The sequence below is a fragment of the Neomonachus schauinslandi genome, chromosome 3 (genome assembly GCF_002201575.2).
Source record: "Neomonachus schauinslandi chromosome 3, ASM220157v2, whole genome shotgun sequence".
In the NCBI taxonomy this organism is placed as follows: domain Eukaryota; kingdom Metazoa; phylum Chordata; class Mammalia; order Carnivora; family Phocidae; genus Neomonachus; species Neomonachus schauinslandi.
Genome location: NC_058405.1, coordinates 72,101,553 through 72,245,731, shown reverse-complemented (window position 1 = coordinate 72,245,731; position 144,179 = coordinate 72,101,553).

Sequence of the window (144,179 nt, the reverse complement as noted above, 5' to 3'; positions counted from 1 at the left end):
GAGGAGATTTTAATATCCCACTTTGTGTTTTTTTTTTTTTAAGATTTTATTTATTTGACAGAGATACAGCGAGAGAGGGAACACAAGCAGGGGGAGTGGGAGAGGGAGAAGCAGGCTTCCCGCAGAGCGGGGAGCCTGATGTGGGGCTAGATCCCAGGGCCCTGAGATCATGACCTGAGCCAAAGGCAGACGCTTAACGACTGAGCCACCCAGGCGCCCCTTAATATCCCACTTTGAATAATGGATTGAAACCAGGCAGAAGTTCAACAAGCAGTAGAAGATTTGAAGAGCATTATTAACAAACTAGAACTAACAGACATTCAAAGAACACTACATGTAACCACAGCAGAGTACACATTGTTCTTAATTGCATACATAAATTCTTCAGCATAGACTGTATCAGGCCATAGAATATATATTAGGTGACAGAACAAGTTTCAGTGAATTTAAAGTATTGAAATCATACAAAGTGTTTTCTGATCACAGTGGAATGATACTAGAAATCAATAGTAGAAGGAAATTCAGAAATTCACAAAATGTGGAAATTAACACACTCTTAAATAGCCAGTGGGTCAAAGAAGAAATCATAATGGAAATTAGAACATACTTTGAGGTGAATGAAAACAAAAACATAACATACTAAAACTTACGGGATGCACTAAATCAGTGCTTAAAGGAAAATTTATAGCTGTGAATACCTATATTAACAAAAGGAAAAAGCAAAATGAAAAGACAACCTATGGAATGGGAAAAAATATTTACAAACCATATATCTGAGAAGGGATTAATATCTGAGATATATAAAGAACTCATTCAACTCAATAGAAAAAGCAAATAATCCAATTTTAAAAATGGGTGAAGGATCTGAATAAATATTTTGCTGAAGAAGATATATGAATGGCCAACAGACACATGAAAAGGTGCTTAGCATAACAAATCATTAGGGAAATGCAAAGCAAAACCACAATGAAATATCACAAAAGTCTGTTAGAATGGCTGACATTAACAACAACAACAAAAAGGATAAATACAAGAATGTGGAGCAAAGGGAACACATGTGCACTGTTGGTGGGAATGTATATAGTATAGCCATTATGGAAAACAGTATGGAGGTTCTCCTCAAAATTAAAAATAGAACTGCCATATGATTTGGCAATTTCACTTCTGGGAATATATCCAAAGGAAACAATTCTAAAGAAAATGAAAACACTATATTGAAGAGATATCCGCAACCCCATGTTCATAGCATCATTATATATAGTATCTAAAACATGGAAACAACCTAAGTGCCCATTATGATAAATGGATAAAGAAGTTGTGATACACAGGAATATTATTTAGCCATAAAAAGGACATCCTGCCATTTGCAACAACTTGGATGGACCTTGAGGGCATTATGCTGCATGAACTAAGTCAGACAGAGAAAGACAAATACTGTATAATCTCGCTTATATGTGGAACCTAAAAAAACAAACAAAAACAAAACAACAACAACAACAAAACTCCAAAATCCCCCACCAAACCCCAAACACCCAAACTCATAGAAAAAGAGATTAGATTTGTGGTTATTGGTGGTGGGGTGGTGGTGAGGTGGGAGGGGGGAGATTGGATGATGGTGGTCAAAATGTACAAAATGTCCAAACTTGCAGTTATAAGGTAAGTATTGCAGATGTAACGTACAATATGATGACTGTAGTTAACACTGCTGTATGGTATATGAAAATTGTTAGGAGTAAATCTTAAGAGTTCTTACCAGAAGAAAAAAACTTTTTTTTTGTATCTATATGAGATGATGGATGTTAATTAAACTTACTATGGTAATTCACAATATATGTAAGTCAAATCATTATGTTGTATGCCTTAAACTTACACAATGCCATATGTCAATTAAACTGGGGGAAAAAAGCAAAAAACAAAAGGGGAGAGATCACAAATCAGTAATTTAACCTTTTCCCTTAAGGAAGTAGAAAAAGAAGAGCAAATGAAACACAAAAAAAGTAGAAGGGAGGAAATAATAAAGACTAGAGCAAAAGTAAATAAAATAGAGAATAGAAAACAGTAGAGAAAATCAATGAACCCAAAAATTAGTCCCTTGAAAAAATCAACAAAATTGACAAACCATTAGCTGACTGACCAATAGAAAAAAAGAAAAGACTCAATTACCGAAATCAGGAATAAAAGGAGCATCAGTACCCACCTTGGAGAAATAAAAAGGATCATATTATGAATAATTTTATGTCAACAAATTATGATAACCTAGATGAAATGGACAAATTCCTATGATGACATAGACTACCAAACTGCTCAAGAAGAAATAGAAACTTTGAAGTGACCTATTATAAAATTCCCACAAGGCAAAGCCCAGGTTCATATGTCTCCACAGGTAAATTCTACCAAATGTGTAAAGAAGCCTTAACAACAGTATAGCACAATCTCTTACAGAAAATGGAAAAGGAAGGGCCATTTCCCAACTTATTGTTTGAGGCCAGTATTACTTTGGTAATAGAACCAGATAAAGCAATCACAAGAAAAGTATAGTTTACCCTGGAATAATGCAGGGGTGAAGGGCACCAACCTCCCATGCATTTGAAAATCCATGTATAACTTTTGACTCTCCGAAAACTTAACTACTAATAACCTACCATTGACTAGTAGCCTTACCGATAACAGTCAACTAACACATATTTTGTATATGTATTATATATATGTGTTACATACAACAAAGTAAGCTAGAGAAAAGACAATGTTATTATGAAAATCATAAGGAAAATATATTTATAGTACTGTACTCTATTGATTGAAAAAATTGTAAGTGGACCCAGACAGTTCAAACCCATGTTTTTCAAGGGTCAACTGTATAAACTGATATTTCTTATGAATATAGATGCAAAAATCTGTAACAAAATACCAGTAAACTAAGCCAGCAACATATAGAAAGTTTATACACCACGACCAAGTGGGATTTATCTGAGGAATGCAAGAATGGCTTAACATATGAAAATCACTGTAATATAACTTATTAATAGCATAAATCACAAAAATTGCACAATCATTTCAGTAGGCATAGGAAAAGCACCTGACCTATTCCAACAGCACTTCATGATAAAAGCACTTGCAAAACTAGCAATAGAAGGAAACTTCCTTGAGCTGATGAAGGGCATTTACCAAAACCCCATAACTAACATAATACTTAATGGTGAAAGACTGAATGCAGTCCCCCTAAAGAAAAGACAAGGATGCCTAATTTTTTCACATTTATTCAATGTTGTATCAGAGGTTCTAGCCAAAGCAATTCAGCAAGAAAAAGAAATAAAAGGCATTCAGATTAGAAAGGAAGAGGTGCAACTATCTCAGTTTGCAGATGACATGATCTTATATGTTGAAAATCTTCAGGACTACACACAAAAAACTGGTAAGTTCAGCAAAGTTGCAGCATATAAGATCAATAAACAAAAATCAATTCTATATGTTTACATCAAATAACTTGAAAATGAAATAAAATTACATTTACAGTAGCATCAAAAAGAATAAAATACTTAGTAATAAATTTTAAAAAAGACATTCAAAGCTTGTACACCAAAAACTATAAATCACTGAAAGAAACTAAATATAACCTGCATAAGTGGAAGACATCCCCTCTTCATGGATTGAAAGACAATATTGTCAAGATGGCAGTGTTCCCTAAATTGGTCTATAGATTCAGTGCAATTCATATCTAAATTCCAGCTGCCTTTTGGGCAGAAATTGACAAGCTGACCCTGAAATTTATATGGAAATGCAAGGGACTCAGAATAGCCAGAGCAATCCTGAAAAAGCAGAACAAAATTGAAGGACTTGCATTTCCTGGTTTCAAAAGTTACTACAAAGCTGCAGTGATAAAGATAATGTAGTACTGGCATAAATAGAGTCTTATGGATCCATGGTATAAAATTGAGAGTCTAGAAATAAACCCTTACATTTATGATCATTGATTATCAACAAGGGTGACAAGACAATTTAGTAGAAAAAGAATAGTCCTTTTAACAAATGGTGCTGGAATAGCTAGATATCCACACGCAAAAGAATGAAGTTGGACCCTACTTTACACTATATACAAAAATTAATCCAAAATGGATCATTGACCTTAAGGCAAGAGCTAAAACAAACAAACAAAAACTCTTGGAAGAAAACAGGAGTAAATCTTCATGATCTTGGATTAGGCAATGGTTTCTTAGATAGGACATCAAAAGCATAAGTGATGAAAGAAAAAAATATATAAAATGGGCTTCATAAAAATTAAAAACTTTTGTGCTTTAGAGAATATCATCAAGAAAGAGAAAAGAAAACCCAAAGAACGGGAGAAAATTTTTGCAAATCATGTCTCACATAAGAAACTTATATTCAGAATATATAAAGAATATATAAAGAACTAAAGAATTGAGCAAAGGACTTGAGATGACATTTCTCCAAAGAAGTCTAATGGCCAAGGCATATGCAAAGGTAGTCAACATTATTGGTTATTAGGAAGATCGAAAACAAAAGTACAATGAGATACTGCTACACAATCACTAACATGGTTAACATAAAAAATGCAAATAATAACAAGTGTTGGTAAAGATATGGAGACATTGGTACCCTATACATTGCTGGTGGGACCATAAAATGGTGGAGCCACTTTGGAAAACAGTTGCTAGTTTCTCAAATTATCAACATAGAGTTACAAGATGACCCAGCAATTCCATGCCTAAGTTTATACCTAAGAGAATTGAAAATTTATATCTACATAGAAACGTGTATACCAATATGTGCCTAATAGCTCCAAACTGGAAACAATTCCTAAACCCACTAACTGATGAATGGATAAACAAAATGTGCTGTATTCATATAATAGAATATTATCCATCCATAAAAAGGAATGAAATATTGATTCATTCAAAGTTTTAAACATTTTAACTGTGAGAAGACAGACCCAAAAGGCCACATATTGTGTGATTCCATTTATATCAACTGTCCATAATAGGCAGATTTATACAGAAAATAGATAGGTGGTTGCCAGGGTTCGTAGATGTCTGCTAATTGGGATGGGGTTTCTTTGGGGGTAATGAAAATGTTCTGGAATTTGATAATGGCAGTAGTTAAACAACATTATGAATATTTAAAACTATTGAATTGTACCCTTTAAAATGGTGAATTTTATGATAGGTGACTTACATGACAATGCTGTTATTTAAATATTATTCATCTTGATTCCTGAGTTTTTCGGTTCCCTTTAAATTTTGTGCCTGAGGGATGCCTGGGTGACTCCGTCAGTTAAGCATCAGCCCAGGTCATGATCCCAGGGTCCTGGGATTGAGTCCCACATAGGGCTCTTTGCTCAGTGTGGAGCCTGCATCTCCCTCTGCCCCTCTCCCCACTCATGTGCTTGTTCTTGCTCTCTCTCTCTCTGACAAATAAAATCTTAAAAAAACATAAATAAATTTTGTGCCTGAGGCAAGTGCTTGGCCTCCCCCTAGTCCTGGCCCTGTTTTTCTCTACTGGCCTTTGCCTCAGAATTCATAAGATAGCTATATTTGAGGATTACAAACCTTAGGAGTTACATGTGGAGAACCAACAGCTGATGGAGGAGAAGGAGAACTCCAGAGTTGACAGAACTCTGAAAGCAATATTCTCTGAGTTTGTAATGTAGGAGCAAACTCTGTATATCCAGCAGGGCCATGCTATGTGATACTGCAGTGCAGTCTTGGATGTCCGTGCTCTGTAATCACTAGGAAAAGTTAGCATCATCTTAACAAATGTTATTAGTAAGGAAGAGAAAAGTTATACTTCATAGAGTAGCACCGTTCAATGGAAATATAATGTGAGCCACATATGTATTACGCTTTTCTAGTAGCCACATTAAGAAGACAAAAAGAAACATATTAATTTTAACACATTTTATTTAACCAAATATATCCAAAATATTATCATTTTAACACGTTGAGATATTTTATATTCTTTTTGTCATACTGAATCTTCAAAGTCAAGTGTGTATTTTAAACTTACAGCACATTCCAGTTCAGATTAGCCACATTCCAAGCGTCCAGTAGAAACATGTGGCTAAGTGGCTATTGTACTGATGGTTATGGAGTTGTTTTTATAAAATCAGATTCAAGAGACACACTGTGGTGTCCTGGTTTTGAGTTGGATCCAGGTTCAAATTCTGGCTTTGGCTCTAACACTGTATTCTTAAAACATTTGCTGATATCTATTCTCAAAAGTTATATAGTCCATATCTATGAGCAGACATGTAATAATGGAGACAAGTAAAGTCTTACTTTATTGTTCTAATTACTATAAGGCCCATCAGAGGAAGTGGTCAGTTCTACCTGGGTTGGGGCCGGTGGTGGTCAGGAAGAGCATTATAAAGAGGTAAAGTTTGAGCTCCATCCTGGAGCATGAGGTAGATGAAGGGCAAAAACAGAGTCAGGGAGGCTTAAAATAGTACTGCCCAGGAAATTGCTTAGAAGGTTGCTTCAGCCAGAGCATGGGTATGAATGGGTGGCTGAAGGAGTGATGTGCTTAAAGTAGAGTTGGGGGCCATGTTTTTGGAGGGTACCTGTGAAGGAGTTTAGAATATATTACATATTAGGCAGTGGGCACCACTAAAGAACTCATAAGAAGGAAGTCACGAGGTGACATTTGTTCTTTGTCACTTTAGCATCCTGGGCTAGTCACTTGACCTTCAGACTGGCCCCTTAGTCACCTCTTTGAGAAACTGGGATACTGAAATCTCTTTAGAGAGTTGTTGTGAAGATTAGGTAAGTGAACTAGCATATGTAATGTGTCTCATGGTCTAGCCCAGACTCTTGAATTGAGACACTGCTTCTCTGGTAGTTTCCATCTGTTACCCCAGCACTGGTTCTTCAGTGTGGCCGTGCTCCAGAGTACCCAGGGAAAGCTTTCCAAAAAAGTAAACTCTTAAAATTCAGGAATAAGCATCAGGGTAGTTCCCAGGAATCCCCGTGTTTAACAGATTCCTTCAGTGATGATTGTGCAGCCACCTGTTTCAGTTTTGTACGTGTGTGCAGGGTTCACTTTCCCAGTCCTTTCATTGTGATTGTTTTCATACTTTGAATAAATGGATCGGATGGTTTATCTTAGTTAATGTTAATGTTTATGAAATAAATAAATAAATATGTTCTTCCATGGTTTTAGATGTGGTTTTGATCAAACATTCTCATTGCTGTGTAGTATTCCATTGTGCACTTTACTGTAATAAACACTTGGTTACATCAGTTATAAATTGAACACAATTGGTTTTTCCAAGAATACTGTTCTGACTCTAAACCAAATTCATAAGCAGCTGTCTGCTAATAGAGATGCACACCAATTCCTTGACTTTATGTCCTGTTGTTTGAAAACATTGTCTGTAGCTCAAAACCAAGATCAAATTGATGTGATTTCTGAATTTGAAAATTATGCTTTAGGGTTTTGTGTTTTTTGCTCACTCCAAAAATGAACCATTCTGTGTGGAGAAGGTATGGTTGCTTGCAATTTCTCTGTTCATTTTGTCCTTTTATATGAATTCAAAAAATATTTATTAATTTTACCTACCATTTTAACTAAATTTAGCTTTCCCTTTCTTTTTAAAACTTATTATTCAAGTACAATTAACAGTGTTATATTAGTTTCAGGTGTACAATTTATTGATTCAACAATTCTATACATTTCTCAGTACTCATCAGGATGAATGTACTCCCCTTCATCTGTTTCACCCATCTGTCCACCTGCCTCCCCTCTGGCAACCACCAGTTTGTTCTCTGTATTTAAGAATCTGGTTTTTTTTTTTGTCTCTTTTTTAAATTTTTCATTTGTTTTGTTTCTTAAATTCCACACATGAATGAAATCATGTGGTATTTCTTTCTCTGATTGACTTATTTCACTTAGCATTATACCATCTGGTTCCATCCATGTTATTGCAAGTAGCAAGATTTTATTCTTTTTATGGCTGAGTAATCACTGTGTGTGTGTGTGTGTGTATGTACCACATCTTCTTTACCCATTCATCTATCAGTGGACCCTTGGGCTGCTTCCATATCTTGGCTATTGTAAATAATGCTGCAGTAAATATAGGGGTGCATATATCTTTTCAAATTAGTGTTCCCATTTTCTTTGGGTAAATATCCAGTAGTAGAGTTACAGGATCATATGGTAATTCTTCTTAAAAACTTTTGGCTGCATAATATTCCATTGTATATATATATATATATACCACATCTTCTTTATCCATTCATCTGTCAATGGACATTTTGGCTCTTTCCATAGTTTGGCTACTGTGGACATTGCTGCTATAAACATCGGGGTGCACATACCCCTTTGGATCCCTACATTTGTATCTTTGGGGTAAATACCCAGTGGTGCAATTGCTGGATCATGTGGTAGCTCTATTTTCAACTTTTTGAGGAGCCTCCATACTGTTTTCCAGAGTGGCTGCACCAGCTTGCATTCCCACCAACAGTGCATGAGGGTTCCTTTTTCTCCACATCCTCACCAACACGTTGTTTCTTGTGTTTTTGATTTTAGCCATTCTGACATGTGTGAGGTGATACCTCACTGAGGCTTTGATTTGCATTTCCCTGATGATTAAGCATCTTTACATGTCTGTTAGCCATCTGTATGTCTCTTTGGAAAAATGTCAATTCATGTCTTCTGCCCACTTTTTTTTTTTAAGATTTTGTTTATTTATTTGACAGAGAGAGAGCAAGAGAGGGAACACAAGCGGGGGAGTGGGAGAGGGAGAAGCAGGCTCCTCACCCAGCAGGGAGCCCGATGCGGGGCTCGATCCCAGGACCCTGGGACCATGACCTGAGCCGAAGGCAGATGCCCAATGACTGAGCCACCCAGGTGCCCCTCTGCCCATTTTTTAATTGGATTATTTGTTTTTATTTGGTGTTGAGTTATAAATATAGTCTTTTTATATAGGACTCCAAGGCGTTAGGTAACACCTGTTCCCCTTGTCTTTTACGTCAGCTTCCCTGTTTTGCCTCCTGATGTTCGGCAGACCCTGTTCTGATCTCAGTGGTAATTACCAGTGGCCTAGGGCTCCTCTGTATGAGGTTGACCAGTTGGTTCTTAGGCAGCCTCTAGCTCTTCAGAGTGGGTTTGCTTAGTTATTACCTGGTAGCTTCCACACATGCATGTATAGTCTTCACATACCTTAGCTAGCACTCCTTAACTATGTTCACACTCTTATTCCATCACTATATTAACGTAATGTCATTTTCTAACTCTCTTTCACAATGGGTGGTGGAATTCCAACTGGTCTACTAATTCCAGGCTGTTATATTTTCAGTAGCTCTCTATGTTTGGCATACCTATTATAATAATAATGATTTCCGTTCTCTGCTACTGTTAGTGCTATCATTTAGCTATTGCCATCATTAACACATATACCTTCAACATTATAGTGGTCCACATTATATCGTAATATCTCTGTTTAAAAGGGAAAGTTGGTACTAGAACAGTGAAGAGTGCCTCTAAAGGTAGAATTTATGCATTTCTCCACATGCATTTCCTCTCCTGGTCTTAATGTGTTCTGAAATTCTGATTGGATATGAACAAAACAATAGGTTGCACCTAACATGTGAACCAGGACTCTGCAGTCAGAATGCAGATTTTGACCCTATGTCCTTTCTTCAGATAATTAATTTTAAAAAATAGGGAATGTGAAATAGATAAATGGTACTAAAAAGAGTTTTAAAATGTTTATTTTGCAATTGGCTGCTTGTTCTTGCAACAAAACAAAACAAAACAAAGCAGCTTATGTAGGCTGCTCATTTAATGGGTCTCCTGGTAAGAGGGAAATCATTTAAACCGTCTCTACTCCATCTCAGAAGAAAATACATTGCATAAAGAGATAAATTTTTGTATCTAGGGTATTCACACGGCCTCTATTCTGTTAGTCTGTAGTTCCAATAGTGTTGTGTATGCCTGCATTACGTCCATAGTGCTGGGGGTGGCTGTGATGGTGGTGTGCTGGTGGTGGTGTTCATGACAGTGGTGGGCTGGCATGGGAGTGCTGGTTGTGGTAGCTCCTGAGATAGATGGGTTGCTGAATATGTTCGACAGAAGTAAATTTTCCCTTCTTTCCATCTGGACTTGGACCTGTTTAATTTTCCCAGTGTGGTGTGATGCTCGCCACCACGGAAGTACTGCCTTAGTGAGTGGGCGGCCCTTCCGCTCTCCTCCCCCTGCCTCTTGTTCCTCCACTTACTCTGACATGCTTTCCCTTTGGCCCTCCCTTCTTACAGATCTGCATTCTTACCATCACCTTTTGCCTTCCAGCCCTCAGCTGCCCTCTTTGCCACATTTGTACTCTTGGAAAAGGGTCTTAATGTTTCAAGGAGGAAGCGGAGAGGGAGTTGGCAGTAAATAGACTGGGTTGGAAAGAAGAATCGAGGAGGATACACTCAGGCCCCTCCAAATACCAGAGGCAATTCACTTGTTATCTTTTAGGTACCATGAAGATGTCAGGTTGTAATGGATACCGGCAATGCCCAAACCACTGAGGCTGCTTAGGAAATGACATGTGCTGAGCAATACGTAGTTTTGAAGATTTAGTTGTTTTCCAGTCCTACCTTTTTTTTTTGGCTTGGAAAAATGATGAAATTATCAGGTTTTGAGGTAAACAATGGTTGGATATCACCAATTTTATATGACTCAGCCTAATAATAGCAGGCATCCTGTGGCATCTACTGCAGTAGCATCTGGGAGGAAAATTTGTGTTTTTCCTAACTTGCTGGACAAGTTAGAGAGGAAAGTAATTTTTGCTGTTTTTTTGAAATACAGTTTTATTATAGATTTAATTAATATTATTATTGTTAATATTGTGGGACTCATGGGGTGCCTGCATGGCTCAGTCAGTTGGGCGTCTGACTCTTGGTCTCAGCTTGGGTCTTGATCCAGGGTCGTGAGTTCGAGTCCTGCAGTAGGCTCTGTGCTGAGCATGGAGCCACTTAAAAAAATGTTTTGGGACTCGTAGTTCCTCTTCTTCATTTTTTTTCTGAATAAGAAGAAAATAAGAAATAACAAAGTGTAAATTTGGTGTCATTTAAGAAAATTAGGAACTACTAAACACACATAATTATTCATGCATCAGAGGTCTTCTTCCCCTGACAAGAGCCAAGTCTTCAATTCTTAAGATACTTCATTTATATGGTGTATTTAAGAATCAGTTTTCAGATCATTAATTTCTTGAGGGATTAAGAAAGTAAGAAAATTGAAGTCATGTATTCATTGAGGGTTAATCTGAAAATAAGATGAAGTATCTCTGAAATCCGAGACACAGCCAATGGAAAAATGGTGAGTTCATGAAACAACTCCACTTATGAAGAGTTTGCGGTACAATTACTGCATAGATTCGAGCACTCCTGAACTAACTTTATTGTTTCAGGGAGAAGCAGTATTACCATGAAGTAACTGGTTATGCTTTCCTAAATCTGTCTCCTTTCTTCTAAGTTTTCCTCTGTCTTTTGCTTTTTAAGGTTTCCATACCTGGACTGTCAACTAGGGCAAATTGTCACCAATGGCAGTAAAACTCGTTTTCTGGGGGTCAAGGTGAGTTTATGTGGCTCTCTATTATTATTTCATTTGACTTGGGTTCCTGGCACTCAAAGGAAATAGCTGGTGGTAAATTTGTGGTAAATATTATCAATGAAAAAAGTCAATTAAAATGAATTCTGGTATGGAAACTTACTTTAATTCTTCTTTTTAAAAACTATGAGAAATCTGGGGTGCCTGGTGGCTCAGTCAGTTGAGCGTCTGACTGTTGATTTTGGCTCAGGTCGTGATCTCAGGGTCATGAGATTGAGCCCTGTATCAGTCTCTGTGCTCAGCATGGAGTCTGCTTGGGATTCTCTCTCTCCCTCTGTTCCTCGCCCCGCTCACACATGCTCTCGCTCTCTCTCCTAATAAATAAAATCATTAAAAAAATGTGAGGAATCTATTCAGATATTGATGAAACTCAAGTTCAAGCAACATGGTTGTTAATGATGTTAAATTTGTGGAATGTGTCTATAATGGATATCTCTTTCCTAGCAGTAATTAATCTGGGACAACAGGTTATTGTTTTATTGTTAACATGTGTTTAGTAATATCAGTTAACAGAAATAGGACAAGAGGTTGCAGTTAGTACTTAAGGGCTTGCTTTGAGGAGAGGATGTGCTTGATAGCCGAAATTATTGAGAGAGAGCCCAGATTGGTGTGGGGGGTAGTTAGTGCAGTGCAAACAGAGTTTATGAAACCAAGAGCAGACGCTTTAGTGAACAGCCAAGACCACAGAAAGTTTAAAATGTTTGAGAGAAGCTTTTCCGAGGGCTGCTGCTGTCCCATATGGCATTTTGTGCAAATTAGACAAAGGCACCCCTTCCGTAGACATTTTACTTCCATCTGATGGAAAATCATCGAACTATACTGATTTTTAGAATAAGACACTTTCTTGCCATATGCTGGAAAACTATAATATAAATAATTAAATTACCCATCTTTAAACCCTCAGTGTTGTAACAATGATGCACAGTGTTTGAAAGATCAGAGATGCTAATGATGTGATAGGTGCTCCCTTAAACGTGGTGGACTTGCATAGTGTACAACTTGAACAACTGCCGGGCTGGCTCTGCTTTGTTGGGATTCAATTCAGGGTAGACTCTAAGGAAAGGAAGCTTGTTATTAAGTCTGATCATTGGGGACAGAGGAGAGGAACAACAGTGTGGGGTATGGCTTTCACTGGACACTTGGGTGACATGGAAGAAACTTATCAGAGGGACAGTGGCTTCTGTAGTTTTGGAGGCCAGAAAGGGTAGTCTGAGCTTTCTAGGGGTAAAACTAGAAAAGGAAAACCTAAACTTGTATGTTTTAAATCAAATTTAGGATGAGTTCCTGTGATTTAGTGGTATAGAGTATGTACTTTCTGAGTCCCACCATTACTCAAGTGGGCTTTATTCTGTAGATTACCACTTCTGTGATGGTCGTGTTCTCAAAGACTATTTAAACTTGAGTGGTTTTTTTCCCCCTGGTTAAAGGGAGTTGCTTTCAAAATGTTGAGGGTGTTCAAAATGGTTGGTTCTTCCCTACTTAACAGATTTTTCTTACTTATTTTTATTTTTTTTTTAAAAGATTTTATTTATTTGTCAGAGAGAGAGAGCATGCGAACAAGCAGGGGGAGCGGCAGAGGGAGAGGGAGAAGCAGGCTCCCCGCTGAGCTGGGAGCCCGATGTGGGGCTTGATCCCAGGACCCCGGGATCATGACCTGAGCTGAAGGCAGACGCTTAACCGGCTGAGTCACCCAGGCGCCCCTTTCACAGATTTTTAAATTAATCTTCTGATGAGACAAAAAGCTGTTAAGTTGATGTTAATGGGTAGATATTGATTGGTAAATACAGGGTAAAGAGGATGCAGCGGTATTTTAGGGTGAGAGATAGGGCTGCAGGTAGAGAAGGTGGCTGATAACTTATGTGTTATTGAGGACAAGAAGAACAGATACGGGAAAAAACTTAATGCGGTGTGGATAGATGGTAATGGCTGTAGAAGTGGTCAGAATGGTGGTGGCAGCTGCGGGGGCTCTGGTGGAGGGATGGCGGCAGCCACCATGATGTTGACTCCTCTGAGGGAGGAAATGGAAGGTGGAGAAGATGCAGGTCATGGAAACAAAATACGTGGCCTGAGAAGAAGCTTTTGCTTCCTCGGTGCTGTTGACAGAATTGATTGGAGGGCAATTCAGGGAGCTCCTTTTTGTGGAATGCCAAGCTAGTTTTCTTATTGTATCATCTACCCATCCCTTCTTCCCCCAAAGGATACCACTTACATTAAGAATAACGATAAACAGACCTCAGAGAGTCATTATAATTCCAGTGAACATTGATGTTTATTTCCCATACCCCTGCTCACGGCCCACCTTTCTTTCCTGTGTGTGTGTGTGTGGTGGGGGTTTGATACTCTGAATACAGTAGAGAAACACATGATACATTCAGAGAACCATGTAGGTGATTTAGGGGAAGATGCCCTGATACTATTTACATCTGAAACCTTTCTTCCCCACCCCTGTCACACATACACGATCCATGTTTTGAAGAAAGATATGTGGATTTTTTTTTTTTTTAATGAGTGGAGGGAGCAGAAGGAAAATGGGTAGGTGGATAGAAGGAGGCTTTTATGAACCAATACCCTCCTCCCCCAGGTAATTGCTTAGATGTCTGTTTTGCTTTGTGGATATTAGGTCTGATTTTTATCTTTGCCTTTGGAATACCAAGGAAAGAGTGAGAGTAGGAACATGTTTTGGGGCCTAGCACTTGGCACCTGTGATATTAAGCTAATAAGTTTGTAGTTCCATTTTCCTTACCTTTCATTAGGGAGAATGATATTTGCTGTTAGAAAATGCTGAGGAAGTCTTTGTGTAAAAACTAGCCTGACAAATGTTAAAATGACACAGAATCATGTCTTTAACAACAGTGCATCATTCTCATTGTCATTAATCTCCATAATTTTTGGATTAAAGCAGTTTATCACTACATGATCCAAATAATTATCTTGATTATTTTAAATCAGAGACTCTTTATGTTGATTATCTAAAGATTTACACACTCTGCTGTAAGAGAGATTTAGATGTAAAGAGTAGCTTTTTTAAAAAGGGATGTTAGCAGGTCCTCATGTGATGGAGGTTGTTTTATTAGGTGTCTAGTGCCATGTGCTTAATGTCTGCTTAATGGAGTGGAATCATTTGACAGTGTTTAAATGCTAATAATATGTGACACATAGTGAGCGGTCACTTGCTCTGGTGCTGTGTGGAGCCCAGCACAATCGTTTTTCTCGGTTTCTCCTTAAACACCCTGTGAGGATGCCATCGCCGTCATTTTCCAGCTGGGGCGTGCAGCTAGCCATGCCCTTCACCATGATGTTTGCTGCACTACCTCTCTGGATGCTTGACGAGATCCAGTAGACTCCTAAAAGGGTTTTCCCTTTCTCAGACCAGCCTGTCTCAGCCCTCATAATATGAAGCCTGATAGCTTCATACACAGAATTGCTTTGAAACTGAGCAAACAGTTCTATCATTAGAGGGCACCAGCTGAACAAGGCCAGCGGAATCCTAAAAATAAATTTGCACCACGTAATGAGATGGGAAGGAATTGTCGGTTACAATTTGTTTCCCAGAGACCTTAGAGATTTTTAAAGAATATGTTGGGGCTTTTTTCCCCCGCCGCCAAAGAAGGTCCTGTGATTCTAAAATATCGAAATGTCAAATAGGACTGAAATATCCTCAGATTTTTGAGGATGTGAAGAAAGAAACTCAGCAGTGTGTGTGTCTTATTTTCTGCTTTAGCATTATTTTGAGGAATAGATTAGAAGCCCCAGGGTCTTAGAGTCCATTATTTCAGGGAAGGTGAGGTTAATATTTTTTTTCCATATTTATCTTTTCCTTAGAAAACACAGGAGAAGAGGAGGCCAGACACATTTTAATATTTAAATCCATAGATCCAGATCCCAGAATTTTAGGAAATTGGTTGTTGGGGCGAGGAGAGGCAGAGTCAGCAAATGTCACATGGTTGATCCTGTTAAGATGATAGAAACTATGTAGGTTTCTTTGTTGTCTGTTATATGTGCAGAAGACCGCACATTTTTCCATGCACTGCTTGCTTCTACTGTTAGATACATACTGCTGTCTGGCTCTCTAGCTAGGAGTTAAAGCTGTGTTCTGTTGGAGGCGAGGCCAGATTTTATTAAACTAGGTCATCAGGGCACACACACACTGGGGCCTGGATCACACTAGCACTGTGTCATCTTTGGTAATTAAATGGGTAAGCACGCCAGTAGGCAAACGAAATGGCTTCCCTCCTGCTATTCGAGGCAGATAGCAGGGAGCTGGGTAATACTGGAACACGTGTCCAGTTAATGATGAATTATAATGGGGATCCTGGAAGAGTTCCTGTGATACTCCCTTTATGTCAGATGGGTTCATTGTATTTAAAATCATCACAGAAATTACAGAAGAATTAAAAATGGTTGGGTTATTCAAATGTTTTATGAGTTACTTCTAGTACATTTTAGTACAATGTGGATTCCTCCCACCCCTTTCCTCTTGGAAACACTGAGAACCCGAGCTGACATCAGCCATTTGGCAGGGGTTTCCTGGGGCAGCAGCTTGGGACCTTGTGTAGAGAGATCAGCTGGAGATCCATTCCTTGTTCTTCTTCTGAGGGTTGAGTTTGGTTCTGTCTAATGATAGGAGAATGAATTAAGTGACTTTTTAAAAAATGGCTTTTTACAATTTGCCTTTGCCTGAAAAGGATTTTGCATTTGACTTTTCATCATATTTTTATAGTTATTATTCATTGCACTTAGCATCCTGATCTTTTAAAATGCTGTGTGTGTGTGTGTATGTGTGTGTAGTGTTCAGCTGCTAGGATGAGGATACTCCCCTTAGATGCCAGGATAGGCAGAATGGCCTTTTCAGAAGTGGTTGTGGACCTGCATAGGTTGGGGAGCAGCCTCGGCCTCTGGGTGGCAGGGGGAGCAGGGGTCTCCAGCATTTTCTGATCTTGCTCCTGTAGGCCCTGCTCATCACTGGAATGTAAACTCCACGAGGGCTGGCATTTGTCTATTCACTCCTGTTTTCCTGGTACATCCACCACTGAACGTCTGACACATGCTGGGCGTTCGGTGAATGTTTGTACAGTGAGTAAGGCAGCCTAGAAGCTGGCAGCTCTGGGAAGTGGAATTCTTTTTCTTCCATTTCAATAGGAGATGCACATAGTCCTCTTATTCTTTCTGCAGCAGAGACCTAGTGAGAGATCAAGGCAAGATTTAAGCTTCACTTAAGAAACTGGAGAGAAGCAATCCTTTATTCATGGCATAGAACTTACTCGGTGCCAAGTACTGGCTTTGCAGGAGGGTCCCTGATAAGTTGGATTCCTCATTATGCTTTTTTATATATAGCCAGCTTGTTATGTTTGTCACTTGGAACTAGACAGGTCATGGGCAAGCAGTGATGAAGGATGCTGTGGAATTTGGTGACCCTCTGGGTCATATCTTCGCGTTTTAGAGTTATGTGACCTGACTTGCATTACAGTTTCCTTCCCTTACAGTGGGCTAGCACCTGTCCTGTAGTTCTGGAAGGATCCAGTGAAGTAATAAGGGAGAGTGCCCAATAATGTTACAGTGCTGGGCACAAAGGAAATGTTGTGTTCCCTTCCAAGTAAGACCGTATTTAAAAGTCTCCTTTGAGAAGCTGACATTTCTAGACTTGCTAAACTTACATTTAAAAAAAAAAATACATAGTTTTCCCCCAGCTCCTTTCTCAAAATAGGACATATTAAAGAGTCCTATACAGGAGTATGGCTGTTCAAGTTACGATTTGTCACCAAGGAGCCTGTTTATGCATTTACATAACTGTGCTGATCTGAACTAGTTTGTTAATGAAACAACATTCTTAAGTGTGGAAGCCTGTGGAAGCCACGTGAGAGCAGACCATGGGGAAATCTAAACTAAGTTTTGAGGTCTACCAATCCAGGGCATCTTTCTTCTCAGAGTTTAATTTAGAGGAATAGTGATTTTCTGTAATAACTAAAATGCACGAAAGAATTAGATTGGAAACACTTGGCCAGTTGTAAATTCTAAGATGTATTTCAGTTCACGGGAACATTTTAATGTCAACCAAAATGCAAGGATATACTTCTGAGTCCCTCCAGTCAAAAGCTGTATGTGTCCTTTCAATATTTTAGTTCTGTTCTTTTTTTTTCTCTTTAAAAGAAATTAAATTATCTGGGCAGGTTCATCCCCACAGACTATTATAAATGTGCAAATAATATGCCACTTATGGTGGATTTTTAATAGACTGCTTGTCAGAAGAACTCATGTTTTCTTCCGCTTCATGTAGAAGCAGTTCTTGTTATGCATTTGGAAAACAAAGCAGTCTTTCATTTATTAAGAAAATGCACACTTAAAAAAACCAATGAATTTTAATAGGAAAAGGGTATTAGGACTCATCATCTTCCTAAAAGGCAGACATAACAGAAATGGTAGTCTGTGGAGCTCCTAGCTCTGTAGCACTTCATCAGTGCCTTGCGTAGTATGCATCCCTCTACCCCATACTGTAATTATTTACAAATATGTGATTTCCTTACTGGACACTATGCTTCTTCACTGGCGTGATCCATGTGTCATTCACTCCAGTGTTATTTGACACAATGCCTTGCACATAATGGGCCTTAGTAAATATTCGGTGGATAAAAACGTCTGAGCAAAGCACAGAGGGCTGGATTCATTGTTTGTGGTTCTCATCATTTAAGATGGGAATGGTGTGGAAGAGTTGACGTCCTTAAGATCCTGGGTGAGCCACTGCAGTGGCCTGTATTTAGGAGGGTGAGAGAAATCTGCCAGCAACTCAACCTAAGGTAACTTTCTTGAAAAAGTGGGGATATGTTGAAGTAGGCATGAACAGGTTGGAGTTTCTGTAAATAGAGTCAATATCATTTGAATTTTTTGATGGTGTTTTCATTCTCCTTGTTGGATCTAGTGCAAAAGAGAAGGTGGGGATGAGTGTGGAATCTACAGTTTTGCCTCTCAGAGGGAAAAGACAGGGACATGGGACCTGGGAGCCCTGAGAGGGAAGAAGGACAGTGACCGGTCCAAGAGAAAAGGCAAAAGGACCCACTGTCAGGAAGGAGTCAGGAGATGGACTCAGTAGGATATCAGGCCTACGGTAGATTCTAGAAGACCTTAAAAATAACTTTTGAGACTTTTAAGACTTCTTTTGATTTTGTCACCATCTTCCTTGTTTGTTATTTGTACTGTGTCTTCTGTCTTGTTATTGCTCTGGCAAATGCTAGGGAATCAGTAAGGAGTTGGGAGGGTGGTTTTGCAGGGTGGGCCTCGTTTCTGTGCCATCTGAGAAAACCAGGAAGCTTCCCTGAAGATCAATGCCACTTTGGAGTTACACTTTCTAATGCCAGCTGGGCCCCGTATCACTCCAGCGTCTAGGTGTCCACTGTCTGCAAAGCTCAGCCTTGGGAGGAGAGCAGGAGTGAGAAGTACAGGCCAGCCTTCTCCCATGGCAGATGCTGGCATTTACTCACATGGGCCTTCTGCCTTGGCGGGGCTTAGCCCTCACATGATTTGACCACCCCATATATGACCTACAGGGGAACGCTCAGAATCCTCAGCAGAAATGCAGGGCCCTTTGCACACTCCATGTTTTATCTACCTTTCCTGCTACCTCTTTTTGTAGTTCAGGCGTATAAGTATTTATCGAATCTCTGCTTTGTGATACTTACTATGCTAGATACTGAAAACAGAAAAGAAATAAAATTCGGTTTCCATTTTCTAAGAATTTAAATCTGGTGGGATAGACCAGTATGTAAACAATGGTTTAAAGCGATGTTACAGGGGAAGCATGGAGGTGGGACTCACAGGTCACCTCTTCTCCATTCTTCCTAAGCCTCTTACAGTTACTATGTTTGGGGATCAATCAGTATTGATTTGATATTGGTGTTTTATATCTATACTACTGTATGACAACAGTTGCTGTACTGAAAAATAATTTTAGCTGCTGTAAGAGCTATAAGAGTCAAAAGAAATGAATTCGACACAGTGGTTGGTATCTAGTGTGGCAGGACAAGAGACTAATACAGTTGACCCTTGAACATGTGGGGGTTAGGGATGCTGATCCCCCTGTGCAGTTGAAAATCCATGTGTAACTTTTGATTTCCCCAAACTTAACTACTAATAGCCTGCTGCTGACCAGAAGTTTTACCAATAACATAAACAGTTGATTAACTTGTATTTTGTGTGTTATATGTATTATATACTGTATTCTTACAATAAAATAAGCTAGAGAAAAGAAAATGTTATTGAAGAAATCATAAGGAAAATACATTTGCAGTCCTGTGCTGTAAAAAAAAAATCCACATATAATTAACCTATTCAGACCCATTTTGTTCAAGGGTCAACTATATTTTGGAAATATTTTCAATAAAAGGGGGTGTGATTGTTGAGTTTAAAGAAAATTGAGTAGAAGAGTATCCCAGTAAGCTTTGCATTAATTATCACTTGAGAATATTCTAACCCTTTTTTCTCCATCAATCTCTCTGCTATTGATAAAAGAATATTTTTGGCCTGAATGGTCTAGATCTCAATGGGGATACTTTTGCTGTCTCTCTCAGGGGACACTTGGCAACGTCTTGAGACACATTTGGTTGTCACAACTGGGAGTACTATTGGCATCTAGTGGATAGAAGCCAGGGATTCTATAACACAAAGGACAGTCTCCCACAAAGGATTTTCTGACCAAAAATATCAGTTGTGCCAAAGTGGCAAAATTCTGGTCTGAATGAATGGCCTATTTTGCTCATGTTCACTAGAGAATTTTATAAGACCCCACATCAAGTGTGCCCATAAAGATATTTAAAAAGATGATTTTGAACAAAAGGGGGAGTTGGAGGGCTACATTGCATATAGGATGATTAGTAGTGATTTTTCACTGGTGATCTCTTTTATTTTATTTTGGCTTTTCCTGCATCTTTTTTTTTTTTAATAACAAGCTTTCTTAAAATTGAAGCATGATTGACATAATATTTTATGAGTTTCAGGTGTACAACATGGTGATTTGATATTTGTATACATTGCAAATATATAAGTCTAGTTACCTGATAAGTCTAGTTACCACTGTCACTCTACAAAGTCAACACATTTATTAACTATATCCTCCATGCTGTACATTAATCTCCATGACTTATTTATTTTATAACTGGAAGTTTGTGCTTCTTGATCCCTTTCACTTATTTTGTATCCCCCACTAACCTCCCTCCCCTCTGGCAACCACTATTCTGTTCCCTGTATCTAGGAGTCTATTTTGTTTTGTTTTTTATATATAAAAATTCATTTATATAAATGAAATCGTATGGTATTTGTCTTTCTCTGACTGACCTATTTCGCTTAGTATAATATCCTCAAGGTCCATCCATGTTGCAAATGGCAAGATTTCATTCTTTTTATGGCTGCATAGTGTTCCATTGTGTGTGTGTGTGTGTGTGTGTGTGTGTGTTTATACATACCACACCTTCTTTATCCATTCATCTACTGATGGACATTTGGGTTGTCTCCAAATCTTGGCTTTAGTAAATAACACTGCAATGAGCATAAGGGAGCATATATCATTTTGAATTAGTGTTTTCATTTTCCTTGGAAAATGAAACACCCAGTAATGGTGTTGCTGGATCATGTGGCAGTTATATTTTTAATTTTTTGAGGAACCTCCACACTGTTTTCCATAATAGCTGCATCAATTTACATTTTTTGGTAAATATTAAATATTTACAATATAACTATTAAACAACACACTACTGCACAAGCAGTGGGCCAAATGAGAAATCAAACAGCAAATCAAAATATGTCTCAAAACAAAAGAAAAAGAAAATACAAATTCCAAAATCTATGGGATGCAGCCAAAGTGGATGTTAGAGTGAAATTTATGCTATAAATGCTTGTATTAAGAAAAAAGTTCAAATAAACAATATTACACCACATGGGATAGAAAAAGAGGAAACTTAGCTGAAATTTAGTAGAGGATGGAAATAACAAAGAAAAATCAGACATATATAAAATAGAGACCAGAATAAACAGTAACACAACATTGAAAGCCATGACCAGTTGTTTTTTTTTTTTTATGGCAATGTTTTAACTACATTGATTAAGAAAAAAAGAGAGAAGACTCAAAAACCAAAATGAGAAATGGAAGACAAAACAACATAACAGGTTACAACAGAAATACATAGTGATAACTGATTACTATAAACAATTATATACTAACAAATCAGATGACTTAGGAAAAAACCCATGTATTTCCTAAAAACACAAAAGTTACCATGATTGCATCATGAATCTTGAATCCAAGAAATAGGAAATCTTCTTAGACCAGTAATAAGAATGAAAGTTGAGTTAGGAATAAAAAATCTCCCAGCATGGAAAAGCACAAGAGCACATGGTTTCATTGGTGAATTCTGCCAAACATTAAAAAAAAATAATTAACAGTCTTTATCAAAATCTTACAAATAAGGGAATTGAGGGAACACATTCAAACTCATTCCATGAGGCCAGTACTACTCTGATACCAAAGCAGGATAAAAACAATACAAGAACAATAAAGTCTAGTTTGTCCGATATAAGTATTGCTACTTGGACTTTCTTTTGACATCCATTTGCATATTAAATGTTTTTCTATGCCCTCACTTTCAATCTGCAGGTGTCTTTAGGTCTAAAATGAGTCTCTTGTAGGCAGCATGTAGGTGAGTCTTTTTTTTTTTTAATCCTTTCTGATTTTCTGTGTCTTTTTAAAAAAACTTTTTATTGTTATGTTAATCCCCATACATTACATCATTAGTTTTAGATGTAGTGTTCCATGATTCATTGTTTGTGCATAACACCCAGTGCTCCATGCAGAACGTGTCCTCTTTAATACCTATCACCAGGCTAACCCATCCTCCCACCCCCCTCCCCTCTAGAACCCTCAGTTTGTTTTTCAGAGTCCATCGTCTCTCATGGTTCGTCTCCCCCTCTGATTTGCCCCCTTCATTCTTCCCCTCCTGCTACCATCTTCTTTTTTTTTTTTCTTAACATATATTGCATTATTTGTTTCAGAGGTACAGATCTGTGATTCAACAGTCTTGCACAATTCACAGTGCTCACCATAGCACATATCCTCCCCAATGTCTATCACCCAGCCACCCCATCCCTCCCACCCCCACCACTCCAGCAACCCTCAGTTTGTTTCCTGAGATTAAGAATTCCTCATATCAGTGAGGTCATATGATACATGTCTTTCTCTGCTTGACTTATTTTGCTCAGCATAACACCCTCCAGTTCCATCCACGTCGTTGCAAATGGCAAGATCTCATTCCTTTTGATGGCTGCATAATATTCCATTGTATATACATACCACATCTTCTTTATCCATTCATCTGTCGACGGACATCTTGGCTCTTTCCACAGTTTGGCTATTGTGGACATTGCTGCTATAAACATCGGGGTGCACGTACCCCTTCAGGTCCCTACATTTGTATCTTTGGGGTAAATACCCAGTAGTACAATTGCTGGATCGTATGGTAGCTCTATTTTCAACTTTTTGAGGAATATCCATGCTGTTTTCCAGAGTGGTTGCACCACCTTGCATTCCCACCAGCAGTGTAGGAGGGTTCCCATTTCTCCGCATCCCCACTGACATCTGTGGTTTCCTGTTAATTTTAGCCATTCTGACTGGTGTGAGGTGATATCTCATTGAGGTTTTGATTTGGATTTCCCTGATGATGAGCGATATTGAGCTCTTTTTCATGTGTCTGTTGGCCATCTGGATGTCTTCTTTGGAAAAATGTCTGTTCACGTCTTCTGCCCATTTCTTGATTGGATTCTTTGTTTTTTGGGTGTTGAGTTTGATAAGTTCTTTATAGATTTTGGATACTAGCTCTTTATCTGATATGTCATTTGCAAATATCTTCTCCCATTCTGTCGGTTGTCTTTTGGTTTTGTTGACTGTTTCCTTTGCTTTGCAAAAGCTTTTTATCTTGATGAAGTCCCAATAGTTCATTTTTGCCCTTGCTTCCCTTGCCTTTGGTGGATGTTTCTAGGAAGAAGTTGCTGTGGCTGAGGTCGAAGAGGTTGCTGCCTGTGTTCTCCTTTAGGATTTTGATGGACTCCTGTCTCACATTGAGGTCTTTCAACCATTTGGAGTCTATTTTTGTGTGTGGTGTAAGGAAATGGTCCAGTTTCATTCTTCTGCATGTGGCTCTCCAGTTTTCCCAACACCATTTGTTGACGAGACTGTCTTTTTTCCACTGGATATTCTTTCCTGCTTTGTCGAAGATTAGTTGACCATAGAGTTGAGAGTCCATTTCTGGGCTCTCTATTCTGTTCCATTGATCTATGTGTCTGTTTTTGTGCCAGTACCATACTGTCTTGATGATGACAGCTTTGTAATAGAGCTGGAAGTCCAGAATGATGATGCCCCCAGCTTTGCTTTTCTTTTTCAACATTCCTCTGGCTATGCGGGGTCTTTTCTGGTTCCATACAAATTTTAGGATTATTTGTTCCATTTCTTTGAAAAAAGTGGATGGTATTTTGATGGGGATTGCACTGAATGTGTAGATTGCTCTAGGTAGCATCGACATCTTCACAATATTTGTTCTTCCAATCCATGAGCATGGAACGTTTTTCCATTTCTTTGTGTCTTCCTCAATTTCTTTCATGAGTATTTTATAGTTTTCTGAGTACAAATCCTTTGCCTCGTTGGTTAGATTTATTCCTAGGTATCTTATGGTTTTGGGTGCAATTGTAAATGGGATTGACTCCTTAATTTCTCTTTCTTCTGTCTTGTTGTTGGTGTATAGGAATGCCACTGACTTCTGTGCATTCATTTTATATCCTGCCACTTTACTGAATGCTTGTATGAGTTCTAGCAGTTTTGGGGTGGAGTCTTTGGGGTTTTCCACATAAAGTATCACATCATCTGCAAAGAGTGAGAGTTTGACTTCTTCTTTGCCGATTTGGATGACTTTTATTTCTTTTTGTTGTCTGATTGCTGTGGCTAGGACTTCTAATCCTATGTTGAATAGCAGTGGTGATAGTGGACATCCCTGCCGCGTTCCTGACCTTAGGGGGAAAGCTCTCCGTTTTTCCCCATTGAGAATGATATTTGCTGTAGGTTTTTCATAGATGGCTTTTATGATATTGAGGTATGTACCCTCTATGCCTATACTCCGAAGAGTTTTGATCAAGAAAGGAGGCTGTACTTTGTCAGATGCTTTTTCTGCCTCTATTGAGAGGATCATATGATTCTTGTTCTTTCTTTTGTTAATGTATTGTATCACGTTGATTGATTTGCGGATGTTGAACCAACCTTGCAGCCCAGGGATAAATCCCACTTGGTCGTGGTGAATAATCCTTTTAATGTCCTGTTGGATCCTACTGGCTAGTATTTTGGTGAGAATTTTTGCATCCATTCATCAGGGATATTGGTCTGTAGTTCTCCTTTTTGATGGGGTCTTTGGTTTTGGGATCAAGGTAATGGTGGCCTCATGAAATGAGTTGGGAAGTCTTCCTTCCATTTCTATTTTTTGGAACAGTTTCAGAAGAAAAGGTATTAATTCTTCTTGAAATGTTTGGTAGAATTCCCCTGGGAAGCCATCTGGCCCTGGGCTTTTGTTTGTTGGGAGATTTTTGATGACTGCTTCAGTTTCCTTAGTGGTTATAGGTCTGTTCAGGTTTTCTCTTTCTTCCTGGTTCAGTTTTGGTAGTTGATACATCTCTAGGAATGCATCCATTTCTTCCAGGTTATCTAATTTGCTGGCATAGAGTTGCTCATAATATGTTCTTATAACTGTTTGTATTTCTTTGGTGTTGGCTGTGATCTCTCTTCTTTCATTCATGATTTTGTTGATTTGGGTCATTTGTCTTCTTTTTGTTAAGTCTGGCCAGGGGTTTATCAATCTTGTTGATTCTTTCAAAGAAGCGGCTCCTAGTTTCGTTGATCTATTCTACTGTTCTTTTGGTTTCTATTTCATTGATTTCTGCTCTGATCTTTATTACTTCTCTTCTCCTGCTGGGTTTAGGCTTTATTTGCTGTTTTTTCTCTAGCTCCTTTAGGTGTAGGGTTAGGTTGTGTACTTAAGACCTTGTTTCTTGAGAAAGGCTTGTATTGCTATATACTTTCCTCTTAGGACTGCCTTTGCTGCATCCCAAAGATTTTGAACAGTTGTGTTTTCATTTTCATTGGTTTCCATGAATTTTTAAAATTCTTCTTTAATTTCCTGGTTGACCCATTCATTCTTTAGCAGGATGCTCTTTAGCCTCCATGTATTTAAGTTCTTTCCGACTTTCCTGTTGTGATTGAGTTCTAGTTTCAAAGCATTGTGGTCCGAAAATATGCAGGGAATGATCCCCATCTTTTGGTACCGGTTGAGACCTGATTTGTGACCTAGGACGTGATCTATTCTGGAGAATGTTCCATGGGCACTAGAGAAGAATGTGTATTCTGTTGCTTTGGGATGGAATGTTCTGAATATGTCTGTGAAGTCCATTTGGTCCAGTGTGTCATTTAAAGTCTTTATTTCCTTGTTGATCTTTTGCTTAGACGATCTGTCCATTTCAGTGAGGGGGGTGTTAAAGTTCCCCACTATTATTGTATTGTTGTCAATGTATTTCTTTGCTTTTGTTATTAATTGCCTTATATAACTGGCCGCTCTCATGTTAGGGGCATAGATATTTACAATTGTTAGATCTTCTTGTTGGATAGACCCTTTAAGTAGGATATATTGTCCTTCCTCATCTCTTATTACAGTCTTTGGTTTAAAATCTAATTTGTCTGATAGAAGGATTGCCACCCCAGCTTTCTTTTGGTGTCCATTAGCATGGGAAATGGTTTTCCACCCCCTCACTTTCAATCTGGGGGTGTCTTTGGGTCTAAAATGAGTCTCTTGCAGACAGCATATCGATGGGTCTTGTTTTTTCATCCAATCTGAGAGACTGTGTCTTTTGATTGGGGCATTTAGGCCATTTACATTCAGGGTAACTATTGAAAGATAGGAATTTAGTGCCATTGTATTGCCTGTAGGGTGACTGTTACCGTATATTGTCTGTGTTCCTTTCTGGTCTATGTTGCTTTTAGGCTCTCTCTTTGCTTAGAGGACCCCTTTCAATATTTCTTGTAGGCTGGTTTCATGTTTGCAAATTCCTTTAGTTTTTGTTTGTCCTGGAAACTTTTTACCTCTCCTTCTATTTTCAATGACAGATTAGCTGGATATAGTATTCTTGGCTGCATATTTTTCTTCTTTAGTGCTCTGCATATATCATGCCAGTCCTTTCTGGCCTGCCAGGTCTCTATGGATAGGTCTGTTGCCAATCTAATGTTTCTACCATTGTAGGTTACAGATCTCTTCTCCCGAGCTGCTTTCAGGATTTTCTCTTTGTCTCTGAGACTCGTAAGTTTTACTATTAGATGTCGGGGTGTTGACCTATTTTTATTGATTTTGAGGGGTTCTCTGTGCCTCCTGGATTTTGATGCCTGTTTCCTTCCCCAAATTAGGGAAGTTCTCTGCTATAATTTGCTCCAATATACCTTCTGCCCCTCTCTTTCTTTCTTCTTCTGGGATCCCAATTATTCTAATGTTGTTTCGTCTTATGGTATCGCTTATCTCTCGAATTCTGCCCTCGTGATCCAGTAGTTGTTTATCTCTCTTTTTCTTGGCTTCTTTATTTTCCATCATTTGGTCTTCTATATCACTGATTCTTTCTTCTGCCTCATTTATCCTAGCAGTTAGTGCCCCAATTTTTTATTGCACCTCATTAATAGACTTTTTGATTTCTACTTGGTTAGATTTTAGTTCTTTTACTTCTCCAGAAAGGGTTTCTCTAATAATTTCCATGCTTTTTTGAAGCCCAGCTAGTATCTTTAAAGTCATGATTCTGATCTCTAGATCCGACATCGTACTAATGCCCGTGTTGAATAGGTCCCTGGCAGTCAGTACTACCTCTTGTTCCTTTTGTTGAGGTGATTTTTTCCGTCTTGTCATTTTGTCCAGAGGAGAATAGATTAATGAGAGAACAAAATGCTAACAGGGTAACAACGTTCCCAGAAAATATACTCTAAACAAATCAGAAAAGACCTGTAGCCAGGGGGAAAAGAAAGGGGAAGAAAGAAAAAAGAAAAAAAAAGAAAGAAAAAGAAAAAGATAAAAACAAAGAAAAACAGAACAAAACAGAAAAAAACAGAATATGATCAAATATGATCAGGCTGGTGCATAGATCAGTGCCACACACTAGCTTTTGGGTGTATTTTGGTTTGTTGGAAGAAAGTGCCTCCCAAAATTTCAAAGAAAGAAAAGCTTATATATGTACAAAAATAAGGGTTGATACGATGAAGGGATGGAATATGACTGTAAAGGTGAAAATTATAAAAAATTTTCTAAAATGAATTGATAAGAAGTTGAAAAAGAAAGAAGAGGATTTTTAAAAAATGAAAAAAAAGGGAGAGAATGTGATTAGGCAGGAGACTAGAACAAAGACTTACAGTAGAGATTTAGGGTATATTTTGATCCATTAGAAGAAACTGTATCTCAGAATTTTGAAGCGAGAACAACTTATATATATATGCCAAAATAAGGGTAACTACTATGAAGGGATAGAATATGACTCTAAAAATGAAAAATAAAAATATTTTTTAAAAAAGGGATTGATAAGAGGTTGGTTGAAAAAGAGAAAAAGAAAAATTCAAAAAAAAAAAAAGACAGTTAAAATAATTTGAAAGACTAAAGAATCATGGTAAAAAAGCCATGGATTCTTTTTATTTATTTATTTTTTATTTATTTTTAAAGATTTTATTTATTTGACAGAGATACAGCGAGAGAGAGAACACAAGCAGGGGGAGTGGGAAAGGGAGAAGCAGGCTCCCCACCGAGCAGGGAGCCTGATGTGGGGCTCGATCCCAGGATCCTGGGATCACAACCTGAGCCGAAGGCAGACGCTTAACTGACTGAGCCACCCAGGTGCCCCAAAAAAGCCATGGATTCTATGTGCAGTATTCCTCTAGCTCTGGAGTTCTGCCATTCTCATTGATTGGTAAACTTGGTCTTGGCTGGCTGTTCTTGCTGATCTTCTGGGGGAGGGGCCTGTTGCCGTGGTTCCGAAATGTCTTTGCTGGAGGCGGAATTGCCCCGCCCTTGCCTGGTCTGGGCTAAGTAATCTGCTCGGGTTTGCCCTAGGGAGCTTTTGTTCCCTGCAAGCTTTTGGTACAGCTTTGGAGGATGAGAGTGAAATGGCGGCCTCCCAATCTCCGTCCCAGAGGAGCCGAGAACTTGGGGCCCCGCTCCTCAGTGAGCCCCCAGAGAAAAGCAGTCAATCACTCCCATCACCCCGGTCTCTGGCCACACTCTGTGCTCACCCAGCCTCTGACTGAGCGTTTCTATCTCTGGCACCCAACTTGGTGTGGAGTGTCCAAACCCAGCAGATCCCTGCGGTGCACTCCCGCACCGCTCCTCCCAGGGGAGGAAGGGGAGTCTCCCCGGGATCTGCCGCTTGTTGGGTCCCTGCTGGAGAAGCAGTGGCCCGACTGTGCCACGGATCATGGTTTATGGCAACCCGGAGCTCAGATCGCACTCCTCGGCTCCATCTCTGCAGCCGGCTTCCTTGCTCTGACACCTGGGAGCTCTGCTGCACTCAGGCACCCCTGGTCTTTCTGTGACCCTGAGGGTCCTGAGACCACACTGTCCCATGGGGGTTCCACCCCCCGCTTAGCCACTGGAGGGACGTCTCTCAGTGCCGGCTTCTAAAAGTTCCGATTTTGTGCTCTGCTGCTCTATCACTTGCCAGTAGCGGCTGACGGAGGCCCCCTTCCCCACCATCTATCCTCCCGAATATCGCCTCGGATTCACTTCTCCACACGTCCTACCTTCCAGAAAGTGGTCGCTTTTCTGTTCGGAGAGTTGTTGCTATTCTTTTCCTCGATCTCCTGTTGAGTTTGTAGGTGTTCAGAATGGTTTGATCCCTATCCAGCTGAATTCCTGAGACCAGATGAAATCCAGGTCTCTTACTCCTCCGCCATCTTCTGATACTCTATGTCTTTTGAGTGGAGCATTTAGTCCATTTATATTCGAATTAATTATTGATAGATACATATTTATTGCCATTTTATTACTTGTTTTGTTGTTGTTTCTAGAGATTTTCTCTGATCCTTTCTTGTCTTTGTCACTTTTGGTCTCTCTTTGCACTCAAAGATTCCCCTTTAATATTTCTTGCAGGGCTGGTTTAGTGGTCATGAACTCCTTTAGTCATTGTCTGGGAAACTCTTTATCTCTCCTATTCTAAATAGGAGATAGATTGCTGGATAGAGTATTCTTGGCTGCAGATTTTTCTGCTTCAGCATGTTGAATATATCATACCATTCTCTTCTGGCTTGCCAAGTTTCTGTTGAGAAATCTCGAACTAACCTTCTGAGTTTTCCCTTGTAAGTTAAGGACTTCTTTTGTCTTGCAGCCTTTAGGATTTTATCTGCATCACTATATTTTGCAAATTTAATTACAGTATGTCTTGGTATTGGTTACTTTTGTTGATTTGGATGGAAGTTCTCTGTGCCTCCTGGATCTAGATATCTGTTTCCTTCCCCAGATTAGGGAAGTTTCTGCTATTATTTCTTGAAATAAATTTTCTGCCCCATTTTCTCTCTCTTCTTTTCCTGGGACTCCTGTAATACGAATGTTATTATGGTTGATGAAGTCACTGAGTTCCCTAAGTCTATTCTCATGTTCCATAATTCTTTCTCTCTTTTGTTCAGTTTCTTTATTTTCCATTATTTTGTCTTCTAGGTCACTAAATCATTCTTCCGCTTCTTACGGCCTGCTGTTCATTGCATAAACCTGTTTCCAATCTCGTTTATTGCATTCTTCATCTCTGATTGATTCTTTTTTAATTCTTTTATTTCTGTTGTAAGGGTCTCACTGATGTCTTCTATTCTCTTTTCAAGCCCAGTGAGTATCCTGATTGTTGCTTTATATTCTCCATCAGGCATGTTATCTCTATTCATTTCGCTTAGATCTCTGGACATAGCCTTATCTTGTTCTTTCATTTGGGATAAATGCCTCTGTCTTGGCATTTTGTCTTAAGTTTCTCTCTCTTTTTCTGTGTTAGAAAAGCCAGTTATGTCTCCTGCTCCTGAAAGTAATGGCCTTATGAAGAAGAGGTCGTGTAGTGCCCAGGGCCTGGTGCTTCAGGGAGTGTCTCCGGTGTGTGCTGCATGTGTTCTGCTTTTGTGTTTTGGTTGCTCTATCCTTCAGGCCAGTTGTCTGCAGAGGCTCTCCTTGACTGCTGTGGGCAGTGTTTGGTCCCAGGCCTGAATATGGCAACTTTTAACTAGGTGTGCTCTGGTCTGCTTGTGAAATGAGACCTGACACCAACCCCACCAGAGCTGAGACCCTGCAGAACTCTCTGGTCTGGGTAGAGGCCTGTGCTGGTCTTCTAGAGAAGGAGCCTGCCACAGTAGGACTAAGGTCAGCTTGATTGAGAAGGACAGTCCCGCTAGCATGCCAGGGAGTGAGGCTCAGTGTAAGCAGGTTAGGCAGGCAGTGCAGGCACTGTGCTGCTTACTGCAGGTGGCTCTGCGTTTATGCTGAGGGGCAGGGGAGGGAAATGGTGCCAGCCAGCTCGCCTGTTCCGAGAGAGACATCTCTGTGAATGTTGTCTCCCAGGGATGCTCTGCTCTCCAAGATGAGTAAATAATCTCCCCATTGTGTGCCCCTGGTGTTCTTCAGATCACTGTTTCCACACTGTCTGCCCACCACCTCCTCCCCCCGCCCCCACCTCAGGTTGTTTGCCTGCCTCTCTCCAGGAGTAAGGCAGTGTCCTCAGGGCTATATCCCAGCCAAGCCTGCTGACCTTTAAAACTCCAGGCTTTAAGCCCTGCTGGTTGCAAGGACTCATGAAAATCAGCCCCCCCCCCCCCCCATTTTCCCAGCCAGTGGCTTTGGGGAAATGTTCTCCTTGTGTGTTCCTCTGTGTGCTCCTCTCTCTCTCTCACCCTTCTCCATGACCACAGCTCCCTCCCTTCTGCAGCACCTGTGATCTGTTTTTCCCCTAAACTACATCTCTGCACTTCCTACCTTCTTCAGTGTGGCCTCTTGGAGGGGGGAAAGATGGCGGAGGAGTAGGGGACCCTATTTCAACTGATCCCCGGAATTGAGCTGGATATCCACCAGACCACTCTCAGCACCCATAAAGCCAGCCTGAGATGTTAGAAGATCTGGATCTCTACAAACAGAATATCGTAGGCAGTTGGTTTTGAGGTACGAAGCGGGGAGCCATGATTCCGCGGGCAGATATCGGAGGATAAATGGCAGCGGGACGATGTCTGGCCGTGGGGATCCTACACTGCCGGTGAGCGACAGCCTTGTGCGCTGTGGACAGGCACAGACTCGCAGACTGGTAGCGGGGAAAGGATTCTAGGGCAGCCCCTGGGGCAGGAACCCGGAGCGGCGGGGTTGCGCCTGCGAACTGCAGCCCCCAGATGGAAACCCAGAGTGGTGGGGTCGCGCCTGCGAACTGCAGCCCCTGGGGTGGAATCCTGGAGTGGCAGAGTCACGCATGAACTGGGAGCAGCTGGCGGTTTTAGAAGCACAAAGGGCAGAGACGTGCCCTGACCTGGAGGCAGGACTGGGAGTGCTGCGGAGGGGCGCACAACCCAGGACGCTGCAGTTTATAGCAGCACGGACAGAAACGGAGACAGTGTGGCCTGGAGAGCTCACTGAAGGACAGACTGCGATCTCTCTGCTCTGAGGCAGAGGGTTGGAAATGGTCTCTTCTGCTCTGACTCACAGAAGAGACGCGGAAAGCCTCCAGGGAAAGCCGCCAGAGAACAAAAGCCCCCAAAACTGTTTCCCGCTGAGCCCATCCCCCACCACAGGGGCACAGGGCAACTCCGCCCAAACAGGGTTGCCTGAGTAACAGCACAGCAGGCCCCACCCGCAGAAGACAGGCTGGGAAAACAAGAGGCCAGCAACCCTAAGGTCCCAAGAAAACAGGTGCATCTTGCTTGGGTTCTGGTCAATAATTTGGACTCTATACATTCCCTCCACCACCCCTCAACAGAATGACTAGGAGGAGGAGCCCCCCCAAACAGAAAAGACTCAGAGATTATGACTTATGCTGCAGATTTACAAATGGATACAGATATAACCAAGATGTCGGAGATGAAATTCAGGCTAGCAATTGTGAAGACAATGGCTAGGATGGAGAAATCAATCAATGGCAACACAGAGTCTCTAAGGGCAGAAATAAAAGGTGAATTGGCAGAACTTAAAAATGCTATCAATGAGATCCAATCCAATCTAGATAATCTAACAGCTAGGGTAACTGAGGTAGAAGAGAGAATAAGTGACCTGGAAAACAATATAATAGATAAAAAGGAAAAGCGGAGGCCAGGGAAAAACAACTCAGAATCCATGAAAATAGAATCAGAGAAATAAGTGACACCATGAAACGTTCCAATGTCAGAATAATTGGAATCCCGGAGGGAGTGGAGAGAGAGAGAGGACTAGAAGATGTATTTGAGCAAATCGTAGCCGAGAACTTCCCTAATCTGGGGAATGGAACAGACATTCGAGTCCTAGAGGCAGAGAGGACCCCTCCCAAGATCAAGGAAAACAGGCCAACACCCCGGCATGTAATAGTAAAACTTGCAAATCTTAGAAGCAAGGAAACCATCTTAAGGGCAGTTAGGGGGAAGAGATTCCTTACGTACAGAGGGAGGAACATCAGAATAACGTCAGACCTATCCACAGAGACCTGGCAAGCCAGAAAGGCCTGGCAAGATGTATTCAGGGTACTAAATGAGAAGAACATGCAGCCAAGAATACTTTATCTGGCAAGGCTTTCATTTAGAATGGATGGAGAGATGCAGAACTTCCACGACTGGCAGAAGCTGAAAGAATATGTGACCACTAAGCTGGCCCTGCAAGAAATATTAAGGGGGGTTCTATAAAAGGAGAAAGACCCCAAGAGTGATATACAACAGAAATTTACAGGGACAATCTATAAAAACAACATCTTCACAGGCAACATGATGACAATTAATTCATATCTTTCAATAATCACTCTCAACGTGAATGGCCTAAACGCTCCCATAAAACGGCACAGGGTTGCAGATTGGATAAAAAGACAGAACCCATCCATATGCTGTTTACAAGAGACTCATTTTGAACCTAGAGATACATCCAGACTGAAAGTGAAGGGATGGAGATCCATCTTCCATGCCAGCGGACCTCAAAAGAAAGCTGGGGTAGCAATTCTTATATCAGACAAATTAGATTTTAAACTAAAGTCTGTAATAAGAGACACAGAAGGACACTATATCATTCTTAAAGGGTCTATCCAACAAGAAGATCTAACAATTGTAAATATCTATGCCCTCAACATGGGAGCAGCCATCTACATAAGCCAACTGTTAACCAAAATAAAGAGTCCTATTGATAACAATACATTAATTGTAGGAGACCTCAATACTCCACTCTCAGCAATGGACAGATCATCTAAGCAGAAAATCAAGAGCTTTGAATGATACATTGGACCAGGTGGACCTCATAGATATTTACAGAACATTCCACCCTAAAACAACAGAATACTCATTCTTCTCAAGCGCACATGGAACTTTCTCCAGAATAGACCATATACTGGGTCACAAATCAGGTCTCAACTGATACCAAAAGATTGAGATTATTCCCTGCATATTCTCAGACCACAATGCTCTAAAACTGGAACTCAATCACAAGAAAAAATTTGGCAGAAATTCAAACACTTGGAAGCTAAAGACCACTCTGCTCAAGAATGTTTTGGGTCAACCAAGAAATCAAAGAAGAACTTAAACAATTCATGGAAATCAGTGAGAATGAAAACACATCGGTCCAAAACCTATAGGATACTGCAAAGGCGGTCCTAAGGGGGAAATACATAGCCATCCAAGCCTCACTCAAAAAAATAGAAAAATCCCGAATTCACCAACTAACTCTACACCTTAAAGAACTAGAGAAAAAGCAACAAACGACGCCTAAGCCACGCACTAGAAGAGAAATAATTAAAATTAGAGCAGAGGTCAATGAATTAGAAACCAGAAACACATTAGATCAGATCAACGAAACTAGAAGTTGGTTCTTTGAAAGAATTAATAAGATCGATAAACCACTGGCCAGACTTATCCAAAAGAAAAGAGAAAGGGCCCAAATTAATAAAATTATGAATGAAAGGGGAGAGATCATGACTAACACCAAGGAAATAGAAACAATTATTAGAAATTATTATCAACAACTATATGCCAATAAACTGAGCAATCTGGATGAAATGGAGGCCTTCCTGGAAACCTATAAGCTGCCAAGACTGAAACAGGAAGAAATTGACAACCTGAATAGGCCAATAACCAGTAACGAGATTGAAGCAGTGATCAAAAACCTCCCAAAAAACAGGAGTCCAGAATTCCCTGGGGAATTCTACCAAACATTCAAAGAAGAAATAATACCTATTCTACTGAAGCTGTTTCAAAAAACAGAAACAGAAGGAAAACTTCCAAACTCATTCTATGAGGCCAGCATTACCTTAATCCCCAAACCAGGCAAAGACCCCATCAAAAAGGAGAATTTCAGACCGATATCCCTGATGAATATGGATTCCAAAATCCTCAACAAAATCCTAGCTAATAGGATCCAACAATACATTAAAAGGATCATCCACCACGACCAAGTGGGATTTATCCCCGGGATGCAAGGGTGGTTCAACATTTGCAAATCAATCAATGTGACAGAACACATTAATAAGAGGAGGGAGAAGAACCATATGGTCCTCTCAATTGATGCAGAAAAAGCATTTGGCAAAATACAACATCCTTTCCTGGTTAAAACTCTTCAGAGTGTAGGGATAGAGGGAACATTCCTCAAGTTCATAAAATCCATCTATGAAAAACCCACAGCGAATATCATCCTCAATGGGGAAAAGCTGAGAGCCTTTCCCTTAAGATCAGGACCACGTCAAGGATGCCCACTGTCACCACTATTTTTCAACATAGTACTAGAAGTCCTAGCAACAGCAATCAGACAACAAAAAGAAATAAAAGGTATTCAAATTGGCAAAGAAGTCAAACTCACTCTTTTCACAGTGTGGCCTCTTTTCTCCCTTTAGTTGTGGAGTTTGTTCTGTCAGTCTTCAGACCAATTTCTGGGGTATTTAGGATGATTTGATAGTTATCTGGTTATTTTCATGGGACAAGACGAGCCTAGGGTCCTCCTACTTCATTGCCATCTTCTCCATTCCCAGCAGTTTACATATTTTACCAGCAATGCACAGGGGTTCCCTTTTTTCCACATCCTTGCCAACACTTGTTATTTCTTATCATTTTGATAATGGTCATTCTGTCTAGTGTGAGTTGATACCTCATGGTTTTGATTTGAATTTCTCTAATGATTAGTGGTGTTGAGCATCTTTTCATGTACCTGTTGACCTTTTTTGGAAAAATGTCCATTCAGATCTTTTGCCCATTTTTTAATTGGATTGTTTCCTTTTTTGTTACTGAGTTGTATGAGTTCTCTGTATATTTTGAATACTAACCCCTTAATGGATATATGACTTAGAAATGTCTTCTTCTATTAAGTGGGCTTTCTCTTTATTTTGTTGGTGGTGTCCTTCACCGTGCAGATAACTTTTAATTAGATGCAATCCTGTCTGTTTATTTTTGAATTTGTTTCCCTTGCCTTTGGAATCAGATTGAAAAAAACATGACTAAGATCAATGGCAAGGAGCTGACCACCTATGTTTTCTTCTAGGAGTTCTATGGTTTCAGGTCTTACATTCAAGTCTTTAATCCATTTTGAGTTAATTTTTATGTATGGTATAAGATAATGGTCCAGTCTTTCTTTTGCATATAGCTGTCTAGTTTTCCTACCATTTATTTATTTTTTTGTTTTTCAAGTATTTTATTTATTTGAGAGAGAGAGAGTACACACACAGGAATGGGGGGAGGGGCAGAGGGAGAGGGAGAAGCGGGCTCCCGTCTGAGTAGGGAGCCCACAGGCTCGATCCCAGGACCCTGAGATCATGACCTGAACAGAAGGTAGGCATTTAACCGACTGAGCCACCTAGGCTCCCCTCCTCATACCATTTATTGAAGAGATTGTCTTTTCTTCATTGTGTATTCTTTATTCCTTTGTTGAAAATTAATTGACCATATATACATGGGTTTATTTCTGGGCTGTCTATTTTGTTTAATTGATCTATGTATCTGTTTTCATGGCAGTACTATATGTTTTGATTACTATAGCTTTATAGTATAGTTTGAAATCAGGGAGCATGATACCTTTGCCTTTGTTTTTCTTTCTCAAGATTGTTTGGGCTATTTGAGGTCTTTTGTGGTTCCAAGTAAATTTTAGAGTTATGAGTTCGATTTTTGTGAAAAATGACATTAGAACTTTGATAGGGATTGCATTAAATCTGTAGATTGCTTTGGGTTATGTGGGTGTTTGAACAATACTAATTCTCCCAATCCATGAATGCAAAATATCTTTCCATTTATTTGTATCTTCTTTAATTTCTTTTATCAGTGTCTTATAGTTTTCATTGTACAAGTCTTTTCACATCCTTGGTTAAATTTATTCCTAAGTATTTTTTTCCTGGGACGCCTGGGTGACTCAGTCAGTTAAGCGGCTGCCTTCGGCTCAGGTCACGATCCCAGGGTCCTGGGGATCGAGTCCCTCATTGGGCTCCTTGCTCAGCAGAGAGCCTGCTTTTCTCTTTCCCTCTGCCTGCTTCTCCCTCTGCTTGCCGCTCCCCCTGCTTGTGTGTGCGCTCGCTCACTCTCTGACAAAAAAAATAAGTAAAATCTAAAAAAACAAAAAGGTATTTTTTTCCTGCAGTTGTAAATGGGATTATTTTCTATATTTCCCTTTCTGATATTTCATTATTAGTGTATAGAAGTACAGATTTTTGCATATTAATTTTGTATCTTGCAGTTATTTATTAATTAGTTCTAACAGTGTTTTTGGTGGAGTCTTAGGATATTCTGTATATAGTAGTATTTCTGCAAATAGTGACAGTTTTATTTCTTCCTTTCCAGTTTAGATGCCTTTCATTTCTTTTTCTTCCTACTTGCTGTGGCTCGGGCTTCTGATACTATGTTGAAAAAAGTGAGGAGAGTGGGCATACTTGTCTTGTTTCTGATCTTAGAGGAAAAGCTTTCTGCTTTTCACTCTTGAGTATATTAGCTGTGGGCTTTTCATATATGACCTTTATTGCGTTGAGGTACATTTCCTCTATACCCGCTTTGTTGAGAGTTTTTATCATGAATGGATGTTGAATTTTGTCATCTCTTGAGGTGATCATATTGTTTTTATCTTTTATTTTGTTCATGTGGTGTATCATATTGATTGATTTGCAGATGTTGAACCAGCCTTCCATCCCTGGAATAAATCTCACTCAATCATGGTGTCCTTTTAATGTATTGTTGAATTTGGTTTGCTAATATTTTGTTGAGGATTTTGCATCTATGTTCTTCAGGGATATTGGTCTGAAATTTTCTTTTTTTGTGGTGCCCTTGTCTGGTTTTGGTATCAGGGCAATGCTGGCTTCATAAAATGAGTTTGGATGCTTTCCCTCTTCTTCTATTTTTTGGGAGAGTTTGAGAAGGATATGTATTAAATCTTCTTTGAATGTTTGAATTCACCAGTGAAGTCATCTGGTCCTGGACTTTTGTTTGTTGGGAGCTTTTTCATTACTGATTCAATCTCCTTATGAGTAATCAGTCTATTCAGATTTTCTGTTTCTTCCTCATTCGGTCTTGGAAGATTGTAAGTTTCTAGGAATTTATCCGTTTCTTATAGGTTGTCCAGTTTGTTGATGTGTACTTTTTCATGGCAGTCTCCTATAATTCTTTGTATTTCTGTGGTATCAGTTGTAACTTCTTTCATTCTGATTTTATTTATTTGAGCCTTCTCTCTTTTCTGCTTGTTGAAACTAGCTAAAGTTTTGCTTATTTTATGTATTTTTTTCAGTGAATCAGTTCTTAGTTTCATTGTTCTTCTCTCTTGTCTTTTTAGTCTCCATTTCATTTATTTCTGCTCTAATCTTTATTATTTTCTTCCTTCTGCTAACTTTGGTTTTTTTCCTTTTTTAGTTCCTTTGTGTATACAGTTAAATTGTTTGAGATTTCTCTTGTTTCTTGAGGTAAGCCTCTAGTGCTATGAGCTTCCTTCTTAGAACCACTTTTGCTGCATCCCATAGATTTTGGTACATTGTATTTCTGTTGTCATTTGTCTCCAGGTATTTTGTGATTTCTCCTTTGGTTGATTCTGTGATCCAATAGTTGTTCTGTAACATGTTGCTTAATCTCTGTGTATTCATAGTTGTTCGAGTTTTTCTTGTAACTGATTTCTAGTTTCTTTTTTTTTTTTTTAAGATTTTATTTATTTATTTGACAGAGAGAGACACAGCGAGAGAGAGAGCACAAGCAGGGGGAGTGGGAGAGGGAGAAGCAGGCTTCCCGCCGAGCAGGGAGCCCGATGCGGGGCTCGATCCCAGGACCCTGGGATCATGACCTGAGCCGAAGGCAGACGCTTAACGACTGAGCCACCCAGGCGCCCCCTGATTTCTAGTTTTATACCATGTGGTTGGATAAGATGCTTCGTATGATTTCAGTATTCTTGAATTTGTTGAGACTTGTTTTGTGGCCTAACATGATCTATCCTGGAGAATATCCCATGTGCACTTGAGGAGTATGTGTATTTTGCTGCTTTAGGATGGACTGTTATGTTATCTATTATGTCCATCTGTTCTGATGTGTCATTTAAGGCCTTAACAAGCTTGCTTTTATTAATTAATTCATAAGATAAATTGATTATTGATTAGCATATTTAGGAGAACATTACAGATATATCCCTAGTGTCTAGCACAGACCCTGTAACAATAGTACACAGTTAACATGCATTTGTTGGATGAATGCATGAATGCATTATTGCATGCATTCCTGGAGATAATAGCATTTTATTTGTTTTCCAATTACTCTTTTTGTACTTTCACAGGTAGCTAAATGGAAAATGTGCTGCCAGGGTTGACAAAAGTCATTTCAAAGATTCAAAGTGAGTGTTAAGTCAGTAAAATAAGACACCTGGCTCTCGCAAAGGGAGAAGCTAGAAAGTCACTGACTCTAATAATCAGCTTGTTTGGAAAGCTGCACAGGCAGAAAGCACAGCCAAAGTTCACAGAAGCCCACTTGGTCTAGAGCCACAGAGGAATATGGTACAAGCAAACAGCTGTACCAGAAAGCCAACTCAACACAGACCTATCGTAGGAAAACAAGTGGGCGTAATACAGAGTCCCTAGAGGAAACAGAAACTCAGCTTAATGGTAGTGCTACTCTCGGCCAGGGACGTAGACTGATAGAATGAGAGCAAGCTCAGAAGGCCCCTGCCCTGCCTCACGGCTGCCATCTGTGCTGGTTCTGTTGGGAAAAGCTCTTTCTAGTGTCTCTCTCCCTTGTTTTCTTGTAGGAACCCTCTGCCCCAGCCAGATTTCCCTGCTCAGGCTCCAAACATGCCTCAGGCGGCCTCTGCCTGGTTTGGCTCGCCACGTTCTTCTGTTCAGAATGCCATGTTCATGCGCCTCTCTACCTTTTTTTTTCCAAGACCCAGCTCAAGTTCTGTGCCTTTTGTGAAATCCTTTCTAAGTTTTTCCACATCAGAAATTTTTAACCATTTTAGTTAAAATGAGTCCCCACATCCCCTCATTCCTCCAAATTCAGGGAAAAACTTGCAGTCATGGTTTGTGATCAGGACTTAAAGGGGACAGCCGTCAACACATTGCATGTGGAATGTGAATCCCAGAGCGAGGAGGTGGGTAGAGATAAGGAGAGCACCAGGGGGACTCCATTGTATAGAAATCTCAGGTGTTTAGAAAAACATTGACTGGAGAAAAATTCATCTTGTTATGGTCATTGAAGTAGGCAGTAAGAACAGGAAAGCATCACCCTTCTGTCCAGCAGGTACCCATTGGATGAATGCCCGCCAGGCAAGGGACTTTTGGCCAGAGTGTGTGCCCAGCACCCTGCCTGCTGGCTTAAGGTCTGAGTGAAGGTTTTGACAGTCCCTACCTGGACAAAGAAGGGGTGCCAAGTGCTTTTAGCTTGTCTTGCAAACTCCAGACAAAAATGTAAATGCTATCCTAATATTAGGCAGAGGTAGTTTCCCCTATGGACAGGACCCCATTCTAGCTTTTGGCTACAGGTAGAAATCAGCCAGTCCTTGTTTCCTCAGGGTCCATGTACAACATGGAAGGCACGGAGAGCTCTTGCTGGTCTTGGCTGTAAGCTCAGGGAGCGAGGAAGCCACGCTTTGCCAATTGGCCAGAGCCAACCCCACTGTGCTAAGTACTCCTCTCAGGATCTCCAGGGACCCTCTCTCCCCAGCAAGTTTAGCTGGGAATTTAGCAATATTGGAAAGAATTCCCAACAGCAGTCGGTTTGATCACATCTATTTAGAAGAGCAATATTAAAAACATAAATTGCCCAGAGGGTATGCTTAACATTAAAATATGAAGCAGTAGTAAGGAGAAGAGACTTGTAAAAATGAAGTTTAATTTTGCTATGGAGAACTTTCATTCTTTGTGCAGCATTTCTTAGGGATGTATAAGCCATCCCCGAGGTCGGTCTTTAGACAGTTGATTCATTTTACAGCAAAATCTCAGACAGATACATTAAAATTAAACCTCATGCTGGGTGTTAAAATTTCATTATCAAACCTGTCCTTATTACAAGTACTTGTTTTCTATTCACATGAGACCATTGGGTAGAGAAAATTTACCTTGATTTTTGTATTCAGAATATTCAGTTGCCTGTTTACCATGGTTTCGTTTATTTCTGGATGTAAATTTCCCCTTTTTGTGTGCAGCTGAGTGTATCTCTCAGTTGCCAAAGAGGAGAGAAATATTGCTATTAAATGCAATGATCATTTATTTGCAAGTTAAAACATATTCTGAAAAGGATGAAAGCTTATTCTTGCCTGGAGCTTGTTTGTTCTGTAAGAGCTGCGAGGTGTCTCTGAGGGTTGTTTCGATGCTGTGTCTTTTCCTGTGTCTTAGCAGTAAGGTATATTCCTGTTCCAGCAAAAGCCTTTATTTATTTTGGTGTAGGAAGTAGAGAAAGGTGAGGAAATATATCTGGAGTGGACCCATGAGAAATAAGGAACCCATAACACCTGTGTAATTTACCTGCAGGGCTAGTGATTCTGAAAGATTCTAAATTGTATTTTTAAATACCATCATGCAAGCACATGCATTTGAATACTGATATTGATGGAATTCATCTTAGATAACTAAGTGTACTGGAAGCTCTTGGGTTGATTCTGATCTATAAGAAAGGAAATCAGACTACTTGTTTCAAAAACATTATCAACACCCCCCACATATGTGTTGTGTATGTGTTAAATAATGTGGAAAATATTGGGGCGCCTGGGTGGCTCAGTCGGTGAAGTGTCTGCCTTTGGCTCGGGTCATGATCCCAGAGTCCTGGGATCGAGCCCCACATCAGGCTCCCTGCTTAGCGGGGAGCCTGCTTCTCCCTCTGCCCCTTATCCCGCTCGTGCTCGCGCTCTCTCAGTCTCTCAAATAAATAAATAAAATCTTTAATAAAAAAGTAATTTGGAAAATATTTGTTGAGTGATTATTATGTATTGGGTACTATGCATATGTCATGGATATGAATGTAAATATGACATATATGATATGGTCCTTGCCTTCCAGGAGCTTAGAGTCTAGGAGGAGATGTAAGGAGCAGTAGCTATGGTACAGGTAAAAAAGGGCTCTAACCATGGGCCTGAAGTGTATTTAATTCTCAGGATGCTTCTTAAAATCATACATCACAGGAAGAGAATTTGGTAGAGAAATGCATATTTATTTGGAAGAGGCTTGTGCAGGTGAGGAGCCCTGACACTTCCACTGCTGCCCATGGGAAGCATCTGCAGGGCCTGGAAGCTCCTGAGGAGAACCTAGTACCCATCTTTGAGCCTTGGGCCCTGCTTCGCCACGGAGCCAGATGTGGGTGTCCGTCATTTGTACTCTGCTCCTCTAAGTGTCTCCTCCACACCGAAGCCAGAGTGAGCCTTTGGAACTTCATTCAGACATCACTGCTCTGCTCACAACTCTCCACTGGCTTGCCGTCACCCCAGGGCTTCACCCCCTCACTCTGAATGGGCCACCTACTGGCCTCCTTGCTGTTCTTCAAGGGTAGCAGTCACTTTCCTGCCTCAGTTTGCCTGTGTTGTCCCCTCTGCTTGCAGGGTTCCTCCCCCATGTATAGTATGCAGCTTGCTCCGGGCAGGGAGGGGGTGCTCAGAAAGGCCCTGCCTCACCGTGCTATCTGTAGAACCCCCACATTCTCTGCCCTCTTGTCTGACTTCTTCTCCTCTGAACATTGTTCCTCTATTACAGAATCCATTGTTCATCTGCCTCAACTGCAGTGTAAGCTCTGGGAAGAAGTCTTGTCCTCTGCTCTGTTCCCAGCACCTAGGGTGGGATCTGGCTCACAGGAGATAATAAATATCTGTTAGATGAGAAAGTGAATGAAGGTAATAGAGAAACATGGTTTGGGGCTAGTAGTTGGGAAGTTTGTTCTCACTGGCTTGTGAAAAATGAAATTAAAATGTGGGCTTCCAAGTATTTCAGAAGGCTATAAGTATATTTGTTTCTGAGCAACATAAATTTAGAAGATTTCTAAATTCTTTGGAAAAAATTTCCTTGCCAGGTATCTGTGGACAGGCGGTGGCAAATTATCTGAAATAGATCTGATTTTGTGTTGTAATTAACACCTAAATTAAATGTTTTGTTGTTTCAAATACTTTGTTTGGATTTAGTTGGAAGTTTTAAAAGTAGGAGAGGGAAGGAGTAGTTCAAAGTGTATGTGTGGAGTGTAATTTTAAAGAGTTAAAAACTCCCATATAAAAAATTTTCTTCTACTAATTATACACTTGTTAAACTATTGAACATGCATTTGATCATGAAGGCAGCAGCACATGGACTGTGAAAATGATCTAGTTTTTTTTTTTTTTGATTTTTTTATTGTTATGTTAATCTCCATACATTACATCATTAGTTTTAGATGTAGTGTTCCATGATTCATTGTTTGTGCATAACACCCAGTGCTCCATGCAGAACGTGCCCTCCTCAATACCCATCACCAGGCTAACCCATCCTCCCACCCCCTCCCCTCTAGAACCCTCAGTTGGTTTTCAGAGTCCATCATCTCTCATGGTTCGTCTATCCCTCCGATTTCCCCCCTTCATTCTTCTCCTCCTGCTACCTTCTTCTTTTTTTTTTTCCTTAATATATATTGCATTATTTGTTTCAGAGGTACAGATCTGAGATCAACAGTCTTGCACAATTCACAGCACTTACCAGAGCATATACCCTCCCCAGTATCTATCACCCAGTCACCCCATCCCTCCCCCCCACCCCCCACTCCAGCAACCCTCAGTTTGTTTCCTGAGATTAAGAATTCCTCATATCAGTGAGGTCATATGATACATGTCTTTCTCTGTTTGACTTATTTCGCTCAGCATAATACCCTCCAGTTCCATCCACGTCGTTGCAAATGGCAAGATCTCATTCCTTTTGATGGCTGCATAATATTCCATTGTATATATATACCACATCTTCTTTATCCATTCATCTGTCGATGGACATCTTGGCTCTTTCCACAGTTTGACTATTGTGGACATTGCTGCTATAAACATCGGGGTGCATGTACTCTTTTGGATCCCTACTTTTGTGTCTTTGGGGTAAATACCCAGTAGTGCAATTGCTGGATCATATGGTAGCTCTATTTTCAACTTTTTGAGGAACCTCCATACTGTTTTCCAGAGTGGCTGCACCAGCTTGCGTTCCCACCAACAGTGTAGGAGGGTTCCCCTTTCTCCGCATCCCCACCAACATCTGTCTTTTCCTGACTTGTTAATTTTAGCCATTCTGACTGGTGTGAGGTGATATCTCATTGAGGTTTTGATTTGGATTTCCCTGATGATGAGCGATATTGAGCTCTTTTTCATGTGTCTGTTGGCCATCTGGATGTCTTCTTTGGAAAAATGTCTGTTCATGTCTTCTGCCCATTTCTTGATTGGATTCTTTGTTCTTTGGGTGTTGAGTTTGATGAGTTCTTTATAGATTTTGGATACTAGCCCTTTATCTGATATGTCATTTGCAAATATCTTCTCCCATTCTGTCGGTTGTCTTTTGGTTTTGTTGACTGTTTCCTTTGCTTTGCAAAAGCTTTTTATCTTGATGAAGTCCCAATATTTCTTTTTTGCCCTTGCTTCCCTTGCCTTTGGCGGATGTTTCTAGGAAGAAGTTGCTGTGGCTGAGGTCGAAGAGGTTGCTGCCTGTGTTCTCCTTTAGGATTTTGATGGACTCCTGTCTCACATTGAGGTCTTTCAACCATTTGGAGTCTATTTTTGTGTGTGGTGTAAGGAAATGGTCCAGTTTCATTCTTCTGCATGTGGCTCTCCAATTTTCCCAACACCATTTGTTGACGAGACTGTCTTTGTTCCATTGGACATTTTTTCCTGCTTTGTCAAAGATTGGTTGACCATAGAGTTGAGAGTCCATTTCTGGGCTCTCTATTCTGTTCCATTGATCTATGTGTCTGTTTTTGTGCCAGTACCATACTGTCTTGATGATGACAGCTTTGTAATAGAGCTGGAAGTCCAGAATGATGATGCCCCCAGCTTTGCTTTTCTTTTTCAACATTCCTCTGGCTATGCGGGGTCTTTTCTGGTTCCATACAAATTTTAGGATTATTTGTTCCATTTCTTTGAAAAAAGTGGATGGTATTTTGATGGGGATTGCACTGAATGTGTAGATTGCTCTAGGTAGCATTGACATCTTCACAATATTTGTTCTTCCAATCCATGAGCATGGAACGTTTTTCCATTTTTTTGTGTCTTCCTCAGTTTCTTTCATGAGTATTTATAGTTTTCTGAGTACAGATTCTGTGCCTCGTTGGTTAGATTTATTCCTAGGTATCTTATGGTTTTGGGTGCAATTGTAAATGGGATTGACTCCTTAATTTCTCTTTCTTCTGTCTTGTTGTTGGTGTATAGGAATGCCACTGACTTCTGTGCATTCATTTTATATCCTGCCACTTTACTGAATGCTTGTATGAGTTCTAGCAGTTTTGGGGTGGAGTCTTTGGGGTTTTCCACATAAAGTATCACATCATCTGCAAAGAGTGAGAGTTTGACTTCTTCTTTGCCGATTTGGATGACTTTTATTTCTTTTTGTTGTCTGATTGCTGTGGCTAGGACTTCTAATCCTATGTTGAATAGCAGTGGTGATAGTGGACATCCCTGCCGCGTTCCTGACCTTAGGGGGAAAGCTCTCCGTTTTTCCCCATTGAGAATGATATTTGCTGTAGGTTTTTCATAGATGGCTTTTATGATATTGAGGTATGTACCCTCTATGCCTATACTCCGAAGAGTTTTGATCAAGAAAGGAGGCTGTACTTTGTCAGATGCTTTTTCTGCCTCTATTGAGAGGATCATATGATTCTTGTTCTTTCTTTTGTTAATGTATTGTATCACGTTGATTGATTTGCGGATGTTGAACCAACCTTGCAGCCCAGGGATAAATCCCACTTGGTCGTGGTGAATAATCCTTTTAATGTCCTGTTGGATCCTACTGGCTAGTATTTTGGTGAGAATTTTTGCATCCATTCATCAGGGATATTGGTCTGTAGTTCTCCTTTTTGATGGGGTCTTTGGTTTTGGGATCAAGGTAATGGTGGCCTCATGAAATGAGTTGGGAAGTCTTCCTTCCATTTCTATTTTTTGGAACAGTTTCAGAAGAAAAGGTATTAATTCTTCTTGAAATGTTTGGTAGAATTCCCCTGGGAAGCCATCTGGCCCTGGGCTTTTGTTTGTTGGGAGATTTTTGATGACTGCTTCAGTTTCCTTAGTGGTTATAGGTCTGTTCAGGTTTTCTCTTTCTTCCTGGTTCAGTTTTGGTAGTTGATACATCTCTAGGAATGCATCCATTTCTTCCAGGTTATCTAATTTGCTGGCATAGAGTTGCTCATAATATGTTCTTATAATTGTTTGTATTTCTTTGGTGTTGGTTGTGATCTCTCCTCTTTCATTCATGATTTTGTTGATTTGGGTCATTTGTCTTTTCTTTTTGATAAGTCTGGTCAGGGGTTTATCAATCTTGTTAATTCTTTCAAAAATATATATTTTTTTAAATTTATTTTTTTATTTATTTGAGACAGAGAGAACGAGAGAGAGAGCACATGAGAGGGGGGAGGGTCAGAGGGAGAAGCAGGTTCCTTGCCGAGCAGGGAGCCCGATGCGGGACTCGATCCAGGGACTCCAGGATCATGACCTGAGCTGAAGGCAGTTGCTTAACCAACTGAGCCACCCAGGCGCCCCTTGTTAATTCTTTCAAAGAAGCGGCTCCTAGTTTCGTTGATCTGTTCTACTGTTCTTTTAGTTTCTATTTCATTGATTTCTGCTCTGATCTTTATTATTTCTCTTCTCCTGCTGGGTTTAAGCTTTATTTGCTGTTCTTTCTCCAGCTCCTTTAGGTGTAGGGTTAGGTTGTGTACTTGAGACCTTTCTTGTTTCTTGAGAAAGGCTTGTATTGCTATATACTTTCCTCTTAGGACTGCCTTTGCTGCATCCCAAAGATTTTGAACAGTTGTGTTTTCATTTTCATTGGTTTCCATGAATTTTTTAAATTCTTCTTTAATTTCCTGGTTGACCCATTCATTCTTTAGCAGGATGCTCTTTAGCCTCCATGTATTTGAGTTCTTTCCGACTTTCCTGTTGTGATTGAGTTCTAGTTTCAAAGCATTGTGGTCTGAAAATAGGCCGGGAATGATCCCCATATTTTGGTACCGGTTGAGACCTGATTTATGACCTAGGATGTGATCGATTCTGGAGAATGTTCCATGGGCACTAGAGAAGAATGTGTATTCCGTTGCTTTGGGACGGAATGTTCTGAATATGTCTGTGAAGTCCATTTGGTCCAGTGTGTCATTTAAAGTCTTTATTTCCTTGTTGATCTTTTGCTTAGACGATCTGTCCATTTCAGTGAGGGGGGTGTTAAAGTCCCCCGGTATTGTTGTATTGTTGTCAATGTGTTTCTTTGCTTTTGTTATTAATTGCCTTATATAACTGGCCGCTCCCATGTTAGGGGCATAGATATTTACAATTGTTAGATCTTCTTGTTGGATAGACCCTTTAAGTAGGATATAGTGTCCTTCCTCATCTCTTATTACAGTCTTTGGTTTAAAATCTAATTTGTCTGATAGAAGGATTGCCACCCCAGCTTTCTTTTGGTGTCCATTAGCATGGGAAATGGTTTTCCACCCCCTCACTTTCAATCTGGGGGTGTCTTTGGGTCTAAAATGAGTCTCTTGCAGACAGCATATCGATGGGTCTTGTTTTTTCATCCAATCTGATGGCCTGTGTCTTTTGATTGGGGCATTTAGGCCATTTACATTCAAGGTAACTATTGAAAGATAGGAATTTAGTGCCATTGTATTGCCTGTAAGGTGACCGTTACTGTATATTGTCTGTGTTCCTTTCTGGTCTATGTTGCTTTTAGGCTCTCTCTTTGCTTAGAGGACCCCTTTCAAGATTTCTTGTAGGCTGGTTTCGTGTTTGCAAATTCCTTTAGTTTTTGTTTGTCCTGGAAGCTTTTTATCTCTCCTTCTATTTTCAATGACAGCCTAGCTGGATATAGTATTCTTGGCTGCATATTTTTCTCATTTAGTGCTCTGAATATATCCTGCCAGTCCTTTTTGGCCTGCCAGGTCTCTGTGGATAGGTCTGTTGCCAATCTAATGTTTCTACCATTGTAGGTTACAGATCTCTTCTCCCAAGCTGCTTTCAGGATTTTCTCTTTGTCTCTGAGACTCGTAAGTTTTACTATTAGATGTCGGGGTGTTGACCTATTTTTATTGATTTTGAGAGGGGTTCTCTGTGCTTCCTGGATTTTGATGCCTGTTTCCTTCCCCAAATTAGGGAAGTTCTCTGCTATAATTTGCTCCATTATACCTTCTGCCCCTCTCTCTCTTTCTTTCTTCTTCTGGGATCCCAATTATTCTAATGTTGTTTCGTCTTATGGTATCACTTATCTCTCAAATTCTGCCCTCGTGATCCAGTAGTTGTTTATCTCTCTTTTTCTCAGCTTCTTTATTTTCCATCATTTGGTCTTCTATATCACTGATTCTCTCTTCTGCCTCATTTATCCTAGCAGTTAGCACCCCCATATTTGATTGCACCTCATTAATAGACTTTTTGATTTCTACTTGGTTAGATTTTAGTTCTTTTACTTCTCCAGAAAGGGTTTCTCTAATAACTTCCATGCTTTTTTCAAGCCCAGCTAGTATCTTTAAAGTGATGATTCTGAACTCTAGATCTGACATCGTACTAATGTCCGTATTGAGTAGGTCCCTGGCAGTCGGTACTACCTCTTGTTCTTTTTGCTGAGGTGATTTTTTTCCGTCTTGTCATTTTGTCCAGAGGAGAATAGATTAATGAGAGAACAAAATGCTAACAGGGTAACAACGTTCCCAGAAAATATACTCTAAACAAATCAGAAAAGACCTGAAGCAGTGGGAAAAGAAAGGGAAAGAGAGAAAAAAGAAAAAAAAAAGAAAAAAAGATAAAGATAAAAACAAACAAAAATAGAACAAAACAAAACAAAAACAGAATGTGATCAAATATGATCAGGCTGGTATATAGATCAGTGCCACACACTAGATTTTGGGTGTATTTGGTCTGTTAGAAGAAAGTGCCTCCCAAAATTTTAAAGAAAGAAAAACTTATATATGTACAAAAATAAGGTTGATATGATGAAGGGATGGAATATGACTGTAAAGATGGAAATTATAAAAAATTTTATAAAAGGAATTGATAAGAAGTTGTTTGAAAAAAGAAAGAAGAGGATTTAAAAAAAAGAGGAAAAAAAGGGAGAGAATGTGATCAGGGAGGGGAGTAGAAAAAAACATACAATAGAGATTTAGGGTATATTTTGATCTGTTAGAAGAAACTATCTCAAAATTTTAAAGAGAGAACAACTTATATATATATGCCAAAAATACAGGTAACAACTCTGAAGGGATAGAATATGACTCTAAAAATGAAAAATAAAAATTTTTTAAAAAAGGGATTGATAAGATGTTGGTTGAAAAAGGAAAAAGAAAAATTAAAAAAAAAGTTAAAAAAAAATTAACTTTGAAAGACTAAAGAATTGGGCGCCTGGGTGGCTCAGTTGGTTAAGCGACTGCCTTCAGCTCAGGTCATGATCCTGGAGTCCCTGGATCAAGTCCCGCATCGGGCTCCCTGCTCGGCAGGGAGCCTGCTTCTCCCTCTGACCCTCCCCCCTCTCATGTGCTCTCTCTCTCTCATTCTCTCTGTCTCAAATAAATAAATAAAATATTTAAAAAAAAAAAAAAAGAAAGACTAAAGAATCATGGTAAAAAAAGCCATGAATTCTATGTGCATTATTCCCCTAGCGCTGGAGTTCTGCCATTCTCATTGATTGGTAAACTTGGTCTTGGCTGGCTGTTCTCGCTGATCTTCTGGGGGAGGTGCCTGTAGCTGTGGTTTCCAAAAGTCTTTGCCAGAGGCGGAATTGCCCCGCCCTTGCCCGTCTGGGCTAAGTAATCTGCTCGGGTTTGCTCTCGGGGGCTTTTGTTCCCCGCAAGCTTTCCGTACAGCTTTGGAGGCCGAGAGTGAAAATGGCAGCCTCCCAATCTCCGCCTCGGAGGAGCCGAGAACTCGGGGCCCCACTCCTCAGTGAGCCCCCAGAGAAAAGCAGTCAGTCACTCCCATCTCCCCAGTCTCCGGCCGCACTCCATGCTCACCCGGCCTGTGACCGAGCATTTCTATCTCTGGCACCCGGCCCCGTGTGGAGTCTCCAAACCCAGCAGATCCCTGTGGTGCGCTCCCGCGCCTCTCCTCCTGGGGGAAGAAGGTGAGTCTCCCCAGATCTGCTGCTTGTTGGGTCCCTGCTGGAGGAGCAGTGGCCCGACTGTGCCAAGGATCATGGTTTATGGCAACCCCGAGCTGAGAGCCCGCTCCTCGGCTCCATCTCTGCAGCCAGCTTCCCGCTCCGATACCTGGGAGCTCTGCCGCACTCAGGCACCCCTGGTCTTTCTGTGACCCCGAGGGTCCTGAGACCACACTGTCCCATGAAGATTCCACCCCCTTGCTTAGCCACCGGAGCGACGTCCCTCAGCGGAGCCGACTTCTAAAAGTTCCGATTTTGTGCTCCGCGGCTCTATCACTTGCCAGAAGCGGCCGACGGAGGCCCCTCCCCCGCCGCCTATCCTCTGGAATATCGCCTCGGATTCACTTCTCCACACGTCCTACTTTCCAGAAAGTAGTCGCTTTTCTGTTCAGGGAGTTGTTGCTGTTCTTTTCTTCGATCTCCTGTTGAGTTCGTAGGTGTTCAGATTGGTTTGATCCCTATCCAGCTGAATTCCTGAGAGGAGACGAAATCCAGTTCTCCTACTCCTCCGCCATCTTGTTCCGCCCCTCCGAAAATGATCTAGTTTTCTGTGTTCTTGCAGGAATACACAGAGCCTCATCTCTGGGCTGTGTCCAGAGTGGGTGCCATGGGGAGGCCTGTAAAATTCCTTTGAGGATGGAGGATGGGACAGAAGCTAAGCTTCTTTATATTTTGCTTTAAGGGTGGACACACACGGCTCACTTGGTCATCTGTAATGTTCTGAACTGAGATATGCAGGGAGAGCAGAGGGAGGTCACATCTGTCTGGAAGAGAAAGGGAGACACCTCACACCCTTGTCCCTTTTGCAGGCTGTGTGTGCAGGGTTAAGTAGGTTTACAAATTACATTATCTAGTTTTAATTAAATTAACCTTCACAAAATAGATAAGTGCATTAAAGAACAAAAATAGACCATGATACTAACAAATGAAAGTGGAAATGAACATCAACAAAATGGCAGAATTGATACTGTTTCTACTCCTTGCATGAGCATTTTCTTAACTAACTAAAAAGTAATGATAACCTAATCCTATTGGACAAGATTATGGCCAAAATTTCAAAATCATCAAGAAGATTATTCAAATGAGGATTTATTGCTGTTATTGCAGCAATGTAGCTTGTCCTAATTGGATAGTATGTCTTGTCATGTTAGTTACGGGTCAGAATACATGTATACAATTTATACATGTATATAATTACATATGTATATGCATATACATGCAATTTATGAATAAGTATACACTGTTGCGGGATGCATGCTCAAAGTGTCTTTGTTAGGGGTGTCTATCCAAGAAAATTTCCTGTCCACAGTTCAAGGGGTGTGCTATTTAAAGTGTGGTCCCCAGAGATGGGAACATTTTAGAAATGCAGAATCTTAGACCTCCACATCAGACCTCCAGAATGAGAATATGCATTTCAACAAGATTCTTAGGTGATTGGTGTATACGTTATAGTTTGGGAAATGCTGGTTAAGGGCATATTTTATAGCATACTGCTTCCATGCTTTTGAAATCAGGGAGTGATTTCCCTCACATAAAATATTGTAGAATTAGGAAAGTCTGGATTTTTTTTAATTGAGATATAATTGACATATAACATGCTGGTTTCAGGTGCATAACATAATGATTTCATATTTATATTTGTTGTGAAATGATCACCACAACAAGTCTGTTTAATATCCATCATCACACATAGTTATAATTTTTTTCCTTGTGATCAGAACTTTTAAGATAGGTCCTAGAAATTTTCAAATATACAACACAGTGTTAATAACTATAGTCATCATCCTGTACATTACATTATCAAGACTTACTTAACTAGAAGTTTGTACCTTTTGACCATCTTTACTCATTTTGCCTACTTCCCTACCCTTGCTTCTGGCAACCACCAATATGTTCTCTGTATTTGTGAGGTTTTTAAAAATATTCCCCATGTAAGTGAGATCATATGATATTTGTCTTTCTCTGACTTATTTCACTTAGCATAATGTCCTCAAGATTAGCCCATGTTATTGCAGGTTGCAAGATTTCCTTCTTTTTTAATGGCTGAAAAATATTTCAGTGTGTGTGTGTGTTGTGTCTTTTTTTTTTTTTAAGATTTATTCATTTGAGAGAGAGCACATGCACATGTGTGCACTCATGAGTGGGGGCAGGGGTAAAGGGGGGGTAGAGAGAGAATCTTAAGCAGACTCCCCGCTGAACTCAGAGCCTGATGCAGGGCTTGATCTCTCGACCCTGAGATCATGACCTGAACCTAAATCAAGAGTCTGATGCTTAACCAGCTGAGCCACCCAGGCGCCCCTATGCCACATCTTCTTTAGCCATTCCTCCATCAATGGACCCTTAGGAACTTCCATGTTTTGGCTGTTGTAAATAATGCTGCAATGAGTATGGGGGTTCATTAATCTTCTTGGGTTTAGTGTTTTTGTTTCCTTTGTTTAAACACCCAGAAATGGAATTGCTAGATCATATAGTAGTTCTATTTTCAATTTCTCTTTTTTTTTTAAATGAAGTATAGTTGACTCTATTTTTAACTTTTTGAGGAAATTCCATACTATTTTCCGTAGCAGCTGCACCAGTTTACCTACCCACCAGTGGTACATGAGGGTTCCCTTTTTCCACATCCTCACCAATACTTGTTATTTTTTGTCCTTTTGATAACAGCCATTCTACCAGAAGTGAGGGGCTGTCTCATTGCGGTTTTGATTTGCATGTCCCCGATAATGAGTGATATTAAGCACTACAGTCTGGTTTTAATCTTTGTTCTGTCACAAACTTGACTTTAGGCAGCTTACTAAACCTCTGAGGCCCTGTATCCACGTCTGTAAAGTAGATGTGGTCTCCTGGGTATTTGTCAGGATCGTATGTATAGGAGGCTTGAAGAGGAGGAGCCTAGTTATGCTTGCTTCAGTCCCTCCTTCCTCCCCTCTGCCTCCTTAGTCTGTGAACCCACTGAAGGAGGGAAAGCGTATCTTTATATTTCCCAGCACAGAGGTCTTTATAAACTTTTTGTTCATTTACCTCCTAAAAGAATTTGGAAAAATTACATATACCCTCACATTTTTAAATGGGATGAGCACTGGGTGTTATACGCAACTGATAAATCACTGAACTCTACATCTGAAACTAATGTTGTACTATATGCCGGCTAACTGAATTTAAATAAAAAAAAAAGTGAACATAAGGAAGTTTGATCATAAGTTTAAAAAGTTGCAAAGTAATCCTTAGGGTCTTGTAAATATTGATATTTTAAAATAAAACTGGTTACATCACTCTTTCTAATCTAGCTACTGGAATAAAATTACCAGGTAATTTGGTAGAGTCTCGATGGGGGTTGGTGAGTGAGAAGAGCCAGAGTTCATCTCTTCTCCTCCCTTCCCTCCTTCCCCCCCCCCACCCCATCACTCTGCCTCTCTCCCTCACAGACTTTGGTGGCGTCCCCTGGTGGTTCCAACTGCCACTGAATGGGCTCATGGTTCTGGCTCCCTCCTGGAGGTCCTGGCCCCGGGCTGTGGTCTGGCCGAGGCTCCTCTTGTTTCTTCAGTGCAGGCTGGTGGCACCTTCCAGCAGTGGCTTCCCTGTCCCACTCTCCAGTTCCCTTAATCGCTCAGCCCCCCTTGGATCTGTGTGACCAGTTCCCTGAATTGATTCCCTCTGCAGCAAATACTTAAAGTGGATTCTGTTTTCCTGGTGCTGACTGACATTCCAGTCTTTATTGATATGCCAATATTTGGAATTGTCCCCTTGTCACTGGAAGATTTTCAAGCCCAAATCAGTGCACTGTAGAAAGGTTCAGGGTATGTGAAGTGTGTGCTTTTCTTTAAACAAACAAACAAACAACAAGGGCGCTTGTGAGGAGGAAAGATGTTCCCAGGCAGAACAGTTTGGGGAAAAGCACAAAGAGAAGATTAGGATGTACGAACCAATGCCTTCTAAATGAGTACCCTTGAAAAGTCATTGTGTGCCCCAGGTTGGAGAATGCTGCCTTGCCAAGTGAGACACATTGCAGAGAGCTGGCGTCCGCAGTGCTGTTTGAGTACGTGGGTTCTGTATAAGCACCCGCATCCCAGGTGTCCGGAAAGCCCAGCCAAGTGGGATGCGAACCCAATCTGCTGCGTCCTGAGGCGGCAGCTCCTAGCTGCTGGACTGGGCATCTCGCAGGGCCGGCAGCTGCAGAGCAGGTAAAGCCCCGGGAAGAGCCGGCAGCACGTAGGCAGGGCAAGTGCTAAGGGCCATCAGCTGGGGGCTGCTCTCCTCAGTCCGCCAGCAGCCGAGGTACTGCTGATGTGAGCAGTTGTGTGCATCTGCTGCCTGCCTCGAGCTCTGCCGCCTAGCTGGGGAAATCTCTTTGACAGATCTGTTTACAGAATATCAAATTGTGCATTTATTGGCTAGCTGACTAATCTGCAAATAGCCCGAGGAGGATTTATAAAAGGACTACTTTCATTACTCATAGAACCGGGTGCCTCCCTGTAAAGAGTACCATTTAGCATCTTTTGATTGCTTTCTGCTGTGGTTTTGGTAAGTTGCACACAGATCCTGAACTTCAATCCATATTGAAGCGGAACGAGGGAGTTTAAAGTACCCAAACAAAATAGGTGAAGGGGGTTAAAACAAAAACAAGCCCCAAACCCAAACAAGTGCTTGTGCAGGAGACTCTGTCATTGCTGGAGAGCTGACCGGGCGGGACGCTGGGCCCAGTGCCACATTCTCCAGCACACTCCATTCTCACCATGAATTTATCCTGCAGATGTTGTTACTGAGTCCATTTTACTGATGGGGAAGCTGAGACTCAAGTAAAGTTGCTTAGCCACACAACCATAGGAGGCCTGGCTGTCATTGAACCAGGCCATCTGGCTCCTGAACACTTCTTTTCGTTTGTTTGTTTTTTGTTTTTTGTTATTGAACTATTTTAGTTTCAGAGGTAGAATTTAGTGATTCATCAGTTACATATAACACCCAGTGCTCAATACATCACATGCCCTCCTTAATGTCCATCACCCAGTTACTCCATACCCCCACTCCCTCTCCTCCAGCAACCCTCAGTTTGCTTCCTAGAGTTAAGTGTCTCTTATGGTTGGCTCCCTCTCAATTTTCATCTTATTTTATTTTTCCTTCCTTTCCCCTATGTTCATCTGTTTTGTTTCTTAAATTCCACATATGAGTGAAATCATATGGTATTTGTCTTTCTCTGACTGACTTATTTTGCTTAGCATAATACCCTCTAGTACCATCCATGTAATGGTTGCAAAGGCAAGATTTCACTCTTTTTGATGGCTGAATAATATTCCATTGTGTGTGTGTGTGTGTATACACACACACACATACACACACACACACACACACACCCTGCATCTTCTTTATCCATTCATCTATCAATGGACATCTGGGCTCTTTCCATATTTTGGCTATGGTGGACATTGCTGCTATAAACATTGGGGGTCCATATGCCCCTTTGAATCACTATGTTTGTATCCTTTGGATAAATACCTAGTAGTGCAATTGCTGGATCATAGGGTAGCTCTAGTTTTAACTTTTCGAGGACCCTCCATACTGTTTTCCAGAGTGGCTGCACCAGTTTGCATTCCCACCAACGGTATGAGAGGGTTCCCCTTTCTCTGCATCCTTGGCAACTTCTGTTGTTTCCCAAGTTGTTAATTTTAGCCATTCTGACAGGTCAGAACACAACTTCTTAGCCACTAAATCAAAACCATTAAGCAGCTGAGTACATCAGCCACTGACTCTTATTTATTTATTAATTAATTAGTAGGCTCCATGCCCAGTATGGAGCCCAACATGGGGCTTGAACTCATGACCCTGAGATTAAGACCTGAGCTGAGATCAAGAGCCAGTTGCTTAACCGACTGAGCCACCCAGGTGCCCCTAGCCACTGACTCTTCAAGGAGGTATTGATGTTGCCAAGGGGGCTGGTCACCCGTTTGCCTGGCTTAGCTGGGAGGGGAGGACCTTGGTGTTGAGTGTATTGAGACAAGATTAACTTTATAGCGATTAATACTGTGGAAGAGACCACCTTGGGTATAGAATTGGGGCTCTCTCCCAGGGAGTATTGAACCAGTGAGAAAATTTGGGAAGATAATAGCTCTGAATGACAAAGACAAGCCTTCTTCAACTTAGAAATTTCACTTTCCAACTAATGATCCTTTTTAAAAATCCAAGATTAAAATCATACAGTCTGTGAGCTTTCTGGTGGGACTAAAGAGCAGAGATCAGTTTCCAGGAAGAGGTCATGTGGGAACTGGACTAGTGACTGGACAAGAACAAAGTTTGCTCTTGAAAGAGAAGGTAAAGATATCAAATAGGTGGAGTAGGGTAAAGAGGAAGCACGAGGGTTTTAAACTAACACCAGGAGACAACAAGTACCAGGGTTGTCTTTTGGGGAAAGGGGGAAATAGATATTAGTTTTGAAAGTCAAACTACAGAGCTGCCCTTTTCAAGTTTTTTTTTTTTTTAAATAAATAAAAAAGGAATGAAAATACATTTGATATAGTGCTGTGGAAGCACCAAGTGTGAGGGTCTTGTTAGTGGAACTTTGATGATCGGTACGTAAAGTATGTAGGGAATGAGAGAACACATACAAATGAAGATTAGGGGAGAGGCCTACTCAAATTCAAGTTTGCTTCTGCACAGAGTCTTACCTTAGAGTTTCACTTTGGTACTTGCAGTGTTAGTAGTCCTCACCTGTCCATCCAGTTTTTCCATAAATACCTTTGAGACCCTGCTGTGTGCCAGGGCCTGGGCTGGGCACTAAGGACACAGTGGAGCACAAAGCCACTCATGGCCCTTGCCATGCTAATCCCATTACGAGAGCACCTATGTAATTACAGCAGCACTAAGTAGTGCTCTGGAGGGGTGATAGGGGGATCCAGCTAATCAAAGAATGAGAAGAAGGAAGCCAGTGGGTGAGGGTGTGCCATTTCCCTGGGAGGCAGAGTCCTCATTTGTTTAGGAGTATAAGAAAGTGTACATCTGCTCTGAAGTTGGAATTCTTTTATAGGAAGGATTCTTGATGAAGATGTGCAGGGATCCAAAGGCTTTTCTGCCTTGCATCAGATTCCCCCCACTGCATTTATAACAGGTCAGTTATAGCATGGTTGTGGCTAAAGGCAGGAACATTGAATTGCAGATTTGTCTTTTTCACTGACCTGCTGTATAAAATAATATCAACACTAACATTTACAGAACAATCAATAGTTGGCCAAACACTTTTCATGTAGTTATTCCAATGTGTATCTCTACCCTATCCCTAGACTTCTTTCCTTCCTCTCATTCACCTACCTCCCAGGTAGGAAGGACAGGCAGGACAATATTATCATTATGCATTATTATTATTATCAGTATGCATTATTATCAAAATGCATTTTGAGGATTTGCTGCATTGGACATTATTATAATGTGTGCCCACCACCTATAGAGAGGGGAACAAATACTTTCAAATATAGTATGTTAATTTTTCTTGAGGCATGCACAAGGGTCATCAGAGTATGAGGCAGGAACCCCTAACTCGGAACGTGTGTGTGGGGGGGGTGGGGGGGGGCTTTCTGCAAAATTTTGAACAATGGATAAGATTTAGCTGGAAAAGGACAGGATGGGTGAGGGACAAGCTCAGACAGGGTAATCTTTGCTGGATGAGGAGGTGGGAAAGCTAGAGTTGAACCAGATCTTCCGATTTGTCTTCTGTGCTCATTTCCTGAACTAAGCTGCATTCAGGGGGATGGGAGAAGGTGGGAGAAGGTAAAGACCACCACATGTGGAGTAGGAAACCAGGGAGCAAGAGGGCTCTAAACTGCTATCAAGAGGTTGCCTTCTGGGGAAAGGGGGAATGTAGATAGTATGTGCTTTTTTAAGTTGTCATTTATAGAGGCTTTATCAAGCCTAGGTGCAGAGCTAAGCCCTGTGCAATCATCACATTTGCTCCTCACACCAGTGTACCTGTGAAATCTCATCCTGGGCACACTCAGTCTTTGCAGACGTTGTTGTTCCACACGGGGAGAAATGTGACAGTGTTTAGTGTTGTGCCCGTTGCTGCTCTGGATTAGCTGTTGCTGCCTCCATTTTACAGAGGGAGAAGCTGAGCCAAGGGGTTGGACACCAGTTGGACCTCCCCCTGCTGTGCCTGATGGGTTGTCCGTGCCTCAGGGCCTGGTACGGTGTGTGAGGACCGTGAGCTGCCGCTGGCGCTGTCCTGGGCTGGATGTTGGACGTCTGCAGATAGCCCCCCCAGTTTTCTAGCATGGCTGGATTCTTTGCATACATCGTTAACAAACAGACTTTGGGGACTGCTAGGGGACCTCATCCCTCCAGTATAGTCATTTCTACGGAGAAATGTGTTTATAGACGCATTTGTAAGCTGGCCCTGCCTGGGTGGTGTTTTGCTTTCTAGGACTCCGTGTTCATTAGGCATATGCTGGCTTCCGTAGGCCCGATGCGTGTGGATGTCTGCCAGCTTTCTAAACTATAGTAATTAAGGCTTTTATGAGTTAGCACTCAAATGTAATGTGGAGCACAAGTACTACTATTAAACTTAACTACTGAGGTAAAACTTCTTGAATCTTTAAAGGCATGGGGTAATCATCCTGTAACTGGTTTAAGAAAAACTGTGTTTACTTAAGGAGCATCACAGATAACCAGAACACACAGAGAAAAGACATAGTGTGGACAATGTGTATGTTGCTTCAAGAAAATGTTTCTATGGGATGATCAAGATTTGTGGACATAGCCTGCTGATCAGGTAGGGAGAGGGGCACAAGCCTTTCTTGTAACATGTTTCCCCCGAAGCTCAGCTCGCTCGAAGATCAGTAAGAGACAGACTGCTGGCTTTTATTTCAGAATTAATCTTGGCTGATCAATAAACTCCATTCTGCCTACTTGTGCTGCAAAACCTTGAGCTTGGGGGGAGGCGGAGTCAGGGGGAGGGCTTTCGCTTGCATTTAGCTGTGATCAGTTAGACAAAGTGGTAGATGTCTTTGACAAGATGGGTTTAGAATGTGCTTAATTGCTATTTGCTGGGATGTTCTGCCATCTGTACGGAGAGCTTCCATTTGGAGAGATCATCAAAAGAATATTTCTAGGTTTTATTGAGGGTCCTCCTCCCTTAAGCAAATATGGTTGCTGCTTCTTCCCAGATAACTATTTTCATTTTCTGTGAAAACAAGCAAACACCTCATCTGTTGGAAGAGAACTGAGTCAGCACTCCTGGCAGTCGCCCTGTTGCCAGCTCTTCATGGGAATCAGGGGATTTGATGTTCTTCCTTCTAAAAAGATAGTGTCTGAAAAGATGAGAGCAGGGAACAACTGAGGATTTATGGATCATCACTGGAGCTGAGAGGCTAGAAGGAGAGATTTGGAATAGGGACCCAGGGCTTGACAATTTCAGACGCACCCAGGTGAAACCGGGGGAGAAACCAGAGTAATTGTCAGAGCATGGAAACCCCAACTGGGGATGGGCTATGTGGCCTTCAGTCCTGAGGAGAAAGCAAGTGGTAGAGAGCGTCTTAGTAAAACATTACTATGTGCTGCTCATTTCAGCATAAAATGGGTGTATGCTAGGCTGATCTCTCTATTTTTATTTTTTTAAGATTTTATTTCTTTTAGAGAGAGAGCATGAGCGGGGTGGGGGTGGGGTGGGGAGAGGAGCAGAGGGAGAGGGACAAGCAGACTCCACCTGGAGCTCCGAGCCGGACACAGGGATCGATCCCATGACTCTGATACCAGGACCTGAGCCGAAATCAAGAGTCGGACATGCTTAACCACTTAACAGCCTGAGCTCCCCAGGCGCCGCTAGGCTCATCCCTTTAGGCCTCAGTTGCTGTTGGAGTCTGACTGCTCCCTCCCCGCTACTCCGTGTTTCTCTGTGTGTGCAGATACTGGAGGAGACAGCTTTAAGAGAAAGCTTTGCAGTGTGCCTCTGAAATCTCATCCTGTGTGCAGTCTTTCCAGACACTGTTGTTCCACAGCGGGAGAGATGTGATGGTGACACAGCCCATACATCCCCTGTGAGCTCTTGTGCCCGGTGTGGCTCTGAGGGACAGCGGTAGGGCGGCCGGGTAATAGGAATCCTCCCGCCTGTGGCAGGCAGATGGTTCCTCGCTAGTTCCATCAGTAACAAATGCTGCTTTTTTCAGGTGAGCAGTCTATTAAAGAATCTTATCAGTCTCAGAGAGCTGGGGAGATAGAGACAGTTGAACCTCTGCAGCTCAGGGCCAGGGCCAGTCAAGGGCAGTGCCCCTTGCTGGGGAGTGTCTCCGTCAGCTCTTACAGGGGAATGTTTTCGTAGTGCCAGAGCATACACAGAGCTAGCAGTCCCCGGGGGCTAGGATGATACATAAAATGGGAAGTGATGTGTAGTGGAGCGGAGTGCATTTGTACTTTTAAAATATGCATGTGAGATTATGTAGATTAATTGCCTGTTTAATAAGTGATTGCCAGAATTGTGTTAGAGAATTAATTGCAGGTAGCCTGCCCATCCACATGGAGCCCTACACAATTAGTGTTCTGCACGTAGTTGGGAGGCCGGGAGGCCAGATAGGCTGGGTGTGGGTACAGTTCTGTTGCTTACTAGTTCTGTGTAGGCATTTAGCTCTTCTAAGCCTCAGTTTCTTTCACCTAAAATGGTGATAGCAAACAGCCCAAGGGTTGCTTTCAAGATTAAATGAGATGACTGTGTGTATTAATAAATTTTAAAATGCCTATCACTTAGTACGCAATCAGTAGGCAGTGTCTGCTATTGTATTAAGGCCATGATATGATCTTGGGAACTCTTCACAAATCAGGAGTCTTAGATCTTTTCCTGCATTGTTTTTCCTGAGCCTAGAACAGTGCCTGGCTCGTAGTGGACACTTGGCACTTACTGGTGAATGGAAGGATCAGGGGAAACTTAGAAGGCAAATATTCTCCCCATTCAGTGATCTGAGGAACACATGTTTGGAAGGGAATGGCTCTAGCGGTTTGGATGGAGGTGTGACAACTTGGAATGCCTGTGCCTGGTTTTCCCTGACCCAGTTCCCAGAGATTCCCAGAGAACTCCCCATAGGTTCTCTGGGCTTAGATTTTTGCTGCAACTCTCCTCCCCATACACACCCAGCTTCCAAAAGTATGTGGGAAAGAAAACTCTTTTTATTTTTGTTCTTAACATAGACAGAGGTTAATATTTACAAAAGAACTTCATCAGAAATAGACCCCAACACACACACACACACACACACACATCCCACACATACACACCCTCCTTATCCCACACATGATTTTAATGTATGTGTATGAAAGGGGACTTCATAAGTCAGTCTGACAAATCAGTCTGAACAGAAATCAATCTGAACTGGATTATTCAACAATATTGGCGACATAGTTGGTTTGAAATTTGCAAAATATTTATTTAGGGTGGCACCTGATAGAATATACCCAAATTCCATATGATTAAATAATAAAGAATAACAATGACATAATCCAACACTAGAAAAACTAAAAGAAAATAGAATGTAATATTTATGAACTCCCTGGAGGACAGATGACTTTCAAGGACTAGGAGTGATCAAGGGACTTGAGTATATAAAATAATCTCATGTGGGGGCACCTGGGTGGCTCAGTTGTTAAGCATCTGCCTCGGTTCAGGTCATGATCCGGGGGTCCTGGGATCGAGCCCTGCATCGGGCTCCCTGCTCCACGGGAAGCCTGCTTCTTCCTCTCCTACTCCCCCTGCTTGTGTTCCCTCTCTTTCTGTGTCTCTGTCAAATAAATGAAAATCTTAAAAAAAAAAAAAAGAAGAATAAGGGACATAAGAGAATATGAAATCATAGCAATGACCCATTTAAAAGAAATTAATCTCATGTGAAAACAAGACATAGCCAGAGTAGAAAACATATTTGCAGCCAGTATGATCAAGTATTAATATGTGTCTTAGGCAAAGAGCTTATAAGTTGATAAATAGAAGATAAATGGCAAAAAAAAGAGAATAGACAATTTGAAAGAAGTAGAGCTGATAAATGTCTGGAAATAGGTCAATCTCAGTAGAATCAAATAGATGCAACTAGAAAGAAGCTACTATTTTTATGTACTAAACTTGAAAAGAAAATCAATGAAAACAATACTTGGGCTGGCAAAGATAAACTCTTGTACATTTTTGGTTGCATTGTGAGTTAGTGTGAAACTTCTGGAAAGGAGTTTGACAAGCAATCCCCGGATGAATCAATGTGTGAATATCTAGTGATTTGGTATCCCACTTCTGGGAATTTGTCCTAAGGAGCTAGTCCAAAAAGGAAACCCATGTACCCATAGGACATTTGTTGTAGTAATGTAACAGTGGAAAATTGGGAGATTTCTTAAAAGTAAGGGAGTGGGATACAACCCCTGCGTGAATTATGATGTCATTAAAAGTGATTTTTGAACATCATTGTAACATGGAAAAATTTAATGTGATATGAACTGAAAAATAAGAATAAAAATCATATACAAATGACTTCAGTTAAATGTGTATGAATAAAGAAATATGTAATAATAAACATTTCATATTAGAGGGATGGTGTTAACATTTTGTTATTTGTTTTATAATTTCAAAAGGCATGTATTTAAGTGATTATCATTACTAAGCGTGTTCAGAAAGAAGAAATTACAGGAAAGACAGACATATAAAAGGCCGTCCTTCACATGCTGTCTCCTCTCTGTTCCTAAACAACCCAGGACCATGTGGGAGAGTGCTCTGGTAACAAAGCTTCATCTTTATCCAGAGATAGGGGTCCCGAGCTCATTGAATTCAACTTTTTGCTCTTTTTCCTCCTTCTCCAGCCTTCCTGTGTCTCCTGAGCAATTGGCTTCCTTGGCTCTCAGGAGCTGCCCTACTGGCTGTTTTGTTCTGCAGACAGGCAGAGAATTTCTTACTAAAACTCATGCCCTTCCCTGACTCACAAGGTTCTGGTCATCTGCACCCTCCCACTCATACAGTGTGTTGGTCTGAGGGACACAGCCAGCCCACTGGAAAACCAGTGAGATGGACCCAAGTCGTGATCGAGCCGAGGTACCCTCCCTGAGCCATCACGCAGAAACCCACAGATGCATTACTATGAGAGTTCTAGCGCCCAGCATTGCAAGCATTCCAGCATAGACAGAGGCCAAGGGACTTTGACCTTAGGCAGAAAAGGTGAATATTAACAGGCAGCCATTTTTGCTCCTCAGCTGTGGGACCAGCATGGCCTTTGTGCACCTGCCTCTGCTTGCCTGGAGTAGGTTGTCCAATGAGAGAAAGAGAACTCACTTTAACAGAAGAATGTTTTGCAGGTGCCACAAGCATTGTTAGTTCTGCTGCTAACAGATGTGTTTTAACATAAAGTTGATTTTCAGCTTCCAGCCCCCATACAGTTCCTTCTTTGGAGTTCAGAAGTCCCATGACTTAGGAATCACTAATCATATCCCAATGACTATGGTTTTCATCTTCTGCTACTTTGTCCACTTTTGAGAATCTGTGAGGATTCATTTAGATGAATTTCTAACCATCCTCACCTCCCCGTGTATTCATAAAAGCAAGAAGCTCTCTTAGGAACATATACCAATTATGAGTTCACTACATAACAATTGCTAGCTACCTAGTAACCATAGCAGGTATGTTATAAGGGTCCAAGAAGGGGAATGGGAGGTAGGATGGTTTTCTACACTATTTTAGGGGGAAGGCAAGGTTAACCTGATTTCAGGTTATCAGATTAACCCCCATAGGTCAAAATTTGAGCTGTGCTCATGTCTAGGCAGGAGAGTGGGTGCTTTAAGAATGTATCACGGCAAGCGTGTGAGACCTGTAACTCTTGGCCTTCCCAGACTCATCGGGCTGTACAGGTTGGTGAGTCAAGGAGCATCTGTTGTACCTTACCAGATTTCTACTGTTGTCACTGCTAACAAGGTCCTACTCAGCACCTGGGTGGTTTAGTGGCCCTGAAAAACTGAGAGGATAGATGGGGGCACAGGAGGTAACTGAAGGATCCTCAGGTCTCCGAGACACTGACTTTCTTCATTTATTCATTACATACTTGCTGAGTTCCCATTATTTGTCATCACTGACCTTGTGTTTACTTGTCAGTATCTTGAACCTAGCTGTAGAAAGGCCAACCCAATTAGTTAGAGAAGGGGATTGGTTAACTTGGAACTATATCCAGTCCTCATGTGGACCATTTTAAAACCACTAGGAGTGTCATGCTCCCAGGCAGTATCCTTGACTCCAGCTAGATGTCTTGCTGTGAATACTGTTGCTCACCAAGTGGCCCAAGTTAGGTAGTGGGTGGCTTAGTTCAATTAGTCACCATCTCCGGATAGTGTATGTGATGTTTCTGTTGCCTTGCCAAGAAGGGTAGCCACTTGATTCAGTATTCCATTTCAGAGTAATATAATGGAATAAGGTCTTTATGTTCTGTTGTGTTCATTTCTGTAAGAATTTATCGTCTGAGTGACGGAACACCAAGCTGCCTCATGGAGTGTTCCATGAAAACATTGAAAGAAATAAGCAGTCCTTTGTTGTATCCTCAGAACCCAACAAGGGGCGCCTGGGTGGCTCAGTTGGTTAAGCGTCTGCCTTCAGCTCAGGTCATGATCCCGGGGTCCCTGGATCGAGCCCCGCATCGGGCTCCCTGCGCTGCGGGGAGTCTGCTTCTCCCTCTGCTGCTCTCGTGCTCTCCCTCACTCTCTTTCCCTCTCAAATAAATAAATAAAATCTTAAAAAAAAAAAAAAAGAACCCAACAAAACAACTTGAGAGTGCCAACCATCAACACAGCAGAGGACTTCAGTACGGAAAAGGACATGGGGAAAGGTGTTCGTTTCTTTTTAAAATACCTTCTAAAAATAAAACCCTGTTTCCTGTGATGCTGTGTGTGTGGAGGGGGACAAGAATTAGAAGGAACAGAATATTCTAGGGGTTTGATAAAATATTTTGAGTCAAAATAAATGTGAGAGGTCTGGGCATTATTTGAGCTTATTGTCTGTTCAAAGCAACAGTATTTATAATGATCTTATGTAGACCGCCTCAGTTCCCATTTTGGAATAAGATAGATAAAAATGAATGAATACTGGGCGCCTGGGTGGCTCAGTCGTTGGGCGTCTGCCTTCGGCTCAGGTCATGGTCCCAGGGTCCTGGGATCGAGTCCCGTATCGGGCTCCTTGCTCCGCGGGAGGCCTGCTTCTCCCTCTCCCACTCCCCCTGCTTGTGTTCCCTCTCAGGCTGTGTCTCTCTCTGTCAAATAAATAAATAAATTCTTTAAAAAAAATGAATGAATACTGAACATGACAATTCCAGGATGTAAGTGTGTCAAAATGAGCATATTATGGGCGCCTGGGTGGCTCAGTTGGTTAAGCAACTGCCTTCGGCTCAGGTCATGATCCTGGAGTCCCTGGATCGAGTCCCGCATCGGGCTCCCTGCTCGGCAGGGAGTCTGCTTCTCCCTCTGACCCTCCCGACCCTCCCCCCCTCATGCTCTCTCTCTCTCAGTCTCTCTCTCTCAAATAAATAAAAAAATCTTAAAAAAAAAGAGCATATTATGTCCTGTAGATTCCTAGGAAGAGTTTGGGCAAAGGAAAGGAGGTGAGAAAGTTTTGGTGAAGGGGCTCAACTGATGATGTTTTAGGATTTGCAGCATATTCTTTGAATAATGCTTGGACTGTTCTGTAATTTATAATCCAGTTGACTTGTTACCTGTAAAGAATTAGGGGACTTTTGTTCTCAGTGGTATGTGAAATGCCTAATAATGAGCTGTGGAGCAAAACCAACCAAACAAAAACTTTTAAAAGGCTCTTCTGGTGTATTTTTTTCACCACTGAATATATTTCAAACAGGTCCCAAACTGATAAAATGAAAGTTAATATTCATTAAATTAATAGCCAAAGACCATGAATTTCAAAACCTGATGATGGTAGTTGCAATGACCAAATTAAATGAAAAGATTTAAAAGGTGTGGGTCTGAAGTTGTGCTTGAACAAGAAGTTGTAAGGTTTTAAACTCAATGAACAAAAATACTGCACTTAGATTCCTCACACCTGAGAGGCTCGCCAGTTACTTCTGTATCAGGCATTTTCACTGTCGTCCTCCCCTGGGGGAAGCAACTGGCTGATTCCCCACAGAGGGAGAAGTATGAGTTGGTGATGGGTGAGTATGAACCATGGTTTTAAGTCTGATCAACAGTGTCCTTTCACTATATTGTCCTTTTATTATTATTACAATATATTCTTTTGCCCCCATCCACATAGTTTACAGCTGCCAGCAACTGAAGTTTTTGGTCAGTCTAGACACAGCCACTCTTTAAGAATATGAAACCATATTTGTGCACTTGACTTCGAGTTTGAAATAAAGTATAAAATTCTTTTAAGTGAATGTAAATGCATAGGTGCATGTGTGTGTGTGCATGCGTGAGTGTGTGTGTGTGTGTGTGTGCGTTCAGCAGCTCACACTGTGAAGCAGTTGGTGGTTCATGAAGCAAATCTGAATATGCATAAGAAATATAAGTACAGATCCCAGGGTCTGTCTGCTAAGACTCTGGTTCAGAAACTCTGGGCTGGGGTTCAGGAGTCTACATTTCTAATAACTACTGTTAAAGATTGGGCTGCAGGTGATGTAAAGGCCCATGATTTAAAGAGACATCGCTTTAGAGTCTTGATCACTGAGCTAATGGACTCCCTTTCATTTTCATTCTGATTCTAGCTCTTTCCCCAGTCCTCTGGGTGAGAACTTCACTCATTGTGTCAGAATCAAAGTGATGAAACTCTCAGAACATATGAAATCTTCATATGGAGTTGGCCAGCTGCCATGCAGTTCTTGGCCATTTGTGCTTCCAGGCATGACTTTATGATTGCTGTGTAAGTGCTCGATGATGAGGGGCCGAGCCTAGTTATACAAATTGTTTTAGCACCAACTATCCACCGTGGGCTGCACGTTGGAAATGGGGAGAAATGTAACCTGTGCAATGTAATGTTAAGGATTTTGGCCCACGGTGGAATCGCCTATACCATGAAATGGATTTTGGTATTTCTCGGGTACTCCCCTTAAAATGAGCCCATTGATTGGGCTGACACAGAAAGAGCAGTGTCAACAGGAACAGACCCTCGGTTTTCCCCGTGGTGACATTCTAGGGAGGATAGGGTGCACTGGAGTGATGGTCTCTTGGATGCTCAGCTGCTGCAGCTCTTTGTAATGATTTTTCTCTTGTGATTTCCTTGATGAATGAGCCAAACTGTTTTCTTGAAAACAAAACTGGAAACAAACCATCTGAGGCTGTTGGAGAATTCTGCTTGGAGTTTGGATTCTTACTTTTCTTCATTTCAAAAGCCAATAAAATGTTGTGTTTTTTTGGTTGTTGTTGTTGTCGTCCTTGTTGTTTCTTACAAGTGTAAATGCAGGAGGAGAGGCGTCCACTGATGGTGTGTTTAATTTTTCATGAGGAGTGCATTTTAGTGCTTCCCCAGCTAGGTGGTTCTGATGCTAATTAGCGGGAAGATGTTCACTGTCTGCACGGGAACACATGTGTGCCCTGCAGTTTGTGCCTGTGGACGGGAGGGTTACTGCTGTTACTGGTGCCATTTACTGCACCAGTTCCTGTTTTGATCTCGTTTGAGCTTAGATGTTAATTTAACCACAGCTCATCTTAAGCTGGGTGGCCTTTTTTTTTTTTCTTCTTCTGCTGAAATTCAGATGTTTGGAGCCTCATCCTCCTGAACTTCAAACAGTTGGGAAGCACAAACGATTATCACAGTGGCAGGTAAGGGCATGATAGGAACAAAGAGCGGTGAGCTGCCTCCTGCTTCTCGGCACATGGCTTTTTATGGGTTGGATTATTGATTCCTGTGGCATCTGTGCTTCTTGACTGCTAGAAACTAGGGGTTGGAAATATTCTGTATTAAAATACTAAAATGACTGATTCTAGTTCTCAGCTCAGTTTTAAAATTTATTTCTAAATGGTTTGAAGGAAATACTTAATTTTAAACTCTCTTCACATATTTTTCATTTCAAAGATAGTTTTTTAAATAAGATTGAGAGAATGGCTGCAAAGAATGGTTTTTAGACAAACTGTGTAATTTTCATTTTATCTTGTAGTAGTTCTAATTTAGCCTTTATTTTTGGTTGAGTGCTAGACGTGTTTTTCTGTCTTGTATTATTTGACACGAGGATTGATAGAGAGGTTATTGGCTATCCTTCTGTGTAGGACTTCCATGCCTGCATTTTAAAGTTTCTACATCCTCCTTTTAAAATATATTTATAGTTGAGGATTGATTGAAATTGTAGAATGAATTTTAAAATGCAGCTAAAATTTTTAAAGATAGTAACAGGATCAGGAATAAATCAAAATGCAGTATCTTATACCTGCTACCTGAGCAAATGTTCAAGTTAAATAAATTATCCTTAAATCCCTGTCAGCCAAGGAAAACATAGGTAAAAGTCTTAAATCATGCCTACTGTACTTCAGTGGTACATGGTATATGTAGGAGGGCAGATGGATAGGGAGAGAATGTGTCAGTCTGATCTTCTGTAAGACAGTTACAAAGAATGGCCAGATGTTTAGCTTCTAAAAGACCTTTGTTCTTTATATGAAGCAATTATGCCTATCTTTGCTACTACTAAATAAAACTTGCTTGTGTCTCTAACCCTTTAGAGTGTGTAACTGAAGCTCTTTTCACTTTCTTTCTACAAACCCCTTTATATTTGATTTACCATAGATTTAAAAGTTTAAGAGACAATTATAAGAAAAAAAAGGGGGAGGCACTATATTGACCCACAATACAAAGTGAAAGTTCTAGACCTGCTAAATGTAGCCACGTGCTTCTGGAGAAGGAGAAATGTCATTCAGAACTTCAATAACTCTCTTACATGAACTTTCACCATTGATTTTCTTTTCTTTTTTAAAGATTTTATTTACTTATTTGACAGAGAGAGACACAGTGAGAGAGGGAACACAAGCAGGGGGAGTGGGAGAGGGAGAAGCAGGCTTCCTGCTGAGCAGGGAGCCCGATGCGGGGCCCGATCCCAGGACCCTGGGATCATGACCTGAGCTGAAGGCAGACGCTTAATGACTGAACCACCCAGGTGCCCTTCACCATTGATTTTCTTATCCTTTCTGCCAAATAATCATTTTGTATTGCTTAGAAAAGATGGGTTAGTGTTTTTCATACTAGAATACTCGTGTTGTCTTTCAATTCTATGATATTTTAAATTCTCTTGTAACTCTTACTCCATGTGTGTGGGTTTCTTTCAACAATGAGGTGAAGGATATTGGAAGTTACCATATGGGGCAGGGAGTGTGCTTTTCTCATAAGCCGATGGCTGGGATTCCAGCAGAGCGGTTCTCTTCAGCTGTCATGAGGACATAGGCCACCTTTGTGCCTGTGTCCCATGCTTACTGTTTTGTCACAGTGATCGGCTGTTGCAGCTTCTTTTCTTTTTCCTGAAACACTAGTAGAAGGACCCAGGGGAACAATTACAAGTGCCAAGCCTTTTCTGCACAGCTGTCATCACCAAGGTAGGTACTGTTGGCTCAGACGCCAGGGCCCTGGTGGTTTGAAGTCCTGGGACAGTTATGACCCCTGAAGGAAATCCCAAAAAGACCAACACACATCGTCAACTGCATAATTTTTGTACCTACTTCTCAGAAATTCAAAGCGCTTTCTGTTTATATCGTTCATCTTTGTCTGCCTGGAACAGAGACGAAGGGACCCCAGGGCTACTTTAAGGAAAACAGGAGGAGGAAATGGATGTCAGAAAAACAGCATTTTCTCCCAAATTAAGAACCTAGTCAGTTTTTTGGGGCGCCTGGGTAGCTCAGTCGTTAAGTGTCTGCCTTCAGCTCAGGTCATGATCCCAGGGTCCTGGGATTGAGCCCCACATCGGGCTCCCTGCTCGGCAGGAGGCCTGCTTCTCCCTATCCCACTCCCCCTGCTTGTGTTCTCTCTCTCACTGTGTCTCTCTCTGTCAAATAAATAAATAAAAGCTTTAAAAAAAAAAGAACCTAGTCCGTTTTAGATGTTCATTTTAGCTTACTCAGGTAGAAATTCACACTGCACTATGATAATGGGTAATTTATTAGCTTATAGCCATGTTATCATGTATGACAGATTCATCTGTTTCTTGCATTGAAACCTGCGTTTCTGTGGTGGTTTAATGTTCACCCAGAGTCATCAACAGGTACCGTAATCAGTGCTAGCACGAATGGTTTCCTGTTTGCTTATGCTGGACTTCTAGTAAGCTCTTCTCTTTCCTGCTTGGAACGGCAGTGAAGAACAGGGTGACTCACCCCCAGTTGTTATGCTGTTGGCCCTGGGTTCCATCTGCCCAGGGTGTTCCTTCCATTCAGTTTGCTACTGTTTGCTGCTGCTTGTATCACTCCTTGTGTGAGACGTCCGTTCACTAGTAGGACTCAGACCTTATAGAGGGAAGAATTGGAATAGGTCAGTGTATCTTTAACTTTTTTTTTTGATTTTAGGGTCTAGATGGTCCAGGGGTTATTTTGCCAAGCAGATAAGTTAAAAGAAAGACTCATCATCATCATCCACCACCATCACCACAGTCATGGTCTCCTTGCTTTTGTTGCCTGTAGAGAGTTCATAAAAGAAATTTAACTTCAGAAAAGTAGGAAAGCTGTAATCCCAGACTACCAGTCCTTTAGAGATGGATTAAATTCAGCTTTAGAAGGAGTTCACTACATGTCTTTTTTTTTTTTTTAAATCACCATAGGCTGATTGATAAAAACTTTATTTCAGACCACAGTTGGGGAAGCAATGGGCAGCGTGATCTCTAGGATTCCTCTCAGTGGCCCTGTTCCATGACTTCCGTGTGTGCAGGATGCTCTTGGTCCCCAATAGCTCTTGGGTGTAGGCAGGAAAGAGAAGGTTGGTGAACATAAGTGCAGTACAGGACAATTGCCAGAAACCTTTCAAAACCACACAGATGTCGTGTTTACACAGGGATGATTTGATTGTCTACAAATCAGCTGCAAATCCTTCTCAAAGGGAAGACACATTGAGAGCCGTTGAAGAGCTCTTTAGAATCTTGACCCTGTCTCCAACTCCTACCCTGGTTGGACCTCACTCTCTTAACTTGCTCTGGGTTTCTCAATCCTCAAAGCTAAGTAATTAAAGCTGACTCTCCCAGCTTCCACTGAGCTTAGTTGGATAGCTCATTCTTCAGATGACTTCAGATTGGCGCTGCTCATAGGGCCCTTTCAAAGCTATTAAATTCCAGTTCATTTTAATTGGTCCTTAAATTGCTTTTATAATCGCCAGACTGTCATTGGTCCATTTGTAAACCAGTTATTAGCATAAGGAAAGACTCTTTTTTCTTTCAGTAATATTCACAGGGATTTGTTAAAAAGCAGTAGTAAAACCAAAAACTAACGGAGCAGATCCCTGTATTTTATGTGACTGTTTTCTGTGCAATGTAGGAACTGTTTCAGTTATTTCAGGTATTTGAATTAATTTCAAATTTTCACTCTTGGGCCGATGTAGACTCTGATTTCTTTTCACACTAGTAAGAAGGTATGTGGAATATTATTAGATTGAAATTTTTACTTTAAAAAGAACCTTGGTCTTAAGGAGGAATCCAAATCAAATACCTCTTATTATTTGAGTAATAAAAATAGTCTTGATATTACTTCCATTATCCAAATGGTTGGACAGATGGCCTCACTGGAAGAAGCAGACAGATGACAAATGTGGGAGGAGGAAGGAAGGCCCACTGGACCGGAACTGCACATCACAGCCTCTGGCCTCTTCTTCAGTCAAGTTCCCTACTGGGCTCTTCACCATCTCCTTGCATGGGTGATCCTCAGTTATCGGTAACCATGCCTCTGGTAGTGATTCAGCTTGTTAATTAGTTGGGATTTATCAAATTTGGTTTGATTTGCAATTGGTCAAGGATGGTGGCTAGAAAGATACAGGAGTTTGTCCGGGCAGCACATGAGACATGAGAGAGATTGTAGGGGGACAAGACATGGGGATTGTCAGGAAGGGAAGGAAGCATGTGACCTGATTCATGCTCTAAAAAGATGACCATGGTTATGTGTGGATAGTAGACTATAGAAAGTCCAGTGAGGAGGCCCTTGGACAAAGAGTCTAATGAGATGGGTGATGGCGGGCAGCTGAAGAAGACCGGGTAAGTTTAGAATATGTTTTGAGAGATGTGTGTTGGTGGATTCAAGGGGGGTATAGAGGGGAATTGAGGGGCATTCTTAGGTTTTTGTCCTGAGAAATTGTGTAGATGTGATGCTCTTGACTTGGTTGGGGAAGATTGGAGAATAGTAGATTTTGGAGAGAAAACCAAGTTTTATTTTGGATATGTTAAGTTTGAGATACATATTAGCCATCCAATAGGAGACCTGAGGGGCATAAGCAATACTTGAAGAGTTAATGGCTGTGAATTTTCCAAGTCTGATGAAAGGTATCATAGATTCATAAACCCCAAATACCCCTCCCTTTGACAAGTAGAAGTGAAAAGAGGTGACTTTTTGAGAGAATCAATAAAAGCCAGAAGACAATGTACTGATGTGCTGAAAAAACTAAAGGGAAAGAAATGCCAACCTAAAATTTATAGATCTAGTGAAAATAGCCTTCAAAGACAAAATAAAGATATTTTTGGACAAAAGAAAACTTTAAAAAATACATTGCCAGCAGACCAAAATGGAGGTATGGACATATAGGAAGGAACAATATATTTAAATGACACATCTTTGAGGTTCTTGAACATGCCACAAGGGAACATTTACTCCTTTCACATTCAGGAAGGGCTTGGCTAGGTAGGTCTTTTTTGGAGTCTTTTAGGTGGTTGTGGTCATATATTAGCTGAGGCTGCAATCATCTGTAGCCATGACTAGGCTGGAATGGCTTATTTGTATGCCTGGCTGTTTATCTCAGGCCTCAGTTGCTCCCCATATGGGTCCTTCTGTGAGGGTGCTTGAATGTCTCCATGGCACAGTGCTCAGCCCTCTCAAGAGCAAGTGTTCCAAGAAGCCAAGGCAGAGGCTACAATGCCTTTTATGACCTAACATCAGAAGTCCCCATACTGTCACTTCCACTGACTGGTAGTCTCATGAGACCAACACTTGTTCACTGTGGAGTGGAACTATACAAGGACAAGAATACTGGGAGTCGTAGGTCATTGTAGGCAATTTTGGGCATTGGATACCGTGTAAATTATCCTTTCTTTTTTCAGTTTACTGTGAAAACTTTGTTGTAAGTGGATTTACTCTGAGGGCTTTCGGTTTAGTATCAATAATCTTGACATAAGTAGGGTCTCCCAAACTGTTCTTTTGTAGAAATTCTTATCATAATTGTAATTTACACATATTTGTGAGGTTATTTTATTGTCTCCCCCCTCAAGACACTGTTTTATGAAGGAAGGACTCAGTGTACCCTCACCAGCCAGCACAGTAGCACAATATCTAGCACATAATACGTGCTCAGTAAAAATGTATTAAATAAATGATTACATGAATCCAGTTGAACTTACTTGTTCTTTGTTGGAGAAACTCCAAACTTAGATAAAATAGATGCAATTTTTGTTTTGTTTTTATTATTCAGGGTATGCCCTTGCATTGCTGTTTTACTAAGCCTATGTGTTGAGTGTTCTGTATTCATATTACTGTTTACTTTTTAAAGGATTAACTTAGTCTGTGCTACTGTGGAAAGAAAATATACGCCATAGGTAAATATGTGCTATTGGATTGATATGGATTTAGCATCTTCCCTGGGAGAAAATTGTTCAGCTGAATTCTGTAATTGATCCCTTGGTGTCACTCAAGAATATTGATGACCATTTCGACAACTTGGGGTTAGTAAGAAAGATAAAACTGTATCTTTAAATGAAAAAAATAGGTTTCTGTTTATTGAGGTTGAGAATATACCAGTAAGGATTTACAGCTATTTTTTAAGTGATTATTTTGTAGGTTTGCTTATTGTAATGTTCTAGAATGTTTATTCGTCACTTGTTTTGCCTACTAAAACCTGTTTAAAATGTTTTTTAGTTTAAAAATTGATGAGACTTGGATGGGTGGTGGAATGCCAGAAAGGCCCCAGTTCCTACAGCTGCCTGTGTACTGTTATTCTGAGATGCTGTATTGAAATCCTTAAGCTAACAGCTGAAACATAATTCTCTCTCAGGAGGATTTTAGCACTTCTAATCTTTTGCCCCATGTCTGCCTTCCTTCAGAATTAAGGAGCCCAATTTTGAATATTGGATCAATGTCTGTGTCCCCCCCCCTAGATTATACATTCTGAAACAAAGAGGCTATGTCTTCCCTTCAGGAGTTGCCTTCATACGCTTGCATAAGAACATCTACTTCAGATTAGTTAAATAATGAGAGTTATTAGTCCACATAAATATGGCAGCCTAAAGGTGGGGTAGGATTGAGTGTGACATCATCTAGAGGTTCCAGCCATGTTTCCATGTGGATATCTTGGCTCTACCCTCCTCCAGATCCTCCAGCCATCCTAGGGATGGCTGCAGCAGTTCCCAGCCTCTCATCTCAACATATTGTCCAGATGAAAAGAGAGCTACTTCTTGGAGGTCCCACAAGATCAAGGAAAGCCTTTTTTCAGAAATCCCCAGGAAAGCACTCTTTGTGTGTCTTTGGTCTAGGTTGAGTCACAGGCTCATTCCTGAACCCATCTTTGGTAATAGGAGTGGGATTATCTTTGGGTCAGTCAGGACCACCCGTGGAACTAGGAGTGGGGCCAGCTTCTGCAGGGGATGCATTGGAGGAGAGATGAATACCTGAACAAAATCAGGGTTTTATTAAGAAAGAGGTGAATGACCAAAACAGTATCCCCTACACTTCCTGTTATGTCCCCAGTACCTGAAATAATGCCTGGCACATAATAGGTTGTCAATAAACATTTATTAAATGAATTTGCTCTTTTATCTTCTGGTTTCATTTCTCAAACTCTGTGTTTACTTTTTCAAATTAATTAATGTATTAATTCTTTATTGAAGTATAGTTGACATATATTTGCTTTTGTTTCCTGGGAACAAACAGTTATACGTTGCTTATTACTGTCTTACTTTTTTAAAAAGTTCTTACTTTTAAATGCTATTTTAAAAACATTTAAATAGCCTATTGCTACTTCATAATTAATAGAATCATTAAAAATAATTTATGATTAAAACAATTTGATAGGTATGTGTTTAGATAATTTTGCTAGCATATCCCAGGCTAAGGGCTCATTTTTAGTAAAACTAAGAAAGCAAACCTGATCCATTATTTATAATTTGTAAGCCAGTGGAAGTATAACAGAGAATGTCATATTATAATGATGGCATATGGTAGGAACCATAAAATCTCACATTACTTGTCGACACTTGCTCAGTTAAAAGAAGTGAATTTAGTGTGAGATTACTGTAAATCCTGTAACTAATGTAGTGATGATGTTGCTTTAGTAAATGAATCTGTAAGAAGATACACAGAAGCTTCCCACTGATCTGTAGTAATATGGGCACATGCCTATTTTATCTCCCAATGTCATAAACTATAATTAAATTCTTAATATTGCTGAGGCCATTGTTGGGTTACTTAAAATAAATGTAGTATTCAGATAGTAGATTGTTCTGTAGGCAACACAGGCCTCAGACAGAGTTGCTGGCTCCTCTGTTTCACCACATCTCAAAATGTGTTTCCTTTGCATTTGGAAATGAAGCTACTGGCCTTCTGAGTATAGACCATGGCCTCTGTATTTTTTCTAGTTATGGTGCAAGATTTGCACTTGATCCTTCAAATAATGGCTGGTGGATTAGGGTGCACGCTTTGTTGCTCTGAAAGATTTTAAATGACATATGTGAGGATCAAATCTACTTTCTGGTGGCCTTTAGCATAATGGCCCAGGACATTTTCAAACACTGAAGTTGTGACTTAAAAAATAATATATTTTCTTGACGTGCCTGGTGGTAGATAGGAAAACTCAGGTGGGATGGCTTTTTTCCCCAGATCACCTCTGGAACCAGTGGGGAATAAAGTTTAATTACTATTTAAAACCTACTTTTCGGGCGCCTGGGTGGCTCAGTTGGTTAGGCGACTGCCTTCGGCTCAGGTCATGATCCTGGAGTCCCGGGATCGAGTCCCACATTGGGCTCCCTGCTCAGCGGGGAGTCTGCTTCTCCCTCTGACCCTCCCCCTCTCATGCGCTCTCTCTCGATCTCATTCTCTCTCTCAAATAAATAAATAAATTAAAAAACCTTAAAAAAAAAAAAAAACTACTTTTCTCCCCCCCAACTTTCATGTCCCTCTATGTTGTTAAACCCAACTAGGACATTCAAATTTTAGAACCTAAAGGTAGGGTCGTTCATAGTGTTAAAGGTGGGACAGGGCCTGGGCACCTGGGTGTCTCAGTGGGTTAAAAGTCTGCCTTTGGCTCAGGTCATGAAAACAGGGTCCTGGGATCGGGCTCCCTGTTCAGTGGAGAGTCTGCTTCTCCCTCACCCTCTTTGCCCCTGTCCGTGTGCTCTCTCTCTCTTTCTCAAATGAATAAATAAAATCTTTAAAAAAAACAAGTGGGGCAGGGTCTGTGAGGTACCATTTTACTTCTTAGAATGCATGTTTCATTGCTTGCCATTAGACTTCTCCTGGACCATTATTTCATGTATAAGTGATATGAAGCCTTGATGTTAAAAACTTGACCTGGGGGCTCCCCTTATTTGAATACATTCTTGAAATGTTGCTGCAAATCCAAGAGAGTGGATATATCCTAGACAGGGTGTATTGCCCTGTGTGCTTTAAGAGCAAGTTTTCAGTGATCTTCATTGAATAATAGAGTCTCTTTATGATCTAGGAGAGGTTGAAAATTGATTGGAATGAGAACTCTCTGAAGTGAAATGAAAGAATTTCATTTTAGTGTTGAGTGCCCAATGGCCATTGCCTGTAGGGATGCATCTAAGCACCATTGGCATTGTTCTGTGTTTTTCAGGGTCAGTGCTCAAAAACCCATGAGAGGAAGACAGAGAAGGTAGAGGTGGATGGATTGATTCAGGTGAGAGAGGCAAGGGGGCAAGAAGGTGAAGATATTTGTATTAATAATATCTGAAGTGATAGATCATGGGGTTGAGGCAAAGAAATGAAGCTGGGAGGGATATGATATATTGAAAGAAGACAGATTCAGCTACTGAAAGACTCTACCATTTTCATCAGACATTTAGGCACCTTTTGCTGAAATTTAATTTCACCAACATTTGGTCTTGACATTTCTGTTGAACACATTTAGTTAATAATATGATTTAAGGAAGAAATCTGTATTCATTGCGTTTAATTCACACCAACTCTGAAAAATAAGAAAAAAGCACTTACCGTTGGTGAAATGGAAGTCTTGTTTCCCTCCTTTCTGTTTGTTGTTATTTCCTATTTGCATATTACTCCAGGCTAATGAGAAAATGTAAAATAGAAGATCAGAATAAATCTAGCAAGGTTGATCCCTGAATATTTATGGAACACAGCAGTAAATGAATAGAGTAGAGCATTAATAAAGTTGGTTGTTGGGGCGCCTGGGTGGCTCAGTTCGTTGGGCGGCTGCCTTCGGCTCGGGTCATGATCCCGGAGTCCCGGGATCGAGTCCCACATCAGGCTCCTTGCTCGGTGGGGAGTCTGCTTCTCCCTCTGACCCTACCCCCTCTTGTGCTCTCTCTTTCACTCTCTCTCTCAAATAAAATAAAATTAAAAAAAAATAAAGTTGGTTGTTCTATCTTGGATTTTGTGAAATGGAAAAGCAAAGTCCAGGACTCATGGTAAATACTCCGACATGTTCATGCTAACAGCTCAGATGGTAACACTGTATTTATCCACCAAAAACAAAGGTTAGAAGAAAAGGAAAATTAAATATTAAAGATCTATGTATTTTATGATAGGAAAAAATAAACTTTAATGTATGCATATTTTGGAAAATTTGGGAAAATATATAAAAAGGAAAAGAAAAACTAGTTGCCATTGGTTATTCTACTGAACAATAAACAGATTATGTTTTGAGTATTCTATTCCAGATTTTGTTTTTCCATGCATAGATTTTTTTTTCCTTTTATTATGGGGCTATTTTTAATAAGTTTCAACCATTCGTATTACTTGAAAGATTAGGTGGGCAGTTTAAGGAAAGGTGACAGTTTCACATGGTTAATAGTACAGAATGAGAGAACAACAATAGTTGAGAGAAATCTTATGAAATAAAGGTTGAGTTCTGGAATAGACTATAGTTACATATTTGTTTTTATAATTAAATATTTTTGATGGAACTAAGTCTGTAAAAATGGAGTGCTTATGGAAATGGAAACGATCTAGAATAGCCAAGATGATTTTGAAAAAGAATATAGTTTAAGGGCTTATACTACCAAATTTGGTATTGGCTTAAGGATGGACATAAAGATCAATGGAAGAGAAAAATACGGTCTAGAGATAAGCCTATACATTTGTGGTCAATTGAGTTTTGACAGAGGGGCCAGAGTATTTCAACGAGGGAAGGAAATCTTTTCAACAAACATTGCTTGAACAATTGGATATCCATATGCAAAACAGGGAACTTAGACTTGTACCTCATACCAAACACATAAATTATCTCAAAGTGAATCATGGACCTAACTGTAAGAGTTAAAGCTGTGAAACTCCTAGAAGTTTCCTTTTGTGCGTGACCTTGCTCTAGAAAAGATTTCTTAGATACTACATAAAAAGTATAACCCATAAAAGAAAACATTAATATATCAGACTTCACTGAAATTAAAAGCTTCTGATTTTCAAAAGATAGCATGAGAAAATGAAAAGACAAGCCACAATTAAAAACTTTTGCTCTGCAAAGTATTTTTTTTAAGAGGATGAAAAGACAAACTCCAGACAGGAGAAAATATTTCTAAACACACCAAAAAATGGACAATGTCTAGAATATATCAAGAACTCTCAAAACTCAACAGTAATGAACACATAATCCAATTTGAAAATGGGCAAAGGACAAAGATATGAACAGACTGTATAGACATTTCATTGAAGAGGATATACAGATGGCAAATAAGCACATGAAAAGATGTTCAAATCATTAGCCATAAGGGAAGTGCACATTAAAACTACAATGAGATATCTCTACACATCTATCAGAATGGCTAAAATAAAAATAGTAACAATACCAAATGCTTCTGAGAATGAACAAAAACTGGATCACAGATACATTGCTAGTAGAAATATAAAATGGTGTAGCCACTCCAGAATCCAGCTTGGCAGTTTCCTGTAACACAACATGTGTTCATCGTACAGCCCAGTGACTGCGCTATTGGGTATTGATCCCAGAGAAATGAAATCTTACATTCACACGTAAACCTGTACACATATGTTCATGGTAGTTTAATTTAGAATAGCAAAAAAGCTAAAAACCACCCAGATGTCTTTTATGGGTGGATGATGTAGTAGTATGGCCACACCATGGAACACTATGCAGTAACAAAAAGGAACAAATGATCAATATGTGCAGCAACTTAGCTGGATCTCTGGAGGTTAAATACTCTACAACATTCTTAAAATAATAAAAGTATGGAGATGGATTAGTGATTGCCCAGGGTTCAGAATGTGGAAGAGTGCAGCTGTACAGGGGTGTTTTAATAAAAGCAGCATTTATATTTTGCTTTTTATTTTGTTTTGCAATGATTATATATATATATCATCTGGTAAACGTTAGTGAGAAAATTTGGTGAGAATACAGACATTTGTGTTCAACTGTATTGAAAAACATTTTTGGCAACTGAATGATGCCATGAGGCTAACATGGAGGAGAAAATTTATGGTATTTACCTCTGTGGATAAAGGGGAGACTGAGTTGCTAACACTGATTGTCAACATTTTACTGAAGCCTGTGCTCCAACTACTGCACCAGATACTCTTATACATGCACTATTTGTGGGGGTTAAGTGTCCTCTAAAAGAGGAAATTGAGGCCCGGGAACATGTAGTGCTTTTCCCCAGGTTAGACAGCTGATGAACGCCTGAACTGGGATCTAGACTTGTTTGGGAGAGGCAGCAAAGTGTGTACTATGAGCAGGCTTTAGGTCAAGCTTAGGAATATGACAGTCTTCATTATCATTACTCATCTTTAGCTCTGGATGGCCCTGATTTATAAGCAGGAAGTATGCACAGTACATACTTACATGGATCAGTCTTAAAGATGAATAGTAAATATTGTATTTCAGAGAGCAGATGAATATCTATTGATTTGATATACATTCAATAATTTTTTTTGAGTCCTTAATTGGTCCCAGGCTATATTTTGGGCAGTGGGATTATAGCTGTGGATAAACCAGACCAAAATCAAGGAAAATAAGTAAACTGTATATTTGCTAGATAGTGGTAAATGTTACAAAAACACATTTTAGAAGAGACAGGTGATAGGATGTGTTGGGACAGGTTGATATTTTGAATCCAAGTCACTAGAGAGAGCCTCACAGAGTCACCTGAATGTGATGAAGAGTGAGGCTTACAGATGTGTTGAGGAAGGGCATTCCAGACAAAGGGAATGGCGGGTCTTATAGCGCAGAGATGAAAATGTGTCTCTGTGCATGGAACATTCGAGCAGCCAGTGCATCTGGAGCGCAGTGACTGAGTAGAGGCTGGGGGCAGTCAGGAATGAAGTCAGAAGAATATAGGGGCCACATTGGGAAGGATCTTGTAGGCTGTTGTTGGGATTTTTGCTTGACTGCTTGAGTCAACCTCCAAGAGGAGGTTGGACGGTTTCAAGTAGAGAAGTATTATTATCTGATTTAATTTTGAAAGGGTCACTGGGGGCTTTGTGGAGAAGAGGCTGAAGGGGGCCTGGGAAGGAAGCAGGGAGCTGGTTAGAATGATGTGGCAGTAATGCAGGCAGGAGATTACAGAGACTTGGCTCAGGGTGGTGGTGCTGGCCATGGTAAGTGCTCAGGTTCTGGTCAGGTATTTCAGACTGGGCCCACAGGACTTGCTCATGGATTAGAGACAAGGTAGATGAGGATGAGAAGTGTCAAAAAAGACTCCAAAAGGAAAAGAGATGGAGTTGTGGATGTCCTTGGCTGAGGTGGGGCAGAGTGTGGGAGGGGCAGAGGGGGAGCTCAGTTTGGGGTGACCTTCCCCAGGGAAATGAGCATAACGTGTGTGAAAATCCTTGCTGTGGCACTTTTGAGTAGACGGAAGTAAGTATAAGATGTGGTTCTTGCTCAGGGAACTTTCTGAGAGATAAAGCATGTACAAATTTAAAAAGTATATCAAGTGTGTGAGTGATATAGACTGAAGCTGTTTTAGTACTTTAGATGCATGATCACCATGGGCTAGAACAGTTTAGGAGTAGGCTAACTTGGGTGAGGAACTGGCATTTCCCATGGCTTTGAAATCTCTGCAGGGTTTGGCAGGTTAGAGAGCCAGGAAACTAGTCTGGTGAGGCCTAAGGACAGAAGTCAAAATGTCCGGGCCAGGGAATAAGTCACGTTGGCCAACATGAGGGTTTGAGTTGGAGGTTGGTGGGTTGAGAAAGGCCTTGTGTTCCTGCTAGGGAGTTTGGCCTTCATTTTGTAGATAATATGCCATGATTGAAGGGATTTGATTTATTTGGTTGACCTGGTTGGATTATTGCCTTGGGAAATTTAATCATGCCTGTTTGGTTTCCTAGAAGTAGGCCTCTTTGTTGTTTTAACTGTGCTTATTCTCCGGGTAACCTCCTCATTGTTGACTATATTCTCTCTGGCACACGTGCCCCTTTTGCCCCCTGGAGGCTACTAATTCCTGATTTACCTCCAATCTTTCTGACCACAGCTCTTTTCTCATTTACTCAGGAAATATTTATGGAGAGCCTGCTGTGTGGCTGAGCTTATGCCAGACATGGTGGACAAAGCCAGGCGGGTCTAGTGGGGAACAGATAGGACATAAATAATTCCACACACCACTGCATAATTTCAAGTTTGTTAAGCTCTGTGAATGAAGGCTACAGAGCACTGAGAAGGGGGTTCAGAGTAGGCCCCCTGAGACCTGAGCAATGTTGGGCAAAAGGAAGGGGGAAACATCCTAGACCAAGGGTGCATGTGCCCAAAGCCCCATGATGGGAATGGGCTTCATGCACTAAGAGAGGAAGCAATGTCTAGTGTGACCACAGAGGTATGAGGGAGTATCCTCTGAGGTCTGTCCTTGACTTCTTCTATCATGTCACTCCCTCTCAGGGCTGTCATCTGGGCAGTGATTTCCACCTCTTCCTTCTCTCATAACCTCCAGACTTCCTCACCAAGCATCTCCACCTGCATGTGCTCAAGGCATGATTAACTTAGCATGTCCCAAACTCTGTGAAGTATCTGCTTACCTGGCTGTTTCTCAGGGACAGTATATATACTTGGGGCTCTCCTTATCTGCATGCTTTTCTCCTGGTCCTACACACCTTTCCACGCTCTCTTTCCTATCAAAACCGCTCATGTGTTCCTCTTCTGCAAAACCTTCCCTACCCATTGAATCCTACCCTTGTCTTCTGTGGCAGAACAAATTAATCCTGTGACCCTATAAAACACTGTCCATTTCTCTGTTAACACCATTGGTTTGTACTATTGACCATTGTATGTTTGTGCTCTTGAGTGGATTGTCTTTCTAGAGCTTAATTCCCTGGTGCCTTGCATGATATTTGGACTTGTACTAAATGACTTTTATGAGCAGAATAAAAATAGACATTGAAACACTGATGAAAATGCTCTAAGTAGGACAATGAAAACAGAGAGAAAGGCAAGAGTCATGTCTGATACAGAATGAGAGCATATCAAATGAAGAAAACCCATCTATCTGATTTCCCCTTTGGCATCTTAATCAGAGATGCTGTCGATTGTTATTCTGGTTGGAGGCCCTGCATAGATCTCATGACATCTGAAAAGCAAGAAATATTTCAAGAGAGAATTGGTCCCTTGAGATATTACAATCAACTTCTGGGTCTCATCCTTTACATTTAAGATTGCATTGTCAATGTCTAGGGCAAAGGGTAAGGGATAAACCACATCGTTTGAAAAGGTTCATTAAAGAAAAAGAAATAAAATTGTATGCTGAATTGACCCCCCCATAAAAAAAGTAATTGATCGTGAAGTCTGATAACCAAGAATCTACTTGAAAGTAATTAGTGTTTACTGAGGGTGCTTCATATAATCCATTTATTTTAATTTCTTTTTAATTCTTTGTGATGATGGTGGTGACAAGCTCATTGTTCCCTTGTTCTCAGCTCTTCCCAGGAGGGTAGCTTCTCACATGCTCCCCATTCTGTGACAGGCTTCAGAAAAAACAGAAAGGATCTCATGTTGATGGTGTTCCATTCAAGCGGGGGGGGGGGGGGGGAAAGAAGCATTTAGGGCTTCACTTGACTTGCAGAGATGATTGAATTAAGACATGTGTTGCCTACCCCAGAGAACTTAGACTCATTTGCACAGCGGTGTTTTCTCCTCTGTGCTAGCTTGCAGGTACATGCTCATTATTTCTGACTTTCTAATTATAGCTAAGTCATCACAGATTTGGGTGAGTTGCCTAGTTATTAGATAATTACTCTCACTCTGTTGTAGGGCATATGAAGTTGTAATGAACCTGAAATGTGCATTGAATATGGGTCTTGTTTTCAAGGCTTCCATGTTTTTTGCAGCTTATGTATGTATTACAAACATGTTAAACACAGAGCAGTGCTTTATGCTGTGCGTTGGGATTTGTATTTCAAAAGAAAGGGTGAGGGATTTTGTTTTTTTCCTCTTGGAGTGAAGGGTAGGCATGCCTGGGGAGACATGGGAAAAACATACTCGAAAATGCTCTAATTTGTCATTCTAAGTGTTTCCATAACCAGTAGCAAAATGAATCAGTCTCAAAGAATAGCAAATGGAAACTTGGCATGAACTCATTAAAGCTACCCCTTTAGTATATGTATGTGTTTTCTGCACTTAAGTGGAGTTTGAGCATGAGAGGGCATGTATATTCCATAGATAGCAGTGTGGGTGGGTGAGGTTGGGTGAGGGGATGCAGGATGCTAGGGATGCTCCTTGACTAGGGTCCACACCTGCATTCCAGTAGAGGGCTTAGTAGGATGGTTTCTGTGCAATATAGCAACTTTTTACTGGACTTTTATAAAGCATAGTAGTGTCCCTGGAACAGCATCTGTTTTGGCCATGCAGCTTCAAATTCTAATGACTTGTACTCTGTAACCACAGAATGGCCTAAATTATAGGAGTTTTTAGTGGTTATATTGTAATTCTAGAAGATCGATGGAAGGGACCTTATTGAAACATCTAGTTAAGTGTATTTCAGACATCAGTGATGAGACTATATTCATGATTTTTGTTATATCTGAGAGCTGCTCGCACTATTAGTTACTTAATAGTTTTTTTCTCTAGATCATATCCTATGTTTGGCTTAGTTTCATCCTAAGCATACTGTCTGGATTTGATGGTGTTGCTACTTGGACTCTGGAACCGGATTGCCTAGGTTCACATTCTCACTCCACCTCTGTCTGGTCATATTGACTTGGAGCAAGTTGCTCCATCTCTCAGTGTCTGTTTCCCAAGTGTAAAGTGGGGATAATAATATTATCGGTTTTATAAGGTTTTTATGAAGATTCAGTGAAAAAAAATGTAGAGCAGTTACAGTAGTACCTTGCATATATTAGGTGCACACAATGCTAGCTATTATTATTATATGTTTTTGTAACAGCCATGAAAATATTTATTAAAAAAAATCACTTTTACACCAGCTAAGATTAGATCACACTCTACTAACAGGCTATGTATTTTGCTTTGAGAAATATTGATCTTGTCATCCAGTCTCATACATTTTTTGTGCTTCTTTCCCTCATTACCCTGGAATGGGGCCACTCAGGGATTCCACGCCTCCCATCCTTTCCAGTTTATCCTTTGACATTACGGGGGCCAACTCTAATCTCTTCTCCAGTATAGTCTTTTACATAATTGGAGGAAGCAGTCCCGTCTCTCGGAGCCTTCTCTTTTTCATTCCTACAAAGTGTCAGCTTTTCCTCTGAACCAGCTCTGACTTGCTCTAATGCTATCCCTTTACATGGAAGAAGCTGTGGGAGCAGAGATTTGTCCTGGGACACTTGGCACACATTTTGCTGGTTACTAATTAGTGTTCGTAAATTTTGTGAGCACCTGGAGCCTGGAAACCGCCAGTGTCTTTTCAAATGCCAGAGATGCAGGTGAAAAGTGGAAGGAGCCAATATATCCATTACGAGGCAGGCACATGAATTTAAAGAAGTCTTGGAAAACTGTACCTGTGGTGCCTCTGTGAAGGGCAGGGCCGGTCAACTTACTTTTTACTGTATACTCTTTCATCTTCCCAGTGTTACAGAGTCCAGTGTACTACCTATTAAAAAACCTCATGTGCACGTACAAAAGAGCAGAATCATAGACTATTCGCACTGGAAGGTATCTTAAAAAAATGATATGAAGGAGTTTTGTAAATGCTAAGCTCCTGACTAAGGGAACAAAAAGGTAATATGGGCAGCCCTCTGAAAGGAGAAAACAAAAATAACAACAAAGGCTCTCTAGCAGCTACCCTCCCTCCGCCACCCGCGTATCCCATTTGGTCTGGTGGATCCTTGCTTTTTCTTTACAACTCAGCTCAGGTGTTATGTTCCCCTGGAAAGCCTTCCTTAACCACTAACCCTCTCCACCAGGCTGGGGCCAAGGTCTCCCTTCCTGTTTCCTGAGCATCCTGTACAGACTTCCAGACTCACGAATCATAGCCTGTTATAATCATCTCTGCCCCTCAAACTCTATACCCCAAACTCCTTGAGGGAGCGGCTTTCTCATTAGTATTTATATTCCCAATATCTACCTAATATCTACCATATTCTCAATATGATGCCCAGCATAGAGAATATGGACAGGCTATACATTTACAAATGAGCACACTCTGCAGGGTGGAGTTTGGGGCTGTTGTGTGAAGTATTGTGAAGGTTTCCTGGGGCAGCTGGTGCTTGAGTCATACTGAGGTCTCACTGAACATTTGCCAAGCTGAGAGGAGAGGGGCAGCCCTCTAGGCAAAGGGAACGGCAAGTTCAAGGGCCCTGAGGCATGGCTGAGGTTACCCTTTTAGAACAACTGCTCACTCTAAAAAAATAACATTTTAACCCAAAATGTATCTTTTATGGCAAAACATACCTAATGTCTTACTCTGAGTTCATTCTTTAGTTCATTTATTTGAGGTTACATTTTGAATCGTCTGATGTGCATGGATGAGAGAGAGGTTCAGGGGGTTGGGCATTTTCTCCTTCCCGACCCACCTCTTTCCCCCTTCTCACCTTCCTTTTTTCCTTCTCTCCTTGTTTCTTTAAGAATCTATTGTGTAGCAGACACTGTCCAGACATTTGGGGGACCCAACTGAGGAGCTTAGGGTAGGGAGAGGAGCCTCATGTACAGGACTGCAATGCAGAGGGTGCTGAAAGCCTCAGGAGAACACTTGATGCATTCTAGGAGGATTCACAGGAAGGAGAACTTCCATGTAGAGAAAAAAAGAGATGGCTCCAGGGTGAGGATCACATTTATTCCACATGTGGAATTTAGGTGGGTGCATAGTGGTGTTGACGGTTGTGGAGTAGGTGGGTGAGGGTGGTGGGCATTCCCAGGACAGAAAACAGTGTATGCCAGAGCCTGAAGGCAGGACAGCCTGGAGTGTCCTGAGGAGCCAACAGCATTCTGTGTAGCTGGAGAGGAGAATGAGTAGCAGCAGATAACCTTGGAGGGTTAATTAGTGGGTGGTTATGAGGTTCTTGAATGCCAGGTGAGAAGTTTGCACTTTCTTCTTCAGGAAGTGGGGAGCTACTGGAGACGTTTAGCGTGCCTTTGATGTGTCAGAGCTGTAGTCAGAGTCAAGTATCCTAACTAGACAGAAAAACAAACAAACAAACAAAAAACAAAACCCAAAAACCCAAAAACGAAAACCATAACTACTTTGGAAGCTACTCAGTAAGTGAACTGGCAAGAGGTATTTGTGTAGGGAGGAAGAACCAATAGAGGCAGGAAGGAAGTTACTCCTGGTCACAAGATGCTTCAAGATCTTTCAGGCTTCTTTCTGTGCCCAATTTAATGTAGAAAGTGGCACAGGGCAGGTATCGATGGGAAAGGACCGAGATAACAGTAAGAATGGTAATCGTTTCCTGAGACCTAAAGGCAAAGCCCAATCTGCTCTGTGGTTAGAAGAGTCTTGTTGCTGCCAGGTGTGGGCTGAATCATTATATACATCTCTGGTAGCTTTGGTATGCCTGGTAATTTTTCTATGGTTTTGATAACAAGTAATTCGGAAACTCTCTTTGAAATATAGGAATATCCCATGAAGTACAGGGCTTCCCAAGACACTGAGTCTTGCTGGTTCCTTGGAGGAGCTTGGATTTCGGGAGCATCCAGAGAGAGACTGTATGAGTATTGAGATACCCTCCAAATGGCTTTTAAAACTACAGCTGGCTAAATGAGAAGACAGGTTAAACAGGCTTTCCATATGAATAGAACATGATTATAATTATTTATATCCTTGAGTTATGAGGCTTAGTTTCTGCTATGTGCAGATTTGCAAATTTTTGTGACTCAAAGAAATATATAGTAGAGCTAAGATCCAGACACATATCATTTTGCCTTTGCTAAACACTTGGGATTTTGCACGTACAGCAAGTAAGTCGCACTTTCTTTTTCAGTGATGGGCAAAAAGCACATAGAGTAAGATGTTGAGAAACTTTTAGGGTTGTATCATTTACATTTTGGGGGGCCACTCCTTACTGTTTAACTTTTGTCCTCATTACTGTCCTTTCTATGGGCTGAATTGTAACTCCCAATTCATATATTGAAGCCCCAACCTCCCAGTGGATGGTATTCGGAGATGGAACCTTTGGGAGGTAATTAGGTTTAGATGAGGTCATGGGGATGGGGCCCTCATGATGGAATTAGTGCCCTTATAAGAAGAGGCAGCAGAGAGCTTGCTCTTGCTGTATGTGCCTTGTGAGGACATAGCGAGATGGAGGTCATCTGCAAGTCAGAATGAGAGTTCTCACCAGAAACCAGATCGGCTGGCACCTTGGGTTTGGACTTCTAGTCTCCAGAATTGTGAGAAAATACATTTCTGGTGTTTAAGCCACCCTGTCTGTGGGTATTTTGTTAGGGCAGCCTGAGCTGACGAATATGGTCCCACCACAAGCAGGACTTGTAAAAAGTACAACGGGCAATCCCTATCAAAAAACCATCAACTTCTTTCAAAGAAATGGAACAAATGGTGCCTGGGTGGCTCAGTCATTAAGCATCTGCCTTCGGCTCAGGTCATGATCTCAGGGTCCTGGGATCTAGCCCCACCTCGGGCTCTCTGCTCGGCGGGAAGCCTGCTTCTCCCTCTCCCACTCCCCCTGCTTGTGTTCCCTCTCTCGCTGTGCCTCTCTCTGTCAAATAAATAAAATCTTAAAAAAAAAAAAAGAAATGGAACAAATAATCCTAAAATTTGTATGGAACCCAGAAAAGACCCCGAATCGCCAGAGGAATATTGAAAAAGAAAAGCAAAGCTGGGGGCATCACAATTCCGGACTTCAAGCTCTATTACAAAGTTGTCATCATCAAGACAGTATGGTACTGGCACAAAAACAGACACATAGATCAGTGGAACAGAATAGAGAGCTCAGAAATGGACCCTCAACTCTATGGTCAACTAATCTTCAACAAAGCAGGAAAGAATGTCCAATGGAAAAAAGACAGTCTCTTCAACAAATGGTGTTGGGAAAATTGGACCGCCACATGCAGAAGAATGAAACTGGACCATTTCCTTACACCACATGCAAAAATAGACTCAAAATGGATGAAAGACCTAAATGTGAGACAGGAGTCCATCAAAATCCTAAAGGAGAACACAGGCAGCAACCCCTTTGATCTCAGCTGCAGAAACTTCTTCCTAGAAACATCGCCAAAGGCAAGGGAAGCAAGGGCAAAAATGAACTATTGGGACCTCATCAAGATAAAAAGCTTTTGCACAGCAAAGGAAACAGTCGACAACACCAAAAGACAACCGACAGAATGGGAGAAGATATTTGCAAATGACATATCAGATAAAGAGCTAGTATCCAAAATCTGTAAAGAACTTATCAAACTCAACACCCAAAGAACAAATGATCCAATCAAGAAATGGGCAGAAGACCTGAACAGACATTTTTCCAAAGAAGACATCCAAATGGCCAACAGACACATGAAAAAGTATTCAACATCGCTCGGCATCAGGGAAATCCAAATCAAAACCTCAATGAGATACCACCTCACACCAGTCAGAGTGGCTAAAATTAACAAGTCAGGAAACGACAGATGTTGGCAAGGATGCAGAGAAAGGGGAACCCTCCTACACTGTTGGTGGGAATGCAAGCTGGTGCAGCCACTCTGGAAAACAGTATGGAGGTTCTTCAAAGAGTTGAAAATAGAGCTACCCTACAATCCAGCAATTGCACTACTGGGTATTTACCCCAAAGATACAAATGTAATGATCCGAAGGGACACCTGCACTCCCATATTTATAGCTACAATGTCCACAATAGCCAAACTATGGAAAGAGCCTAGATGTCCATCAACAGATGAATGGACAAAGAAGCTGTGGTATATATATACAATGGACTGTTATGCAGCCATCAAAAAAATAAAATCTTGCCATTTGCAACAACGTGGATGGAACTATTATTATGCTAAGCGAAATAAGTCAATCAGAGAAAGACAAGTATCATATGGTCTCACCGATATGAGGAATTTGAGAAACAAGACAGAGGATCATAGGGGAAGGGAGGGAAAAATGAAACAAGACAAAACCAGAGAGGAAGACAAACCATAAGAGACTCTTAATCTCAGGAAACAAACTGAGGGTTGCTGAAGTGGAGGGGGGTGGGAGGGATGGGGTGGCTGGGTGATGGACATTGGGGAGGGTAGGTACTATGGTGACCGCTGTGAATTGTGTAAGACTGATGAATCACAGACCTGTACCCCTGAAACGAATAATACATTATATGTTAATTTTTAAAAAATGAAATGGAAGGTTAGAAATCAAGTTTAGCACATAGAAATGCCACACCATTTCTTTTTGAGACTGTATTAATGATGCATTTTTGGCATATAAATATCAGACAGACTGAGGGTGAAAACTTGGGTCTGTGTGTGACAAATTCTAGTAAAAGGGAGAACATACTTTGCTTAAGAATCAAAAAAAATCCTTGAAACCTGGGGCACTGTCTGCTTTAGGTAAGGAAACTCCCAGCCATTTGGGTATTTAACTAGCTTAACTTTTTACTTAACTAACCTAACTAGCATAATGTTTAAATACGAAAGTTCTTGGATATACCATAAGACTAACAAATTGGTTACTTTATGATTATTATCAATGTGGGAGGTCCTGGAGCAATAAAAGAAGTACCTAAGATAAAACAATTTGAAATGGAGTAAAAGTCAAGAGAAGCATGAAAGCATTTCAAAGAGACGGAAATCCACCTGTGAGTTTTAGCTCTCCTAAAAATCATCCATTCCCGGTGTCTGAAGGCCAGCCTCATGTGTGCCAAATTCTGCATAGCAAAACAACGGGGAGAGGAGGAAGCATGTGGAGATGGTCCTAGCTGTGTTCTTGTACCTCCCAGATCTGAAATACAGTGGGAGTCCCTCGGGGGTGGTTTCACAGGTCTCTGAGGCTACAGCCCTGTCGGAAGAGAACATAGCATCAACCTTTCACTGTCCTAGACTGATATAGGACTAGGCAATATTTCATGGATTTTATTTGACTTTTTTTTTTATATTTGTGCAGCAATGATCTGTGCTTCTGTTGGAATTTTAAGATCTAGAAAGATATTTTGAGGAATTCTGTAATCAAAAGAAAATGATACATAGATATCTTAAATTTGAAGTCACAGAACTCCCCAATATTAATTCAAGCAAGTTAGTTACATTCATTTTTTAGGTTAAATAATATTAATAGATAGTCTGTAACTACTGGGAATATTTTAAGCTGTAGGAAGATTTAGGATGTAACTTATTGAACACTTGTTGCCTTAAAAACTTTGATATACTTCCCATGAAGGTGAGTGCTAAGTTCTTGGGAAATCAAATCAAAACAGCTGAGTTGTGCCCTCAGCGCACATCTCTGCAAGGAGGTCTTAGAGAAGCTACAGAGAAGCATCAGACCTGTGCTATCCAAGACACTATCCACTAGTGCACATGTAAATTTAGATTTAATTCATTGCAGTGAAATACAGTAACAAAAATTCAGTTGCTTAGTTGCACCAGACACATTGCAAGTGCTCATTAGCTTCAATAACTAGTGTCTCGGAGACAGCATGGGTATGGAACATTTCTCATCGTCACAGTAAGTTCTGACAGTGCTGTGCGAGATCATTTTCTCTTCCTCCGCTGAATTTTAATCTAGTTGAGATCCAGGACAAAAAAAATGTGAAAAGGAGACGATAAAAGAAAATGTAATTAACATTTTATCAGCAGTGTCTTGGTGGAAGGTGTGATTGATTATTGGAGTAATTTTATAGGTAATAAATGATACAGGACGTGAGGCAGAGGTGGTCAGGGAAGAGTTGGGATTTTTATTGGATGTTAAAGGAACTGATTAGATTCTGGCAGGCAGTGAAGTGGGAGGCATTCTAGGAGAATGGATTGAAAGTTTTGTGGGGAAGGGCCGAGGGCTGACACTCTAAGATGTGTTTGGGGCAGGAAGAGTTGTATAATTTGTAGGACTCAGGGCAAAATGAATACGTGTGGTTGTCTTGTTAAAAAATTATTAAGAATTTCCAGGGGCACTTGGGTGGCTCAGTCGGTTAAGCGTCTGCCTTCCCGCTCAGGTCATGATCTCCCGATTCTGGGATTGAGCCCCACATCAGGCTCCTTGCTCAGTGGGGAGCCTGCTTCTCCCTCTCCCTCTGCTGCTCCCCCTGCTTGTGCTCTCTCGCTCTGTCAAACAAACAAATAAATAAAAATCTTTAAAAAAATTATGAAGAATTTCCAGACTGTGACAGCAGAGCATTAGGCCACACATGGGGCACTGGACTAGGATGCTTGCCTGTGAAGGGTGGCCCTGGTTTGAGGGATGGTGAATAAAAGTTGATGAAGTTCTAATGACCTCTACAGACGAATATTAAGAAATGTTACCAGAAGCTCTGTCAGAACGTAAAACTTTCTTTGTCTCAGCCTTGCCATCCCATGGTGTGGAATATTCCTCATGGGTTGCTGTTTGGAGGCAGAGCCCTGCTCTTCACCCAGTGACTTGTCCTCTCATCCTGAGCATGACACTGAAGATAGTATTATTTTGGACATGATGAGAAGCATAGCTATGTGACCAACCCCTTCCTCTCTACTGATTGCAAACATTATCTCTTCAAAGAATATGAATGATGGAGTTTGGATGGAGCTTATGGCCGTGATAGCTGGGGGCTTGGCACTCATCAGTGAGTTAGTTGACAGTTGTACCAAAACTTCCCTTCTAGGTTTAAATGCCTCAAAGCCATGTATCACTTCATGTAAAAAAGCAAGGTAGAAATCACTGTGGAGGCAGTATATTTTTATTTTAGACATATTTAAAAAATAATACTATGCAGTGGACTGGAAATTCTGGGCACTTGACTCTGACTTCACATGAGCTGTGATGCGTGGTGTCATCTTTGGTTAAATGTCTCATCTGTCAGTGCGTAGCCTTTCCCTGTGAAGTAATGATGAGTTAGAGTATTTGCCTACTATCTGGGTTGTTAAGGAGAATACCAGAATAATGCAGACTTGATGAAGACGTAAACCTTTTATTTAGCCAAGAATTCAAATTCTCTTTATTCCTACCTTTTCTTCAGTCCCTACCACATCCACTCTGGCCCAGCAAAGGCGATGTCTCAGTTTTACTTCTTCAGGCAGTAAACACATTTCCCCTTGGCATTGGTTAACTTTTTATTTTGAGATAATTGTACATTTACACACAGTTATAAGAAATAACAGACATATATATATATATATTAACCTTTACCTAGCTTTCCTCAATAATAACATCTTGCAAAACTGTAGTACAAGATCACAAACGGGGTGTTGGCATTGATACAATCCACCAATCTTGTTCAGATTTCTCTAGTTTTACCTGTATTTATTTGTGTCTATATGTTTAATTCTGTGTAATTTTATCAGCTGTATAGATTCAGATGCAAATATTATCTGGGATTGAGATTCGGCAGTCCCATCACCACAGGGATCCCTCATGTTATAACCACACTCACTGAAACATCCCCCCACCCAACATCCATAACCCCTGGCAACCTCTCACTTGTTCTTCATGTCCATAATTGTGTTATTTCAAGACAAAATAATTGTAGTCCTACAATATGTAACCCTTTAGGACTGTCTTTTTTTCACTTAGCTTCATTCCCTGATGATTAATCCAAATTTTTGTGTGTATTAATAATTTGTTCCTTGTACCACTGAACTGTGAGTGTTCCATGGTATGGATGTACCACATTTGTTTAAAAGTTATCTAGGTAGTTTCCATTTGGCGGCTATTACAAATAAAACTGAACATTCCTTGTGTCAGATTGTCAGGCTACTGTACCAAAGTACCACAGACTGAATGTCATAACCAACAGAAATGTATTTTCTTACAATTCTGGCAGTTAGAAGTTTAAGATCAAGGTGTTGGTGGGGTTGCTTTCTTCTGAGGCCTCTCTGCTTTGCTTACAAATGGTCACCTGCTCCCTGTGTCATCAAGTGGCCTTCCCTATGTGTGCCTGTATCCAAATTTCTCTTCTTAGAAGAACATCAGTCATATTATATGGAGTCCACCCCAATGACCTCATTGAACCTTAATTATCTCTCAACAGACACTGTCTTCAAATACAGTCACATACTAAGATATTGGAGGTTATACCCTCAACATATGAGTCTGGAGGTGGGCAGAACTCAGTTCGGCCCATAACATTCATGTATAGTTTTTCTGTGAATATCAGTTTTTATTTTGCTGAGATAAATGCCCAAGAGTACAATTGCTGGGCTGTATGGTATTTGCACGTTTAGTTTTGTTGCTGTTTTTGTTGTTTTAAACTGTCAAGGAGTGATACAGGGTGGCTAAACTGGTTTACATTCCCACCAGAAATATATGAGTGATCTAGTTTCTCTACATCCTCAGCAGCATTTATACGGTATTGTCACTAGCTTTTATTTTAGTCATTGTGATAAATATGTAATGATATCTCATTGCAATTTTAACTTGCATTTCTCTTTTGGTGAATGATGTTGAACTTCTTTTCATGTGCTTATTTGCCATCTGTATATCCTCTTTGGAGAAAAGTCTGTTCATGTCTTTTGCCCATTTTTGAATTGGAGATTGTTTTCTTGCTGTTGACTTTTGAGAGTTTTTTATATATTCTAGATATGAGTTCCTTTTCAAATATGTGGTTTGCAAGTCACAGATATGTGGCTTGTCTTTTCATCCTCTTAGCAAGATCTTTCACAGAACGGATATTTAAATTTTGATGAAGTTCAATTTATCAGTTTTTTCTTTTATATGATTGTGCTTTTGGTTCAAGCCTAAGAGCTCTGCCTAGCCTTAGATCCCAAAGATTTTCTTCTGTGTTTTTTAAATTAAACTTTTCCAGTTTTGTTTTTTTACATTTTTACATTTACCTCTGTGGTCCATATTGACTTAATTTTTGGTATAACATGTGAGATTTAGGTTGAGGTTAGATCTGCTTATGGATGCCTATCAGTGTCCAAGTGTTCCAGTACCATTTGTTGAAAAGGCTATTCTTCCTCCATCAAATTGCTTTTACACCACTGTCAAGTATCTATTGGACATATTTTTATGTCTGTTTCTGGGTTCTGTAGTCTGTTCCATTGATCAATGTGTCTATTCTTCTGCTAGTATGAAACTGTCTTGATTACTGCAACAGTATAGTAAGTCTTGATAATGGGTAGTGTGATTCCTTATTGTTTTTCCCCCCCCAAGATTGTTTTAACTATGGTTAACTATGGTTAGAGCCTGTGACTTTTGTATAATTTTAGAATAAGCTTTTTCATGTCTACAAAAAAATAAAACCCTCACTGAGATTTTGATAGTAATTGCATCAGATCAATTTGAGGAGAATTGACATCTTTACTATGCTGACTCTTCCAATCCATGAAAATGATACGTCTCTCCATTTGCTTAGATCTTCTTTGATTTCTTTCATCAGCATTTTATAGTTTTCAGCAAAAAGATCCCATATATGTTTTGTTAAGTGCATACCTAAGTGTTTCATTTATTCTTGAAAGATTATAAATAGTATTGTATTTTTAATTTTGGTGACTACATTCTTTTTGTTAGTATGTAGGTATAAAATTGATATTTATATGTTGATTTTATGCTTGCAATTTTGCTGAATTCATTTATTATTTCCAAGAGGGGTTTTTTTGTAGTTTCCTTGGGAATTTCTACATAGTAAATCATGTCATCTGCAAATTTAGATAGTTTTATTTCTTCCTTTTCAATCCAAATTTATTTCCTTTTCTTGTCATATTGTGTTGGCTAGAACTTCAAGAATTGTGTTGAATAAAAGTGGTGAGAGTGGACCACCTTGACTTCTTCCTGATCTTAGGAGGAAAGCATCCAGACTTTCACTGTTAAGCATATTTGCTGTAGATTTTTTTGTACATACTTATTATCGAGTTGTGGAAGTGCCCCTTTACTCCTAGCTTGCTGAGAGTTTTTATCATGAATGCATATTGGATTTTGTCAAATGCCGTTTTTCCTTTTTTTTACATCTATTGGTATGGTTTTTCTTTTTTAGCCTGTATATTTAGTGGATTACATTGATTTTTCCAATGTTGAATCCGCTTTGCATACTTGGAATAAATCCAACTTTGTCATGGTGTGAATTCTTTTATACACTGTTGGACTAAATTTGCCAGCATTTTGTTGAGGATTCTTGTAATTATGTTTATGAGAGATATTGATCTGTAATTTGGGTTTTTTTTTTTGTTTTGGTTTTTTCTTTCTTTTTTTTTTGGCACTGTCTTTGTCTGGTTTTGGTATCAGGTAAGACTGGTTTCTTAAAATGAGCTAGGAAGTGTTCTCTTATTTTCTATTTTCTGAAAGAGATTGTATAAAATTGGTGTTAATCTTAAACATTTGATAGAATTCTCCAGTGAAACCATCTGGGCCTGATGATTCCTTTTTGGGAGGTCTTTTCACTATGAATTAAACCCTTAAATAGTTAGAGGACTATTCATATAATCTCTTTCATATTGGGTGACTTGTGGTAGTTTGTGGTTTTTGGAAACTAGGTCCATTTCATCTAAGATTCCTTCTTTTATGACTTCATGACTTCCTTTGTATGAAGAACCTCCTTTAGCTATTCTTTAAGGGTAGGTCTTTTAGCAATGAATTGTTTTAATTTTCCTTCATGTGAGAATGTCTATTTATCTTTCATTCCTGAAGGAGAGTTTTTCTGGATAAAGAATTTGCTATTGACTGTTCTTTTCTTTCAGCACTTGAAAACATTGTGCCATTTTCTTCTGGCCTCCCTGGTTTCAGATGAGTAAAACTGAATTGGTATTTCCCTATAGGTAATCTGTTGTTTCTCTCTGGTTGCTTTCAGGATTTTTCTTTGTATTTAGTTTTGAGATTTTTGTGATATGTTTTGGTGAGGATTTCTTTGTGTTTACCCTGTTTGGAATTCATCAGCTTCTTTGATTCTGTAGATCCCAAATGTGGGATGTTGTCAGTCATTATTTCTTCAAATACTCTTTCAGCCCACTTTCTTTCTCCTTTCCTTCTGGAACTCCAAAAATATGATTGTTGGATCTTTTCTTATTGTCCCACAGGTGCCTGAGGCTCTGTTAATTTTTTTTCAGATTACTTTCTCTGTGTTACGACTGGGTGGATTTTATTATTCTGTCCTCAAGTTCACTGTTTCTTTTCTCTGTCATCCCACTTTATTATTGAGCCCATCCATTGAGTTTTTTATTTCTGTTATTACATTTTTCAGTTCTATTTTTTCATTTCTTTTAAAGAAAACGTGTAATTGACAGCTGAAGCATTTTTGTCATGGCTGCTTTATAATCCTTGGCAGATAATTCCAACATATTATTTATCTCAATGTTTATGCCAGTTGGTTGTATTTTCTCAAATCAAGTTGTAATTTTCCTGATTCTTGGAATGATGAATGATTTTCAATTGTATTTTGGATGTTTTGGCTATTTTGTTAGAGTTCTCTGAATTCTATTTAAATATTTTATTTTGGAAGGCGGTCATGCTTTTTAGGTTTAGTACACAGATCCGGACCTACTTTTGTGGGCTCTGTTCCAATGGTAATTTAATTCTTCAGCATGCTTGTTGTTTCTAATGCCCTTGGGACTCCCGCTGGTCCCTGCTGGTGCTGCCTGAGGGAGTGGAAGTTGCTTACTCAGATCAGGCCACTTTGTGCCTCTAGATGGGGGAAGAGTGTCTCTGGTTTATGGGGACAGTGATGCTTCCTCTGCCTGGCTGTTTGTTGTGTTGAGATCCCTTTTACTGGTGCTTCCCAGATGCACTGTGTCTCTCAGTGGGGGAGGGAGTCTCCAGCCTATGGGAACAAAGTAGCTTTTCATGCTAGATGACTTATGGTGGTAGGATCCCCTGCCTGTGGAGATGTCGAGTACTTCCCAGGCTTGATATTGTTGTGGGGGGAATCCCTCTTGCCCATGCTCTCTGGCCCCCTGTGCCACTAGGTGGAGAGGGGAATCTTAGGCCCTCAGGGGACAAAGATGCTTCCCAGACACCTTCTGTAGTAGAATCTCCCTTGTTGGAGGCATCACCCCATCTGTCGTTCCTCCCCGCCCCCCGCAATGTTTCTCCGTGGAAGTTAGTATTCTTGCCTAACTGGGAGAAGAATGCTTCCACTGTTCATTTACTGTCAGCAGGAGTCTCTATCAGTCCCCCTTGCCTGGCTCACATGGTGTTGTCAACAGGACTCCCTTGGTGATTCAGGGGAGGAATGAATCTCCATGGGCTGCCCTCTTTTGCTAGATTGAGAATCAGGAAATGCCAGGTCTGGGTTGCCTTCTGCTTTTGGGTGGGAGATCATAAGGCACCCTGCTGCTCTGTTGTTCCTTCAGTAGGGTCCCTAACCATCTACCTTCCTTTGTATACCTTTCAGCATTCTGCTTTGGGTCACCCTTGCTCTATTTCCAGAGTTCATTACCAGTAACATATTGCAAAGCAAAACAGCTTGGAAGAGAGGGTGGAAGGGAAGGAGAGTGAGGGAGGGAAGATAAAGAAAAGGAATTAAGTTGATCTAATGGAATTTTTTTTCCTTTTTTAATTCTTGGGAATTATGAAGTCCTTGCTAGCATAGCTCAATATTTAGTGGGGGCAAGGAGAAATGAGTATGTGCCATCTTGTCCAGACTCATATATTTTTTGTTTGGCTTCCATTTCTTTTCTGTTTTGTTTTTTCTTCCTTTTGCTTGAAAAGCTTTGAGAGCAATCCTGCAGTCAAGTAGTATTCTCTTGTTCCTGGGTACAAATGTATGGAGCCTGGCTGTATCTGACCAAGGTGACAACTCCAGTAGACTGAATTTATTTTGCTGGTATAGAGTCATTTTATTCCAAAAATATAAAAACAGAAGTATAAGTCCACATGTATTGGGAATAAAGGAGAGGGAGGTCTGCTGCCCCTCTGTAGGGATGATGGGCTAAGTTGGCACTACCCTTTCCTCTCTGGCACCATGCTTGTGGTCAAGTGCTTGTCCTGGCTGAAGGGGAGTGTTGTGGCCATCTGGTCTCCCAGTTTCAATCACTTGAAGCAGTGCCCAGTAGCCCTCTGTCAGGGGACTATCTTTAGATTATTTCGAGGTAATTCTTATACTTTGGGCACTGAAAAGGAATGGAAAAAGTGTAGAAATCACTTTAAGATTAGTGGGAATTAGTACAGGAGCAAATGAGATCTCTACCTGGTGGCCATTTTTTCCTGCAAAAAAAAAGGGCACATATGTTGCCTTCTGCTTGGAACGATAAAGCAGCATCAAATTTGTTCTGTTAGGCAAGATGTGCTCCATTAGTAAGATTGATTTCATTATATACTTTATTGCAAAGGAAAGGATTTTATTTCTGCTCCTTATCTTAGATCCTCTTTCTAATGCTGAGATGAGAAGGAGATGAGGGATGCCTTGGTTGCCTTTGGGTCATAGCACGATTTGGTCAAACAAGGCAATTTTGGATCAGTTTTGCTTTTTACCCAGAATCAGAATGTTGTGCTTAATTAGTCTAACACAGGAAGCTGTTGACCATCCCTAACTTTGCAGAAGTCAGTGGGATTGAATTTTCCTTAAGAAAAGAATTTGAAATACATTGATTCTGGCTCTACTCATTTAATGATGAAACAGTTGATGAATTCTGGGTTAAGGTCCTGTATTTTTTGTTTTATGTAAGACTGATACTTTCATTGAATAAATGAAAATTAGTTTGATGCTAATGTGCATGAACATATAATATTTAAAATATTTTAAGGACTAACATTTGATTGTCCTTCAGGAAGAAATACTAGTTGTAAGCTACTTTTAAGCTATTTAAACATTTATGAAGTATTTAGTACTATGTTTTCTAAACCCTAATGGCTCTCTGGGCGGCTTCATGGGACTCCGTTTCTCTGTGGTGTGTTTTGTCCTTCGCACACCGAGGATCTCTCACACTGGTGAGGGCAGTTGTACTTTGCTGTTAAGGACCCAGATCTGAGTCCATGGCATGGCATTGAATCCTGGTTCCACTGTTTACAAATTTCAGGCCTTGGGCAAGGTACCTCACCTTGGGTTCCTCAGTTTTCCCATATATACACTGCGGAAATATAGAGGTGTTATGAGCACAAAATGGAACAATGTATACAAAGCACTTGGAACAATATCTTGCTAATAGCAAACACATACTAGGTGTTTTTCTTGTGGTGCACAGTTATTGGTATTATGACACCAAAAGAAAGTAGATATGATTGTGGGAATTAAAACAAAGATAAAGCCACCTTGGCATTGTTATTCATCACCATGATCTTGATACTCTGGATGAATTATGCAAATGCTGCATACCAATATTTAGCTTGATGCCATGTTGCCCTGCCTGAATTGACAGTGCTTTGCTTTGGTTGCTGTCTTTCCCACATCTGATACCCTGCCTTCCCCCTTCCTTCCCAAGGGTAGACATTCTCAGAGTCTCATCATTATGTTCTTCCTAACAGTCAAGTTGGAGACAAGCTGTTGAAAACACAAAGCCCTATCTAATGTGTTTCTAAAAGGTATGGTTTAAACATAGTGGGCATTTATGACAGCTAATTTTGTTGTACTTTGTTATTCAGAGAAGATGATGTTAATGCCAAATGAGTAATAAAAAATCAATTAAATTCATTTAGGGAAATTAAAGTGCTGACAAGTTCATAATGGCTTTTCTGGTGGTTTAAATGAGATTGACATGGATTAACAATTGGTAGTGGACAGAAATGTGCTGAATTTACTGAAGTATATTTCCATTAAAATGACAGCTGTGTATAAGAGCTGTCACCAGGGCATTTAGTTATGGGGCCCAAGAGTGTGAAGGAGAGAGCTAATCAAATAAGACAAGTTGTACTTTATTTTAATTAGGTAAATTCCCCTTCACGTTTTAATCCTATAAACTCAGTCATGGATGGTGTAGAAGCTAGCGGCCAGCCATCTTATTGTCTAATGCTGGTTTCTTTTTCTAAGTTATTTAAAAAAAATGTAGAATTAACTTTTGCACTTGATTATGCTTTCCGAATTAACCCCTTTAATGAAAATAGTTTGTCTCAGTCACCTTTTAAATATCCAAAATTTTGTTAAGAAATCCCCACAAATCATCTTTACAATTTGCAATGCAAAATGAAATCTGATGTAAAGGATTTATATCAGTGATATTGTTTAGTTGCTGAAATAACAACAGTGTATTCTAGAATATGATTTCTGTAGACCATTTAAGCTTTTTTAGTTTTATGTGTGATGTTTGTTCATTTGTTGTTGCAGTGTGGGTGTAAATGGAATTCTGATCTTTGTTAGTTCATTAGATTCTTGTTTTACTAGGATATTGGGGGGCCAGGAGGTACCAGATAATCAAGATTTTGTTATACTTGTGGGATATAACTAGGTGTTATAGTGTTTATAGTCATGAAATTTTCTTCGACTTAAATGTACAGCATGTGTAGCATATGAATATTTTTGGTTGATGTACATAGGAGCATAATTTATGAATTTTGCAGCAGCCTGAGATTTAATAAAATTTTGCATGTATTACTGTCTTTGAATTGCTGTGCTAAACACAAGGAAGATACAAAGATGTATTTTTTTTTTTTAAGCGCTGCTTTTAAGTTCTCTATAATGGAAGAGGCAGACAGATAAACAATAGTACAAAGCACTGGGAGACTAGTTCCAGACAGAGATAAAATGATTTCAGTGGAAAAATCTGAGAAGTTCGGAACCTTGACATATGAGCTTGACCTGAAATAAGGATTTCGATGCATAGAAAAGAGGTGGAAATATCCTTCCAGGGTGAGCAAAGGGGTGGGGGTGTGCTGCATTTAGGGAGGAGCAGAACTTTGGTATAATACAGGGTGTATGAGAGGGAGCCTTATTTAGTAGGAGCTGAGTCTGGAAACCTAGGCTTGGTCACTTCAACCCTTCTCAGCACCTACTGGGTGCTGGGTGTGTGCTGGCTGCTTGGGCCACAGCAGTGGTCATGGTGGATGCAGCCCCTGCTCTCTGGGGAGCTGAGCTTTGGGGAAGCACAGGGTTGTAGGGAGGCCTGTGTAAGGATTAGGGAGCCATCATGTGCTTTTGAGGATGAGAGTTTCATGATCTGACAAGGGCTTCATGAAGAAAGGTCTGGCGAGCTGGGCAGGGGAAGGTAGGATGGAGGAGGAGAGAGGAGAGGCAGAGAGAACAGAATAAGAAGCCTGAGGTGAGAGGATTAGGGGGCAGGGCAGGGAGTGGAGGGGAGAGAGCATAATCCCAGATGGTGCTGAGATTTGGAAGGTCTATGTCAATCATGAGTCATCTATTTTGTATATGAGAACCTTTCCAGGAAAAAAAGGTTTGTGAGGTGTGGTCTTCAATTTTCCCTTCTTCAGAATAACTTCTTTTTAGTCTGATGTAGTAGATAGAAGTAGGTGCATTTGTAGTTTGTAACAAATTACCCATTAAAGAGGGGATTGTCCTTGAGAAAATCAGTATAGTGTTTTTATCCACTAAAATGTGGTTGTCTGGGCACAACTGAACAGCAACAGCATTGATTTTCTTATCATTTATCCTGAGGGCCTTCCCTGGAAGCTGGATAGGATCCATGGGTTGCTTATCCTGGGGTTGGCTTGGGAACATGGAGAATACTGTGTGGTGAGGTGGAGCCCTGCGTGCCTTGCTCTCTCCCTTTGGGGCTGGGAATGAAAGCCAGTCGTGATCTTCCATAGTGCTTCTGTGTCCTTACTGGGCAGATTTAGAGTTTGGGGTCCTTCTGTTTTGGTATGAACTGAAGGTGAGTGTGGAAGAAGTCAGTGTATAGGGAAATGGATGTTGACTTGATGAAGAAGAACATAATACATATCTAAGGGATTTTTTTTTAAGCCTTTTGGGGCACGTATAGGTTTGAATAAGACCAGTGATTTTTAGTTTAGTGCAGTCATTGATTTTTGACTACCTGCCTTGTTCCCCAAGTAGAATTCTACCTGGATCATGGACTGGAGTAGAGTAGAATGTGAACATTTTTAATTGGTTGGGTACGGTTAATGGTGGTTAGTATTAGTGCCAGCACACGTGAGGGATGGCATGCCTGTTAGTGACCATAAGACGACTATGGGATTGCAGATGGAGGCTGGATGATGGGCCATAGCTGGTTGAAAAAAGTAAACAGGTAATTGCAACAGTTCCTCCTAGTGATGTTGAGAATCACTCCCTTTTTAGAGCCATTTGTCCTAGAAGAATTGTAACCATCAGGTAGGCAGAGCTGGAGTCTGGTGGACCAGTGTCCTGCTTTTAACTGGCTGCTCTATGACTTTGGACAAGGTAATTGCGGTAGATGGGATAATTGAGCCCACCGTTTCACCTGCTGTTGCTGCAGTACACTTTTGGGCCGTGGCCGCGTGTTTTTGGAGTATAGTCTTCCATAGTCCTTGACCTTGGGCACAGCCAACATGACTTGCCTTGGCTAGTGAAATATTAGCACGTGGGATGCAGGTGGAGACTTGAACATGCTTGTGTGCTTGGGCTCATGTTTAGGTGAAGTGTGCTGAGAAGAACGTGGTGTGGGGTGAGAAACGCAGCGGACCAAGCCCCCTGAACCTGGAGCCCTGCAGGCCGGGGGAGCCACTGCAGCCATGGGCGCATGGGTGAGAAGATAAATGGGGGTCCTAAGCCCCTGAGATCTGGGGACTTACGCTGAAGTATCACTGTGGCAGTTGAGAGCTAACACTCTGTGCTTGTGCCCGCGTCCGTAAAACAGGACTAGAATTGCCTGCCTTTCACGCTGTTGTTCTGTGCTGAAAATAAAACAATCTTGTCAGTACAGTGCTCACCTCCTAGTCAGCAGGCAATCAATACATTGTGGCTGTTTTCAATAATTAAAACATGAGGTACACATGCAGAATAAGGGCACACTTTTTGCACAGTGGAGAATTAACCCAGTGGAGAGGTAGAAAGGTAAGGCTCTAACATTTGTATTGTTTTTGTGCTGTAAACTCACTTTGGTTCTGGGTGCTTTATGTTCATTCACTGTAGGTATCGGTCAGGGTCCTCCAGGGAAGCAGAGCCAATGAGAGATAGACGTATCTCCCCTTTCTCTCTCTCATGATTGATTGATTGGTTTACTTGTTTTAAAAAATTAGCTCTGGACAATGGGGACTGGCAAGTCTGCAATCTGTAGGGCAGGGTTTCTCTTGCAGTCTGGAGGTGGAGTTCCTTCCTTGCTGGGAAACCTGTCTTTGCCTTTAAGGCCTTCAACTGATTGGATGAAGCCCACCCACATTAAGGGTAAGCTGCTTTCCTTAACGTCAACTGATTATAGATGTTAACCATATCAAAAAAATTCCTTCAAGCCACGTCTAGACTGGTGTTTGACCAAACAACTGGGTGCCATAGCCTAGCCGGGTTGACACACAAAATTAACCATCGTGACATGCATTTATGGGCTTTCTGCTGTGTGACTGGGCTGGACACACAGGGTGAAGCAAGGCAGACCTGGTGCCTGCTGGCATGGAGTTTAGGGTCCTGAGACTGCTACCTTGTTTCATTTTTACCGTAACTCTGTAAAGATGTGCCTTAATTCCCACCGTTTTGCAAATGAGAAAACCAAGGTTCAGGGTAATAAGTCATTTAGCTGAGGCCACACATTTGTCTGATCCAGAGATCTTTTTACTATCTCTGCTCCCTGTGCTGTGCCTCCAGGGAGATGTTTTCCCAGGTGAGAGTGACCGCTGTTCTGTGAGATGCAGTTTATATGGGATTCTCTGGCAGAAATTGACTCATGATGCCTTGACTTCATGCCTGGATAGCTCTTAGTCAATTAGATTAATGAAATGGGAAATTATTGATATAAATTTTAAATGCAACAACTGCCGAAGGCTTTTTATGTGCATGCATTTTGTATCACCAGATGACATTTCCCAGGAGTGGAGTTATCAGAACTAGACCTCATTCTTCTACCATATACCATAATTAAGTTAAGGTTCTTGCCAGAAAATGAAATAAATCTGTTCCACATGCCTGTAAACAAGAGATTAATTGTGCACTGTAGTACAAAAGTCAACCTAATGTACATAATGGAGATATATTGATTGCTGAAAGTTTATGCCCACCATTGCATCCTGTTTTCACATGTTGTCTCCATGTTGTGTACTCATTAACTCGTTTTATATGTTCATGTTCTTGTGTCTCTTTTTTAGTTTGTATTTCTAGAGAGAAGGGCCCTTTCTGATTCACTCACCGTCGTACTATAAGGACACAGGTATTGTTTAATGTTGCTGATAGCAGGCCATCTTTGTAGTGAGTATGTTATGTGATTTGCATTTTTAAAAGTTTACTTTTGTATTGAGTCTTAAAAAACACAATTAAAAAAAGATACGAAAGGCACAGAGCTTGAAGGAATGGCACAGTGAATTTTTACATATGCATAAATCTGTGTAACTAGTATCTGCATCAAGATACAGAGTATTTCCAGCACTCCAGCAGCTCTCCGGTGCCCCTTACCTGCTTTTCCGCTTCAGGGTAACCACTATTCTATCATCATAGAATTGTTTCTCCTGTGCTTGAGCTTCATACAAGTGGAATCCTAGAGTATATGCTCTTACGGGTCTGGCTTCTTTTGCTGAACATTGTGTCGGCAGTATGTGGCATTTGTTTTTTCTTCATTACTGTGAAGTATGAATAGTCTGTGTTTCATCCATTCTGCTGTTGAGGGACATTTGGATTGTTTCCAGTTTTTTGGCTGTTTTGCATAATGCTATTATAAACATTTTTGTACGTATTTTTTTGGTGAACATAAGTACTAACATCTCTTTGTATACACTCAGGAGTGAGATTGCTTTGTCGTAGGGTGCACGTATGTTGAGTTTTAGGAGATACTGACAAACAGGTTTTTGAAAGTGGTTATTCCAACTTATACCCTCATCAGCAGTGGATGATAGTTCTAGTAGTTCTGCGTCCTCCCCAACACTTGTTTTTGATTCGGTTTAAAAATTTTGTGGATAAGTTCTCTCGAAGACATTTATGGAGTTGTAGAAGTTACTCTACTGACAGCGATAATTATCACATGCTGTCCCCTTCTGATTAGGTTCTTGAATTTTATGCTGTTCCTGGCGAGCCCTTTCCTTAAGTTTCCACAGGTTATTTTCTGACCATCTTCTTTTGTAATATTCCAAATGTTTGGATGCTGAGGTGGAGTTAATGTGCTTATAATTGCATTTGCTTGCTTTCTGGGAAATGTCCCAAGACCAGACATGATTTTTTAGGCCAGATTTTGTATTAGGGAAATAGAGCTACTCTGACTTGACCTTACTTCCCACTGTGCCCCTTTGCAGCCGCTACGGAGATTTTGCTGGATGCGGTGATGCTCACAGGGTTCTGTGATGTTAGCGGGGAAACAGGTGGAGCGCACCGGTGTTCTGACACCTTTACCAACCTCAGCCCCTCTAACAAGACTGAAGGTCAACTTGATCTGTAACTTTTTTTCCTTTTACAGTTGTACTGCAGGTCTCCCTTGGCTGCATATTTTACTCAGAGATAAAAATGATTTCTCTTAACTTTTGTCCTGACCTAGTTTTTGCCTCCAATCGCGCCTATTACCAGGAGTCTTTAGGGATGTCTGTGGCTCACAGTTAAGGAGGCAGTGCTGCGGACTTTTCCTTTCTTCATGCACCTGGGCCTTCTGGTGAACTCATTTGCTGGAGGCCTAGAGTGAGCACTGTGGCCTCTGGGAAGAGTGTAGAGCACCTTCCGCAGGAACCGCGGCATCTGCTCCCTCCTGGGTTCCCCTCTGCCTCGCTCAGCGCAGAGAATCTCTCCTGTCTTGTAGCACTAGTGGAAGGAGTGTGTGGGTGTGGTAAGCTAGTCTCTTCCTCAGCAGGCGTTCTCTCGTGTCACCTGAGGCTTTGCAAACCTGAAGGCCAAGAAATGACCAGGCCGTCTCTGTTTTCTTCTGAGACATTGATCCCGGGGAGATGGTACAGAATGCCTGGATGCTTGAGGGGGACCTTGTGCTGGAGGAAGTGTGAGGAGGGGAGGGCAAGGGGAGCTCATCTGTTAATATTTTCTAATGTTATTCGACTTCACTTTCTTGGTAGTTCCACTTTGTTCCTATGTGCTATAAGAATATGACATGACTTTCTATGTATGATGCAGTTTTTTTCTCCTTAAGGAAGCCGTTACAGTAGTGGAAGGAATAGTTTGAGTCGAAGGAGAATCGAAGGGAGCAGTTTCTTATGATTCAGAAAAATGAAGTGGGTACCCAGGAGAAGAAAGCCACCTGATGATTGGATTCCCTAACTCTCCACTGCTGACATCATCCTGGCACCAAGTCAAAATTTCCAGCTATCTTGGGCCGGTGAAGCTAGACCACTGTGTGTCCAGGGAGCACAGCCCAGAGTGAGCTTGGGTGCAGGAGCAATTGCTTTCCCTGTGGCTGCGGGATATGGTTTCTGAGTCAGGGGCAGTGGAGGCTGCTGTGACCGGGGATGCCAGTACTTGGGACTGCTAATCTCTTGGACCAAAGGCACAGGGGCTTGGAATATGTTCTGGGGGGAAGACGCCAAGTTGGGATAGACCAGGGGCCTCAGCCACCTGAATCCTTTTACAAGAAGGGCAAGCTTTGCTGTAGATGGCCAACCACCAGGAATAAAGATGTTTCCCTAATCCAACCCCTTAGGCATGGAGGCCACTAAAAATAGGAAAATTAAAGTTTAATTTGTTGTTAAACGTGACTGAATTCATTAAAAATGTATTTGTGTTTTCCTAAAGGATTTAGCGAGAGAAGGATTTCTCTATTCTTCTGATTATTATGCTGTGAGAACAGTGAGAATGTTTTCTTGTCCTCTTTATCACAAAGAGGGTTAGAATTTATAGGGGTTGTAGACTGGAGGAAACAAAAACATTAAAAGTTTTATATTAAAAACAGTTTTTCCTCATTGTCTCTTCTTACTAGCATATGTAGTACAGAGATTCTCCCAAACATCCTATATGGGATCTTCAATTCTAGAAATAGAAAGAAATTTATTATTGGGGAAATAGAGGCACAGAGACCCTCAAAAAGGCCAAATGTTTTTTGCTGAAGCATACCTGTCACCTATATCACTAGAGACTAAATAAGCTAGTGGGTTAATTGCTTTGGGCTCCTAGAATTTTCCATTTTGGACATTGAAAGGCACTTGAGATAATTTTATTTACTTTAAAATGGGAACCCTACAAATGAACACGTAGTTTAATGCTGTGCTTGTCAAATTAACTCTTCACTTATTTCAGTCGTGTATGTGTACAGTATTAAGAGAGAAAGCATGAAACCCGATTTCTACACTTGTGACTTTTTTTCCTTCTATTTGACATTTCTAGACTCATGAGGAATTAACCAAAGTAATCTGGTATAGCACTTACCCATCTCTGTCTCTGTTGAGCCAGTCTGTTTCTGTACTTGTATTTTGTCTTCCTCTCAACCCTTACAGTGTCTCACCCTGTACGTTTGGCTTTCCCTGTCTTTCAGCCTACTCTTCTCAGCTGGGCTGAGAGTCGGGGTTGCTTGTGTCCAGCTGCTGTTCTGTGTGTTATCACATCATTTTTTTCTGTCAAATGTTCAATTTTTAAATGTCAGTATCTTGTAGCCACTGTTGTATTTTTTTTCATGTGGGAGCAACAGATAGCTGGAAATTGCTTTTTTCTTTTTTTCTTACTTTTTTTCGTTTGTTCAAGTTTTTATTTAAATTCTAGTTATTTAACATATAGTGTACTGTTGGGTTCAGGAGTAGAGGTTTGTGATTCATCACTTACATGTAACACAAGTGCCCTCCTTAATCTCCATCACCTATTTAGCCCATCCCCCTATCCACCACCCCTCTAGCAACCCTCAGTTTGTTCTCTGTAGTTACGAGTCTAATGATTTGCTTCCCTCTTTTTTTTTCCCCTTCTGCTATGTTCATCTGGCTTTTTTTTTTAACTTGAGAAATAAAAGGTGAAATACTCAAGAATATCTTTTTTGTGTGTAGAAGGGAATGTTCATATTTTAATTCATTTAGCATATGTCTCTAGGGCTGAGTTGCTTTTTACAGTACTAATTGTTTCTGTATTTAGGCCTAAGAAAAGTTTAGATAGTCCTTAAAAAGCATCAACAAAGCAGTTTCCAAATGTTTATCAAATTATTTAAAATTGAGTATTTGTTTTATATTCCAAAGAATGCCTTCCTATTAATGACTAGCTGAAGATCAATTTTTTTATATTGTAATTGTTCAAAATAAGATTTAAATTTGATTTATATTTCTGTCAATGGCAGACTGATTTGCTGCAAACTAATTCACCTGCTGAGAACTAGAAAAGCTAAAAAAAATATAGGTCAAATCTAAACAAAAACCTGTGTTTGTACATGCATGTTCATAGTGCTATTAACAATAGCCAAAAGGTAAAAACAATTCAAATGTCCATCAGTGCATGAATGGATAAATTGTGATATACATACATACACACACACACCCCGCACAATATGGAATATTATTCAGCCATGAAAAGGAATGAAGTATTGGTACATACTACAATGTGGATGAACCTCAGAAACATTATGCTAGATGATATGATACTTTATGTGGAAAACCCAAAAGACTCCACCCCAAAACTGCTAGAACTCATACAGGAATTCAGTAAAGTGGCAGGATATAAAATCAATGCACAGAAGTCAGTGGCATTCCTATACACCAACAACAAGACAGAAGAAAGAGAAATTAAGGAGTCGATCCCATTTACAATTGCACCCAAAACCATAAGATACCTAGGAATAAATCTAACCAAAGAGACAAAGGATCTGTACTCAGAAAACTATAAAATACTCATGAAAGAAATTGAGGAAGACACAAAGAAATGGAAAAACGTTCCATGTTCATGGATTGGAAGAACAAATATTGTGAAGATATCAATGCTACCTAGAGCAATCTACACATTCAATGCAATCCCCATCAAAATACCATCCACTTTTTTCAAAGAAATGGAACAAATAATCCTACAATTTGTATGGAACCAGAAAAGACCCCACATAGCCAGAGGAATGTTGAAAAAGAAAAGCAAAGCCGGCGGCATCACAATTCCGGACTTCCAACTCTATTACAAAGCTGTCATCATTAAGACAGCATGGTACTGGCACAAAAACAGACACATAGATCAATGGAACAGAATAGAGAGCCCAGAAATGGACCCTCAACTCTATGGTCAACTCATCTTTGACAAAGCAGGAAAGAATGTCCAATGGAACAAAGACAGTCTCTTCAACAAATGGTGTTGGGAAAATTGGATAGCCACATGCAGAAGAATGAAACTGGAGCATTTCCTTACACCACACACAAAAATAGACTCCAAATGGTTGAAAGACCTCAATGTGAGACAGGAGTCCATCAGAATCCTAAAGGAGAACACAGGCAGCAACCTCTTCGACCTCAGCCGAAGCAACTTCTTCCTAGAAACATCGCCAAAGGCAAGGGAGGCAAGGGCAAAAATGAACTATTGGGACTTCATCAAGATAAAAAGCTTTTGCAAAGCAAAGGAAACAGTCAACAAAACCAAAAGACAACCGACAGAATGGGAGAAGATATTTGCAAATGACATATCAGATAAAGGGCTAGTATCCAAAATCTATAAAGAACTCATCAAACTCAACACCCGAAGAACAAAGAATCCAATCAAGAAATGGGCAGAAGACCTGAACAGACATTTTTCCAAAGAAGACATCCAAATGGCCAACAGACACATGAAAAAGTGCTCAATATTGCTTGGCATCAGGGAAATCCAAATCAAAACCTCAATGAGATACCACCTCACACCAGTCAGAATGGCTAAAATTAACAAGTCAGGAAATGACAGATGTTGGTGGGGATGTGGAGAAAGGGGAACCCTCCTACACTGTTGGTGGGAATGCAAGCTGGTGCAGCCACTCTGGAAAACTGTATGGAGGTTCCTCAAAAAGTTGAAAATAGAGCTACCATATGATCCAGCAATTGCACTACTGGGTATTTACCCCAAAGATGCAAAAGTAGGGATCCGAAAGGGTACGTGCACCCCGATGTTTATAGCAGCAATGTCCACAATAGCAAAACTGTGGAAAGAGCCAAGATGTCCATCAACAGATGAATGGATAAAGAAGATGTGGTATATATATACAATGGAATATTATGCAGCCATCAAAAGGAATGAGATCTTGCCATTTGCAACGACGTGGATGGAACTGGAGGGTATTATGTTGAGTGAAATAAGTCAAACAGAGAAAGACATGTATCATATGATCTCACTGATATGAGGAATTCTTAACCTCAGGAAACAAACTGAGGGTTGCTGGAGTGGGGGGTGGGGTGGGACGGATGGGGTGACTGGGTGATAGACACTGGGGAGGGTATGTGCTCTGGTAAGCACTGTGAATTGTGCAAGACTGTTGAATCTCAGATCTGTACCTCTGAAACAAATAATGCAATATATGTTAAGAAAAAAAAAAAAAGAAGAAGAAGGTAGCGGGAGGGGAAGAATGAAGCGGGGGAAATCGGAGGGGTAGACGAACCATGAGAGACGATGGACTCTGAAAAACAAACAGGGTTCTAGAGGGGAGGGGGGTGGGAGGATGGGTTAGCCTGGTGGTGGGTATTGAGGAGGGCACATTCTGCATGGAGCACTGGGTGTTATGCACAAACAATGAATCATGGAACACTTCATCTAAAACTAATGATGTAATGTATGGGGATTAACATAAGAATAAAAAAAAAAGATGAAAAAAAAAAAGAAACATTATGCTAAGTGAAAGAAGCTAGATGCAAGAGGTCACATGTTGTGTGATTTCATTTATATGAAATAGAATAGGTAGATACGTAGAGACAGGAGATTGGTGGTTGTCAGGAGCTGAGGAGAGGGGGTAATAAGGAGTAACTGTTTAAGTAGGAGGTTTCCTTTTGCAGTGGTAGAAATATTTTAGAACTAGGTAGAAGTGGTGGTTTTACAACATTATGAATGTACTGAATGTCACTAAGTTGCTTACTTTAAAATGGTTCATTTTATTGAATTTTACCTCAGTGATAATTTAAAGAGACAATGATTTTTAAAATGCAGTGGAGAGCTAGCAGTGTAATAAGGGCTGTGGAGTCAAAATCCCAGAGGAGCAAGCCTGACTACTGGCACCACGTTTCCCCTTGAGGTATATTCCTTTTATTTATTTATTTATTTTTAATTTTATTTTATTATGTTAGTCACCATACAATACATCATTAGTTTTTGATGTAGTGATCCACGATTCATTGTTTTTGTACAACACCCAGAGCTCCATGCAGAACGTGCCCTCCTTAATACCCATCACTGGGCTAACCCATCCCCACCCCGCTCCCCTCTAAAACCTGTTTGTTTCTCAGAGTCCATAGTCTCTCATGGTTCGTCTCCCCCTCCGATTCCCCCTCCTTCATTTTTCCCTTCCTTTTCCTAATGTCCTCCATGCTATTCCTTATGTTCCACAAATAAGTGAAACCATATGATAATTGACTTTCTCTCTTTGACTTATTTCACTTAGCATAATCTTCTCCAGTCCCATCCATGTTGTTGTAAAAGTTGGGTATTCATCCTTTCTGATGGCTGAGTAATACTCCATTGTATATATGGACCACATCTTCTTTATCCATTCATCTATTGAAGGGCATCTCGGCTCTTTCCACAGTTTGGCGATTGTGGACATTGCTGCTATGAATATTGGGGTGCATATGGCCCTTCTTTTCACTACATCTGTGTCTTTGGGGTAAATACCCAGTAGTGCAATTGCTGGGTCTTGGGTAGCTCTATTTTTAATTTTCTGAGGAACCTCCACACTGTTTTCCAAAGTGCCTGTACCAACTTGCATTCCCACAAACAGTGTAAGAGGGTTCCCCTTTCTCCACCACCTCTCCAACATTTGTTGTTTCTTGCCTTGTCAATTTTTGCCATTCTAACTGGTGTAAGGTGGTATCTCAATGTGGTTTTGATTTGAATTTCCCTGATGGCTAATGATGATGAACATTTTTTCATGTGTCTGTTAGCCATTTGTATGTGTTCTTTGGAGAAGTGTCTGTTCATGTCTTCTGCCCATTTTTTGACTTGATTATTTGCTTTTTGGGTGTTGAGTTTGAGAAGTTCTTTTTTTAAAAAATTTATTTTTTTATTATGTTACGTTGATCACCATATATTACATCATTAGTTTTGGATGTAGTGTTCCATGATTCATTGTTTGCATATAACACCGAGTGCTCCATTCAGTACGTGCCCTCTTCAATACCCATCACCAGCCTAGCCCATCCCCCCACCCCCCTCCCCTCTAGAACCCTCAGTTTGTTTCTCAGAATCCATAGTATCTCATGGTTTGTCTACCCTCTGAAATCCCCCCCTTCATTTTTCCCTTCCTACTGTCTTCTTTTTTTTTTTTTCTAACATATAATGTGTTATTTGTCTCAGAGGTACAGGTCTGTGACTCAACAGTCTTACACACTTCACAGCGCTCACCATAGCACATACCCTCCCCAATGTCTATCACCCAGCCACCCTATCCCTCCCACCCCCCACCACGCCAGCAACCCTCAGTTTGTTTCCTGAGATTAAGAATTCCTCATATCAGTGAGATCATATGATACATGTCTTTCTCTGATTGACTTATTTCGCTCAGCATAATACCCTCCAGTTCCATCCATGTCTTTGCAAATGGCAAGATTTCATTCCTTTTGATGGCAGCATAATATTCCATTGTGTATATATATATACCACATCTTAAAAGAAAGCTAGGGTGGCAATCCTTATATCAGACAAATTAGATTTTAAACCGAAGACTATAATAAGAGATGAGGAAGGACACTATATCCTACTTAAAGGCTCTATCCAACAAGAAGATCTAACAATTGTAAATATCTATGCCCCTAACATGGGAACAGCCAATTATATAAGGCAATTAATAAAAACAAAGAAACACATTGACAACAATACAATAATAGAGGGGGACTTTAACACCCCCCTCACTGAAATGGACAGATCATCTAAGCAAAAGATCAACAAGGAAATAAAGACTTTAAATGACACACTGGACCAGATGGATTTCACAGATATATTCAGAACATTCCATCCCAAAGCAACAGAATACACATTCTTCTCTAGTGCCCATGGAACATTCTCCAGATTCAATCACGTCCTAGGTCACAAATCAGGTCTCAGCCAGTACCAAAATATGGGGATCATTCCCTGCCTATTTTCAGACCACAATGCTTTGAAATTAGAACTCAATCACAAGAGGAAAGTCGGAAAGAACTCAAATACATGGAGGCTAAAGAGCATCCTACTGAAGAATGAATGGGTCAACCAGGAAATTAAAGAAGAATTTAAAAAATTCATGGAAACCAATGAAAATGAAAACACAACTATTCAAAATCTTTGGGATGCAGCAAAGGCAGTCCTAAGAGGAAAGTATATAGCAATACAAGCCTTTCTCAAGAAACAAGAAAGGTCTCAAGTACACAACCTAACCCTACACCTAAAGGAGCTAGAGAAAAAACAGCAAATAAAGCCTAAACCCAGCAGGAGAAGAGAAGTAATAAAGATCAGAGCAGAAATCAATGAAATAGAAACCAAAAGAACAGTAGAACAGATCAACGAAACTAGGAGCCGCTTCTTTGAAAGAATTAACAAGATTGATAAACCCCTGGCCAGACTTATCAAAAAGAAAAGACAAATGACCCAAATCAACAAAATCATGAATGAAAGAGGAGAGATCACAACCAACACCAAAGAAATACAACAATTATAAGAACATATTATGAGCAACTCTCTGCCAGCAAATTAGATAACCTGGAAGAAATGGATGCATTCCTAGAGATGTATCAACTACCAAAACTGAACCAGGAAGGAAGAGAAAACGTGAACAGACCTATAACCACTAAGGAAATTGAAGCAGTCATCAAAAATCTCCCAAAACACAAAAGCCCAGGGCCAGATGGCTTCCCAGGGGAATTCTACCAAACATTTCAAGAAGAATTAATACCCTTTCTTCTGAAACTGTTCCAAAAAATAGAAATGGAAGGAAAACTTCCAAACTCGTTTTATGAGGCCACCATTACCTTGATCCCCAAACCAAAGACCCCATCAAAAAGGACAGTTACAGACCAATATCCCTGATGAACATGGATGCAATAATTCTCACCAAAATATTAGCCAATAGGATCCAACAGTACATTAAAAGGATTATTCACCATGACCAAGTGGGATTTATCCCTGGGCTGCAAGGTTGGTTCAACATCCGCAAATGAATCAATGTGATACAATACATTAATAAAAGAAAGAACAAGAACCATATGATCCTCTCAATAGATGCAGAAAAAGCTTTTGACAAAGTACAGCATCCTTTCTTGATTAAAACTCTTCAGAGTATAGGGATAGAGGGTACATACCTCAATATCATAAAAGCCATCTATGAAAAACCCACAGCAAATATCATTCTCAATGGGGAAAAACGGAGAGCTTTCCCCCTAAGGTCAGGAACGTGGCAGGGATATCCACTATCACCACTGCTATTCAACATAGTATTGGAAGTTCTAGCCACAGCAATCAGACAACAAAAAGAAATCAAAGGCATCCAAATCGGCAAAGAAGAAGTCAAACTCTCACTCTTTGCAGATGATATGATACTTTATGTGGAAAACCCCAAAGACTCCACCCCAAAACTGCTAGAACTTATACAGGAATTCAGTAAAGTGGCAGGATATAAAATCAATGCACAGAAATCAGTGGCATTCCTATACACCAACAACAAGACAGAAGAAAGAGAAATTAAGGAGTCAATCCCATTTACAATTGCACTCAAAACCATAAGATACCTAGGAATAAATCCAACCAAGGAGGCAGAGAATCTGTACTCAGAAAACTATAAAATACTCATGAAAGAAATTGAGGAAGACACAAAGAAATGGAAAAACGTTCCATGCTCATGGATTGGAAGAACAAATATTGTGAAGATGTCGATGCTACCTAGAGCAATCTACACATTCAATGCAATCCCCCTCAAAATACCATCCACTTCTTTCAAAGAAATGGAACAAATAATCCTAAAATTTGTATGGAACCAGAAAAGACCCTGAATAGCCAGGGGAATGTTGAAAAAGAAAAGCAGAGCTGGGGGCATCACAATTCCGGACTTCCAGCTCTATTACAAAGCTGTCGTCATCAAGACAGTATGGTACTGGCAAAAAAAGAGACACATAGATCAATGGAACAGGATAGAGAGCCCAGAAATGGACTCTCAACTGTATGGTCAACTAATCTTCAACAAAGCAGGAAAGAATGTCCAATGGAACAAAGACAGTCTCTTCAACAAATGGTGTTGGGAAAATTGGACCACCACATGCAGAAGAATGAAACTGGACCATTTCCTTACACCACACACAAAAATAGACTCCAAATGGTTGAAAGACCTCAATGTGAGACAGGAGTCCATCAAAATCCTAAAGGAGAACACAGCAGCAATCTCTTTGACCTCAGCCACAGCAACTTCTTCCTAGAAACATCACCAAAGGCAAGGGAAGCAAGGGCAAAGATGAACTATTGGGACTTCATCAAGATAAGAAGCTTTTGCACAGCAAAGGAAACAGTCAACAAAACCAAAGGACAACTGACAGAATGGGAGAAGATATTTGCAAATGACATATCAGATAAAGGGCTAGTATCCAAAATCTATAAAGAACTTATCAAACTCAACACCCAAAGAACAAATGATCCAATCAAGAAATGGGCAGAAGACATGAACAGACATTTTTCCAAAGAAGACATCCAAATGGCCAACAGACACATGAAAAAGTGCTCAATGTCGCTCAGCATCAGGGAAATCCAAATCAAAACCTCAATGAGATACCACCTCACACCAGTCAGGGTGGCTAAAATTAACAAGTCAGGAAAGGACAGATGTTGGCGAGGATGCAGAGAAAGGGGAACCCTCCTACACTGTTGGTGGGAATGCAAGCTGGTGCAGCCACTCTGGAAAACAGTATGGAGGTTCCTCAAAAAGTTGAAAATAGAGCTCCCCTGTGACCCAGCTATTGCACTACTGGGTATTTACCCCAAAGATAAAAATGTAGTGATCCGAAGGGGTATGTGCACCCCGATGTTTATAGCAGCAATGTCCATAATAGCCAAACTATGGAAAGAGCCAAGATGTCCATCGACAGATGAATGGATAGAGAAGTTCTTTATAGATCTTAGATACCAGCCCCTTATCTGTAGTGTCATTTGCAAATATCTTCTCCCATTCTGTGAGTTGCCTTTTTGATTTGTTGACTGTTTGCTTTGCTGTGCAGAAGCTTTTTATCTTGATGAAGTCCCAAAAGTTCATTTTTGCTTTTGTTTCACTAGCCTTTGGAGATTTATCTTGAAAGAAGTTGCTGTGGCCGATGTCAAAGAGGTTACTGCCTATGTTCTCCTCTAGGATTTTGATGGATTCCTGTCTCACATTGAGGTCTTCCATCCATTTTGAGTTCATATTTGTGTATAGTGTTAGAGAATGGTCGAGTTTCATTCTTCTGTATATAGGTGTCCAATTTTCTCAGCACCATTTATTGAAGAGACTGTCTTTTTTCCATTGCATATTTTTTTCCTGCTTTGTCGAAGATTATTTGACCATAGAGTTGAGGGTCCATATCTGGGCTCTCTATTCTGTTCAATTGGTCTATATGTCTGTTTTTGTGCCAGTACCATGTTGTCTTGGTGATCACTGCTTTGTAATATAGCTTGAAATCAGGCAACGTGATGCCACCAGCTTTGTTTTTCTTTTTCAACATTTCCTTGGCGATTCGGGGTCTTTTCTGATTCCATACAACTTTTAGGATTGTTTGTTCTAGCACTTTGAAAAATGTCATTGGAATTTTGATTGGAATTGCATTAAAGGTATAGATTACTCTGGGTAGCATAGACATTTTAACAATGTTTATTCTTCCGATCCATGAGCATGGAATATTTTTCCATCTTTTTGTGTCTTCTTCAATTTCTTTCATGAGTGTTCTGTAGTTCCTAGAGTATAGATCCTTTACCTCTTCAGTTAGGTTTATTCCGAGGTATCTTATGGTCTTTGGTGCTATTGTAAATGGAATCATTTCTCTAATTTCCCTTTCTACAGTTGCATTGTTAGTGTATAAGAAAGCAACTGATTTTGTATCCTGCCACATTACTGAACTGCTGTATGAGTTCTAGTAATTTGGGGGTGGAGTCTTTTGGATTTTCCACATAAAGTATGTCATCTACGAAGAGTGAGAGATTGACTTCTTTGCCAATTTGAATCCTTTTATTTCTTTCGTTGTCTGACTGCTGTTGCTAGGACTTCTAGTGCTATGTTGAACAATAGTGGTAAGAGTGGGCATCCTTTGTTCCCGATCTTAAGGGAAAGGCTCTCAGTTTTTCCCCATTGAGAATGATATTCGCTGTGGGTTTTCCATAGATGGATTTTATGAACTTGAGGAATTTTCCCTCTATCCCTGTACTCTGAAGAGTTTTAATCAGGAAAGGATGCTGTATTTTGTCAAATGCTTTTTCTGCATCAATTGAGAGGACCATATGGTTCTTCTCTCTCCTCTTATTAATGTGTTCTATCACGTTGATTGATTTGCGAATGTTGAACCACCCTTGCATCCGTAGGATAAATCCCACTTGGTCATGGTGGATGATCTTTTTAATGTATTGTTGGATCCTATTAGCTAGGATTTTGTTGAGAATTTTGGAATCCATATTCATCAGGGATATTGGTCTGAAATTCTCCTTTTTGATGGGGTCTTTGCCTGGTTTGGGGATTAAGGTAATGCTGGCCTCATAGAATGAGTCTGGAAGCTTTCCTTCTGTTTCTATTTTTTGAAACAGCTTCAGGAGAATAGGTATTATTTCTTCTTGGAATATTTGGACTTCTTGGACTCCCTCAGGGAGTCCATCATGCCCTGGACTCTTTGTTTTTTGGGAGGTTTTTGATCACTGCCTCAATCTCGTTACTGGTTATTGGCCTGTTCAGGTTCAGTTTCTTCCTGTTTCAGTCTTGGGAGTTTATAGTTTCCAGGAAGGCATCCGTTTCTTCCAGGTTGCTCAATTTATTGGCATATAGTTGTCAATAATAATTTCTAATAGTTGTTTCTATTTCCTTGGTGTTAGTCGTGATCTCTCCCCTTTCATTCATAATTTTATTAATTTGGGTCCTTTCTCTTTTCTTTTGGATAAGTCTGGCCAGTGGTTTATCTATCTTATTAATTCTTTCAAAGAACCAGCTTCTAGTTTCATTGATCTGATCTACTGTGTTTCTGGTGTCTAATTCATTGACCTCTGCTCTAATATTAATTATCTTCTAATGCGTGGCTTAAGCATCGTTTGTTGCTTTTTCTCTAGTTCTTTAAGGTGTAAAGTTAGTTTGTGAATTTGGGATTTTTCAATTTTTTTTGAGTGAGGCTTGGATGGCTATGTATTTCCCCCTTAGGACCGCCTTTGCAGTATCCCATAGGTTTTGGACCGATGTGTTTTCATTTTCATTGGTTTCTATGAATTGTTTAAGTTCTTCTTTGATTTCCTGGTTGACCCAAACATTCTTGAGCAGAGTGGTCTTTAGCTTCCAAGTGTTTGAATTTCTTCCAAATTTTTTCTTGTGTTTGAGTTCCAATTTTAAAGCATTGTGGTCTGAGAATATGCAGGGGATAATCTCAGTCTTTTGGTATTGGTTGAGACCTGATCTGTGACCCAGTATATGGTCTATTCTGGAGAAAGTTCCATGTGTGCTCAAGAAGAATGAGTATTCTGTTGTTTTAGGGTGGAATGTTCTGTATATATTTATGAGTTCCATCTGGTCCAGTGTGTCATTCAAAGCTCTTGTTTCTTTGTTGATTTTCTGCTTAGATGATCTGTCTATTGCTGAGAGTGGAGTATTGAGGTCTCCTACAATTAACGTATTGTTATCAATATGACTCTTTATTTTGGTTAACAGTTGGCTTATATAGTTGATTGCTCCCATGTTGGGGGCATAGATATTTACAATTGTTAGATCTTCTTGTTGGATAGACCCTTTAAGAATGATATAGTGTCCTTCTGTGTCTCTAACTACAGTCTTTAGTTTAAAATCTAAGTTGTATGATATAAAAATTGCTACCCAGCTTTCTTTTGAGGTCCGCTGGCATGGAAGATGGATCTCCATCCCTCACTTTCAGTCTGGATGTATCTTTAGGTTCAAAATGAGTCTCTTGTAGACAGCATATGGATGGGTCCTGTCTTTTTATCCAATCTGCAACCCTGTGCCGTTTTATGGGAGCATTTAGGCCATTCACACTGAGAGTGATTATTGAAAGATATGAATTTATTGTCATCATGTTGCCTGTGAAGACATTATTTTTATAGATTGTCCCTGTAAATTTCTGTTGTATATCACTCTTGGTGTCTTTCTCCTTTTATAGAACCCCCCTTAATATTTCTTGCAGGGCCGGCTTAGTGGTCACATATTATTTGAGCTTCTGTCAGTCTTGGAAGCTCTGCATCTCTCCATCCATTCTAAATGACAGCCTTGCCGGATAAAGTATTTTTGGCTGCATGTTCTTCTCGTTTAGTACCCTGAATATGCCAGGCCTTCCTAGCTTGCCAGGTCTCTGTGGATAGGTCTGATGTTATTCTGATGTTCCTCCCACTGTACATAAGGAATCTCTTCCCCCTAACTGCCCTTAAGATGGTTTCCTTGGTTCTAAGATTTATAGTTTTACTGTTACATGCTGGGGTGTTGGCCTGTTTTCCTTGATCTTGGGAGGGGTCCTCTCTGCCTCTAGAACACAAATGTTTGTTTCATTCCCCAGATTAGGGAAGGTCTCAGGTCGGATTTACTCAAATATATCTTGGAATCCATTTGTAAATTTGTGGCATAAGTCATAGTCTCTTAGTCTTTCCTATTTTGGGGTTCCTCCTCCTAGTCATTCTGTTGAGGGGTGGTTGAGGGAATGTATAGAGTCCAAATTATTGACCACAACCCAAAAAGATGCACCTATTTTATAGGGACCTTAGGGTTGCTGGCCTCTTGTTTTCCCAGCCTGTCTTCTGGGGGAGGGGCCTGCCGTGCTGTCACTCAGGCAACCTTGTTTGGACAGAGTTGCCCTGCCCCCTGTGGCAGGGGATGGGGTCAGTGAAAACCGGTTTTTGGGGGCTTTTGTTCTATGGTGGCTTTCCCTGGTGGCTTTCCGCGTCTCTTCCGAGAGTCAGAGGAGAAGAGATTGTGTCCAGCCCTCTGCCTCAGAACAGAGAGATTGCAGTCTGTTGTTCAGTGAGCTCTCCAGGCCACACTATCTCCGTTTCTGTCTGTGCTGTTATAAATTGCAGCATCCTGGGTTGTGCACCCCTCAGCAGTGCTCCCAGTCCTCACCTCCAGGTTGGGGCACATCTGTGCCCTTTGTGCTTCTAAGATCGCCAGCCCCCAGTTTGCACGTGTGGCCCCGCTGCTCCTTGTTTCCATCCAGGGGGCTGCCCTAAAGTCCTTTCCTCGTCGCTACTGGTCTGCAAGTCTGTTCCCTGTCCCCAGCACGGGAGGCTATTGCTCACCAGTGATGCATGATCCCCATGGCTCAGCTCCCTCCACCTTCCGTTTATCCTCCAATATCTGCCCACAGAATCACGAATCCCCGCTTTGTACCTCAAAACCAACCACCTGCGATATTCTGTTTGTAGAGATCCAGATCTATCTTCTTATATCTCAGGCTGATTTTGTTGGTGTTCAGAGTGGTCTGGTAGATATCCAGCTCAATCCTGGGGACCAGTTGGAATAAGGTCCCCTATTCCTCCTCCATCTTTTTCGGTGCCAGAGGCATATTCCTTTTAAACTCAGTAAGGCTTCTGGAAGACTCATGGATGGCAGATCACAAAAATGCAGTTCAGAGCTCACCAAAAATGAGAGGTTCTGATAAATACATGCTTTTATTTGGGACACCTAAAAGATTAAAATCTAGAAATATGGGCGAGCAAGAAATAGGCCAACCGTTGCAAGAACAGAAGCTAGCACAATCCCTTATTCAATCAAGCAATCTTTTCTACCCTAACTGCCTGCAAAAGTAGATTCCCCTCTGGAGAAAATAGCAGTTCCTCAGAGTCTCAAATTATCTTTAACAGATTTCATGCATAATTTCTAGCCTTCAATAAAAAAAAATAATTTGGTATGGAAAACATAAGAATTGACTGAAAATTGAGAGATAAAACAGATAAAAGAAACAGACCCTATTTTGGGGTTATACTGTTATTGGTGTTATCAAACCCAGGCTTTAACTATGATTACCATATTCAGAAAAATAAGGTGGAAAATTGGACTAGAACTAAGAATATCAGAGGATAGAACCGGAAATTGAAAGTATAAATATATGGCTCTAAAAAATTAAGTGAAATTATGAACTCAACAGTAGGCTTAAGTACAGGTTAGATACAGGTGAAGAGAGCAATGGTACATTGGAAAATAGGTTAAAATAATGTCCAGGCTAAAACGGAGATGAAAAAGAATTAGGAAAAAAAAAAAATGCCAAACAGAAAAGAGCATAAGAGACATATAGAACATGGTAAAAATATTTCTTGTAGGTGTATCTATAGTCCCAGAAAATGAAGGGGGAGAGAGAGAAAAAGGGGTACAATATTTGAACAATAATGTCTAAAATCATATAGAAAGAAAAGCTAGTGTAACTAAAATACTGTCATGTAAATAGACTTTGAGACAGTGATCATTGCTAGAGATAAAGAGAGAATGATGGTTATTATAAATAAACAGGTAGCTAATAGATAGCTATAAAGAAAAAGAACTAAAGGAAGAAGTTGATAAATCATCATCATAGTTGAACATTTTAACCCCCCTTTCCCAATAATTGATAGAACAACCATACCAGCAGTTCCCCAATATTTTGATCTTGAGTCCCTTTTACACTCTTAAAAATTACTGAGGACTCTAAAAAGCTTTTGTTTATGTGGGTTATATTTTTGAGTATTTAATGTATTGTACAGTATTATGTATATGGGTGTATACTGTAGAAATTAAAATTTAGACATTTAAAAATACTTATGAACATATATAAATATATTTAAAACAACAATAAACACAATACATGTTCATATGAATAACACATTTTTATGGAAAATAACTATTTTTTCCAAACAAATTTAATGTGAAGAGTATCATTATTTTATATTTTTTGCAAATAATATACAGCATCCCCCCCCCTCCATGGAGTATATATTCCAGATCCTCAGTAGATGCCTGAACCCACAGATAGTACTGAACCCTATGTATGCTATGTTTCTCTTATACGTACATATCTATGATAAAGTTTAATTCATAAATTAGGCACAGTAAGAGATTAACAACAATAATAAAATAGAACAATTATAATAATATACTGTAATAAAAATTGTGTAAATGTAGTCTCTCACAGTATCTTATCATACTATACTCACCCTTCTTGTGATGATATGAGATGCCTATGTGATGAGATGAAGTGAGGTGAAAGACGAAGGCATCATAACATAGTGTTAGGCTACTCCTGGCCTTCTGACCATGTCAGTGAACTCCTGAAGACCTCAGTCTAGATGTACATACTGTCCAATGTGGGAACTGCTATCCACATATAGCAATTCAAATTCAAATTAAATTAAAAGTTCAGTTTCACCCTTGCACTAGCTACATTTTAAGTGCTTCATAGCCACGTGGGGTTAGTGGCTGTCATATTAGCACAAATAGGAACATTTCCACCATTGCAGAAAGTTCTCCTGAATGGTGTTGGACAGGGCGGGTTAGCGTATAGTGATAGGGGTGGGTATTGACAAGTGTTCTGGTAGAGGTGAGATGAGCTGTTTTGTTTTATTTTTTTAGAGAGGGAGAGAGAGACTTTTAAGTAGGCTCCCCGCTGAGCATTGAGCTCAACTCGGGACTACAATCTCACATTCCTGAGATCATGACCTGAGCTGAAATCAAGAGTCGGACATTCAACCGACTGAGCCACCTAGGTGCCCCATGATGAGCTGTTTCGAAAGATGATGTTTAGATGCAAGAATGGGAAGATGGCCACTCCCTACAGTGAACGCACAAAGACAGGGCTTTGAGAGACCTTTGACTGAGCTGGAGACCATAGGTAGTTCATTGTGTCAGGAGCACAGAATGCAGGGGTTGGAGGCTAGAGGAAGGGAAGGGAAGGTGGAGCTTGAGTTCTGAAGGGTGGGGAATGCCCAACTAAGGAGCTTTTTTCGATAGGACACATCAAAGTGCTTTTTCTCCATTACTTTGCTTACCTCTTGAGTTAATGCTTTTTTTAAAAAAATTAATTTACCTAACAAAAATAAGACTGTTCTATTTAATAAAGGTACTTTTCCTAGTCTTTTTTTGCTTTAAAAAAAAATGCAGTGGTGGTAAATTTTTATATAGGCAAGTCTGTGCTGCTTTTTCTCTGCAGTTTCTAAGCAAAGAAAAGTGTCACCTCTAGAGGTTGAGATATTTTTAGTTGTGCTTTATTTTTGTTTTCCTATGGTTTTATTTTTATGGTTTTAAATATGAAATGGTGTCAAATTAATTTTTATATATCTGGAATGGGGTGTCTAAATTTTATAGACATACATATATATATATAAAACACAAATTGCTACTAGTACTCCCTAAACCATTTATTAAACAATGTTTACCTTCCTGGTGATGGATTCTTTGTCATGTATTACATTTTTATATATAATGAGGTTTACTTCTGAGTTATTCTGTTCTATTATTCTTTCTTGTGTCAATGTAACATTGTTTATGCCACAAAATTTATTAAGTATCTGTGTGTATAAATGAAAAATCATGATTATTTAGTTTCTCTTTCTTTGTTTGAAAATTGAAACTTACCTCAAGTGCATTAAAGACTTGAATGTAAGAACTGAAGCCATAAAACTTAGAAGAAAACATAGGTAGTAAGCTTCTTGACATTGGTTTTAGCTGTATTTTTTTGGACCAGTCTCCCAGGCAAAGGCAACAAAAGCACAAATAAACAAATGGCACTACATCAAATTAAAGAGCTTTTTCACAGCAGAGGAAACCATCAATAAAATGAAAAGGCAACCTAGTGACTGGGACAAAATATTTGCAAATAATGTATCTGATAAGGGGCTAATATTCAAAATATATAAAGGCTCATACAAATCAATAGCAGAACAACAAATAATCTAGTTAAAAAATGGGCACAAGATCTGAATAGACATTTTCCCAAAGAAGACATAGAGATGGCCAACGGACACATGAAAATGTGTTCAACATTAATAATCATCAGGGAGGGGCACCTGGGTGGCTCAGATGGTTAAGTGTCTGCCTTCGGCTCAGGTCATGATCCTAGGGTCCTGGGATTGAGCCCCATGTTGGGCTCTCTGCTCAGAGGGGAGCCTGCTTCTCCCCCTCCTTCTGCTGCTCCCCCTGCTTGTGCTCTCTCACTCTCTCTGTCAAATAAAATCTTAAAAAAAAAAAATAAGTCATGGGGATGTAATGCACAACATGGAGAATATAGACAGTATATTAACTTCGGTGTTAGATGGTAATTAGATTATGGTGCTCATTTTGTAATGTGTATAAATGTTGAATCACTGTGTTGGACACCTGAAACTAATATTGTATGTCAGTTATACTTCATTAAAAAACGAAAATTGAATCTCCTGATTACATAGTCCTTTGAGTGGTCTGAGCTGGCTAAATCCTACAGCTTGTCACTGAAATCCAGGCTGGCATGGTATTTACTATAAACTGCATTCACTTATGATATCTCTATCTTAAAAAAAAAAATGTATGTGCTGGTCTTATAGTAAAAGCCAGCTGTACCTCATGGATGGTGATTCATTCAGTAGTGCATTTATTTAGTGCACAGCTACAGAAAGTGAAAGGGATCTTCTGTAGCAGATCATCCTTTGAGATTCGTGTTTTTGTAGTTTAATATTGCCATGTTAAGCTAAAGTATCTGCTACACAGAAAAAGTTCTATTATTGATATTCTATCGATTGGAAGACTCAGTTAAAAGTAACTGGCAGGTGGAGGATGCTTTAAATTAACTAACCTAGCTAGAGTTGTCAGCGGTGCTTTTACTTCCCTGGCATTTATGTGTGTGCTTGTGTGCATGTGTGCACGCACGTGTGTGTATAGGTATGTGCACACCAGCACATGCTAAGGAGTGGGATTCAGGGGTACAGAGGAATAGGAGTGTTGTAAGCTGTGGAATTCACAAATGTAATTCTTCAGTAGATCATAAGGATGTCATGGCCTGGGTCTTGAGGGAGATTGCTTGATCAGCATTTTAAGCATACCTTAAATATGGCCGATAGCAGCATCTGTGATGTATCACGTGTCTCTGGTTTGCCTTTGGGCAAATTATTTATATAACTAGAAAATGTTTCAGTGTTCTGGAGGTTGCTTTTAAGAATAATTAGCTATTTTCTCAATTAGAAATTCACATATTATCACTTAGTTTAAATAGAATAGCATTTACAGAAATTAGTCAACTTTTTAATCGTTGCCCTTCATTCATTTGACGTGAACTATTCCCATGTGGAAATTGCTCCCATTCATAGAGAGCTTTAGTGTTTTCAGAGCACCTTTCTCATCTCGTATCCCCTTTGATGCTTACAACATACCTGTGAGGTAGGTATTAAAGTTAACTACATTTTACAAATGAGGAAACCCAGGTTTACAAAGAGTAGGAAGCATCTCCAAGCAAGAGTGATTTCCCTTTCTCGGCTACCATGTGTCTCAGATTTGTCAGAGTTCTCCCAGAGCTATTCCTCAGGGTTTTCTATTAAATGAAAGCAAACAGAATCTCTGTAATTATAATGGTGATCCATCTGTCCGTATTATTCCTGTTTATAAAAATTCATGATTTAACTGTATTTAAAATTGTTGCTTTGAGGACCATATTTATTTTAATTATTATTATAAATGCATTACAAATACACAACTGTAGTGAAGACCGGACATTTTATTCATATAGCTGATCTTTCCCTTAGGTTCTGTCCTGGGGCCAGCCTATGGGTTTTGCCATATGTATTTTTCCTATTGCTCTCTGCCCATGGGTTAGGTTATTTGTTATTACAGATGGCCATGGGAAAGGAATCCTGTGCCCATCTGAATCAGTTGCACTAAGGGGAACGAACACATGATTTTATAGATCAGGCTGCTCCGTTTTCCACTTTTAGAAGATTTCAGGCTCTCACCACTTAATATTAACACCTCTTACTGAATTTCTCCTCAGAGGGGCTGCATTCACCACGTGGCTTGCATGACTGTCCTTCTTTGTGCCTGAATATCCACTTTGATGCCGTTGTATTGTGTAGTGGTGGGATTTGCTTTTGGACTTTTGCAAAGTAGGTCTCAAATTGAGATCTCTCAAAGTCCATGAATGTGGACATGTTTCTTTCATATCTTTGGTAAATATTGACTTAAATGGTGTAGATAATCCTTAAAGTTAACTTAAAATACACATGCACACAACTGTGAAGGAAAATGCATGGTAAAATCTCTCTTAGAAGGAAATTCCTGTTTTTCTTACTAGCATCTTCTGTTGGGCATAAGTTAATTTAGTCTCATTGTGACAAGTAGGAAACAAAGCAAGCCTAATAAATATACAGTAAGCATCCCCCGCCCCCAACCCCAGTTAAATAGCTCTGTGGTGAAAATCTTGTTGATACTCAAGCCTGTCATTTTACCCTTAGCCTAAACTTTTTTTTTTTCAAGCAGGACCTAGGAAATACTTCTGCCTTCCCAGATAATGGCTCCTCAGCTAGCACCAGCTTGAATCAATAATTCTGTGATCTTTTTGTCCTTACTTTTTGCTTTCTGCACATTACAGACCTTTCATTCCATCACTGCATTCCAAGATAATGAAATGCTTCCATAACGCCCATGCTCATTTAGACCGTTTACCTGATGGAAGTAGCTAGATTTCTCATGTTCAGTGTCTGTGCCTGGACGGTTGGGTTGAGTTGGGGTGGTACGTAAGCATTGGGTGAACTGAAAGTTTTAGAAGGATTTGTGGAACAAGATGGTCTCTAAAAGAAACTACATCAAAGAATCATCCATCTGTATTTTCACTTAAAAACTGTGGCAAGATCTTACCAAGTTCAGTATCCTTTCCTTAAGTAAAAAGAAACATGTGAGTGGGGTGTGGGCCTTGTGAATTCATAGTCCCAGCAAGTTTCCAGCTGATGCTGGTGTTGCTATGTGGGGGGCAGAACCTGAGAACTTCTGAATTGGGCAGCCTCCCTAAGCTCTCAGTCTGCCAGTGTCAGTTTTATTGGGTATGCACACAATTTCCCACCTTAAAGGAAGTTTTGTTACAATTTGGAGATCAAGTGTCAGACAGGGGTGCAATAAGTAGCTGGTGCTATTGTTTCTGTAATAATTTTTAACACTTCCACTAAATCCCAATCATGTCAGAAAACATGTAAGCAGCTACTGTGTGCCTCTCCTGGAGCCTAATGTGCTTAATGAAATATAAGATGAATTAGATATCCCTGCCCTCAAGGAGCTTATAATTTAGTGAATAAATAAAGCATACAAATGAAGCACAGGACATGGTGATCAGAATCACAGAGATGCAAGACTATAGAGGGATTATTTTTAGCTGGGGGATTGGGAGAGCTTCGTGGAGGAACTGTATTGATGCCAGACTTAAGGAAGGAGTAGGATTTGGATTTGGACACGGGGCTAGGGGAGCAGTGCATTTCTTTTCTTTTCTTTTTTTTTTTTTTAAAGATTTTATTTATTTATTTGACAGAGAGAGACACAGCGAGAGAGGGAATACAAGCAGGGGGAATGGGAGATGGAGAAGCAGGCTTCCCGCGGAGCAGGGAACCCGATGCGGGGCTCAGCTCGATCCCAGGACCCTGGGATCATGACCTGAGCCGAAGGCAGACGCTTAACGACTGAGCCACCCAGGCGCCCCGAGCAGTGCATTTCTTTTTTTTTAAATTTTATTATGTTATGTTAGTCACCATACAGTACATCATTGGTTTTTGATGTGGTGATCCATGATCCATTGTTTTCGTATAACACCCAGTGCTCCATGCAGTATGTGCCCTCCTTAATACCCATCACCAGGCTAATCAATCCCCCCCCTCCTAAAACCCTGTTTGTTTCTCAGAGCCCATAGTCTCTCATGGTTCATCTCTCCCTCCAATTCCCCCCCCCACCATTTTCCCTTCCTTCTCCTGATGTCCTCCATGCTATTCCTTATGTTCCACAAATAAGTGAAAACATATGATAATTGACTTTCTCCGAGCAGTACATTTCTAATGGAGACAGGCGCTGGAGAGATCCGTGGGCCTACTCAGACTGTGGTTTGGGTACAGAGGTTTGCCTTCAGTTGGAGCATAGGACATAGAGATTAGAAAGATGGGCTAGACTCAGATCATCTGAATCTGTTGGATTCTTTCATTTGCTTTTTTAGCCCTGTGAACATTTATAATTAAGTTTTGAAAAGCTCACAAGTATTACTACACTTTTCAACAGACTCCCACTTTATTTCCTGAGCATTATTAGTATGGGGGATTGGGAAAGCGTTCTCAGCAAGGTTTCCACAGAATTACAGAATGTGTTTTAAATGTTAATGTTTTGCTGAGAGGCAAGGTTGCTTTACCATTCTCATTTGCATTGACCCTGTGGGATGACCTAAGGACTCTGGTCAGTGGGAACTCGGGACACTCATCCCACGGCCTACAGCAAGGGTACATGGTGAACTAGGGCCCACAGGCCAGTCTGGTCTCTGTGTGGCCTGTTAACTAAGAATGGTTTTACATTTTGAAATGATTGAAAAAAAAATCAAAAGCAGTATTTCATGACAAGTGAAAATTATATACAATTCAAGTTCCAGTGTCCATAAGTCAAGGTTTATTGGAACACAGCCAAGGTCATTTGTTTACATATTGTCTAAGCCTGCTTTCATGCTGCAACCACATCATTCAGTACTAAATTTACTATCTGGTGGGTCACAGAAAAAATTTGTCCCTTGTCTAAAGCAATGGTTCTTAAAAACCTTCCAGGACACCAGAGTCACCTGGAGAGTTTGTCAAAACACCCACTGCTGGGCCCCACCCCCAGAGATTTTAATTCAGTAGGGTGGGGCTCAAGAATTTGCATTTCTGGCAATTCCTAGGTGGTGCTGCTGCTGCAGGTCCTGGGACCACCCTCTGAGACCTACTGGTCCACAGCAGGTGCTGTTTAAACTTTAACATGCTTGGAACCACTTGGCGATCTTATTAAAATGCAGATTTTGATTCAAGTCTGGGTGGAGCCTAAGAGTCTGCATTTCTAGTAGGCTCCTGGATCCAGGCTTGTATCAAGCGTGCACATATGTTACCCTTGGGCAAGTGTGCTCACTTGGTCCTTTTTGCCTGGGATGTTAGTACAGCCAAAGGAGCAGACTCCTTTCAGGAGGGAGCAAAATGTATGTGAGTAGGTTGTGAGCAGGTATTTGGGGAAATAATTGGAGGCTATAGGATGATAAGTGAAGAAATATGCTGGGGCCGTTTTTCCATTTGTGGGGAATTTTAATTGCCACGTATATACATCTCTGAATAAATAATAATTAAAATACTTAACTAAATATGTTTCTTTATTGTGATTGAGTTCACTCTCATTACCATGGCTTGCTTACATATGGCTTAACATTATTTTATATGAGCATCCTAATGTGAGGCTTGAATTTGTTAATTAAAATTTCGCCCGAATTTAATGTTTTGGGTATTAAGCCATGGGGCTGAAAGGAGTGTCTGCTTCTTGAACGCAGGGGGTGCTTTGAAGGCCTGGCGCTCTGCTCCTGGGTGCCAAGTGATGGTTACACAACCTGGAAAGGAGTTAAAGATGGGGGTGGACCATCGCTTTGGAATGCACGGTAGCCAGTGTTGATTTTAGAGAAAGGTACTGCTGAGAAAAAAATTTTATAGATGTAATTTTATAATTTTATTTTGATAAAGCACCAAAAACGTGCACATCCAACATGTTTGTGAGTGATTTAGTCATTTAAAAAAGGAATCTCCTAAATTTCCACCAAAGTTACATGAGATCTTTTGGGTTTTGCAAAAAAAAAAAAAAAAAAAAAAAGTTTGTAACTATTAATGGATCCAAGTGACAAGTGAGTTCTTGTGGCCCAAAGCAGTCCTCCAGTTAAAAGCATTTTTTGAAGTACATGCTTAGTGTGTAAGGAATCCAGCACCATAGCACTCATATCATCACCTCTCCGGTCCTGGGGGTGCTTGTTAATGAACATTGAAAATGTGATATTTAAGGAACACATGAGAAGTCCATTTTTGGTTTAATTTTCCTTTTCATGTCTTTTTTTCCTTAATTTTTTATTTATTTTTTCTACCATTTATTTATTTATGTATTTTTTTATTATGCTCAGTTAGCCAACATAGAGCACATCATTAGTTTTGATGTAGTGTTCAACGATTCATTAGTTGTGTATAACTTTTCATATCTTTCATCAGAAAGGAAAATAATACAAAATTGTATGCCACTCTTTCTTTGAGAAAGGATTGGATAGGGGACTTTTTAAATCTTTTTTAAAAAAATGGGAAGGAATTGGTTACATGGTTAAATTTTTACACAGGATTTAAAGACACCTTCCTAACATTAATTTGTTGAGGATGGTGGGAGAAAGAAGTAATTTATTATTCTTGGGAGTTGTACATTTCAGTGAGTCAGTTGAAACTATAACTTGTTTTAAGTATATTATTTATACTTGAGGGAAATTTTCTTTAGAAATTCAAACCAAGGGGCACCTGGATGCCTCAGTCATTTATGTGTCTGCCTTTGGCTCAGGTCATGATCCCAGGGTCCTGGGATTGAGTTCTGCGTCGGGCTCCCTGCTCAGCAGTGAGTTGGTTTCTCCCTCTCCTTCTGCCCCTGCTTGTGTTCTCTCTCTCTCAAATAGATAAATAAAATCCTAAAAAAAGAAATTCAAACCGAATTTACAGGCCATCTTTTTCTTGTTCAAAGATAACAGTTCATTTTCACAGTTAGTCTGTGAAAAGGCTAATGCAGTCAAAATGCTTTCAAAATTATTGAGCATGATGTTAGCTCCTTTTCATTAGCAAACTAATTTTACTGTACTCTGACCTCCTTCAGAGCGGGAACTTGGTGCCCAGGTACTTCACTGAAAGACTATTTACTGATTTGTGTGACTTACACATAACCTCCACGCCAATAATGTTACCTCATGGTGGATAGGAGTGTTTTCAAATGATACTAAATAACCTAAGTCATTTTAAATAATCTATTTTAAGAAGATAAGGCTCAGTCGGTTGAGCGCCTGCCTTCGGCTCGGGTCATGATCCCGGGGTCCTGGGATCGAGTCCCGCATCGAGCTCCCTGATCAGCGGGGAGCCTGCTTCTCCCTCTGCCTGCTGCCTCTCCCTGTTTGTGCTCTCTCTCTCTCTGACAAATAAATAAATAAAATCTTTTAAAAAAAAAAGGAGAAGAAAATAAGGCTCAGGTCAAGAGGTAGAAGTTATAAGGAGGCAATTTTTGTTTCTCTGTAGGAGGGAACTTTATAACTCTTCAGGGCTGTTCAAAAATAGAAGGGGCTGTCTTGTTAATAGTGACATTCCCTTCAATTAGAAGTGTTCAAGCAGATGGTGGGCACCTACCTGCCAGAGATTCTGTGGGTGGGATTCACTATTAGGTAGGAAATTAGTCTTGTTGGCTTCTAAGACTTTTTTCCTCATTTCAATATTGCTTATTTCTATAAATCTCATAAAATTGCTGCTTAATCTGTTTAAATGTCAGAAGAGGCTTTATAACTTTGTTGGCAGCATATTTTAGAGCATTGTGGTGGACATGTAACACATAGCTTTCATTATGATAATGTCAGCTGTTGTTCGTTTCACAGGTGTTGGGGGAAGGAAAGGAACCAACTTTTCCTGGGCCCACATACAGTTCTCTATGTTGTAACAGATGTCCACTCTCCACTGCCCTCGCTGGAGCTTTTATATAATAAGCTCAGTGCAGATCCCAAGTACAGGTTGAGGCTGCTCCCCACTACCCTGTATGGCTACTAACTTTAAATCTTAGAAGCTGCTTAACATCTCTGAGCTTCAATTTTCTTTTACCTTGCGGAGTGTGTGTGTGTGTGTATGTGTGTGTGTATTTTATAGGCTACAAAAGAGCACAGATACGGGTGGTAAAAATTTTTTTTAATGATGAGAACACTTGTATGTGTATATATACATGTGATCATATACACATTAGGTGTTCTTGGCCTTTTTTTCTGTTTACATTTAACTTTCCCTCCATCACCCTAGGTAACCTTGTTAATTACCTGGTATGTATCCTCCTGTGTTCTCTTCTATGCCTAGATAACCACACATGAACATAAAAACATATAATTATCTGAGGATTTGGGAATAATTATTTCCTTTTTTAACTGGTATCATATTTGACACACTTTTCTGTATCTTCATTTTCTTATTTAACAAAACCTCGTAGAAGTACCTCCAATTTAACTAGTATAACTTTAATTCATTCTTTTATGGCTGTATAATATTCCATGGTACTGACCCAAAATTACTTATTTAGCTATTACCCTATTAATAATCATTCATTTTGTTTCCTTTTTTTGGCATTAAGAACTGTGGTACAGTAAACATTATTTGTATATCTATTCTTTTGTACTGTTTTTATTTTTAAGAAAATGTTACAGTAGTTGGAATCTTATCAAAGTGTATTTTTAGCAATAGATGCTGCCAGATTGCTTCAAAGATTTCTGTAACAATTTATACTGTCACCAGCAATTTAGGAGAGTGTCCTTTCCTTGACATTTCTGTTAGCAGTAGGTGTTAAATCTTCCTTGTAATTTTTGCTAGTCTGGGTGGAAAGAGTCTGAGTAGTTTTCCATATATTTGGTCTTTTGAATCTTTGCTTCTCTGCAAATTGCCTATTCATATCTTTTTGCACAATTTTCTATTGGATTATTTTTCTTTTTTGTATCTGTTTCTAGAGGGCTTTATATATTATTGATATTAACATTTTAAAATGTTTATTGCAAATATTTTTTCCCAAATCTATTGTTTGTCTCTAGACCTTGCTTATGATAGCTTTTGCTAAACAGGAGTTTTAAATTTTCATGTAGTAAAATACATCTCTTGTTTTATATTTCTTTATTTTCTTTTTTTTTAAGATTTTTTTATTCATTTGACAGAGATACAGAGAGAGAGAGAGCATGAGCTAGGGAGAGGGGGAGAGGGAGAGGGAGAAGCAGGCTCCCTGCTGAGCCAGGAGCCTGATGTGGGGCTTGATCCCAGGACCCCAGGATCATGACCTGAGCCGAAGGCAGATGCTTAACCATTTGAGCCATCCAGGCGCCCCTCTATATTTTCTTAATAAAAAGATCTCCATGCATCTTTAGGTTGGACACACAGTCTCCTAGATTTTCTTTTAAGAGTTTATTGCTTCATTTTTTGGCATCTAGCCTTTACTTTATCTGTAATTTATTTTTACATGTGGTGTAAGAAATTTATTTTGTTCCAAATAGACAGTTGAAAGTGCCAGCACCATTTATTAAAGTCCAAAAAAAAATACTGAAAGGAAAGTTGAGACTTCTCTTATCAGACATTAAAACATACTATAAAGGCTATTATAATAAAATCAATATGATAGACGACTCTATCAGTGGGACAGAATGGAAACTCCTGAGATATCCCAGTATAAATAAAATTTTAATATATGACAAAATGATATTTAAATTCTATTGGTAGAGAGTGTTATATTTGTTTTACCCATTATCTTAAAATTTCAGGGAAAAAAGAGTTTTCAGAGTACATTCATTTTTACTAATTGTGTGGATAAATGTGTATATCATTTGCCAATAAGTTCCACAGAAAAATATAGAATTTTTACTCAAGAAATTCTCAGTGGCTTAAGTGTATTTCAGGGAATTTGATAGTGAAAATCAGCTTGTTTTCTGGCTTCACACCATGAGTGCTGACAAGTCTGAGTTAAGATCCCAGCGTGTCACTTCTTAATTTCAAAGCATTGCAGATGATACAGACTGCTCAAGTTTTCTGTGCTAAAAACAAAACAAAATTGTCAGCTTCCCTTAGTTTCTCCACCTCTTATTCTATGCTCTCAGAGCCTTTGGTAGCATATTGTAAGTGAACACTTACAGTGAACTGGACTGAATTCAGAGAGAGGAATTATTCATTCATTTATTAATGTACTCCTAGTGACCACTCTGGATGTTGTGGTCACTTCTAAGTTTCTGGGCTGTGAGGGTATCACGGTGGGCATCTCTTTGAAGACTGCAGATCTCATTTGAGTGGGGCCATGAAGCATACATAGATCTGATTTTGAGCAGGTAATAATTTGGGGCATGGGGAAAGGCACCCTTCCAGGAACATGAATGATGGAAGCAGATATGTATGTGGGATAGTTTAGTGTATCAGATGCATGAGGAGAGGGAGGAAGTGATCAGGTTAAGAAGTGGTCAGAGGTGGGGACTCATCCATAAGGCTGAGTTCATTTCTGAAAGTTCACCTTGAGGGTGGTTTAAGTGGAATATATCCAGAAGTCCCTTCATAATCCTGACTTCATTTGTCCTGTGCTCTGTTGACTGTCTCTAGAACAGCTATCATTCACTGAGCAATGCCAGGTGCCAAAATTCATTAGTCATTTTATATACAAAAGTGCTGGAAAGTCAGTGAATAGGTCCCAGTTTTACATGTGAGGAAACGGAACTTTGAGAGAGTGATTTTCCCAATGTCATGTTTATTTGCAGAGGTAGGATTCAGACTCCGGTCTGCTCAGGTCCAAAGGCTGTGCCGTCCATGCCCTATCACACCATCCCCTACGTGTGTGTTATATCCACATGCTGGCCACCTACCTGGCTTTGAACGGTTTTTGTGAAGTTTCCCATAATGTAGCTTACCTCATGGATAATGCAGCCTATGAACAATTTAATTGACTTAAAAATATAAATACAAACTAAAGACAGATTTAGAAGTATCTAGAATAGGCTTTTGTGTAGCATGGCATTTAAGGAAAGCCTTTATCTTGTTAGTGTTACACTACACAGGCCAGAGCCAGCCAGATAGGAATGTGGTGGCCCACTTAGACTATCTTTAATTGCTCACTATAAATAGGTTAATGATGCTGCCATAAAAAGATTCTGATGTAGCTGAGGAGTTCAGAGTGACCCATATTTATGATGGTTTTCTAGGTGTCCGGGTCTGGGAAAACTGATGCTCATGTAGAAGATGGTTTTCACAGCTGAAATGAAGGCTTAGTTTCCAAGCCAGTCATTTCTTACCTGCAACTCCCTTCAGATTCCACTGTCTCCATCATTCTTTTTTGCCCTCATCTGTGGTGAGGTTGTAGTTGACTCTCTCTCTCTCTTTCTCTCTCTCTCTCTCTCACATCTCAGCCACAATTCCAGCACCCACTTGACCTGGCCTGGGAAGAGAAGTGCCTGACAGAGCCCAGTTTGATGCCTGGAAGGGGATTCCTGCAGTCTTTATGATATACTCCCTCTCTGCTCTGGCAGTCATGGGAAGCTGGATGCCTTGCGTTGTTCTAGACATTGATGATTTTTTAAAAATTCAAGTATAATTAACAGTGTTATATTAGTTTCAGGTGTATGATATAATGATTCAACAATTCTGTACATTTTCCAGTGCTCATCAAGAAAAGTGTACTCTTCATCCCCTCTATTTCACCATCCCCCCACTCACCTTCCCTTTGGTAACCATCAGTTCTCTGCACTTTAGAGTCTGGTTTTTTTTTTTTGTTTTTTTTTCTTTGCTTTGTTTCTTAAATTCCACACATGAGTGAAACCATATGGTATATTTCTTTCTCTAACTGACTTATTTCACTCAGCATTATACCCTCTAGGTCTGTCCATGTTGCAGATGGCAAGATCTCATTCTTTTTTATGGCTGAGTAATATTCCCATTGTGTTTATATATCACACCTTCTCTGTCTCTTCCTATCAGTGGCACTTGGGTTGCTTCCACATCTTGCTTATTGTAAATAATGCTACAATAAACATAGGGGTATATATATCTCTTCAAATTAGAGTTTTTATTTTCTTTGGGTAAATACCCAATAGTAGAATTACTGGATCATATGGTGATTCTATTTTTAATATTTTGAGGAACCCCCCATACTGTTTTAGACAGTGGCTGCACCAGTTTACATTACCACTAACAGAGCACAAGCGTTCCTTTTTCTCCACAGCCTTGCTAACACTTGTTATTTTTTGTGTTTGATTTTACTCATTCTGACAGGTGTGAAGTGATATCTCATTTGTGGTTTTAATTTGCATCACCCTGATGATAATGATGTTGACCATCTTTTCATGTGTCTCAGCCATCTGAATGTCTTCTTTGGAAAAATGCCTATTCAGGTCCTCTGCCCACTTTTTTTTATTGTCATGTTTAATTAGCCAACATACAGTACATGAAAAAATATTCAATATCACTAGCTATCAGGGAAATACAAATCAAAACCTCCGCCCATTTTTTAATTGGATTATTTTGGTGTGTGAGTTCTTTATATATTTTGTTTACTCACCCTTTATTGGATATATTCTTTGCAAATATCTCCTCCCATTCAGTAGCTTGCCTTATTGTTTTGTTGATGGTTTCCTTCACTGTGCAAAAACTTTTTATTTTGGTGCAGTCCCAATAGTTTAATTTTGTTTTTGTTTCCCTTGCCAGAGGAGACATATCTAGAAAAATGTTTCTACAGTGATGTCAAAGAAATTACTGCCTATATTTTCTTCTAGGAGTTTCCTGGTTTCAGGTCTCACATTTAGGTCTCTAATCTGTTTTGAGTTTATTTTTGTGTATGATATAGAAAAGTGGTCCAGTTTCATTCTTTTGCATATAGCTGTCCAATTTTCCCAACACCATTTGTTGAGGAGACTGTCTTCTTCCCATTGTATATTCTTGTCTCTTTTGTCATAGATTAATTGACCATAAAAGCATGGGTTTATTTCTGGACTCTCTGTTCTTTTGATCTATGTGTCTATTTTTGTGCTAGTACCATACTGTTTTGATTACTCTAGCTTTGAAATCTGGGATTGTGATACCTCCAGTTTTGTTCTTTTTCAAGTTTACTTTGGCTATTTGGGGCCTTTTGTGGTTCCATATAATTTTTAGGATTTTTTGTTCTAGTTTTATGAAAAATGTTTTTGGTATTTAATAGGGATTGCTTTAAATCTGTAGATTGCTTTGGGTAGTATGGACATTTAAAAAATATTGGTTCTTCCAAACCATTAGCATGGAATATCTTTCTGTTTGTTTGTTTCATCTTCAATTTCTTCCATCAGTGTGTTATAGTTTTCAGAGAACAGGTCCTTTTCCTCCTTGGTTAAGTTTATTCCTAGGTATCTTACTCTTTTTGGTGCAGTTATACATAAGATTTCTTAATTTTGGGGGTGCCTGGTGGCTCAGTCGGTTAAGCATTTGCCTTTGGCTCAGGTCATGATCCCAGGGTCCTGGGATTGAGCCCCACGTTGGGCTCTCTGCTCAGAGGGGAGCTTCTCCCTCTCCTTCTGCCTGCCACTTGCTTGTGCTCTCTTTCTCTCTGTCAAATAAATAAACAAAATCTTGAAGTAAGTTTTACTTCTTCCTTACCAATTTGGATGCTTTTTATTTCTTTTTCTTGTCTGATTGCTGTAGCTAGGATTTCCAGTATTGTGTTGGATAAAAGTGGTGAGAGTGGATATCCTTTTCTTGTTTCTAATCTTAGAGGAAAAGCTCTTATTTTTTTCACCATTGAATATGATGTTAGCTGTGGGTTTTTCATATATGGCCTTTATTATATTGAGGTATGTTTGCTCTAAATCTACTTTGTTCAGAGTGTTTATCATGGATGGATGTTTTATTTCTCAAATACTTTTTCTGCATGTCTTACGGTGATCATGGTTTTTATCTTTTTACTTGTTAATAGACATTGATGAATTTTCTTGATTTAATCACTAGATCATCTCTGCTATAGTTCTTACCAGCCTTTGCCCACTCATATCCCCAGTTCCCAGGCAGTAATTTCCCTTGAAATTACTCTCTCTGCACAGGTTATTGGTCCCTACACGTGAGTTCAGATTGGTTGCAGCAACCCAGTGCTCCTTCTGGTTTTCTCCCTACGCCACCCCTGCTCTGTGTTGGTTTCTCACCTCTGTATGGAGCATGCCAACAGGACTTTGTAGGTCTTTCCATCAGAGTATCTCTTTTCAAAGAAAATGGGATCTGGTAGGATTGGAGATTTGAATGACAGGGTGATTGCCCTGAAAGGAAAGGGACTAGTGGATAGAAAACAGATAGAATAAAGACCCAAACTCTAGGAAAAGTATGTATGACTAGAAAAAAATAACACCACCAACAAACCAGACACCATAAGTTGGAAGATTAAAGGGCAAGAGAGGGAATGAGCAATGGAATGTGGGAGGCAGTCACGGGAAACTGGATAGATGAGCTGGTGGGAAGAAGGCCATCTTAGAAAAGATGTGATGATTTCCATGATCTGGAGCTTTGCATCTGCCTTTCCGTGTGTGCAAAAAGATGGCACCACATTGCACAAAGAACTCTGGATTTGGAGACTCTAAGTTGACTCTAAATAGACCAAAAATCAATTCAGTATTTGGGTCCACAGATGCTGGTAACTTGGGTATAGCATCTGGTATCTTTCCCTTTATAGAGTCTTTTCCTTATACATAAAAATCAGTAACAGTAGTGGTATTTGCCATTCATTGAATATCCATGTCACTTTTGCATGGTGGTTTTTTTCTTTAAAGTTCACCAAAGCTCAGTAAAACTGGGGTATTTTCCTTATGTTAGAAAACTTGCTAAGGCTATATAGGTGAATGCTGACCTCTGACTTGAACACTCACACTCTTTCTTTGGGACCAGGTACTCTCTCTCAGGAGCATGGGTGGGCATGGGGCCTGCAGTCTGATGTCAGGAACTGATTCTGTGTGTCATGGAACTCAGAAACATAGTGTTCGGTATTTTGTGATATGCATGTGGTACAAGGCATGAGGCTAAGCCCTACCATCAGCCTTTAACTAATTATTTGCCTTGGCATTCCTGAAAAACCATGCCTCTGGGACATGTTTTCTGAGCAGAGCACATTTCTGGAAACTAGTAGGCCCTTTGACCCATTGTGCTGGAGTTGATAGCTTTGGTTATGCTCTAACAGTAATAAAGGAAGAACAAAAATGTTCAAGTGCTTATTAGGTATCCACTTGTTCCTCCTACTTAATTAGCATAGTAGTTTAGAATCCTCAGTTTCCAGTTTGTTTATGCTCTCAGTCTGCCTGCCCAGGGCAGTGGCACCAGGGAACCTTTCCCAAGCAGTCTGTAGTTGGCATGGGTCTCCTGGTTTTCCAAGGTTTACTGCTTGATGGTCTGATCTCGATGAAGGTGACCTGAATCTATACATACAGTAGCACTTCATGTTATTTGAAATCATTTATTCTCTGACTTCATTCACTGGGATATAATGAGGTAGCTGTAGATAAACCAAAAGGACATCAGAGCAGCCCAAATAGATGTTGAGAAATTTGTGTATGAGGGGGAGTGTCTGGTGTTCGTCTGTTTACTATTGTTCAAAAATATCTCTAAAATATTTGTCTGGTTTCTCAGCCTGCACACAGTTAGAAGTAGCAAATTAAAAGGTGTGGGGATTCTCTGGAGGCAGTCACACTGACAAGAGTGAGAAATAGAAAAAGGAACAGGCAATCACAGGAACTTCCAAAATTGGGTCAACAGGTCCTATTTAATGTGACAGAAAAGTGCTTATTGCACAGTAAACTTAGAGTGGGTCTTGAGGAATAAATATATGGTCATGGATGTTTGTGTTGTTGAGCTTTGTCAAGAAGTTTAAATTAATTTTAGTGGCCTGTGTTGCAGAAGGATAAGGGAATGCATAGTTCATTTTAAAGCTATTCCTATGTTTAAGATTTAGCCCCCATTTTTTTCTTTTTAATTTGGGTTTAAAAAGAGAGGCTGGAAATTTTAAAAGACTTCTGCCTCTGGAAAGATAGAACAGGCATACTTTTCCATGTTCTTTCCAAATGCAACTAAAAACTGTGCTTTTTATAAAAAACAAACAGGAGAAGGGTGCGAAGGTGGAGAGAAAGCAGCAAGCCAGCTATGGACGTTGAGAAATGAGACAGTGGTGAATTTCCTGGGTTTTCTTAATTTACTCCTATATCCCAGAATTGGAGCAGAAGAAGCCAGCAACCCAGAATGGTCAGTGGACACAGATTAAAAAGTCCCAACAAAAGCCTGCTTTCTCTAGCCAAAGGGCCAGGAAAGGAGCACATCAGCAAGATGGAAAACCATTAGACAATAACCCCTGTACTCAAGTCAGACACCACAGAGAAAAGTGTGTCCTCACACCAACCCACGCCAGCAAAGACCCAGTGGGGAGCCTAGACTTTCACCCTTGGGAGGCTATAATGGTGTTCCCTAACACCTCTGCCCAGGTGTCAGAGAAGACTCCGTAAGGAGCCTGGACTTCCACCCCACCTGTCAATAATAAGTCCCCCCTTTGCTTCCCAACTACGGAGGTGTCAGTGGAGACCTAGGGGAAGTCCGGACTTTCACCACCTCCCAGTGGTAATGAGGCCATATATCCTTCCATGATTCATTGGAGGCCACACGGGAAGCCTGACTTGTAATCCATCCTGTCAGTAAAGTAACGAGGAAGTATCCCCACCCTCACTTTCTTCTGCCAGAACACTGTCAGAAGGTTTAAATAAGAGGTTCTCATGTGGTATACCATGAGATGTCCAGGTTTCAATAAAAAGCTTTTGTCATATCAAGAACTAGGAAGATCTCAAACTGAGAGAAGAATCAATAGATGGCACTATCAAGATGACAGAGATGTTAGAATTTTCTGAGAAAGACTTTAAAGCGGCCAACATAAAAATACCGCAACAACACTTGGAAAGATGTTCAATACTATTAGGGGAAGGTAAATCAAAACTGCAGTGAGATACCCCTTCATACCCATTGAGATGACTGTAATCAAAAAGACAGTAAGAACTGTTGGCAAGGATGTAAAGAAATTAGAACCCTCATGCATTGCTGGTAGGAATATAAAATGGTGCAGCCACTTTGGAAAGCAGTTTGGCAGTTCTTCAAAAAGTGAAAGAGTTACCATATAACCCAGTAATTCCGCTCATAGGTATGTACCCGAGAGAATTGAGAACATAATGTCCACACGTAAAATTGTACATGGATATTCAGTGTTACTCGTAATAGCCCCAAATTGGAAACAGTATGAATGGATAAACAGTGTCATATATCCATATAATAGAATATTATTCAGCCATAAAAAGGCAAAAAGTACTGATAAATGCTACAACATGGATGAACTTTGAGAACATTAAGCTAAGTGAAAGAAACCAGTCACAGAAGCCACATATTGTTTAATTCCATTTATATGAACTGTATAGAGTAGGCAAATCTGTAAAGACAGAAATTAGATTAATGATTTCTAGAGACAGGAGAGAAAGGGGAAAGACGAATGGTTGCTAATGGGTATGAAGTTTCATTTTGGAGTGATACAAATGTTCTGGAATTAGGTAGTGGTGACAGTTGCACAATTTTGTGAACATAGTAAAACTACTGATTTTTCTACTTTAAAAGGGTGAATTTTATGGTATGCGAATTATATTTCAATAAACACAATGTTTCAAAGAACCATTACAAACATACTTAAATGAAACAAAATAGAAAAAAATAGGAAAAAACTCCAAAGAAATAGAAGATATAAAGAAGAACCAGATGGCGATTTTAGAACTGAAAAATACACCTGAAGTAAAAAAACTCAATGGATGGGCTCAACCGAAGAATGGAGGCCAGACAGAGGGAAAAAAAATCAGTGAATTTGGAAGATAGAATAATAGGAATTATCCAATCTAAACAACAGAGAGAAAATAGATAAATTAGCTGAGGTTCAGGGACCTGTAGGACTCTTAACAAAAGATGTAATATTCAAGTCACTGGAGTCCCAAAAAGAGAGGTGAAAAAAGAATGGGCTTAAAAAGCACTTAAAGGAATAATGGCTGAAAACTTCCTGAATTTGTCAAAAGACATAAATGTACAGATTCAAGAAGCTGAGCGAATCCTAAATAAGATCAACCCAAAGGAATCCAGCATACAGCCCAGCATTGTTAACTATAGGTGTGATGTCCTACACCACATCTCTAGAATTTATTCATCTTGCATTACTGAAACTTTTTGCTTTTCAGTTTTTGAACTTACTGATTTAAATGTTAAGCTCAGAGATGCTTTCCTCAGCCATGTCCAGTCTACTAATGAGCCCATCAAAGATATTCTTCATTTCTGTTCTGGTGTTTTTGATCTCTAGCATTTCTTTTTTTTTTTTCCTTCAGATTTCCATCTCTCAGCTGACATTGCCCATATGTTCTTGCATGCTGCAGCTTTAACCATTAGAGCCCTTAGCATATTAATTGTAGTTGTTTCAAATGCTTGGTGTGATAATTCCAACATCCCTGCCCTGTCTGGTTCTGATGCTTGCTCTGTCTCTTCAAATTGTGTTTTTTGCCTTTTGGTGTGCCTTGTGATTTTTTTCTTGACAGCCAGACATGATGTACCAGATAAAAAGAGCTGCTGTAAATAGGCCTGGTGATGTGGTGGTGAGGTGTGGGGGAGGGGGGGAGCATTCTGTCATCCTGTCCTTAGATCTCAGTCTCTTGGTGAACTTGTGCCTTTGCACTGTGAGCTTCACAAGTATTTCTTAGTTATTTTTACCCTCTTCGGTGGGACAGGTTGGCTGGGTTTGGGTACTTCCCTTCCCCCAGGTCAGTTCAACTCTCAGAATGCCACAGCAGATTAGGCTCTGGTTAACTAGTTTCCCCTGAGGACAAGTCTTATTAAGAACAGAGTGCTGGAGTGGTGGGGGGTGGGAGGGATGGGGTGGCTGGGTGATAGACATT